We start from the raw sequence: 144,179 nt of genomic DNA, 5'->3' as shown, positions 1-144,179 counted from the left end.
AGTATCGCCGATACCGATTCCGATACTTTTCACGTTTAAAAAAAAAAAAAGTATATATTTTTAAAGGGACTTAAGGCAACTTTACAAAATGTACCTCAGTGCTGCCGCTATAGGTGCTGCGGGTAACTGCAGCCACCAGCCAAGGCGGCACGGGAGCGTGCACAAACATTTTACAGAATGTCCGTCTTCACAGCGCTGCACCAGGGATGCTCCTGCTGTTTACTACGTCGAGGTTTACTGCAAGACCACAGTGCATATTATGTGATTTTTGTAAGCATCGTTTTCACTCCCAAATGCAGCTGAAGTTCCCTCCATGAATCAAACGCATATCCAATATTTATTTGGGTGCCTGCTGCTTCGGTCTTTTCTTTTTTTTTTTTTTTGGACTCGTGAGATAACGCTGACAAAGTCCTTTTTTTCTTCGTGGTGTTTTTTGTGGACTTTGAGTGGATGCAGTTATCCGATTGTATGGCGGGGGGGGGGGGGGGGGGGGGGCTCGGCTCGTGCTTAGATTCACAGACCGGAAGCAAATGTATCATATACCGGGAGAGCGGACAAATGAAACTACAAATAGAACTACAAATTAACTTTCTTCTGTTGATTCCTGGTTTGTCAGCGAGTGAGCAGCAGCGTATTTGCGCACGAGCGATTCATTTGAAGTGTGGAGGAGTGGTGTGGGTCTCCTCTCTGCTCTGACTGCAGCAGGGGGCGCTGCTGAGACTGGCTGCCTGTGAGTGCTTTGGGACGGGGGAGGGGCTCACGCAGCACCCGCTGCTGGTTGAGGACAGCAGAGACGTCCCGTCACGTCTCCAGAGCACCAGAAAAAGTCGCGAGATTTGTTACTACTCGCTTTTGACAAAAAAAGTCGCCAAGAGGCTTTGCAAAGTCGCCAGATTTAGCGAGAAAGTCACCAAGTTGGCAACACTGCCCGCCCCTGATCCCAGCAGTGTTTCAGTCCGTGTCCACGGCGGCCATGTTCTTCCTGTTCGGCAACGCGCATACAGCGTCAATTTACGTCACATCCCCACGGTTGCGCGGGAAATTCGGACCACGATCAGCAACAAATTATTTGGCACACAGCCTGTATAAGGCAACAGACAGATACGCAGATTGGCCTGTTATTTTAGGTTTTTAATGCTTCACGACCCATTAGCATTGAATACACTGGAAATGCATGTGTAGTTTTTCACAAATCTTGCCTTAAGTCCCTTTAAACTATTTTCATATATTCAGTCAATTAAATCCTGATTGTGTTAATGGAGCTACAAAATATATATAACATATCAAAGGTGGTGGTGAATCCTCAAAAAGCATCCTCAAAAGCATTTGGTGTTATACTTTGTTACATGATGTATTTTATTTTTATCACTCTATATATATATTTTTTTTTTCTTTATGATTCTGTTTTGATAATTCTCTTTATATAAATTTTGAGAATCAATTTATTATGATTTTTTGAAATTCCTTTTGTATTACTACTTTTTGTTTCTAACTTTTCATTCTTTACTCACGTTGTATTGTTACTTGATTTGCACGCTATTATTGGTTGTATTGGTGTAGTGCTGCAACTCATTAGATAATCAAGAAATTTAATTACTTGGAATTGGTCCTTATGATATATATTTATGTCTATCAGTAAGAAATGTATATTTCATAAGACTGGCAGAGTATAAAGTGATCGATGTTGTGGCATTACTCCTCATTTATATTTGTCAGCTTATTTGTCATTGGAAATAAGTCAGGGAGAGGAACTCTGTACAAGCCCTTTGGGCTTCGTTCCCTCCTTGCACTGCCTCAATTGTGTTCTGCTGAACAAATAAACTAAAACTAAACTAGCTCAATGCTAACCACGAATGGAAAGCCAAAACACATACCAGGTTAAAGACTTACTGTAGATGGCATCCAGTTTAGTTTTGTCCAGAGGTAGACAAGCATCTCCTCTGCCTCGTTTCCCGCCACGACGACTGCTCACCAGCAGTATCTCCATTGGGAGGACTGCAGTCAGCAGACGCCTCACAAATACTGCAGCCGAATTTGCATTAACTGCGTAGGCCCAGGCCAGTTTCTCTGTCATGACTCCAGTCCCAGGACGGATCTCCACCTGTTTAAACAAGGAGACATAGTGAGTATTTAGGGTTTGAATAAAATTTGACTTGATTTAAGACATTAAGACAAAAATTACATCGTCCATACTCATACATGTACATCTAAGAAGCAGTAGATGATGAAATAGATTTATTTATTTTTTACAAATCAATTACCTTGGACAACTGGGAGTCCCTTCTTGATGGAATAACAGACTCTGATGTGGAGCTGGACGGTGACAGCAGTGAATCTGCAGATGATGAACCGGGCCTGGACAGCGAAGAACTTTGGGGGGGCAGTGGTGGTGTGCTCAGCTCCAGACTGGATCTCTTTGCAGTTTCTCTACTGCATTTAAGCAAAAGCGTTGTACACTGGGGTCCTCTGTGGACTCACTCAGCCTTCATGTTTGAAGATTTCAACGGTTACCTTCTAAAACAAGTAAAAAGTAGTCAAGCTGTTCCACAACAAATATGCAAACAAGTGGCATTATCCCGTGCTTTCCCCTGTTTAGCAAAGCAGTTCTTGACAAATGCACCAGCAGAAGTTAAAGATTTCTGCAATGAAATGAGACAAGGACCCCAGCATTCCAAGGGGTATAGAAGGTTCACTGAGGTGACTGCCCTTGGTCCACCCAATGTGGGATTCATATCTCTTGGTGACCAAGCTTCTAATGTAATCTGCTGATCTTGTGCAAAATTGAAAATATTTCTACAGGAAGAATGGAATGAATATTACTGGATATAATTGCTCATGAAATGTTGTAAAAATGCAAGACTTAGCAAAAAAAAAAAAAAAAAAAGAAAGTCCATTGTCATGATGAGCTGGAAACCTGCTTTTATTCAATCGTGTGTTTTCCTGTAATTTCATTGTTGAATCATGTTGTCTATTTAAATGTTTCGCATTTGTTGCACCACAAGTATAATTTGTAAATATTTCCGATAATATTTGCAACAGTTCAGTTTCCATGATGATTAGGTTGATATTACATTTTCCTACTAAGAATATTGTACGTAACATTACTGTCATATATTGTTCTGATAAATACCCAAATCGTACAATTTCCATTTTGTTCAAATTTATCAAGGATCTTATATCTGGTTTCACTATTGTATGCTTTACATACAAGTTTCAGACAAAGGAGATAAATATATATATTTTTTTTAATAAGATTTATCTGTATCTTTTCCATATGGGCTTCCTCTGGTTGGTTTACGATCACAGCGACTATCGTCTGATCTGGCTCCGACTTTCGGGGACCACGCCATCTTTAGCTCAAGAAAAATACTGTTCCTTCTTTCTTGACATGAACTTCATGCTCCGCACGTTTGTTGGAACAGCTGGACTCAGGAGGAGAAAACCAAGAGAAGTTAAGATAAGATAAAACTTTATTGATCCCACGGTGGGGAAATGTCACTGTTACAGCAGCCCAGAAGAAGAAGTATCACAGTATCAAAGTATAATACCAGACGATTCCCGCGGAAATTGTGACTTTGTGCCTGCAAGCTGCTGCCGTGTGTGCGAGTGTGATCAGCATGTTGATGAGAGCTCTTCTCCTCCTGGAGGCTTCAGCTGTTTGGACTTTACATTTCTAAACTCTTCCAGTCTGAACCTTCTTCAGCTCTCAATGACTTCAACATCAGACTTTGTCCTCTAATCTCACTTCTTTCTCTCTTTATTCAGGTTGGAGAAATGCAGTTTGTCAGAGATCAGCTGTTCTTCTCTGGCCTCAGCTCTGAAGTCCAACCCCTCCCTCCTGAAACATCTGAAACATCTGGACCTGGGTGAGAACCAGCTGCAGGATTCAGGAGTTGAGCAGCTGTGTGGTTTTCTGGAGAGTCCACTCTGCAGTCTGGAGACTCTGTGGTCAGTTGACTGTCTGTTACTGTTGTAGAAGGAGAAATGTTTGTCAGCAGCTGTGATCTGAGACTCTGATCCTGCAGTGAGAGAGTGGACTGAGCTCAGCAGCAGGTTACTGATGTGTGTGTGGACATGAGGAGTGTGTGACTGTTGTGTTGACGCCGATCAGTCAAAATTTATTATCAAACACTTGTCACACTTTTAGCAGCACAAAGTGCTGACACACACACACACACACACACACACAGTAAGGAGATATGGCATGGCACTGAAGATCCTGGAAAACACCACGGTTTGGGGTCGTCCACACTGGGAGGGGTCACAGGTCATGACTGCCGGGGGCGTCTGCACTCGAGGTGGGGAGCCCCCAACCAGCCGGGCCAAAGGGCCCCATGGACCCCCCAATATACTGGACCCCCTGAGGAAACACTGGGGTGATAAAAGTATAAAAAACAATAAAGGATTTAGGAAAGGCCTAAATTAGGATAAATAAAATAAAGTGAGCATTTAAAAGAGTGAAAATACATCAATAAAATAGATATGATCTAAAACTGAAATACTAAAATTACCTAAAATTGACATGAAAAATACAGCAAATAAGCAGCAATAACATAACATAGGAAGAATTTAAAGAATTAAAAGGTCAGTTAAAAGCCTGTATAAAAGGTGAGTCTTTAACCTTCTGTTAAAACTCCCAGCAGTCTCTGCAGTCCTGAACTTCTCCAGCAGGCTGTTCCACAGATGGAGGCCATCGTGGCTAAAAGCTGCCTCACTGTGAGTTTTTGTTCTTCTTCTGATGTGGATCAGAGGAGCTGCTGGAGGAGCTCAGGATCCACGAGGGTCGATGTGGTCAAAGCTGATCAGATCAATAAGATGGAGCAAGGCCGTTAAGACATTTAAAAAGTAGTTAAAGAAGCTTAAAGTCCACCCTGAAGCAGACAGGGAGCCAATGCTACGACTTTAAAGCTGGTGTCATGTGGACCCGCCCTCTGGTCCTCATCAGCAGGTGTGGCTGAGTTTTGCATGAGGATGATGTGAGTGATGAAGATCCACAACAACAGAACAGCTCATTGATCAGGACACAGTAATGTGGAGCTGCTCATTTCTCCATCAACACATCTGGTTGGTTCCTCCTCATTGATTCTGCTGCTTTCTCTCTTTATTCAGGTTGATGGGCTGCAGTTTGTCAGAGATCAGCTGTTCTTCTCTGGCCTCAGTTCTGAAGTCCAACCCCTCCCTCCTGAAACATCTGAAACATCTGGACCTGGGTGAGAACCAGCTGCAGGATTCAGGAGTTGAGCGGCTGTGTGGTTTTCTGGAGAGTCCACTCTGCAGTCTGGAGGATCTGAGGTCAGACTCCATGTTTAGTTTGTGTTGTGTGAAAGTTGTGTTGACACTGAGGTTCAGACATCAGGCTGATGTGAGAGTGATCCACTCTGAGGATCTCCAGGAAAAACTGAATCTTCTTCTCAGAGCTTCAGTCCTGTGACTGTGGCAGAGCCGTGTGCAGCTCCACATTTCAAAGCTTGGTAGAAGAAGAAAGTTGCTGCAGTGGACCATTGACTGAACCTCTGACACGCTCCATGTTGACCTTCAGCTTTCAAAGCAGGCTGATCTCTCCTGGATCAAACTGTCACTGATCTCCCAGCTGGAGCTCCAAACAGTCACAAACTGCAAACTCTTGACTTGTTGGCTTTGTGTCCAGTCACCTCGGCTGTTGACACGTCCTCCACTGGACTCTGCTTCTGTTTGGTGTTCACATCAGTTCAGCTCTCCAAAAGAACAAAGATCAAATCAGTCAGAATCTTTTAGTTTCATCTATTTTTATTGGTAAGCTCACTAAAATATGAGAATACAATAGAATGGTCTTTACAAATTTCACAGCACATAGATTTACAGGTGCTCGTAGGACAGAGGGCTTTGCAAAAAGTGATGAGAGGTGTAAATAACAAATAAGAATAAGTAACAGTGCAAATCGTTGTCAGAACAAAAGAAAATTTAAAAAAGAAAAGATCTAACTTTACTGACAACATAAATCTTAAAATATAACAGGAACTATAAAATATACTAACACAACATTTATGTTTTTCTTGCAGCAGAATGAGTGGTGTAATAGTGTCAGTGATTTCTTATGGGGGTTATAAAGTCACGCTGACTGCAGGATATTAAAATGTCCAGGATTGTTGCACATATTCTACACAGTGGAGTTTTCCAGTCTGACAGCGGTGGGGATGAAGGACCTGCTCTTTCCTGCTCTGAGGGTGTCTCAGTCGGCCACTGGAGGAGCCGCTGAGCTCCTCTACCGTCCGGTGCAGTGCATTATGGCACTGACATGAAATCACATCTGTACACCTGTCCTTTTTCAAGTTTTATATATCGAGCAAATTGAAATTGAATAAACTCAAAATAAAACACAAACAAAAAATGTGCAATAAAAAGTGTCAAACATGACCATAAGAACAAAACCTGTAAGATAACATACAATAATAAACAATTGCAGGAGTGTGGGGGAATGAAGCCTAAATATGAGCATAAAGTCAATAAATAGTTGCCGTTTCTTGTTATATTTGTTCAGCTCGTCCTGCCTGGAGAATCTCATTTTTTCTGAGAGTCTGGCAGGAGAAAAACATGTGAGTGAGGTTACAGGGTGAACCAGAACATCTGTCACAGACGTCGACTTTGTTAAGAGACATCTGAGCAAAGCCAGTTTTGGAATAAAGACCTCTAAACACAACCTTCACCTGGATCAATGTCAGAGGAGCACAGATGGAAGTCTGATGAAAAACACTCCGAGCAGATTCCCACCATCGTTCCTCAAAGACCAAACCCATCTCACACTGCCAGCCTCCTTTGTTCTGGTAGTTCAATAACCATCATATGACTGAATGATTCTATACATGTTTAAATGAAAGATCTTTGCCGGGGATTGAATTGTGGAGGTTCCTCCTCATCTGCTCAGGTGGGAGTTTTGGAAAATGAGGAAATCAGGCTTTTACCCAGTTCCTCACCTGGAGAAACCTAAAGAGATGGGAGGTTGAACTCAGTGGCCAAAGCAGCAAAAGAAGAGAAAATCCCATCTTTATAAAGATCCCTAAAACATTTCAGTCCTTTATTGAGCCATGAGGTGAAGGTGGGATCAGTAAACTCAGGTTGAAACACAGGATTTCCCAGCAGTGGAGCTGATATGGTGGAAGATCTAAATTTAAACTGCTTTCTAAAGTGAAACCAAATCTTTCATGTGGAAATGAGCAGCAGGTTTCCAGTAAAGCCAGAGGGGTTGACCAAGACTGATCCAGTTCATGAGGCCTGGAGGACGAGGGACAGGACTGAACACTGACTGATGCTTGTCTCAATGTCAGAGGAAGAAAGTCATTTGACAGAGATTCAACATGAACAGAATTAGGGCTGAACGATATATCATTATCATATCGATATCGGGATATGAACATTCAGGACATTAGTTTGTCAAAATCGACGATATCAAGATTTCCCCTGCTTGTCCTGCATGTCAGCTCGCCTATGCACAGGTCAGGCCAGCCAACCACAAACCTCCTTTACTGGTTGACAGATGATGGCAGCCAATGAGAAACATCAGAGGGAGGGTCAGGAGGGAGACGGAGATGCACATTCACATGTGCTACAGGCGGCGGAGAAAGCAAAACAACAACATGAGAGCTGAAGAGAGCGCGGTTGCAGAATCTGCACAAACGAATTTGGTGGTAGTGGCAGTGAGGTCTCATAAAAACAACAGCTTTTTTTTTTTTTTTTTTACATCCTTTTGTATTATCAGGGCGCGAAATTCCCTATAAAATGGCGGTGGGGACCAATTGAGATCGAATCTCCGCCGGTTTAGGCGCCATATCAGTAGGTCCTTACCGCCTGTTGGCTTTTTTTTAATCATGAAATTGCGTCGCTTCTCTTTTAATGAATCAATCATAACCAACACGCCTCGTAACTCTGGGATTCCATTTTTACATTCTTCTTCTCTGTGCTTCACTCTGCACTATGCATCTAACAATCACAATGCGCCCTCTGCTGGATTGAAGGAGGTACTGCTTGGTTCAGGCGCTGCTGTGAACTACAAACTACTAATACTTCAGAACACAATGACAGCAATGGGTGTAAACAGTAGTAACTGTAAATATGCAAATCTGCCAAAACAGTTAATGATTTACTGCGATACTACAGTTCTCCACTCCTGAATGAGGCAGTCACAGCTGCAGGCATGGGCGCAAATACAGAACATCAATGAACATCAGTGAGAGAGGTCCTCTAGGGTCTGATACATACGTAGACAAAACCTGGTCAGATTAAGAACTGAATAGAATCAGAATCTACACTAACATTCACAGCCATCAGCAGGATCTCAGCTAAAATACTTTGTTCCAATTGGGAGCAACTACATTGTATGAAATGTGATTTGTGCTGGTATGGATTCTCGGGTTAATGTGCCGCCACCACCAAAGGAACTTGTCAAAGCTGGGATGCTTCAATCAGCAATTAGCAACATGCATACCTGCAGCAAAATTAATAAAAATTATTTTATAAATTTGCAACTTAGGGTGGGCCATACAGCATAAGAAGATCTACCATCCCAGACACAGAGCAGCAAATAGATATAAACAGAACTAAACAAGTACAACAAAATACAACAGTTTAATTTAAAAATTATTGTTGGATCCTGTTTTTGATCAGCATTTTACGAAATTGAAAATTTAGGACCTGTTAAAACTTGTGAGGAACTGTTAAAATTTTCTGAGGACCTGCTGAAAAAACTTGGAGGGCCTGTTAAAATTTTGACGAATTTCATGCCCTGTATTATGATGTTTTTATTTTTCTGAAAAATGCTTAACTTTCACTGAATTCATTGTAATATATCGTATCGATATCGAGATATCTGGCATGGATATCGAGATATGAAATTTTGCCCATATCGTTCAGCCCTAAACAGAATACAGTCTGGGAACCAGTTGGTGGCGAAATGCCTGAAAAAATTCCTCTGGGAACCCATCTGGTCCCAGATCCTGATGATTCAGTGTGTTTTGTGGAGTCAGTTTAAGTTGAATTGAAGGTTCAGTGAAAAATCTCAGCAACCAGGGACGCCTCAGTCCAGCTTGATCGTTGTTTCTCATGTGAGTCTCCTGCAAAAAGACAATTTCAGGCTTGAACTGCTTTAAATGAGAAAACACCGGGGAGCGTTTAATCGCACTGCCCAAACTGTTAATAATCCAACTGACAAATCTGACATCTGGAGCTCTGATACCAGTCAGATTTAATTTACATACGAACGGGAACTGCAACCAAATTTTCGGATGAAAAAAAAGAAGAGAGAAAAAACACTGATGAAGAGTTGATCAGCAGCAAGAATACCCAGATCCCCCCTTGGCGACCACAACCCCGTCCCCAAACAACAGGATACCAGAGCAGACTCTACTAGGAGCCAAGAACCAACTAACTTTCATGCTCCAAACGCAGCAGGAGCTCCTGCAACACAGACTGAATGTAGACAGAAACTACAGGATGTACATTCAGCAGATCAGTCCAACCTGAACATGTTATTAACTTGTTAGAGGATTAAAATATTCGTCCCACTGCCATTCATATATCAAACATTACATCAACACCACAGTGAAACTGTTTCAGTGTTTAAAGTCATTTTGTAGGCAGCTGGGTTGACATGCTGGATGTCAACCCACAGCATGAACAACACTTCAACACACCTGAAACTGATGTTTGTGTCAGTGGTGTATCCAGGACATTTTTACTGGAGTGGCCAGGATGGGATGCAAAGCTAGTCTGGGGTGGCCATGGCATCATGAAATTATACGCTCGCTCTCTCTCTGTCTCCCTCTCTCTCTCTCACACACACACACACACACATTATATATATGCATATATGTTTATATATATATATATATATATATATATATATATATATATATATATATATATATATATATATATATATATATATGTATATATATGTATATGTATATATATATATACATATATATACAAAATATGTGTGTGTGTAGGGAGAGAAAGAGAGATCAGGGCAGTCAGTCATTGTACAGAGTAATCAGTCAGCTGTCACTTGTATTGTTACCTGGGTTTCATTACCAATGGAGGGGCCACCTTGTGGTTAAATAAAAACAGCAATGCAGGTCACAGAACAAATACTGAAAGATAGACCTTCTTAAAAACTTCCAGTAAAAGGTAAACTAAGCTTTACATGTTTAGTGTGTTATCATTTATATTAACTATTGATTTTTAAAATATGTTCTTTACCATTTCTGGTTAAATAAAAACATACTGGCAAAAATACAAAAAAAAAAAAAAAAATCATAGTACAGTATCTTGTGGTTTGTGTACATGCACAAAATGTAGTTTTCAATCCAAACAGTATTCATGTTCATAGCCCTGATGAAGGCACACGTTGAAACTCGGCTTTGATTCAGCATACAACAACTTTATTTCAGTTAAATTGTTAAGACTGCACCAAACAAACAGACAGACTATATACAGTTAAAGCTGGTGTCCAGACTTTCCGTTCGTTTCCAATGTATGAATCATTTCTTAACAGAGCTTAAATGTGTCAGGCTGGTTCGATACTATCATATAATATTAGCAAAAAGCAATATAAAAATGTATTTATGAGCCCCGCCCTCGTCTCATAGACCCCCATCTTATCCAAAAAAGCGCCGGTCAGCTTCAGCCAATAGATGTCGAGCTTCTGCTTTGTCATGCTGTCAATCACCGTGTGGAGCAGCCAGAGAGCACGGCCGCTCGCCCAGCAGAGGAGAGTTAGCTACGCAGCAGCCGCCCCGCTCACCTCGGATATATCCACTGTCTGCTGAACATCCACCGTAAACAGCTCAACATGGAGGATGCTGTAGGACTCGGAGGCTCTCATTTTCACTCCACGGGTAACGCGCGTGCACAGTTAAAGGGGCGTGGCTTGGTCGCTCAAGAAAGCGGAGGGAGGGGGGAACCTTGAGACATTGAATTAAAAAAAAAAACTCATTCTTTCAAAACTCCGGACACGAGCTTTAAGAAATGCAAATTTAGAACACATCATAAATTTTGTGTTTATCCATCTTACATCAGATGAATTCTCCTGTTTTGATGGTTGGTAGAAAAAAACTTTCAGAATCTTCTCCATGTCAAGTGACTTTGCTCTTCCCACCCAGGACACCCAGGCTGTCAATCTGTCATCAGTCATTGTGCACAAACGGGTCTTGATGAGTTTCAGAGCAGAGAAGCTCGCTCACATGCTGCACTGCTTACTGGGAAGGCTCTGGCTCTCCTGCACAGACGGAAAAGCTCCTGAAAAACATATTGAGCCACATATTTAATTGATTTTGTATTGAGATTTGCTTTGTTTGGGTCTGGGGTTTTCTATGTATTCACATATAAATATCTCATGTTACACAGTTGGAAATAAGGGGCCAACTTATCCTCCGTGGAACATATTTATTTTGCAAAAAGCCTGCAAAACAGGAAAAGATTTATTAGGAGTGCACTCGGTTCTTGATCTCACAGACTGCAGCATCAGACTGACTTCTTCTCCACCAGCTCCAGAAAAATCAGAATGCAATGTACTTAATACTATAAAACAAAAACAACAGCAATCATGACACTCTTCTTCTAACAATAACTCTCGAGTCACATCTGATCACATATTTTACAGTCCTGAACTATCAAAATCACAATATACCCCTTTTATCAATAACAAAAACTCTTACTCAGCTCAAATTACACTTTTACAGTACTTTTAACCCTTATTCCTATTTAACATTTTATTCTCTTACCTCTATCATTCCTATGAACTCTATTTCTATACTAAATCTATTTCAAATCAATTCTCCTAACTGTAACCCTGTTTTTACTGTAGATGAAATAAACACAGATCATGCTAACACTCTCTTATCACTGATGAAATACAAATGCTTCTTCAGTTCAAATACATATGTGACAATTAAGAGCTTTCATCTCAGTTTAACCATTGAATCAGCATCAATATTGAATCACAGAGATACTTTCAACACAGCTTTCCCACTGCAACAACTCATTCTACAAACACTTCACATGAAATGACACACTTATTCCACTCCATACCCGTTCTGATCATAAAATCATGCCCAAGCCACAGTTATGTGCATCTTTCATAAACTCACGTGTCAGCTAAACCTGAAATAAACATGAAACAGTTCTATGGCTCAATACAACACTTTGCAAGGACTTCACGTCCGCCATCTTGCATGAAAACGTGGTGAGCTGCCTTTGCCAACTAAAATGTGTTAAATCCGACTTCCACCTCAACATCTAGTATGGACAGTATGGGTATGGAAGTATGTAGTAGGCAGTATGCGGTTTCGAACACAGCCACAGACTGCAGCATCAGACTGACTTCTTCTACTCCAGCTATAGGGGTGGGCGATACTCCAAATTTTGGGATTGATCCGACAACAAGTAATTACTGGGCCAGTATCGCAGATACCGATACCGATTCCGATACTTTTCACTATGTTTTTTTAAATTTTTTTTTTTGTATTTTTAAGTTTATTTTACATACATCACAGGTAGCAGTAACGCTGTTTAACGCTGTAAAGTGGCTCCCAACAGTTCCTGCTCCTCTTCCTCATCTTAACATTGCCTTAATAAGCCAGTCTGTCTGTCTGATCAGCAGGAGGCGAGCTGCACTCTGAGCCTGAGTGAATGACCTCACCTGGACAATAAAACACAGGACCAAGATTTTAACCAAATAAAAGAGCAATTTTTATTAACCAACAGAAGAATACTACAACAATGTTATATCCTGGAAGTTCTCTGTCATACTCTATCTTATGTTATATTGAAATGGCTTCCAATAAAGATAATTAAGGTCTCTTGTTTTGCCCTAGGTATAGTGAGTAGTTATACTACAGTAAATAAATACATTTTTAAAAAAACATCTGAAAATGCACAACAAATAACACGATAAACAAAACTTTCTAAACACATATGCTGCGTCAAGACACAGCATCTGGTTCAGTCACATGCTGAAACCACATTAAAGCCAGGGTCGGCGATCTTGGAAAACTAGCATGTAGCACGAACGTAGCATCTCCCCAAGGCTCCGCCCAGCTCCCACCTCATTGGAGGAGCTCCCGTTGGGAGCGAACGCACTGGACGCTGAAGTGCCGCGCACGGAGTTTGTGATCGCCTCCAATGTTATTAACCTTTCTGACTGCCGCACACAACGTGCATAGGAGCGCAGCGCGCCGCTCCGCTTCCTTCTATTTTTCTCGCGAGCCGCGAGCGCCGAGAGCGCCTTGGCAACGTGCGCGCACTCTGAACCAGGGCCAGTGCACGCCATTGAAATGTACGCGCAGGGGGCTGGTAGAACGGCGAAGGGATTTGATTGGTTCCTGAAGAGCGGTCCACACCTTATGATTGGTTGGAGTTTTTACTGTCCTTTGGCTGCTGCAGTTGTCAGATTCTTCCCGCACCTTTTTCCGTCCACATAATGTATTGACTTCTCCCAGGGGGCGAGGAGCATTTCACTCAGTATGACAAAAAGTGCTTTTGGACAACATCGTCTACCCGAGCTTTAAACAACTCCAGTCATCAGTTAAAATATACTGTAAACTATAGCTTGCTGTCATTCACCACCACCTTTGATATGTTATATATATTTTGTAGCTCCATTTACACAATCAGGATTTAATTGACTAAATATATGAAAATAGTTTAATCACTGCTGAAATGACATCTTTGACCGCCAATTGAAAAGCAACGTCAAATTATGCTGAAAATACCAAAATCTTAACTTGACTTCTCTAAAACACTCCTGGATGTTCTGGAGGCTTCTGTTGAAAAGCCTCAGGCAGAGACCTCTGTGTGTGTCGGGGTCTGGTTAATCGGGGCCCTCAAATGGTTTATGAATTATCTTCAGAACAGGCCGCAATATGTCTTATATAATGGTTATTCTTCAAAGAGCTCAAAACTTTTCTTAGGCGTCCCCCAGGGTTCAATTTTGGGACAGCTGCTTTTTTTGATTTATGTAAACGATTTAGCCTCCTCATGTGAAAGATTCTTTCCCATATTATTTGCAGATGACACAAATCTTGTTGCTACCCATAATAACTTTAATATATTGATTGATCAGGTTAATAAGGACTTACTCTCGGTTTCAAAATGGTTTCAACTCAATAGGCTTACAGTAAATGTTAAAAAATGCAATTTCATTGTGTTTTGTAACACAAACAAGGTTTACTCCAAGGAATTAGCCAAAGTTTTCATAGATGGTCTTGTGATAACACAAGTACAAACCGTAAAATTCCTTGGGGTAATGATAGATGAAAGGCTACATTGGGCAAATCATATTGATCATGTTTGTAAGCGGTCTATGAAAATGCTTGGGATATTTCGGAAGATTTATCATTTGATACTTCCTACAACACATTTAACACTTTATTATAGTTTTATATTCCCGTATCTGAACTATTGCAATATCATCTGGGCATCTACTTATCCTTCATATCTAAATAAGCTAATAGTCATACAGAAAAGATTTTTGAGAATCATCTCAAACTCCAGCAGATATGCGCCATCTGCACCACTTTTCAGAAAATACAGCGTCTTGCCCGTTGACAAAGTAAACATTTATCAAGTCTGCTTATTTTCACACAAATTCATTTACAATAAAAGTGAGCTCTGTTGAGACTTGAGCAAAAACTTTGAAGAAAAGAGTAATTAAAAATGCTCGAAACATAGAAGTCTCTGCACAAGATCTTTAATTCAATAGAAAGTTGATCAGACAGGGAGATAACCTAAATGCTAGCAATAAAAGAAAAACAGGAGTCCTGGACCATGTCCGTGAGCTCTGACAGCATCAGAGTCTCCAGCAGAAAATGGCATCGAGCTCTCCTTTGCTTGGGAAGTTATACTGTTAGATTTGCATAATTAATAGTTACATTTTGATAACACTCTGACTGTCACAGGGTTGTTTTTCTTGCAAACCAACAGACAGCTATTGTTTCATAAAGGTCACACGTACTTTCGAGGAGATAATCAGGTTTTTTCTCATGTGGGGAGAGAACAGGGAGTAGATCTACTCCCTGCTCCTAACCTTGAAACCGGCCTGGGACCGTCAGAATGGACACAGAATGAGCTTTCAGTCACAGTCTGCTACACTGGAGGCCTTAAAATCATGAGACAATTACAGGATACATACAAGAAGAATAATAATATAGTCAACAGTTGAATTAATACATGTTCATTAAATATGTATAAATTGTATATAAGTGAATCATACATAATGAGTTTGATTTGATTAATAAAATGGATATATGAGTGATCACAACATAGTGGTTAGAATGTAAATGCATTATTCGACAATTCCCTCTCTTGATCGCAGTCAACCTGCGATCACAAAATAGTCGGAAAAATGATTCTCCCTCTCTTGATCGCAGCCAACCTGCGATCACACAATAGTCGGAAAAATGATTCTCCCTCTCTTGATCGCAGCCAACCTGCGATCACACAATAGTCGGAAAAATGATTCTCCCTCTCTTGATCGCAGCCAACCTGCGATCACACAATAGTAGGAAAAATGATACTCCCTCTCTTGAACCCAGTTAAGCTGGGTTCACTACACTCATACGTTTTTACAGCAGAGTGTGTCCTTCCTCACTCTCACAGTACAGCGGAAGCAGTACATCATTAACAGGCAATGTGGCATAAGGTGGAGCATCATCAGTGGCCAACATCTGATAGGACGGGGGTGAGTTCTTCTCAATCATGGACGCGATCATTCGAGCAATAAGTGATCTGAGCAAAGTAACACAGAAACAACAACAGGTAATGAGAAGAGCAAGAAAAACACCGATCAATGTGACAAGTGCCACGAAGAACCCCTTGAATTCCCCAAACCATCGACCAAACAGGTCTCCCAACCGCGAGCTCTCTGGTGGCTCCTGAGCGGTCACAGGACTCAGGGCGTTGAAAATTCTAGTTTTACCCCAGTGGTCGTCCGACTCCCAGTCCGTGATGTTGTGATGACAGGTATCAACAGAAACAGACAAACCAAACCCTTCAATTTCTGTTACAGCTTTCGATAGTTTGACATCGGGTAGATGCTTACGACCGTTTCTGGTTCACCTAGCGCCGTCGCACGTGGGGGCCCAGTCCGATTCTGTGTCAGCCACCACTTCGTCCCAGGAGTGGTTGGGGACGGTCAGATAGTACTCTGCATCGTCTCTCATCAGGCAACGAAAGGTAAAGCACAGATCAATAAAGAATGTGACATGCTGATTATCAGGTTGCATAATGCACGGTCCAGGTTGTCCAGGTGCACAGCTGACATTCAGTGCGATGGAGTTCAGGTCCATGGGGGAACTTCTTCGTCTCCTGACCGAGTGAGCTCGATGTGGGGTTTGGGGTGTCAGTTCAAAGTCATGCAGTGTGGGTTCATCAGGAGATAGGAATGGGATTGGGCGTGTAGTGTGTGGCCTCGGGGGGTCGTCGTGGGTTGTCAGGACTGCATGTGTGGTGCGTGGCACATACAATGCCCATATCAGTAGGGGTGGGATAGCTGCTAGCAGAAGAAGGCCGCAACAGAGGACACCCGGCGGGTTCCGCCTGTAGCGCCGTCTCCTGCCGTCGGGGAAGATCGGTCTTGCACCGTGTCTCCCCTGGACGAGTGATCCTAGGTCGGTCCAAAAGGCCTCATCATCTCCGGCTCTGGGGTTGGCTCCCTGGTCTGGCGGTCCTCCGTGGCTGCTGGGTGGCTCAGCTCCTCCAGGTCCGGTGCTGGGGCACACTGGGATAAGTAGAACCATGTCGAACCCGTCCCCTCCAGCTGGATCGCATGAGACGTCCTCTCCGTCACCCTGAATAGACCCATCCATCTGGGCTCCGCCTACTTCCGCTTCAGGACCTTCAATGCTGGTGGGGACCGTTGAGTCGTCTCCCATGGCTCAGGTTGGATTGGTGGGCCTGGGTTGTCTTTCCTCTGGATCTGGAATCCTGCAGCTAGAGCATGGAGAGACTCGAGATAAGTTTTTGGGAGTACACTCACCTGGTCGTGTAACGGAGACAGGTCTGTTCCTGGTCCCGGAAGATGTTGTCCATGTTCCAGCTCGAACAGGGTGGAACCTGTGGTGGACGAGACTGAACAACGAATTGATAACAGAACCATAGACAGTGCGTCAACCAAGTTCAATTTGGCAGAAGCCAACACTTTGGAAAGTTTTTTTTTTTTTTTTCTTTTTTGATTGTCTGGTTCATGCGTTCCACCAGTCCTTGGGACTGGGGATGATAGACTGAGCCAAATGAATGTCGGAGCCCCAACATGCGTTCTGCTTCTTGCAGATGTTTGTTTTTGAAATGTGAACCATTGTCTGACCGAATTCTTTTTGGAAAACCATGTGTTGGAATTTAGTGATTAGCCAATGATTTGATCACAGACAAAGCGTCCTCTTTTCTAGTGAGATATGCTTCTGGCCATCTGGTGTATGCATCCACCATGACCAAAAGATATCTTTGTCCTCCTACTGTGTTGATCATGTCTGTACATACCTGCGTCGTCTTTCACTGCCTTCCCTAGAGTACATCAGCCGGCTTTCTCTTCAGGTGAGGCTTTTGCTTGGTCTTTCAGGATTAGGTCGATTGTGATTTCTTCTGGTTTTTTCTTCTACAGTGACCATTTGATGTGAAGTTTTGTACCCTGAAACCTCCTTAGCTGGAGCATCCGCTGCATGGTTGCCTAAGTCCACATAGGAAGTCCCTCCTGTGTGTGCTTTGCATTTAATGACCGCTACCTGTTTTGGGAGCAGTAGGGCAGCATGCAGTTTGGTAATGTCATCTTGATGTTTAATGGGGGTTCCGTGTGATGTTATGAACCCATTTCTTAGCAAACATGGGAGTTCCACATGCGCTACGCCTGCAGCGTATGCTGAGTCAGTGTAGATGTTGACTCTTCAACCATCCGCCCTCTCTAGAATCCTAGTGAGAGCAATGAGTTCAGCCCGCTGGGCTGACTGTGTACCTCCAATGAGGTCTGCTTCCTGAACATAATAAGTCCGTTGGCCAACGTCTGCCACGACTGCGTAAGCAGATCTGAGGAGTAGTCTGGGTTCTGTATGGGTGTCCATTACAATGTGATCGATTTTGAGTATGACTTTTGTCAGACCTGCAGCATACCTGGCACAGGGTGGCTGTTTAGCTTCCAATGGATCAAGAGAAAAGCTTACATATGTCAAAATTTGTCTATCTCCTCCCTCTCTTTTCTGAAAAAGAACGGCAGCAATGGAGCCGGATTTTTCAGAAACATCCATAAAGAATGGTCTAGAATTGTCAGGTCATGCCAATGAGGCAGCTTAGGCTAGAGCCTGTTTTACGGCAGAAAAAGTGGAGTCGGCCAGAGGAATAAAATTTAGTTTCGCATTCAAATTATGCAACCCTTGTCCAGTCTTTAATCACATGATTAATAAGTTGGAGGTCATGTACCATATTCATGTGTCGACTTACAGACTGGTAGAAGTGGTGTGTTCCACACATTGTCAGATGCGGGTTCCAGGACTCCTGAGTACAAGAGACCTGTGATTGTGTCAGCAATTCCTAAGCATTCATGTTGTGGGCGAGGATACTGCGGAATGCATATGAATGTGAATAGTCAACAGTTATAGCTACAGGTGTAAGTTTATACAGTCCAACATCTGTCGGACTTTGTGACCACAGAGAGTTAGGAATGGATTGCAGAAGCGCCGCAGCCCCATCAGAGTCAGACTTTTCACAACCGTAAGAGCGGGTAAACCACTCTTCTTCTGCCACCGCAGAATCAGTGGCAGACTGCTGAATTTTGTACAGTTCGGTTGATGCAGAGTAGAGCAGGCCAGAGGTTCCCGTTGAAGCCCAATCAGTGGCCTCTACTGCTCGTTTCACCATAGGGTCTGAATCTCTGGCTTGGTGGTTGGGACTGAGTGCAAACGAGATGTGTGGGTAAGCTGTGGGTGACGTCATGTACCAACTGAGTGTATCAGGTGTGAGTGTGACAGCTGAACCAACATCCTGAGTGCCAACCACAACAAAGTCAGACTGGACAACATGGCAGGTCCCTGCCAAGTCCTTTTGAAAGGCGTCTTGATAAACTTCATCGCCTTCCCTGTCATAGAATAGAGTACAATGCGGAGGATCAATCGGGGGGTGGTAGGGGTGCAGCGTAGAAATCCAGGGCCACCAGTCGTGAAACACCTTAAGCACCGAGAGTTCACCAGGAGTTTCAGCTTCAGGCAGAAGCAGCCAGTAGATGTTGGCTCCTTGGTGAAGAACGGCTGGGTTGGGCTCATCCGGGATGTGACAGAGGTCAGTTCCATGTCCCAGAGGGGCAGACACTTGTAGCATCTGTCCTGAAGGAAACATTATTTCCAGTCCATCTGGCGAGCAGAGGATCGAGGCTTTGGCTTTGATGAATAAGTCTCTTCCCAGGAGGTTCACTGGGCATGAGGATTGTAGAACAAATTGATGATCACAGCAGGTGGTCCCAGTTGTGTCAGAAGCGGATTAGTCAGAGGTACGATCATGGGTTCCCCAGAGAAGCCGGTGAGTGTGACGCTGTCACCTGACAGTAGTGCTCCATCAGGGAGATCAGTGAGGGTGGAATAGCGAGCGCCAGTGTCCACCTTCATAGGAATAGTGTGGCCGTTCACCTCAATGTTCATCATGGGCTCTGACTGGGTCCCATGATCGGCTCCTCCTGGGCACCCCTAGGCAGAGTAGTACTGGTTTCTGGATGACCATGTAAAGGTGGGGCATTCCAGTGCACCTTGATTCGGTGGGAGCTGGTTGTGTGGTTCTGGTGCCTGTTGAGGAGGCTGCTGCTGGTGTTGTGGCGGGCCTGTTGGTGGCACAGCCGTCCTCCCGAGTGGGCATCTGGCAGCCCAATGATCCAGCGCACCTCAGTTGAAGCATTCTCCTGAACAATATTGAGGAGGGTACTGGTGTCGGCTGGGTGGCGGACCCTGATACCTACCACGCTGTCCCCTGCCCCGACCTCTTCCTTGGCGGGCAAAATATTGCTGGGGGAAAGGCTGACTCGGTGGTGGAGGGCCCCAAGATGGGTGTCCAGGCTGCTTGTGGTATTGGGGTTTGGTACATGAGGTTGTGGTTGCAGTTATTGCGGTTGTGATTGTGGTTGAGGTGGTGTTGGAGTGTCTGTGACTGCCATCTGTGTGTTCTTTTTTGATGCTTTGTGTGACTCTGATGAGTTGCGTTTCACCTGTTGTAACTGCAGATGAAGTAACTCTCTCTGCATTTTAGCAGTGTTGTCTGAGTCTTTCTTCTTATCGTCTGCATATTTGTGGCAGTAAAAAATGAAATTGTCTCGCCACTCAGTAGAGCCAGCGTTGAGAATAGATGGTGTAGCTGTCATGGTGTCTCTAATCTGTTGTTGGACTCCCTGAAGCACCTGATGCCTGAAAAGTTGCATGTTCCCTGCAGAGGAGTGTATGGGAAGTCCTGTAATTGTGGTCCACTTAGTGGTGGCTTCATCAAGATAGGTGGCTGGGCTAGTGTTAATGTCCCAGTCGAAGCTGAGGGACGACATGATTCCCAGAGGGACAGGGAATGTCTGTCGAATGGCATTATTAACAGCTTCACCAACACTGCAGTAATCGAATGCGTCTGGGTTCTGGATTGTACCAGCTAATTTCTCACTGTCTGCCAGGGTAAAGGTGGAGGTGGCAGTACTGATTAAAGCTCTTACATCACCCAATGCCAGGACAGTGCCAGCAGTCAATGACAAAAGCTTCTTGCTGAGTTGTTCCAGTATGTAGATCCTATTCTGTGGAGGTTTGAAGATCCACAGGGGTGGGGGTGAATGCTGAATGGTATCAGGCAACGCTGGTTCATTTCCAGATCTTCAGGGTGATGTTTTAGTGATCGGTTGTGTCCAGCAGATGGAGCCTGTGAGTCTTTAGGAGTGGTAAAGAACTCTTGCCCCCCCCTCCGTAGGGTTGTCTTGTTCGGAGATGGGCGTTGACATGCCAATGGGTGGAGCTCACGGCTCCTCCCCCTTGGGTTGGGCGGTTAGTTCCACAAATTAACTTTCAGTAGTTTCTTAACGGTCAAGAATGCAGGTTCCATTGACGGCAATGAGGGATCGTGAGAGCTGTAGGGAGAGGGTGTGATTCCGGGCTCAGACAACGATGAATTTGTATTTTCAGCTGACATTGCTGCGCGACCGTGCTCAGCGGCACGGGAGCCCGAAATTTCACGCCCGCATGCAGTAACGCGGGAGCCCGATAGTAAATTCACCAGATTATGCGATAATGTACACATCTTGCGCCTATGGGCTTTTCCTGCATCTTAGCTCTGCTTTCCCTTCAACAGAACGGAAGAACCTCTCAACTCCTCCAGCCTTTTCAGCCAACATTCCACAACACACCCATAAATCTTTTCTCTCAAGATAAGCGAAGCCCCGCTTCTGCAAGCTCCCTTTTCTCTAAACGCTGTACTTCTCTCTCTCTCTCCTTCTCATTACTCATTACCCAAACAAAATATACTTAAAGTAAAAAAAAACAACCTTTTTTGACATTTCAATCAATGCTTAAAATAAAAATAAAAATGAAAATAAAATAAAATAATAATAGTAACAATAATAATAATAATAATAATAATAATAATAATAATAATAATAATAATTCCAAGTTATTTTAACAGATTATTCAATGTAATTTTCTAAATAACATTTAAAAATTTCACCACAAATTCAACAGCTTCAATTTGCACCATTTAACCCCCTTTATCTACTGGGCTGAATCACAGCAGGAAACTGCAGTGTCTCCACAGGTCAGCTCAACAGTGCATGTGAACTCAAATGAGTTTTTTTTTTTTTTTTTTAGATTAATCAAATGTCGGATGTGGTTACTCATAAAACGTTTTCTTTCTTCATATTACTAAATTATAGTTAAGAGTTTAGAATTTGGCATTTTAACGAATTCCAAGCTGATTTACTGAGTCTGACTCTGTGCTCGGCTGAGACTGTCAGACTCACTCACCCCTCCCAACAGCCTTGCTGTCGGCAGCGACTGCAGGCAGGGCTCTTTTTTTTTTTTTTTTTCAAACTCATATTTACTTTTTCATCTCTTCAATTTATGGGTTGACACAGGTTATGCTTTTTTCCAAATATTTAGCATCTCCCTCTAATTTTCCTTTCTTTTTACAACAACAGTTACCCATTTTTTCTTATTTTGTCATGTTTTTAAACACCTTTTTCAACAGATTGCAATTGCACTTGGATGTAACCATCAGCATTCGGCACGTCTTTCAAGTCAAACTCTTCCAATCCGCTGTCAAATTCACCATCCTTTTTTACGCCTCATTCCTCCTACACAAAATATAAATTATAACACAGTGTTTCCGAATCGTGGTCTATATTTACTATAACCCCGCACACAGCCTGGCCACTACTCCGATAAGCCAATTATGATCTTAAAACACCTTCTAAAACCCCGCACACAGCCATGAAGATCATAGACTATAATACCACTGCACTGGAGGATTTATACTATAAATTTCCCAAATTTGAACGCCAGCACACAGACAAGGAAATCCTCCAGGCTACGCGATCGCTTTATTTCCCACACACAGTCTAGCGTCGCGTCTTCCATGTAGTTATTCTCCTAAAACATCACCCGCACACAGCCAGGAACTACATGGGCCAAATGTCGGTTTTCTCCAAGACACCAGTCAATACAGAAACAGGAGTGACCAAAATTTGGATATTTTCAATATGGCAAATTTGTCTTTTCAGAAACAGGCCTGCCTTACCTTTTAAATGGTGCCGCGGCTCAGGTCACTCAGGTCCTGGTTGACCGAATCGGACACGCCGGTCCTGTCTGATCCACCTCCTTGAATCCTGTGTCGTGACGCCAATTGTTGAGACTTGAGCAAAAACTTGAAGAAAAGAGTAATTAAAAATGCTCGAAACGTTGAAGTCTCTTGTACAGGATCTTTAATTCAATAGAAAGTTGATCAGACAGGGAGATAACCTAAATGCTAGCAATAAAAGAAAAACAGGAGTCCTGGACCATGTCCGTGAGCTCTGACAGCATCAGAGTCTCCAGCAGAAAATGGCATCGAGCTCTCCTTTGCTTGGGAAGTTATACTGTTAGATTTGCATAATTAATAGTTACATTTTGATAACACTCTGACTGTCACAGGGTTGTTTTTCTCGCAAACCAACAGACAGCTATTGTTTCATAAAGGTCACACGTACTTTCGAGGAGATAATCAGGTTTTTTCTCATGTGGGGAGAGAACAGGGAGTAGATCTACTCCCTGCTCCTAACCTTGAAACCGGCCTGGGACCGTCAGAATGGACACAGAATGAGCTTTCAGTCACAGTCTGCTATACTGGAGGCCTTAAAATCATGAGACAATTACAGGATACATACAAGAAGAATAATAATATAGTCAACAGTTGAATTAATACATGTTCATTAAATATGTATAAATTGTATATAAGTGAATCATACATAATGAGTTTGATTTGATTAATAAAATGGATATATGAGTGATCACAACATAGTGGTTAGAATGTAAATGCATTATTCGACAGCTCCCAGACTCATTTCATAATTTTTTCACTCACACATCTAACATACACTCATATTCAACTAGACAAAGTATTAACAACAATCTCCATTTACCTCACACAAGAACATCTCTTCAACAACACGATATTTCCTACAGAGGCCCCAGGCTCTGGAATGCTCTCAGTCCAACACTTAGCTCTGTAACCTCATATTCACTCTTTAAGAAACAGTTAAAATTATCTCTAGTATTCCCATAAAATCTTACTTAAGCATCCTCAAAAGCATTTGGTGTTATACTTTGTTAAATTATTTTATTTCTATCACTCCATATATACATATCTATCTATATCTATATCTATATCTATATATATATATATATGTATATATGTGTATAAAAATTTATATATATATATATATATATATATATATATATATATATATATATATATTTACACACATTTTTTTCTTTGTGATTTTGTTTTGATAATGCTCTTTATATAAATTTTCATAATCAATTTATTATGATTTTTTTAAATTCCTTTTGTATTACTACTTTTTGTTTCTAACTTTTCGTTCTTTACTCACGTTGTATTGTTACTTGATTTGCACGCTGTTATTGGTTGTATTGGTGTAGTGCTGCAACTCATTAGATAATCAAGAAATTTAATTACTTGGAATTGGTCCTTATGATATATATTTATGTCTATCAGTAAGAAATGTATATTTCATAAGACTGGAAGAGCATAAAGTGATCGATGTGGCATTACTCCTCATTTATATTTGTCAGCTTATTTGTCATTGGAAATAAGTCAGGGAGAGGAACTCTGTACAAGCCCTTTGGGCTTCGTTCCCTCCTTGCACTGCCTTAATTGTGTTCTGCTGAACAAATAAACTAAAACTAAACTAGCTCAGTGCTAACCATGAATGGAAAGCCAAAACACATACCAGCTTAAAGACTTACTGCAGATGGCATCCAGTTTAGTTTTGTCCAGAGGTAGACAAGCATCTCCTCTGCCTGGTTTCCCGCCACGACGACTGCTCACCAGCAGTATCTCCATTGGGAGGACTGCAGTCAGCAGACGCCTCACAAATACTGCAGCCGAATTTGCATTAACTGCGTAGGCCCAGGCCAGTTTCTCTGTCATGACTCCAGTCCCAGGACGGATCTCCACCTGTTTAAACAAGGAGACATAGTGAGTATTTAGGGTTTGAATAAAATTTGACTTGATTTAAGACATTAAGACAAAAATGACATCGTCCATACTCATACATGTACATCTAAGAAGCAGTAGATGATGAAGTAGATTTATTTATTTTTTACAAATCAATTACCTTGGACAACTGGGAGTCCCTTCTTGATGGAATAACAGACTCTGATGTGGAGCTGGACGGTGACAGCAGTGAATCTGCAGATGATGAACCGGGCCTGGACAGCAAAGAACTTTGGGGGGGCAGTGGTGGTGTGCTCAGCTCCAGACTGGATCTCTTTGCAGTTTCTCTACTGCATTTAAGCAAAAGCGTTGTACACTGGGGTCCTCTGTGGACTCACTCAGCCTTCATGTTTGAAGATTTCAACGGTTACCTTCTAAAACAAGTAAAAAGTAGTCAAGCTGTTCCACAACAAATATGCAAACAAGTGGCATTATCCCGTGCTTTCCCCTGTTTAGCAAAGCAGTTCTTGACAAATGCACCAGCAGAAGTTAAAGATTTCTGCAATGAAATGAGATAAGGACCCCAGCATGCCAAGGGGTATAGAAGGTTCACTGAGGTGACTGCCCTTGGTCCACCCAATGTGGGATTCATATCTCTTGGTGACCAAGCTTCTAATGTAATCTGCTGATCTTGTGCAAAATTGAAAATATTTCTACAGGAAGAATGGAATGAATATTACTGGATATAATTGCTCATGAAATGTTGTAAAAATGCAAGACTTAGCAAAAAAAAAAAAAAAAAGAAAGAAAGTCCATTGTCATGATGAGCTGGAAACCTGCTTTTATTCAATCATGTGTTTTCCTGTAATTTCATTGTTGAATCATGTTGTCTATTTAAATGTCTCACATTTGTTGCACCACAAGTACAATTTGTAAATATTTCCGATAATATTTGCAACAGTTCAGTTTCCATGATGATTAGGTTGATATTACATTTTCCTACTAAGAATATTGTACGTAACATTACTGTCATATATTGTTCTGATAAATACCCAAATCATACAATTTTCATTTTGTTCAAATTTACCAAGGATCTTATATCTGGTTTCACTATTGTATGCTTTACATACAAGTTTCAGACAAAGGAGATGTATATATATTTTTTAATAAGATTTATCTTTATCTTTTCCATATGGGCTTCCTCTGGTTGGTTTACGATCACAGCGACTATCGTCTGATCTGGCTCCGACTTTCGGGGACCACGCCATCTTTAGCTCATGAAAAAGATTTCTTTTCACTCTCCTGAACACCAAAAGTTCTCCAGGTGAAATCGGCACTGTGACACATTCTGAGCGTCATGAGATGAGTGACATGAGTCGTGGCTCGGTCGTCACGTGACGCACTTTGCACCGATACTGTTCCTTCTTTCTGGACATGAACTTCATGCTCTGCACGTTTGTTGGAACAGCTGGACTCAGGAGGAGAAAACCAAGAGAAGTTAAGATAAGATAAAACTTTATTGATCCCACGGTGGGGAAATGTCACTGTTACAGCAGCCCAGAAGAAGAAGTATCACAGTATCAAAGTATAATACCAGACGATTCCCGCGGAAATTGTGACTTTGTGCCTGCAAGCTGCTGCCGAGTGTGTGTGTGTGTGTGTGTGTGTGTGTGTGTGTGTGTGTGTGCGTGTGTGCGTGTGTGCGTGCGTGTGTGTGTGTGTGTGTGTGTGTGTGTGTGTGTGATCAGCATGTTGATGAGAGCTCTTCTCCTCCTGGAGGCTTCAGCTGTTTGGACTTTACATTTCTAAACTCTTCCAGTCTGAACCTTCTTCAGCTCTCAATGACTTCAACATCAGACTTTGTCCTCTAATCTCACTTCTTTCTCTCTTTATTCAGGTTGTGGAGATGCAGTTTGTCAGAGATCAGCTGTTCTTCTCTGGCCTCAGCTCTGAAGTCCAACCCCTCCCTCCTGAAACATCTGAAACAGCTGAACCTGAGTAGGAACCGTCTGCAGGATTCAGGAGTTGAGCAGCTGTGTGGTTTTCTGGAGAGTCCACTCTGCAGTCTGGAGACTCTGAGGTCAGTTGACTGTCTGTTACTGTTGTAGAAGGAGAAATGTTTGTCAGCAGCTGTGATCTGAGACTCTGATCCTGCAGTGAGAGAGTGGACTGAGCTCAGCAGCAGGTTCCTGATGTGTGTGTGGACATGAGGAGGTGTGTGACTGTTGTGTTGACGTCGATCAGTCAAACTTTATTTATCAAACATCTTTCACACTTTAAGCAGCACAAAGTGCTGAAAACAAGTTAGAATCTTGACAGGGACAAAAATGAACAAAAACAAAAACCCCAAGCATCAGCAACAGAGAACCCATCCCTTCAACACTACACACACACACACACACACACACACACACACACACACACACACACACAGTGAGGAGATATGGCATGGCACTGAAGATCCTGGAAAACAGCACGGTTTGGGTCGTCCACACTGGGAGGGGTCACAGGTCATGACTGTCGGGGGCGTCTGCACTCGAGGTGGGGAGCCCCCCAACCAGCCGGGCCAAAGGGCCCCATGGACCCCCCAATATACTGGACCCCCTGAGGAAACACTGGGGTGATAAAAGTATAAAAAACAATAAAGGATTTAGGAAAGGCCTAAATTAGGATAAATAAAATAAAGTGAGCATTTAAAAGAGTGAAAATACATCAATAAAATAGATGTAAAACTGAAATACTAAAATTACCTAAAATTGACATGAAAAATACAGCAAATAAGCAGCAATAACATAACATAGGAAGAATTTAAAGAATTAAAAGGTCAGTTAAAAGCCTGTATAAAAAGTGAGTCTTTAACCTTCTGTTAAAACTCCCAGCAGTCTCTGCAGTCCTGAGCTTCTCCAGCAGGCTGTTCCACAGATGGAGGCCATCGTGGCTAAAAGCTGCCTCACTGTGAGTTTTTGTTCTTCTTCTGATGTGGATCAGAGGAGCTGCTGGAGGAGCTCAGGATCCACGAGGGTCGATGTGGTCAAAGCTGATCAGATCAATAAGATGGAGCAAGGCCGTTAAGACATTTAAAAAGTAGTTAAAGAAGCTTAAAGTCCACCCTGAAGCAGACAGGGAGCCAATGCTACGACTTTAAAGCTGGTGTCATGTGGACCCGCCCTCTGGTCCTCATCAGCAGGTGTGGCTGAGTTTTGCATGAGGATGATGTGAGTGATGAAGATCCACAACAACAGAACAGCTCATTGATCAGGACACAGTAATGTGGAGCTGCTCATTTCTCCATCAACACATCTGGTTGGTTCCTCCTCATTGATTCTGCTGCTTTCTCTCTTTATTCAGGTTGAAGGGCTGCAGTTTGTCAGAGATCAGCTGTTCTTCTCTGGCCTCAGCTCTGAAGTCCAACCCCTCCCACCTGAAGGAGCTCCACCTGAGTGAGAACCAGCTGCAGGATCCAGATGTGCAGCAGCTGGTTGATCTCCAGCAGAGTCCAGACTGCAGCCTGCAGACTCTGAGGTCAGTAGATGGTTGGAGTGAGTCCATGCTGCTTTCAGCAGGTTTGTACTAAACACAGTCAGTGTGAGAACAAAGATCCAGGGTTTGACTCTCAGTGAGGCTGTGAGAGGAGAACGCTGAGCAGCTTCAGGATTGGACAGCAGAGGACACACAGTCAGCCAATCAGAGGAGCCACAGGCTTGTTGTGTTGGTGTGACAGTGGTGGTCCTTCATGAGCTCTGAGCTGCTGACTGCTGCTCTGAACAGGACTGAAGTCCTCGCTGCTTCACAGAGACTCTGATCATCTCCTCTCATCTCTCTGCAGGTGGAAGAACTGAGAGCAGAGAGGAAGCTGTGTGTCCTGAAGATCTACTGAGGAGAGCAGAGCTTCATCCAGACTGAGTGACAGAGGAACCACCAGAAGATCTGCTGAGTGTCAGTGGAGCAGTGTGAAGAGCTGTGAGAGTCCAGCATCGAACCAGGGTTACTCTGGATGTGACACAGAACCATCAGTGTGTGGACTGAACCTTCAGAGGACAATGAGACTCTGTAACCTTCAGAGAGTGAACTGGTCTGTGTGGAGTTTCTCAGCTTCTGTAAAGTGGACCAGGAGCTGCTCAACACTCCATCAAGCTGTTCACCACCTTCACCTCCATCAGCTGAGGATTTGTCCACAGCACAGAGAGTGAGCTGCATGAACAGAGACGCTTCCTGTTCCAGTCGGCTCTGATTGTGTCTGTTGAGACTTTGGGTGGCTAAAAGGAAAATAAATAAATAAATAAATAAATAATACTAATTAATGGGTTTGGATAATTTTGTTACATTAAATTGTTTGAATTAAGATAGAAGTAATCTGAAGTAAGTAATGGGAAATAAGAAGAAAATAAGTTCTTTGGATATGGTTGAATATATTTTCTATTTAAGTGTGGCAATATGGCGGACTTCGGGTTGGTCTTATTTTGAAAGGGTCATCTCCGCCAGCACCAGGAGCACACAGCCCGTCGGTACGTTGCTGCTACTGTTTTGATTTAAAAGCACTGTTGATGCTTATTTATGTGCCTTAACGTGTGCCTCACCGGGCCAGTGTTGATCGTCGCTTGAGCGTCGCAGCCTGCAGTGGGGTAAAAAACCTGGGAGTTGTGGCGTTTAGCGGCGTTAGCATCCGGCTAGCGGCGCTAGCGGCGGCTCAAACTTGTTATTTGCTTTTGCTCGGCGTCTTACTCTTGCTCGGCGGCTTACAGCACTGGTAGCGGCGAGAAGCATTGGTGTCGATCTGTTTAAAATGCTGCGCTTTGGTGATCTAAGTTCCTATTTACTTTAAGAGCATGTTGTTTACATGGGAAGCGACTCGTGAGTGCCAGGCTCAAACTGCGCATGCCCAGTAGTGCAAGGCATTCTGGGCAATGTAGTTTCTGATTGATTTAATCCGACTTTATTTAGTTTGATATTGCAAGCTTTTGCTTGATTAATGGTTACATTCAGGTGATTGCATTATAATGCTTTATTTTATTGTATTTCAGGTTTATGACCTGTGGTCATTGGATTAAATAAACAGAATACAAATGACAAACACGAGTTGTAAATTGTGTGCTTCCTGGTAAGCCTTTTCGGAGGGCTCAAACCATGAAAATCCGGACAGTGTCTTGAAAGTGAAATGAATCCTCTGCTCCCCCAATCCTGTCAGGACTCTGTCAACATGGACGGCATCAAATCCTTCCAGCTGAAAGTCCACATCTTTAGCCTCTCAAAGCAACAGATACTGGCTCGTTGAGCATCAAACATGAACTTCATTCATGTCAACTTTTTGCCTTTACATCAATATATATGTATAATTTTTTTGTCTTTTGATGAACTTAAAGATCCATGTTGCTCTTTTGTTCTGCAACTTGCAATCCTAAAGAGTCTTCAGCAATCCTCAGTCAGCCTCTTAATCCTGGAACAACAGGAATGTTCAAACCTGCCCCGACTGAGAGAATACACACTTGAAGACAACAAAAGACAGATCGCACAAGATCTTCCTCTTCTGATCTTACAGTGTGTGGTGTGTTCCAGAGTGCTGATGTTAGCAGCTGGGAAATAACGCTCAGTTCCTGCTACAACATCTGGGAATAAATGGGTGATTCTGCAGAATGTTTTGAACAAACCTCTTCGAGGGGCTGAAGAATATTGCTGTTTTTCACAATGATTCTTTCTTTGTGTTTTTTGCTCGGGGCTACCAGAACATTAAACTTCTAACATGCAGACAAGGCATGACAGCTGATCTTCTATCGTTTATTTCACAGCTTTACAACTCAACACTCCAGCACCACCTGCATGGCTCTGTGCCTGTATGTCCTCCATTGCATCCTGGGTAAAGGAGTTCTTTAAAACTATATTCGCAGCAACACAGTTCTCAGAATTTAAAACTATATTTGTGTGATGAATGGAGAGCAGAGAATAAAGAGGATCCATGTCTGATAGACATGAGAAAAAGCAGGGTGTTAAAGCAAACGGAGGAAGTTGCTTCGTTTGTTCACAGTAACTGAAGTCTCACGGTTTTCTGAAGTGACTGTTTTTCACCCTGTGGTGCTGAATTGTGATTATTGAACTGTCATGACAGCCCTCCAATATCTTCATCTGACGTTAAAGTCGGACTGGACTTCACAATAACTCAGCACCACCCAGTGCATTATGGGACATTTCATTACAGATTGCATTCCAATGCTGTTTGTTCAAAAACTCAAAATCTTACAATGTTTTTTTTCACCAGTCAGTCAAAATGTCTAATTTCACTTGATTTAAGATCAATCCACTTAAAAATATATGTTTCAGCGAAATATAGAATCTTGTTTCAAGACGATGCTTCTTAAAGGTGCTGTCGGCAGGATTTTGCTAATCAGTGCTAATTTTTCTGTGTTTTCTTTGGATTAAATGTTAGAGTATCCATTGATAATCCTTTAGGAGTGTAGTATAATTGCACTACTGCGAGGGCGCAGCGTTTCCATCTGTCTCTGTTCTGAGCTGAAAAGGAATCTCCACAGCTCCAGGTATCTTTGACCAATCAGAAGAGCCCATGAGGCTCTAACCGTGATTGGTCGAGGGGCGTTTGTCGCACGTTCTTGTGGGAGGGGCTTAACTTGCGTAAGGGCGTGATGTCAGAGAAAACAGGACAGGATTGGCTGTGCTGGGTTTCAAATCGCCATCTTAGATGGGTCAAATCGCCATCTTGCTTAGGTAAACCTAAGCAAGATGGCGGAGATGCCGAATCCTGCCGACAGCACCTTTAAATCAAGACGGTTTTCATTTGTTCTGTTGGCAGAAAATTTTTCAGTACAACAAATGGATTTATTTTAAATCAAGTGGAACGAGAAGGTTTGACTTAAAACAAGTCTAAAAAACCATGTTAAGAATTTGAGTTGTTGTTGTGCTGAAGTCAAAGAGATGTGAAGCTCTGAGATGCATGAATGAGCCTCTCACACCCCAGTGAGCTGGAGATGCTGGAGACATTTTGAGGAATTGTCCTTTTGACACCAAATCAGGAAGGTGGGAGACTTCTTGAAGCAACTTCCCTTTTTGACTTCAGATCAAGACTCTGAGAAGCAGCAACTCTGCTGATGTTCACATTTCAGTTGATTTGACGACTTGAACTGCAGCTGATCAGCTGGAATACACACATTGAATGAGAAACTTTTTAACAGTCAACATTTTGACTTTAGATGTTTGTTGAAATGCATAATGGGTTTTTTTCTCTCTTATGTGAAGAATTAAGGCTGCATCACCAACTTTTTGTTCTTGAGACTGGTGTCAGAATGTTTCTGTGATTCAGAAGAGAAATAGATTCAGTGTTGTTTTGAATACATATTGAATACAGATGGTCCATTTTCAGTAAATATGATTGTTTATTGCTCTTCTTCTGGAGGGGAAAACAAATTCTTTCAGCAAGCAAACAGTGTTTTGTGACGATGCTCTGCTCGTGTATTTGGCGCTTCATTGTTGGTGTCAGACACTTGAAGGGAGGGTAGAGCCTGGACTGAATATTCATATAGATTACTCAAATATGTGTGAATGAAGAGAAATATTAAATGAAGTTTTTCTGAGCTAATCACACACTAACAATGTTAAAAGCTCATAAAAGTCATCAACATGAGGGAAGTGGAATTTTGTGAGACATACCAAACAAAATAAACTAAAAACAGTAATGCAATTGTGACTTTCCTTTTTTATTTTTTTTTTTTTCACTTCGTTCAATCGTCTCCACAGTAATCCACTCCTTGTAGTTTCCACTCGCTGTTATGCTGCAGATCCTTCCTCTGCTGTGTTGTTGTGGTTTCTTTCGGACTTGGCGGCTGCAGGTTCAACATGTCGGCGTCTCTCAGAGTGATTCAACCCGCGGTCGGAGCCCTCCGTCCGGCCGGCTGCAGCTCGCTGCTGCGGGGGAGAGAGCCGAGGAGGAGTCCGGGGGTCGGGCGCTGGATGTCGGACACGCTCACAGGTACGGACCGCTGCCTCCGGAGCTCCCCGCCGCGTGTCCGCTCCGTCACCGGGGATCAACAGGCTGATTCCACCGGGGACTCCTGCAGGGGGAACCGGCTGCTCACGGAACCAGCTGCTGACAGCCTGGTCTGGATGCTCTGGTCCTGGTCTTCACTACAACATGAAAAGACTCATGTTCATTATTCTTCTGTTGCATTTTTTTTTCTCAGGAGAAAACCTCAGACCACTAGAGGGCGTCAGAGTCCCGGACTTGACAAGGTGAGATCAGTGATTGAAACTCTCCTGATATGTCAGGATGTGTGTGTTCTGGCCGGTCCCTTCAACACCATGAAACTGGGACGCGGAGCTGTCTGTGGTGCTGAAACGTCTCTCTCTCTCGTCCACACCCGAGATCCACGTTTCATGAAAAAATAACTGAAAGCAACAACCAAAAAAAAAAAAAAAAACAAAAAAAAAAAAACGAAACAGGTCTATTCTCAATGCCTTACTTCACCTATGCGCCCTGAATTCATGTCATTCACACTGTTATCTGGTTGGCATCCACTATTAAGAACACACATTTCAAATCCATAAAACAATAACACATTTGACCATGATCACCATATGGCTCACACTATCAACACCGTCATCAGGAGAGAGTTCAGAATTACTTTAGTTGAAGATTAAATCCATTCCCCTCTCCTTTTTGACAACGTTCTTGATCTCAGTGTTGTAAAACTCCTCTATTTTGACCTTCAGTTTGATGAGCCTCTCTTCTCAATGGACATCAGAGCAAGAGGTGAAAGTCTCCCCTGCTCTGCCCTCCTGTGGCTGTAGACCTCTCCACTGATGCTGTGCTGGCCTGATCGTGTGTTCAAGGTCATTTTCAACCAAGAGCAAGCATCTGACAACGCAGTGATCTCACACATTTCTGACTCTCTTCACATTTTGCAGATTGAGCTCAGACTGTTCACATATAACCCTGTACCAGTCAGCCCAACACAGTCTGCAAATAAAATATGCTTTTTTTTTTTTTTTAGAAATCATTTTAAAATTAATTTCAGACACTGGCTGATTGACTTTGCATAATTTTACAGAACATTTCATCAAGACCCGAACCAGCAGTCAATTCCACCATCTGACAGGAGGCAGCCCGGTGTGGAAGAGGAGTCAGTGTCTGCCTGAACAAGGTGAGCCAGGAACACACACACACACACACACACACACACACACACACACACACGCTCAGTCTTGTATTTCTATCCTTGTGGGGACCGTCCATTGACTCCCATTCATGTCTAGCCCCTAACCCTGACCCTTACCCTAACCCTAACCCACACCACAACAAAGCCTAACCCTAAAGAAATGTTTTTGCACTTTTACTTTTTTCAGTAACAACAACATGGTCAAGAAAACACTGTTTCTCCTACTTAGGACCGGAAAAAGGTCCCCACAAGGCACGTCGTTCCACGTTTTGCTATCCTTGTGGGGACATTTGGCCCCGACAAGGATAGAAATACAAGAACACACACACACACACACACACACACACACACACACACACACACACACACACACTATGTGAGATTCTGGACCAATAATGAAATACGACTGAGATTATTATTCATTTTTAGAAGGTGCGTGGCAAAATTTGTATTATGGTTCAACGAGTAAACAGATTAACTGCAGAAACAGTGATTTATTTTTACAACAACTTTTCATAAAGAAATGCACAATTGGAACATTTAGTCAGAAATAAACTGACTTTTTCACCTAAACTAAACACAAACAATAAATTGTTCATGTGCTTTTTATTTCTCAGATTTAAATTAGTGTCTTCAGTTTAATTTACTGTCATTTGAAAAAGCTAATATTAATGTTTATAAGACCTGATTGTTAGAATTAGCAATTACTGTAATTCAATGGTAAAAAAAAGTGATATTTTCAAATACACATGTTGTAACTGACTCGTGAAAAAGGATCTGTGAGATATCATTTGTTATTTTTTTGCATGTCTGTTGCCATTTAGTCGTTCCCTCTATGCTTTTATTTTGAAGGCGCATTTTATATTTGCGCTTTTATTTTGACACTTCCGGTGCACCGGAAGTGTAGCGTTATAGAAACGTCTGCTTGAATCAAAAGGGAAGGTCTCAAAACTCCGGAGAATCAAAGAAGGAAAAGGAAAACGGACAAACAACATTGATGTAATCAGACCAGAAGATGGACAAACTTTAATAGCGCCTGGCCAGATGGGGAACAAGGTATTTTGTCCTGTTTAAAGATGATTTTACAAAATGTGTATTTGATTGAGCAGTTCAAGATGTTGGATTATATATATTCATCACTGTTTGTGTGTGTGTGTTTGCATGTTTACTCTGTCTAGCTCTTACGGTGTTTGCAGAAGGAAGGTTTGACGGCATGGAAATAAATACTTCTGTTAAACATCAGTGCACTTCACCATTGTCTGGCTGGTTTCGCTACACATGTTGCAAATATAAAGACAGACTAGAAATACTTTCTTCTTACAATGTTGCATCACACAAAATAAATTGAAAAAAATGTCAAATATCAAACAGGACAGAAAAGCAAACACTATTTTCAAACAGGAATAAATGATGGAAAAAAGACCTTTAAATGTGTAACTGTAAAGTGTGTTGAGGCACAGTGGAGCAGTGGTTAGCTCTGTTTCCTCAGGTGTGGTTCTGTATGCAGGAGATCTGTTGATTTCCCTGTTGCTCCTCCATGTGAACAAACCATCAATGGAACAAAAATACAAATTCACTCAACCATCTTACCATCTTACAGTTTCACCAAAGTCATAAATGAACACAAATCCAGGAAAATCAAAGTGTTTGCAATGTTTAAAGGGGACGTTGATCAGTGGACCTCTTTTTTAAACCTGTAAACACTATTAAATAGTCTGTTACCAATGTGAAACGACACCAAAGTGTCGAGTAATGCAGTTCATGTCTTTGCCCGCAAGCCCTGAAAACAGTTCTGCCTGGCTGTGAAGGCTCTGTTTCACTGAGGGTTTTTCAAGCCGGACCGGTATGACGTAGATGTGATCCAGACTTCCTAATATGGTCATGCTGAGATTCGGCCCAGGCTTCTCTGTGCCTGGTGTAAATGAGGTAAATTGGAATAGGCACAGTTCATGAAGTGGATCCAGCATCCAAGAGGAGTGTCGGTAAGAACACACGGAGGGAGGTTTATTGCTCTTCAGATGTGTTTATTAGTTGATGAATCCTGATCCACAAGCAGTTCTGCAATAAACAATAATAAAGAAAAATCAACTTCGGACTCTATATTCCACTCACATTAATATAAATTATAAATAGTCATACTCATGGATAAACGTAAATTAACTTAGTCTACTATCCAATAGGCACCAGAACAAGGAATCATCTCATCGAAGGCAAATAACTAAGTGGAGCTGAAGAATAAACACCGCCCGCCCGGACACACAGGTGAAGGAGACGAGCGCTCTAACATATATGCAGGGTGAAAACAATACCGATAAATCACGCGGAATAGAAACCTAAGGAGCTCACCGCTGCCTGCATGACACGAGCCAGTGTGGAAACAAAGGCTCCCGCCCACCGGGGCGGAAACAACACCACTGAACAACGAGGAAACATATTAGGAGTTTATCACCGCCCGCCTGGACTGCACAGGGGAAGGAGAACGAGCGCTCCCGACGGCACAGAACCCAACACTCCACCGGTCACTCGCTCAGGAAATAACATGTATCAGAGTATTAAACAAGTGGCCCGGCACCTTCACAGCGACAGGAATGGGAACAAACAACATCTTCCTGCGGTGCGGAGGCCGCCACGGCTTGCACAGACGCACAGATCACGGGAACAAACTCACACGGCGGATGAATGGCACTCACGTTCTGTCATTTACTGGGATCCGGGCATCAACCACAACGTACGCGTCTGTGAGGTAAGGCAAGTACCAGACTCAATGGCCGGTCTGGTCCAACCCGCAGGTCGGCTAGTCCACAAACTCACACCGCCGGCGAACGACCGCTGACGCCTCACATTACTTCCGCCTGCTGAGAACCAACCCGGACACTCCCCAACCCCGCCTTTTATACACCTGGTGTGTGTGTTGGTGTTAGATCCAGAGAACATGGCTCCCAGAAAATGTTTATTTGGACATCCTGGAAAGGCAGTTTTATTTGGCTTTCCTGAAGACGAAATCGCCAGGCAGCAGTGGAAATTATTTCTTTTTCCGGGTCAGAAGAAGACAAATACTCCAGTCTCTGTCTGCCAACGGCATTTTGCACGGCGCTGTTTTGCAGAAGCGGTAAGTTAGAACTTTTCAGTGTCCTCTGTTTATTTTGTGTTAGCTATGAAAGTTATTTTAGATGGTAAGGTTGGGTGCTCGAAGAAATCATCAGCTGATAGGGGAATAGCGCAAAAAAGTTACAATTACCACCAACGTCCGAAATTAACAGCCGCAAACGGCCGATGAATTTTCTGTTTGGTGAGTAAATAGCAGGGTTATCTGCCACACGGGGCAAGAGGGTGAATGTTTTCTACCATAATAATAATAATAGTGAGCGTTTTGGGACGCAAAGTGTGGGATCACTACAAGTTGATCACAGTGCAGCATGTCTGTGGTGCATCGGAGTTATCCTAGCATAACAGCAGATCTTATCCTACACCAAGACGTAGCATGTTTACTATCAGAGCAGCGTCACTGCAGCAAGTCAGTGAAAATACAATCGTCCCATCAGGGTTTCTGCCAGACCTTTTCAGTCCGGGCGCCCGGCCCGCGCTAAATTCTGCAGCACCCGGACAACGGACAGGAAAAAAATAAAAAATAGCTAATTAGCAGTTGTGCACCACAAAGCAGCAGCGGCGGCGGCTTGGACACTCTGTGAGCAGCGCACTGCTCCCCCTTCCCTGCAGAAAGCAAATAAATATTTTTACAATCAGCTGTTTGCACGTCTGAGTCACAGAGGAGAGCCAGCAGTCGTCACCAACTGTCTTTGAATGTGCCACACCGCCAAGGAGGTCCTTGAACGCAACGCTAAATGAAATGGAAGTGATTACACAGAAGAGGCTCAATATGTTCAAAAGTTCAGGCTGGATTTCTGAGGAATGTGCCATTTCACAAACAGCTGATATGGCAACGCTTGTCGGTTATCTCGACTTCCGTACGGGCAAAATGAGTTTGACCAATCACAGCGAGTGGAATGCGCACATGGATGAGACCGGGATGGAGTCAACTGAACAGAACGTTTTCGGAGGAAGGAGGAAAAGCAAGGAAGCGGCGCAGTAAAAGACACAGATCTAAGAAGCTTTCAGTGCCGGTTATCCTGTATAGGCCCTCTAGGGGGGCTAGAATTTAAATACGAATGAGCAAAACCGGCCGATCAACGTCCCCTTTAACAATATTGATGTTCCCTCTAATCTCTGCCACACTTGGTACGCTCCACTCAATGGGCTATATGCACAGCTCCATTACTTCCTGAAGTTCAGACAGCACCTTTATTTCCTGTGTTCCATGATAGGATGAACTGATTAATCCAGGTGTGTCTGGACCTCATTAAATGGCCAGACACACCTGGATTAATCAGTTCATCCTATCATGAAACACAGGAAATAAAGGTGCTGTCTGAACTTCAGGAAGTAATGGAGCTGTGCATATAGCCCATTCTCCATGAAAGGATGAAGGACCCTCTTCCTGTTTGGTGGTCAGACCTGGAACCTGCTGCTGAGGTGAGTGAAGAAAAGACGAAACTGAAAAAACTTCAAATGAAATGTGAATAAACACTTTTAGCATGTGGTGAGAAGTTCTCATATTATGATTTGATCTGCAGGGAGAGGAAGTTGAAGAAACACTCATTTTCTCTTGACTTTAGCGTAGAGATCCTTGGAGACGTCAGCGACCTGACTTGAGTGAGTTTCTGTGTGTACAGGGTCTCCTCCTGCTGTCTGGTGTCCTGAGCTGACACGGTCCAAGCTTCATCTCTCCGCTGTGAGAAGCTGACGTGCTCATATTGAAGGCCCTCGTCGCCGCTGACGTCCCTCTCTGCTTCTTCTGCCGCCATGTGGCTGGAAAACTCTGCTGTTTGAGTCTGTTGAAAAACTGATTGAATGAAAACTGGAGTGAACAAGATTGTCCAGCTCAGTGTTGAATAACAGGTTGTGTTCATCGTCAACCAGTCTGATGAGGAATGATGAAGCAGAATGAATTGGAAAAGAATGAAGTGGATTATACTCAAAGTACTTGATGTACATAAACAGTGGGGAATGCTTCTTTTAAAGTAGGGCGAAAACTAGAAATACATCATGTAAACAGGGCCTTAGAGCCAGACGCCACATCACAATATCAGATGATCTGTTGGAGTCTGTGACTCGACAGTCAGAGCAGCTTTAGCAGCAAAACAAGGATATTAGCCAACTGGTCATAATGTTTTGGCTGACTGATCTGAGTCTGTTGTGGACGTCGACATTTCTTAAACCACCTGAAAGACATGAAGACAGAGAAAATATCAGTGACGTGAGAGGAAGTCCAGACTGGGGTCAAACCAGCTTTAATAAATAACAGCTGCTGCTGTCAGACGTTTTCTCTGAAGGTACTGAAGACAGAAAACCAGGCAGATGAACACAAAGCTGATGCTCACTGAAATGATGATCACAGAAGGATCAAGGCTTGCTGTTTGGAGCAAAAAGAAAATCACACGAAGATGTACCGTATTACAGACCTGGGAGTCTTTCAGTGTTGAAACAGATTCTGCTTTACCAACAGGGAAAGACTGAGGGGGGTGTGGAGGAGATTTTCCTTCTCGTCATAGTTCTGAGAAAGACCGACCTAAACCCCTTCCTGAACCAGAAACTGTTCCATATTCAAATTAACAGAAGGTTTGTCTTCTGGGTTCGACTGGTACGTCATTTGGAGCAGCTTGTAGCAAAACCACTGCTGGTAAATGAGGCGAACAGGCCCAGAACCAGGGAACACAGACACCTGGTCCTCCACGAAACCTGAGGGGGCCACAGAGTATCAACTCAGAGAAGACCAAACCCCCAATCCAGGAGGAGCCAGAGGAAGGAACCAGAGGTGACTCCTTGCTCGGGGTGACTTTCAAACTATGAAGTCCAGGAGAGCCTGAACTGGGAGTCGTGGCAGTCTGGAGGTAAACGGTGTTGTTAAAGTCCTTCTGAAGAACTATTTACTGCAGCCGTGATGCACATGTGCAGTGGCAGCGGTTCTTCTGTCGACACAGAGTTCAAGCATTACTGAAAAGTCCCAAAGTTACAGGGGGAGTACAAATTATTTCATATTTCACCTGCAAACTTCTGCCCCTCCTGAGGAATGGTGAAACCATGAACTACCATCATGAAATTTATTTTGTGATCTTTTCTGTTCAAGACTGATGATATCAGAGAGTTTCAAAGGACTCGCTCACTTCTTCCCTAAGTTGCAGTGGTGTTGATGTGTTATCACAGCAATAACACAGCATTGCAGTTGTGATGATAATCTAAGAGTGCATTCTTTTGGAAAAAATTGATCAGAAAAGTAATGGTTTAGCAGCTAGAGGTGCTCAAGCAGCAATGTAATGACTGTGTGCTAGTTTTGGATTTTGATTCAAAGTTTTCAGTTTAACTGTTGAAGTCCATCCATCCATCCATTTTCTACCGCTTATCCGGGGCCGGGATCCCAAGGCGTTCCCAGGCCAGCCGAGAGACATGGTCTCTCCAGCGTGTCCTGGGTCTTCCCCTCCATTGTCGAAGCAGCTGCTCGGAGCTGTGGCCGTAAGGTCTCCGGTGCCTCTCGTGGCGGCAACCCCCGAACCCGGTGGTGGACACCGGAAGTAAGGGCTGCCGTCAAGCTGAAGAAGGAGTCCTATCGAGCCTTGCTGGGTCATGGGACTCCCGAAGCAACTGATGAGTACTGGCAGGCCAAGCGAACTGCAGCCCGAGTGGTTGTGGAGGCAAAAACTCGGGTCTGGGAGGAGTTCGGAGAGGCCATGGAGGAGGACTATCAGTCGGCCTCGAAGAAATTCTGGCAAACCGTCCGGCGCCTCAGGAGGGGAAAGCAGGTCTCCGCCAACACTGTTAACAGTGGAGGTGGGAGCTGCTGACCTCAACTGGGGATATTGTTGGACGGTGGAAGGAATACTTCGAGGACCTCCTCAATCCCGTTGCCACGTCTTCCATGGAGGAAGCAGAGGCTGAGGTCTCAGAGGTGGACTCGTCCATCACCCAAGCCGAAGTCACCGAGGTGGTTGGTAAGCTCCTCGGTGGCAAGGCACCGGGGGTGGACGAGATTCGCCCTGAGTATCTTAAGTCTCTGGATGTGCAGGGACTGTCTTGGTTGACACGTCTCTGCAACATCGCGTGGCGGTCGGGGACAGTGCCTCTGGATTGGCAGACCGGGGTGGTGGTCCCCCTGTTTAAAAAGGGGGACCGGAGGGTGTGCTCCAACTACAGGGGGATCACACTCCTCAGCCTCCCTGGGAAAGTCTATTCCAGGGTACTGGAGAGGAGGATTTGACCGATAGCCGAACCTCGGATTCAGGAGGAACAATGCGGTTTTCGTCCTGGTCGTGGAACAGTGGACCAGCGGACCAGCCCTATACCCTCCATAGGGTGCTCGAGGGTTCGTGGGAGTTCGCCCAACCAGTCCACATGTGTTTTGTGGACTTGGAGAAGGCGTTCGACCGCGTCCCTCGTGGTGTCTTGTGGGGGGTGCTTCGGGAATACGGAGTCCGGGGCCCCTTGTTAAGGGCCGTCCGGTCTTTGTATGACCGGAGTAGGAGTCTGGTCCGCATTGCCGGCAGTAAGTCGGACCTGTTCCCAGTGTATGTTGGACTCCGGCAGGGCTGCCCTTTGTCACCGGTTCTGTTCATCATTTTTATGGACAGAATTTCTAGGTGCAGCCAGGGGCCGGAGGGGCTCCGGTTCGGGAACCACAGGATTTCATCTCTGCTTTTTGCAGATGACGTTGTCCTGTTGGCTTCATCGAACCCGGACCTACAGCATGCACTGGGGCGGTTCGCAGCCGAGTGTGAAGCGACAGGGATGAGGATCAGCACCTCCAAATCTGAGGCCATGGTCCTCGACCGGAAGAAGGTGGCTTGCCCCCTCCAGGTAGGTGGAGCGACCCTAGCCCAGGTGGAGGAGTTTAAGTATCTTGGGGTCTTGTTCACGAGTGCGGGACGGATGGAGCGTGAGATTGACAGGCGGATCGGTGCAGCGGCTGCAGTGATGCGGTCGTTGTATCGGTCCGTTGTGGTGAAGAAGGAGCTGAGCCAAAAGGCGAAGCTCTCGATTTACCGGTCAATCTACGTTCCTACCCTCACCTATGGTCATGAACTTTGGGTCATGACCGAAAGGACAAGATCCCGGATACAAGCGACTGAAATGAGCTTCCTCCGTAGGGTGGCTGGGTGCTCCCTTAGAGATAGGGTGAGGAGCTCAGTCACCAGGGAGGAGCTCGGAGTAGAGCCGCTACTCCTCCACATCGAGCGGGGCCAGCTGAGGTGGCTCGGGCATCTGGTTAGGATGCCTCCAGGACGCCTCCCTGGGAAGGTGTTCCGGGCATGTCCCACTGGGAGGAGACCCCGGGGAAGACCCAGGAACTGTAGAAGTAATAACCTTTTTATCTTGTGCTTGTTTGTCCCAGCAGAACTCCCACAGCACCACGACTGTGGGGTGGAGCAGCTCTTCAAACAGGAAACAAACTCTTGACTCAAGCAGGAAGAACCAGGACCTCCAGAGATCAAAGAGGAAGAGGAAGAACCAGGACTTTTACTGTTTGAAGAGGAGCAGGAGGAACCAGAACCTCCACAGATTGAGGAGCAGGAGGAACTCGGTACCAGCCAGAAGGCAGAGCAGCTTATTGTGAAGTTTGAAAGTGATTGTGAGGAAACATCCGATGAAACTGTCGGTAAAAAAACGTAAATCATGTCAGAAGGTTGAAACGGTCACTGATAAGAAGTTCATTTGTGAAACGTGGGAAAGATTTCAGCCGATGCTGTTTTATGTTGCGCCACATGAGAATTCATACGGATGACAAGCCACATACTTGTGAAGTGTCGGAAAAGTTTAATTGAACGATTTCAATTGTTGGTCCACATGAGAATTCACACAGGTGAGAAGCCGTATTCTTGTGAAACATGTGAGAAAAGCTTCAGTCATCATCGTGTTTTGTTCTGCCACAGGAGAAGTCACACAGGTGAGACGCCTTTTTTGTTGTGAAAAGTGGAAAAACTTTCAGTTTACGGAGTTGTCTTTTAAGCCACATGAGAATTTACACAGCCGAGAAGCCGTTTTCTTGTGAGAGTTGTGGGAGAAGTTTCCGTCAGCATGTTAGTTTGTTCCGCCACATAAGAATTCACACAGTTCATAACAGATTGATGACACAGGAATGTGAGAGTGTTTCAGGCTGATGATGACTGGCGGTGTGATGTGGGGGAGGAGGTGGGCTGGAGGGAGGGTGGATATTGATGGTGGAGGAGGTGGGCTCGGGTGAGGGAGGGAGGAGGGAGGGTTTCGAGGGGTTGTGATACCCAGGAATTCCAGGTACTCGGCTGGAACACTGGAGGGGAGGATGCTGGCCCGGGATAGGTATCTGCCCGTGGGTCTCGTCTCTCCTGGGTATGGTCTTGGCCCTCTGCCTGAGCGGGTGGGGTCACTCTTGGGCCCTGGGCCCTCGGCTCTTCCTGCTCTGGGCGTCTGGTGCTCGGTGGTGTTGGAGCCTGCCGGTCTTGGTCCCCTTGGGCCCTGGGCCGCCGGGGGTCTGGCCGGGTCCCTTCCGGTTCCTTCCTCTGCCCCCTTCTGGACTGGTGGTGGCTGGGATCTGGGATCTGGGCTCTGAGATGACCGCCGCTTGTCTGGGCCCTGATGGCCTCTCTGGCCCTCTCTCAGCCACTCACTTTTTGTCCTCCAACTATGGCCATCTGGCCTTGTTCCCCCGGAGGGTCAGAGGTCACATGCAGATGTTTCTTAAAGTGTGGAAACGCAGCTGACAGCACAGACCTGTGAAAACCAGATGGCAGCTCACGACAGCTTCACCTCGTTCACACTCAGAGTCACTTAAAACTTTTCTGTATTGTTGTGTGAGAGTTTCAAACTCAGAGGCAGAATTTCCTAAACTGATATTTCCCAGCTCCTTGAACGCACCGTGGAGGAAGACGCTCTGACAACTGCTTTAGATTAACTAAGTACAAATACTTTGTTGGTGAATTGCAGCATTGATGGCTGGCGGTCCCTCGGAGGGCCCAGACCTCAGGTTTGGAACCATTACTGCATTTATAAAATGCATACTCATGCATACATATTCAATGTTGTAACGCTGGTGTGGCAACTTGGTGTTGTGGAAGGAGCAGAGACTTTACTTTCAACATACCAAGGTTTTTATTGACACAGCAAAATAAGCTCTCTTTACTACAAATATGGGGGTTCGCAGGCCGAGTCTGACTCCCCTGGCAACGCCATAAAGTCACGGTCCGACACATGAAATAAAGAAAACAACACAAAAGTGGCAACAGCACACACCAACACAAACACTGAACATAGCTGTAATAAAGGAAGCACTAATAAACACAAATAAACATAAAACACGGCCCAAAAACGCCCCAAACAATCCCCACCCATAATGCCTTGTGGCGCCCAGCACACAGTCAATTGGGGCAGCGACCCCCAGCAGCCCCCACGACCACTACAATATAAAAAGCTGACTTTTTGATTCCAGCAGAAGATTTCATCCCTAGAAAGAACAAAGGTTGGTACCGTATCGGCAGAGCTTGAATCTCCTTTTTGTAAGGTTGAAAGTTTTTAGATGTTCTGTCGATCTATATCTATTTTGACATGTAATCAACTCCTTCACTCACCACTGAAACCATTATCAGTGTCAATGTCAAATTTATTTGTATAGCACATTTACAACTTAAAAAAAGCCCAAAGTGATTCACAGTAAACATACAGGAAAAAAACAACATACAATAACAGGTAACAAAAAAAAAGAACACCCCATTGTGCATTTATTTGTGTTGATTAATTAAAATGTGTAAATAGTTTTTTTCACTCATTTTGTGAATATTTGAGGTTCAATGAAAGACATTTTCCACCTTTATCACTATAGGGAGGTTACAATAAACTTTTCTCTCCATCCAGTCTCCCCTTTATGGAGCCCCTAAAGGGACACCTTTTTTTTAACTTTCTTTTTTTTTAAAGCAATTTTTCCGTGTGCGCTTTAAAGTTTTCAGGGAGCACCTAGAACTCCCTAATAAAATATATTTTTTTAAAAAAATCCATGTCCCTTCGGGGCCTCCGTATCGCCTTCGCGTTGTCTCGGATGTTTACATTTTGCTGTTGCCTGGAGATGTTTTTTCAGTAAACTTCACTCAACAACGCTGTTTTTGATCCTGCAGCGCACATATGACAAGAAGAACCCCTCAGGATGGAGTCCAACAGAGAGCCGCGGAGACCCAAAGCCCCGCACAGCAGTGAGTTCGTCCGCAAACACGCTAACATGAACCCGCACACGTCGACCTGGCCGCCATATTGGACCGGGCAAGTGACCGACTTCGGTTTGCATGTTCATTTGAGCGATTTGCGCGTTTTGATAATGCAAATTAGCAATGGGATGATTGCAGTCCAGCAGGTTTATACTTGCAAAATCTATAGGTTTCACGCATTCTGTTAATTTCATTTAAATAATCACACCCACTAACGTGCTTGCATTATTTAATGATCCATTTTTTCCTCCCCCTCACCTAACAGTTTTTAACTTAGCCAAAAGAAATAAACCACTAAATCCACTTACGAAAACAACACATTGCTGTTTCCATGTCTGTTTGAAGCATGTACTAAGGGACAGGACGTGTGGAGACTTGATGAAAGTTTTAATTAAAATCCATCTGGGGCCACATGTTTACGTGCAAAAATGAAGGGAACACAGTTCATAACGCCTCAATTACAAAATCCTTTATATTACTTTTAGTAAATTTCATTTCTAAAATTTGCAATGGTGGAAGTTTTATTCCATTTTCACACATCAGAGCTATTGGAGTCATATTTCTGTGGATTCAGCACTTTTAGCTATTTTAACACTGGTTGTTTTAGCAGTCTAAGCATTTGCTGATAATTTCTTTATTTAAGAAAAAGCCCCCCAAGACTATGAAGGAGCTACAATGATTTAAAATTGTGGAATTGACAAACTGTCTTCATCTTAATTTATAGCAGTTTTCATGTATTTTTCTCTGTATAATGCAGTAATTATTACCACTTTTTTAAAGTATTAGTATGAGTGTTAAAAAAGTGACGTAAAGGTTTGAGTTGGTTTCAGAGTTCAGGTGTCCTCCAGTTTGCCCTGTCCAATATGGCCGACACTCTTCCCCATTTTCCCTCAGGAATCCCGACTTCTCGGAGCCGCTCCACTTGTTTTGTCTTTTGTCTCTGCAGCCGTCCAGAGGTTGAGTCAGGACTTCCTGCCTCCAGCCGTCCATGGGTTTCTCTTCGGCCAATCAGACGCGTCTCAGTGGACTCACCTGGCCGTCCGTGCGCTTTTCTCAGTGATATGTGGCGCAGGTAACTTCAGCGGTTCTTCAGTCAAACCGGGAACTTAAAACAGGGAGAAATGAATCTGTTGCATTTAAAGAAATTTAAAAGATTAAAAATGCCAAGCCTGGAGGGCGGGGCTGTTCAGTTACCATGGCGATGAAGCTCAGGTACATGAAAACCTAGAATGATAATATATTAACCACTGAATCAATTTCAAGTTTTGGTTGTATTAATGTAACAATGAATGATCTATTTGTTTATGGATCAACTGAACATTTTTAATGTCTATATTTTGTTTATTTTCATGAATTTATTAAATGAGATTCATTATTTCAGTTTGAGGTTTAATGACGGAACATGTCGTCCTTCAGTTCTCTTCCTGGGCATCGCCCACAACCTGCCGCTGACCTTTGACCTGAAGCTGGCGGTAGGGTTTGCATTCACAGGTTAGTACACAAACACTCAGACAACTCTGTATTTGGCAACCGAAACCTTTATGTGTGTGTGTGTGTGTGTGTGTGTGTTTTCCAGGTATATGTGTTGTTGTGGGGACGCTCTCCTCAACCTTCAGGTCCTCGGCCCTCCTGGTGTTTCCCAGCATGCTCGGCTCCCGTGGGCGGAGCTACCTGTTGGTGCTGATGCTGTCGGTGCTGTACTCAGGTGAGCACGTCGTCAATGTGTGTGTGTGTGTGTGTGTGTGTGTGTTTCCTGCACCGGCGTGTGACATCTCGACACGACACCGCAGGCCCGGTGCTGAACATCCAGCGAAACGCCGAGGCGGCCGCCGCGTCCATGAGCTGCAACCTGGACCTGCAGGTGCGCCACAGCCGCCTGCTGTGGAGAGAAGCCGTCCGACCGTACATCCAGGTCCTGCAGGAGCTCACGGTGACGACACACCTCCCTCCTCCTCCGCCGTCAGCGTTCAGCCGCTGCAGGAACTCGTCCGTCGCCAGGCGTCCCCTGTTGAGCTCCCGGCTTCGTCTCTGTTCCAGGAGAACCAGGCCGGGTTTCAGTCCGAGACTCGCAGCGTCGACGAGGGGTTTCAGAGACTGAGAGACGAGCTGGTCCTTCAGTACGGTTACGACCGATTCACGTCGGGCGGCGGCGGGAACAGCACCCAGGAGGAGTTCGCCTCAAAGACCATCATGCAGTGCGACAGTGAGTCAGACCTGAAGAGTTTCAGTGCTATAAAACGTGGTGCAAACATGGTGCGTTATTTTACAGATGTGAGGATTTTAAACACAAGACAATAAAGCATCTAGAAGGTGCAGCTGGCTGCGCTTTGGCTAACTGTGTTCCCAACATGCTGTATGTAAAATGGAATTGTCCAGTAGGTGGCAGAGCTGAGTCAGTGTTGTTTCATGGTAACTGCTGATAGCTGGTTAGCATGCTAGCTTCAGTACGTACAGGTCAACATTATGTTGTGCCTCTGAGCAAGGCAGGGCTGTACGTACTTGAAGGGTTCTGTCATTTGTGTCTGTTACGCGCAGTAAATAAGGTGAAGTCGCTGCTTGTCTGTGGCGTCCAGGTGTGGTGGGACACGGCGTGCAGCGCTGCGTCGACTGGTTCAAAGCCAGGCTGACGGACTGCCTGGAGGCCATCCCTGTTCCTGTCATCAACCACATCCTGTGCATCCCCATGAGGTTCCACTTCCTGTGTGACGTCATGAGAGGTGAAGCTTCCTTCAACGCTTCAGGCTCAACGCAGAAGTGCATTTCTGTAATCAAACGTCGGTCCACTGGGCGGCAGCAGCGAGTTACTGTTCCTCTGGAGTCAGATGAGAGCGGTGGAGTGAATCTGCTCCATCTGGTGGTACAGAGTGGTATTACAGGACTGATGGCAGTGTTGCTAGCTGGTTAGCTCGTTAGCTTCAGTGGATTTCTATGCAACATTGTGACAATTTGGTTGTTTTTGAAGATGGAGCAGACTGTATTACTGTCACATGCTGCCAGTCAGTCCTCCTCCTCCTCCTCCTCCTCCTCCTCTCAGTGATGACTCCGTGGTGCAGGGAGAACGTTCCGGTGGAGGGAAACTTCGGGCAGCTGTTCGACCAGCTCAACATTTCCATTGACCAGCTGTCCAGAGAGTTCAGCACTGAGCTGCTGGTGGAGGTCAGAGCTCCTCCTCCTCCTCCTCTTCCTCCTCCTCCTCCTCCACCCTGACAGGTGACTCAGCCCTGTCTCACCCTGTCTCTGTGGGACCTCCTGCAGGAGGAGGAGCAGCAGGAGGTGCTGGAGGGAGCCCTGCTGGAGCAGCACTTCACTCAGGCCGTCACAGAATCCTTCAGGACTTTGACCACAATCAGCGAGAAAGTTCTGGAAGTCCTGCAGATTCTGCTCTCCTTTACTTTCATCACCATCTTCATCCAGTAAGATTCACTCATTCATGATCATCTTCACCCATTCATCACAGCTTCACGCAGTAGGATTCACCCCTTCATCCTGTCTTTGTCGTCAGAGCGTTTGGTTATCTGAGAAGTTACCAGAGGAACATCACCTTTGATAATTTCTACATTACAACGTACTTCAAACAGATCGACGCTCGCAGGAGGAGAGCGGTATCTTCATCATCTTCATCATCACCATCACCATCGCCTTTATTATCTTCATCATCCTCACCCTCCTCTTCCTCACATCCCTCCCCTTGGTGTGTTCAGGGTAAACGCTGGTTGTTGCCCCTGAGGAAGTCGGAGAGGAAGAGCTTCATCGACCCCTGCAGGCCGAAGATTAACCCCGAGGAGCTCCAGCAAGTGGTGCGTTCCAGTCAGAGCTAATGCTAACAGACCCTAATGCTAACAGACCCTAATGCTAACAGAGCCCAATGCTAACAGAACCTAATGCTAACAGAGCCCAATGCTAACAGAGCCTAATGCTAACAGAGCCCAATGCTAACAGAACCTAATGCTAACAGAGCCCAATGCTAACAGAGCCTAATGCTAACAGAGCCTAATGCTAACAGAACCTAATGCTAACAGACCCTAATGCTAACTCACCCTAATGCTAACAGAACCTAATGCTAACAGACCCTAATGCTAACGGACCCTAATGCTAACAGAACCTAATGCTAACAGACCCTAATGCTAACAGACCCTAATGCTAACAAAACCTAATGCTAACAGACCCTAATGCTAACAGACCCTAATGCTAACTGACCCTAATGCTAACAGAACCTAATGCTAACAGACCCTAATGCTAACAGACCCTAATGCTAACAGACCCTAATGCTAACTGACCCTAATGCTAACAGCATAGCCTCTGGTGTTCCTGTCAGTTTTCCTACCAGCTGGAGGATATTTTGCAATCTCTCTCTTTCTTTCTCTCTCTCTCTCTCTCTCTCACTCTCCCTCTCTCTCTCTCTGTGTCAGACGTCCGGCGTGTTTCACGCGATCGCTGTCGCGCTGCTGGCGTTGGCCCTTTTTGCCCTCGACTACGCTCTGTTCCACGTTCTGGACATCGTCAGCAGACACACCTACACCCAGTTCAACGTGACCAGTGGGCACACACACACACACACACACACACACACACACACACACACACACACACACACACACACACACACACACACACACACACACACACACACACACACACACACAGGGCTTCTGGGTGATGTCTTCTGCCTGGTTCCTCAGGCAGCCACCACCTGGACATCCGAGTGGACGGAGACTCCATGATGGCCCGCCTGCTGAGGACCAGCATCTCCGCCTTCAACAGCTCGTCCAGCTTCAACCTGCACAGCGACAACCTGGGTGGGTCAGAGGTCAAAGGTCGCACAGGGGCCCTCATTGCTGGTCGTGTGTTGATTTGCTGGGTGTAATACCACAGTGGAGCAGCAGAGGGCGACATCAGCCAATACTTCATCATTTCAGTGGACACTGAAACACTTCGATGTTCTGACATTCTGCCAAATGGGTTTTTTTTTAAGTTTTGAATGTTTCAAATTCATTCTTAAAAAAAGGTTTATTTGAAAACATGAAAACTTTCATACGTTCATCTAAAAACCCTCATCAGATGCAAGAAATAACCTTTTTGTGAAGATTCCTCATCTCTCTTGTCAGCTTTATTTATTTGTTTTTTTTTGAAATTCAGAGAATGTTCAGAGGATTTAAAAACTGGAAATTCCTCAAGATCTTTCAGACTTTGAAGGAAAGTCTGTGAATTCTTTTGAATTCTGTGAAGTTTTCCAGGGTTTCAAAACATGCAAACTTTCAATGTCCTTGAAAATCTTGAAAGATGTTTGTGTTTTGGGGATTGAGAAAGTTTTGACAGTGATTTTAAAACCCTCACTTTTTAAGAGTCTTGAAACTGTTTAAACAGGTTGATTTCTCAGAGGTTTGGACAATTTCAAGTCTTTCAATAGAGGCTTAGTTTTAGGCCATAAATGTTTTTCAGCTGTAAATGAATGCAGATAATTTCAGTTTGTATTTATATTTATTACATCTGCAAAACATTTATGGCCTCCGAATAGTTAGCCCATACTTAAAATGACTAAAAGAATATTTATCAATGTATTTATATTTTCTAAAGTCCTCAAAAGGAACATTAAAGATTTGTGATCTTCTTTTTTACTGGTTCTTGAAAGGTTTGTTGTCACTGAGATGTTTTATGATGCTGCATCCTTCAGTGTTCTTGAAGCTTTTCGAGCTCCTGAGGTTTAAAAAGAGTCGAGTCTTCTTAAAGTATTTTTAACCCCCACCCCCACCCCCCCTCCCCCAGAGTGTGTGTCCCCGCCCACCCTCCTCCCCGTCACCGTCTATGTGAGCTGTGTGGGCTGCGTCCTGCTGATGGCGCTCTTCAGCCTCCTTCAGGTTTATACTAACCGCCTCCGAAGGGTCATCGCGGCCTTCTACTACCCCAAGGTACACACACACACACACACACACACACACACACACACACACACACACACACACACACACACGGTGCTGCCGTGATCCTGCAGCACACACAGAGTGTGTTTCAGTGTGTGTTGTGTGTCTTTCAGAGGGAGAAGAGGCGGATCCTGTTCATCTACAACCTTCAGCTGCACAGACGGATTTCTTCCCCCGACAAGACCCGAACCAGAGGTCGAAGAGGGAAACCTGTGACGGTGAGCAGATTTCCCATCAATCTGATGAATCTGATGAATCCATCTTAAAAGCAAAGTGACGCACAAAGTCACAGAATCAGAGATGAAGACCCGCCCACATAAATCAACACGTCCCACATTCACATGGTTCATTTATGGGTTTTTCTCTTGAAGAATCACTTCTCTATCGACCACCTCTCCGCTGTGCCACCCAGATTGCTAGCTATGCTAATTCCTGCTGTTATTTCCCAGACTGTGAGCCAGTGGCAGCATGCTGCTGTTAAACTGAAGTGGCTCCAGGAGTGAGCCTTGAGGAACTCCACCTGTGATTTCAGTTTCTCCTGTAGTCACTCCATGGAGATTTACTCATAAAAACATGTTCTTTTATTAAATATTCTAACTGTTGCTGAAAGGTTTGAAGGTTAACTGTGAATGTCAGCCGCACAGTGTTCATTGGGCGCAGGGAAAATCAAACGGAGCCGTTTCCTTCTCTTGTGAAGAACTTTCCTGGTGAACGTCTTCCCTCCTGGATCCGTCCAGCTTCACCTTCTCTCCCCGTCCGTCTGCAGGTGTTCCAGCGTCTCGCCAGGTGGTGGCGCCGCCTGTGCCGCTGGCTGGGATCAGAGGACACAGATTGAGGAAAGAAGCTTCAGCTCAGTGAGCTGAGTCCCATCGTGAAGTCTCACCCCGACTCATCTGTAGTTTTTTCATCTGTCGTTTGAAATGCGTCATCATGGTAATGCTCCGTTCTCAAATGTTGATTTCTGCTTTGAATAGGGCCGAACGCAGAACCCTGAGGAACTCCATGATTAATTTGAGTCTAAATATGATTGAAACCAGTTTAATGCTGTCCCTTTAATCCCAATAATATATCTTGGTTTCTGTCGTAGGATGTTATGATGGTATCTGAGATCTAACAGGACCAGAACAGAGACCAGTCCTCTATCTGAGGCTGTGAGAAGATCATTAGTAACATTTACCAGAGCGGCCTCTGTGCTGTGATGAGCTCTGAAACCTGAATGAAAAGACTCAAATTGGTCATTATTATATAAATGGATAAATGGTCACAAAGCTGACTTCAGCAAGCTTCCTGTAGGATTTTAGAAATCAAGGGACGGTTGGATATTGGTCTGTAACTTCTTAGAACACCTGGATCAAGGGTGGGATTTTGAAGAAATGGTTTAATAACAGCAACCTTAGGCTCTGTCCACACGGAGCCGAAACGGTCATATTTTACAAAACGAATTGCGTAAAGACGGAGTCAGCAAAAACAAAAAAGCATTCACATTAGTGAACTGAAGACGCATGTAAACGCTGTCATACATATGCCAAGCCCACTGGCGGCGCTGCAGTGCAACACAAAAGATGGCGACCTCCAGAGCAAAAGTTGAGGAAAGTCTGATGTGGACGGACGATCGTCGGTGGTGGAGCAGCAGACGGAGATTCTGCATCAATCGCCATAAAAGCGAAGTGAGCGTCTGAAGCACGTACACGATACTGGAGAGCGCCATTGTTGTTGTGGTTCTGTCGGACCTCCGCGCATGCGTCCTGTTGTAGAAGCGAGGCGGTGACGCAATCGTCTCAATAAATATGTGCGGCAAAGGCCTAACAGTGGAGACGTCTCAGGTGCGTCTTCAGATTTTTCCACTCTGGGACCCGGCTTCAAACTTTGTCGTTTTCAGAGCCCTGAGACGCCGGCTCCGTGTGGACGATGGGTGACTTAGAACAAACATTTGTGCGGATTTGTCTGAGCTTGGCTCCGTGTGGACAGGGCCTTAAAGGCTTGTGGTACAGAACCTGTTACTAGAGATGGGTTGATCTGGTCTAATATTGATGTTCTGATCGGAAGGGAAGTGAGGCTGCTGCTCCATCTATAACTAAATCAACCTGAGTGAGACTGATGCTAGAACAGCTACTCCCCACTGGGTCCACAGATGGTAATGAGGTAATATTGATGGGATCACTTCCTTGAATTAATAGAATTCTGTTTTCAGTAAGTTCTGTTTTCGGTGACTCTGACCCCCCAAACCTTTTCGCAGCCTCTTTGTTTTGGACTTTCTCTCCGGTCGCCTTGCAGCCTCCCTGCTCTCGCTCCCTGAGATGAACAGTGACGATGCTGGACAGATGTGTCTCAGTGATGCTGCCCTCTCTTCCCTCTGTTCCCTGAGAAAAGCCCCAGTCCAACACACACACTGTAATTTTCAGCTATAACCGGGACCACAGAGCAAAAAAATCCCCTTTTGAACCAGCACTTTAAATCTGTGGCGTGAAGCTGTTTCCAAAACCACTCCATCCTCGAAATACCCCGACAGACAGGTTTTAGACAAATTGTTTTTCCCACTCTGGGTCCTTCTTTTGTCTTCCCTGTGCAGCGATCGCTCAGAGGTGTGCAAAGCTTAGATTAACACCTAACTTGTCATTATGTGCTGAAATCGACCCAGGGCTGTTTGCACTTCAGTGGGAGACTGCGGTTTGATATTTTCAGGCTTTGTTTTGTTCGTGTCGTGCATCCGAAAAAGAAATCACGAGTGGAATTTTGAGTTTGGAGCCCATCTTACCAGGGAGGTGGATGTGTTTGCAGCAGCAGCTTGCAGAAGAGTTCAGTGGAAAAACAAACAAACATCTGTACCAGAGATGGAGCAGAAGTAAGAAACTAAACAGAGATGGAAAAGAATGTGGAGGAAGAAATCTGTGCTCTCCAGCCTTGAACCTGCATTTCTAATTTAATTTAATTTCTTTTAATCCTTCTGCCTCGCCGCACCTGATTCCAGTAAATCAGCCACTGAGCGGATGCAGGAGGTGAAAGGCAGTGGTTTGTCTGAAAGAAAGTTTAATGGAGATTAGAAAAACCTTTAGTCCTCAGACTGTGAGATGCAGTGGTATAGATGTATGTGTGTAGAGCGGAGGACGGCGAGAAACCTCAGCCTACCGACAAATGAGGCAGTTTGCTGTGTTCGAGCTTGTAGCATCAATTCTAACGGAATTCTTTATTTTAACTGATTAAATTCTTTTAAACTGTTTAATCGCAGACCTGACTGTAGTTAATCACGATTAACTGCTTCATTTGTTAACTTATCAGCATTTAAAATTCACCAATTTAATAATATATGATATTATTCCAAAAACATGGTGGGTAAATTGGTCATCCTGCTCATTAGCCCGTGGCTAACTCTGGCCTATTTACACTACTGTAGACAGAAGTGTTGATTAATATGCGTGGTCCCTGATAAATTAATTATTGTTAAATAATTATTTTTATATTATATAATATTCAATATTCCACATTCCTTTTCTTTAACATCAACAGCTTGTTTAAACCATTGAAAGTATATAAAAGATGGATAAAACTTGCATGTCGTCCCCCACAGCGTTCTGAAATCCCGTTTTGTTGATTTGAGCAGGACGTCTCCAGATTCAACATTTGAAACCAGATGTAAATGTGATTGGTCCAGCCTGTCACATGGCCGCGTCACGTGGACAGAGGAGGAGCTGTGATTGGCTGATTTATGCAAAACTTTAACTCCTAAAATAAAAACAATATGAAAATCAGAGTCTGGTCAAGAAGAAACTAGTGATAAACACCACAAAATGTTCTGAAACCCGGCGATTTATGTCTTTATTTGCACTCGGTCAGTATTTTTGAATGGGTTCTAATGAGACCCGGGCTCTCTTTGAAACCAGCATCATCGCCCCCTGCTGGAATTCCCCCGGTATTACAGCTTTTCTGCACTGCAGCATCATCTTCTCTTTTTACCAGCGGAGGTTGGCGCTTGGTGTGTAGCAGCTAGCAGCTTAGCGTTAGCCACAGGAAACGGAAATGGGGGACCATTTTTCAAAATAATACTATATTAATGAAAATGTAAAAAGATCATAATGTGCCTGCTCTGGCAGGTGCTCTTTAAAAAAGCACTCTTCAGTGTGTGTGTGTGTGTGCGTGTGTGTGTGTGTGTGTGTGTGTGTGTGTGTGTGTGTGTGTGTGTGTGTGTGTGTGTGTGTGTGTGTGTGTGTGTGTGTGTGTGTGTGTGTGTGTGTGTTCTGTCTCCTCAGGGTCAGCTCTGCAGTGTTTTTCCTGGCGGTTCTGATCTCCTCATATGGACTCTGAAACCTTCCGTGTTCTCCTGCCATCTCCATCCTCTCTATTTATACAGCGGTGGTTTAAATATATCCACAGAGCGAGGAGCAAACGGGCAATTGTGGCTTTACGAGTGTCTTTTTATAGGCGTTTTTCAAGCGACTGCGGTAGAAAGTGTGATTTGCTGCGTGGAATAGGAACAGCAGATGTGCTGCTGGAGGAGGAAAGCTCTTTATTTTCTTTGTTGGCTGAAGGGCACGACTGCTGCGGCATTAAAAACATAGTTCCTGTTTGAACGCGGCTGTTGATGAATCGCTGCTGCATTTGGTGTCAATAAAATTGCAGTAATTTCAGTTTTTTTCATGTTGCTTTGGGGAACTGGACCCACTTGTAAACACTGTATTATCTGCATCGTTAGATCGTTTTGCTTCAGATATTACCAAACAATCACTTCTGGCACCCAGAGACACATGGAGCTTATTATTAATCCACTTCAGTTACATAACTTGTTTTTTCCCAACTTTCAGATCTCCTGTAACACATTGATGCAACGTTTTTCCATGATTTCTGTTCACTCCGGTCCTGCTTTTTCTCTTTATTCCTGAGGGCAGGTACAGTAACTGACTGTAAAAAAAATGAAACAGATTAGCTGAATTTTAATTGAATTCTCACATAAAATAAACTTTGAAGAGAATCTCTTCAGTAAACCATCAAAGGCTGATGGCAGATATCAGCAGATTGCTTTGTTCTTTACTTTCCCTCCATTTTCCTTGGTGCCCTCTGCTGTTTACATTTATTTTTCCACATATTTAATTTGACAGACGCTCATATTGATGTTTTTTTAATGGTCTCGTATCATACGATCGATAAAGGATCACAGCCATTAGCCTTGGCTTGAATCTGTGGTATCAGTGAACTGTTCAACTCAGCTGTTCTGCTGTTGCTTCATTGCTATACTGTATTGAATAACTTAAAATCTAATATATTAAAAATAAATGTATATAAAAAGACAATGGTTCTGGGCTGCCAGGAGAATGTCTACCAGATTGGTCAGCAACTTGCTCTTCTCCTGCTCAGGTGTTTTTGTCCACCTTGTAATTGTAATTCCACGTTGGTCCAGTAGGGGGCTCCCATCACGCTGCATGTCATTGTGTGTGCCAGCAGTGTGAGGGTGTCGCAGGTCTGAGCTGGGCCGCTGCTCTGAGCTCCTCTCGGCCGTGTTGTGTAACGGTTTGGTCTCGGAGGAAACTCTGAACCCAGCGCCGGCCTCCCCGCGAATCAGGCCCATGTGGACGTGGATGTGTGCGGCTCGCACTGCTGTTTTGATGTGCTACACACACGCGTACGGAGGTATTTATTAAGCATGTGTAACACACACACAGTAACAGATGTCGGCCTGCCCGGGTCCGGTCTGTGTGTAGAATAAACCGAATTCTGGGTAGTTTTCTGCAGCTGGTGTTCCTCCAACATCCAGAAAGATTACCTTTAATTCTCTGCATCGTGTCGTTTTTATGTTCCTCCTGCATCTTTTCCACCTCAGCGATCTTAGATATTTATTTCACTTTGAACACTTTGACCATCAATAAAGTCAACGGTGATTCCACACACGGTGTAGTGAGCATGCCAGGCCAGGAGTTGGTGCTGTTGTTTGTTTTTGTGATGAAACCACTGACACATGCGCACAGAGAACAACATAAACATGAACATCTACTGAGCATGTGCAGAATGTTCTCTACCATTGTTTAAGAAAAGCTGCATTTTCTTGTAGATAGAAGCACAAAACGCAACCATAGCTTCCTGTCTTCATCTCCGGAAACACACAATCCCATCATTTAGTCGCACCCTTCATACTGTACCACATGATCACTGTGTTTGTATTCTTTCATCCCGTCACAGCGTAAGAAGTGGATTTAAACATGTCTAATTCAGATCATTTTCGATTCCCGTCAGGTCGTTTCACTGTGACTCGTTATCCTCAGTTTGAACACGACCGTCGGAGAGTCGACACAAACGAAACGTCACGGCGTTCGGACCGCTGCGGCGCAGACGGCTACTGTCAGCCCGGCTGAACGTCCACCATCTGACTCCTGATTACAGAGCTGGAGTTTGAACGCGCATGAAAGGAAACTTCAAAAAAAAGAGCAGCGATTCTTGGAGGGGAGAGCAGATCAAACACCCTCTGATTGCTTCACTCAGGCTCCGAAGCAAAGCAGTAAAAACACCGAAAACAAGATTTTTGTTTGTGTTTTTTTTTTCCTTCCCAGCTGACATTTAGCCGAGGAAAAACAGAACCAGAGGCCCGCCGTGTTCCTGTTCTCTGTTAATAGAAATGTGGTTTGAGTTTGAACGTGGCTTTCATGAGGCCGGGGTCTTTCAGTCTTCCTGGTTTCTCGAGGCCTGGTGACGTTGAGCGTTTGCCCGTGCCCTGACCTCCGGTGCGCTCGCCTCGCGGGGCGGCCTCACCTGCCGTGAGACGTCGCAGCTCGAGCCTGACGGCTGATGGAAAACACCTGCTGTCGCTTCAAAGTGGAAAAACCCGAGCCGGGAACAGAGAACAGGTCTTCCAGTCAAAACACCAACAAGTATTCCTTGTTACTGCCCACAATCTGTTCTCAGCAGATTAACATTCACTGATACGGTCCTGGACCTCGGTTTGGTTTTGGCACGGTCTGGACTTAAGCTTCACTCGGCCTCAGCCCCATTAGGTCTTAGTCTTGTCTTGACTCAGTTGACTCTGGTCTTGGTTTTTGTTCCTTACGGTCTTGGTCTTGGGATGCTCTGGTCTTTGTCTCTGTTTCTTTAGGTCTTGTGTTCATCTTGGTCTTGCGCTGCACTGATCTTGGTTTCTGTTTCTTAATGGTCTCGGAATGATCTGATTTTGGTATTTGTTTCTAAAGGTCTTGGTCTTGTTCTCTTTTTCTCATGGTTTTGTTCTTGGGATGATCTGGTCTTGGTCCCTGTCTCTTCAGGTCTTGGTCTTGCCTCCTTTTCGATGCTCTTGGCTTCATTTGGTCTCTGGTTTGTTGGTCTTGAGTGACACTCACCTGCAGTTCGGTTTGTTTTTGTTTTCTTTCTCTGTGAGAGCATCTGGTCACCACACACACACACACACACACACACACACACACACCCTCATGCTTCACCTCAGCCTCCGCTCATGAGCTGCACCGCGTACCATGAAGCTCTCCCCACTGAGGGTGGAAATAAACTCTCCTCACTTCGCTCGGGCTGATTTATGGAGCGAGAGCTGCGCTGCTCCGCGGTTCCAGCGGGCCGGTGTGGAATATAACGCCCGTCCCTGGCGTTTGTGTGTCTCCGTGCGGGGACATTTGGTCTCCATAAGCGTGGAGACACCAGCAGGCGCGGCGCTCTCAGCTGAGCGGCCCACAGGTGGCTCGTGTTATTGTCTCCGGCCACGTCAAACACGGCGCCTGGAAACCAAGCAAACAGCTCAATGGCCGAAAAAAACGGGGGTGGGGGGGGGATTTACTGCCTAATAATAGCAAACCTTATGTTCCTGTTCCCCATCCATCATGGCTGCCACCAAAACACTGGGTGAGGCTCTGTCAGGCCCCACACGGCTCCCACCCCGCCAGCGTCACAGTGCGGGACGGACGGTGTGTGTTGAAGTGTTGACGCCGTCCCGGGGTGCAGCGGTGAAGAGCTCCAGCCTCAACCCCCCAGATCGAGGCTGAACGCTGCTTCCACCGCATGCTGATCAAGAAAGCTTGAGCTGATTACACTGTAACTGGCCTAAAATGTGCCGAAAAGGAAGAATAAAACCGCTAAAATCAGGTGAAAAGACGGGCTGTAGTGAAATGTTCATCATATAGATTGAATGTGCAGCAATAAACTGGTTTCATTTGGTGGAAAGTCACTCCCTGGTCTGAACACACAGCTGAAAACGCTCAGCTCTGAACAACAGGTCGAATAAAATCACCATGCGGCGATAGTAACGCTTATGAGTCCAAAAATAGAACCTCAGTTTATTCATGCAATATTTTTATTTCCGTCCGTGTTGCAAATCAGACATTCGTGAACACTTGTCAGGAAGTGTTTTCCAAATGTGCTTTTTAATTGCCTGTTTGGTATTTCGAGCTGGCTCGGCGTTGAAAGTCTGGACTCGTTCTTTCAGTTGGTCGTCGGCGTTTGACTTCTTTTCATTATTTCTCCTTTATACTTGTCACATTTCAGCGTTTCTGTTTGACATGTCATGACTGACACTGTTTCCTTCTTTATTTACAACATTTAGTCTAGTTTTAGACTCTGTTAACATGTTTTTGAGTTAAAATAGGAATTTGGGTATCTATTTAAATGTCAGCAGTGCTCGGATGTGCTGTAACACAACTTTTGTAAAACGTTTTGATCCCTTCTGCGTGTAAAGGAGGCAGAACGCAGGTGTTCTGAGAAGCTGCCGCTCTTCGTGTGCTCCCCGGTCGTCGGCCATCGTTCCGCCCCCGAGCGAGAAGAATCGATTCATAACAACAGCCGTGTGAGATGTTCACTCTTCGATTCATCAGCTTCTCCAGTAAAGTGAACATTTACTGCGCCTGAAACCATGAAGGAGGACAGTTTGAGGAGCTTCACGGCTGGATGGATGGATGGCGTTCCTTCCTGCTTCCGTCTGCTCAGGAGCTGCATGAAGACGAAGAACCGTCGTGTTACTCTGCAGACGATCATGTGAGACGTCCACAGCTTCAGTCCAGATGAGCTGCAGGTCGTCCTCGAACCAGCCGGAGCTCAGTAACACCTCAGCTGGTCCACTGGCCGGTCCCCTCCCCTCCCCTCCACGCTGGAATAATCACATTTCCATCTCCTTCAGCTGTTCTGTTTATCAAAAGAAATCATATTAAACAGGAAGATTGGTTCTGGTCATGTGGCGCATCAGATCAGCTTCAAAGGCCGACAGCGACTGGATCTCATCAGGGTTCAATAAAGAGGCCGAGATCTGCTTTGGAAAGGTTTTTTTTTTCCTCAGATCCACACAGGAGCAGGCAGACACCGCTGCTATTAAACATCTGTTGGTGCGGACGGCGGCAGACTCAGAGGAAAACAACAACACCACGGTGGTTCTCATGATCTGCGACTGCGTCCACCTCCACAATGGAGCCTTGTGCCGGAGCCGGAGCCGGCCGGCCGGCCGGTGATGGATGGAGCCTCCGGCCTCCAGGTTCCTGCCGGAGCCGCGACGCAAACAGGCTTTTCTCTCCTCAACAGACGCTTCATTCTCCCTCGCTGCTGGAGCCGTGCTCTCATTACTCCGTCCAGTGACTCGTCAATAGGTGATCAACATGGAACACGAACTGAAGAACACACCTCAGCTTCACTCCCTCTGGTAGAGACGGGGCTTTTTTCACAAAGAGTCTTAAACCATCATGGAGTACTGTACTGATAGAAGGCCTGGAATGCCATCCTGTGATGGAACTCCAACATTTCAACTAGCAACAGATATATAGAAAAGCAGCATTTCATCCTCCGTGACATCGATGTATTACAACATTAACAGCTGTCAGAAAACCAGCCTCTGTGTTTGAAGGAAGTGTCTCCGGTTTTCTGGCAGTTTCATTACCAGAACAACCAACAGCGCCCTCTAGTGGCCCGGCATGCTCACTTAACAATACTGATTTGAAAACATTTCTGTGACAAACCTCAAAACGATGCGTTTTCGCCTGAAACACTGTCTGTTAACAGAGCAGAGGACTGACTGCAGCCTCTCACCAAACCCCCGGCGGGGATATCAAACCATCAAAACATTACAGGACAACCAAACGATGGCAGATAAACCAAAACCTGATCAGTAGAGAACTGAAATGGGATTTTTTTCTCTCCTGATCACATGTAAAACAGCTGATGATGCCTGGAGTGCATCTGTTTACTCTTTCACTCATATGGATTGACTCTCTCTCACTCTCTCTCTCCCTCCCTCTCCCTCCCTCTCTCTCTCTGGACGTCACCATGTCGCCACACGGGGACAAACTGCTGACTGCAGCCTCTGACATCCTCCTCTCTCCTGACCTCTGACCCTGGACAGACATCTCCCTGCTGTTGGGCACAAAAAGCCGGCTGGTCCTGTTGACACGGGCATTAAGGGGACAATGAGGGGACCGACTGGGAGGCCCCCGCGTGGAGCGCCACTTCCTGCTGGACGTCTGTCTCCACTGAACGCTCCCGGCGGCCACGTCCGTCTTTCTGCGTGATTGTCTTTAAAACGCTGGAACTGCCTCCGCTGTCTGGATGTCCACTGACACGACGACGACGCTCGGCGCCACTGACAACGCAACTTTTAGAAATGACTCTGATCCCGTCTCCAAACTCGTGACCCAGCATGCACTGAAACAATGTCATCAGCTGTGTGAAGGTGAAACTGCTCTAACATGAAAACAGGAATGTGATTGATTTTCACTTGAAACACCTAAGTTAGCAGGATTTTAAGCACCCTGCCAGTTTATCAGCTTAGTTTTTCTTCAAAACAGTTTAATTTTGCTAAAAACAGTAAGTTCCAATTAAAAATACCTCTGAGTTAAAATCCGATTTTCAATATTTCAGAGGAAAATCATGCTGAGAAATACGACTCTGCTTTTCCAATATGTTTTTTTTTTCCTTTCTGTCTAATGTCCAATCATCTCACTTCCTCTGGTAACACACACACACACACACACACACACACACACACACACACACACACACACACACACACACTTCATTACCATCTAAATTACAGTCAACTGAGGGGTTGAATGAGGCTAACTTATTATTAAAGGAGGAAACCTGCTGGAGAGGAAACACTCATTTAAGGTGTGTGTGTGTGTGTGTGTGTGTGTGTGTGTGTGTGTGTGTGTGTGTGTGTGTGTGTGAGAGAGAGAGAGAGAGAAGCAGGCCTTTAAGACACACACACACACACACTAACGGATGTATATTTCTCCTGATTGAGATCAGTGTGTCTGTTTATATATTTTGTGTGTATTTTTCTGTGTGTATACTTATTTAGGGTTATATGTCTACTTCTATGTGTCATGGTGTCTTTTCACGTTTGTACATACTCTACATATTTTTTGTCTTTTTCTATGGAGAATATGTCAATATTTAATCATCTAAAAAAGCATTTATTTTTCTATTTATTTTTAACAAAAAACTAGTGTGATCTGATTCAGCCAATAGGTGAAGCCAGGCATTAACCTTTGACCTCTCCACTTCCTGTTCAGGAGATCAGTGTTTCTGTGGTGACGAACAGCTTTAACATGAGTCCTTCTGTTTCATGACATCTCAATGTTCAGTGCATGTTTATTGGCTCTTATCTTACGTTTGGTGGTTCAGATCCAGATTCTGACTCCGTTTGTTCATCTCCATGAGATGTTTATTGATTTATCATCAGATCTGTGGAACTCTCTCTAATGTTTCAACACACATAATTACTTTCAATCCCAGAAAGTAAACAAATAAGTCAATAAATCAGTGAGACAAATGTAGAAGAGGCAACAGAATCTGCCTTTAGCTCGAACAAAAGGAGGAGGAAGTATGATCGATAGGTTGTGACCTTTCAATGCTTGATAAAATGCGCAGCTTGATGGACGGAGCTTTGAACAATAACGGATCAATTATTTGCGCAATCAATAGATCTTGTCTGTCACCCTAAACGCCTGACACTATTTTTTCTGTTAAGATACAATGAATTGATTGAGATTTTTTCTTTTTTTCTTTTCTTTTGTTTTTTTTTTTAGCAGTTTCAATTGAATCAGATCAATTGAATCGTGTATTTTCTCTGGATGTGTCCAGCTGAGAGGGATCCGGCTGTACGCATGCGCAGTGAGCTCCGTACGCAGCTCCGGTGAGTGTGTGTGTGTGTGTGTGTGTGAGAGTGTGTGTGTATGTGTGTGTGTGTGTGGAGGCAGGCGCAGGGAGGAAGAGTTTCCAGGGATCCATGGAGCAGCATGTCACAGCCGCGCCGTCTCCCAGCTCTTCTCGTCCACGATGCACTTTAGGGCTTCAGTAAGATGCGTGTGTGTTTCCAGATCCTCTCCTTCCTCCTCGCCGCCAACTTGTGCAGCCAGCCGCTGCGCGCTCAGGGTGAGTGTGTATGTGTGTGTGTGCGTGCGTGTGTGTGTGTGAGATGTTTTCTCCTCCATAACTTCTAGTCCGAGTTCAGCTCTCGGTGCCAGAAAGCAGAAGGGAACTTCAGCAGGAGTTTCAAACTCTGCTCGCTTGTTGATTCACTGACAGCTCGGCTCCGAACTTCCGTCAGAAAACTTCACATTTTCACTCTTCTCGTCCTTTTTTTACAAACTTCACCACTCCGGTTGTTATTTATTGAACTGTAGCGAAGTCGTTACGTTGTCTGTGAAATGCGGGCATGTCAGTTCTGCAGGAAATCAGTGTTTTGGGGTCGTATCTTTTGGACAAAAACCAAAAATCTTCTGTGGCTTGAGCCTCCGCGCTGCCGCCCACCGCGGCGCGTCCCGGACGGATTATTCTGGGAATAACGGTACAAAGGCTTGTGGGAAAACTCAACTTTTTATCCGTGTTAGTCGCTCAATTCTTCCCTTAATACCCCCCGGATTCAAAATGTGACTTTAAGAAGAGTTTTAAATGCGTATTTTGGCTGAAAACTGGAGTTTTTCTTTTTTTCTTTTCAGAATGACGCGCTGTGCCGAGTATGAAGAAACTCTGAGGTTTTAACAAAACGCACGAAATGAAAACTTAAAACTAAAAGAAATCCTTTTACATGGGTTTCTTTAAACTAACAACTGCTGAATAAATTGAAATAATCTTTAAAGTTAGTAGTTTTGGCTGTGTGGTTAAAGGAAGTAAACGGAGCGGATATAGAGGATCGGGGGAAAAAAAGGCTGAGAGGACCGTTACTGCCATTTCCCACCAGACTCCATAATAATCCCGCGCATTTTAAGCTTTTTCATTCGTTCACTGATACGCACAACTTCTGGAATAACTTTTCTAGTACCTTAAAGATCAGCACAACTTGTTCTGTAATTCGTCATGTATAAATGTCCCAAAAACAAATGGAAAATTCATTTATTTCACATTTCCTTCTGAAAATCTCGTTTATCAGCTGTTGTGTTTATTTGGAATCAAGACTAAAGTATGTTCATTATTCACAGGCCATTTTTGAAAACTATATTCCTTTAATTGTTTTCACAATTTCGGCTTTGTCAGGAATATTTTTTATATATTTTATCCTTTTCAGCTCCTTCAATGCATTTGGCACCCCTTCCTCTTCTCAGTAGCCAAAACTGCAATTTAATCATCAACCATCATTATTTATTATTAGGTTGTACATGATTTTAACATTTTTATTCCCAGTTGGGCATTCAGAAATGTTATTTATTCTATTAATAAGAGGACAGGACTTTGTTAGCGATTCTGTGAGGATGTAACAGTAGTTTTTTTTAATCTTTCTTGTTATGAAAAGGATAAAAAAACAATCTAAGGCTATAAATAGGAATTATTTATATAATCAAATCAGTTTTGTTGTTAATATTTGATACATCCAGGGTTCCATTAAATCCCGCCATACATTCAGCTATTGCATTAGTGTGTATTTCCATTAGACAATAAATAATGAGGTTGGCACACACACACACACACACACACATACACACGGGCAAAATGAAAACTGAATGAATCCTGTAATTTTTAAAGTTGTGAAGTGATTTATGAATAAAACTGAAACAATATTGATGTGGATGATTTATTAGCAATTCTTTTGGTGCACATTTTTGGCTGAGTGGAGGATAAAAGGGTGAATAACTGAAGTACAGAAGTTTGGGAGAATGAATTTCAAAAATATGGCAAAAATTTGAAAAAAAAATCTTCTAAGAGCTGATGCTACAAGCAGCTATAGTTGCAATAATTTAATTAAAACGGGTGAAAAAATGTAGGAAAACTGCTAAGGAGGGGATAAAGATTGATTATATTTTCGCACAAGCTAATTTGTAGCTCAGAACTCGTTTACACGATGACCTTTCAAATGAAACTGCGTTGTTTTTCCAGTTTTAATTTTCAGAAAAGTTCCATTTTATTTTAAAGAATATGTCCATTTACATGGAAACGGCAGAAACGCCGAGCTTGGTTGTAGTTTCCATGTTGGCCCACTAGTGGGTGCTGTTGTTGGGATGACAGTGTGGAGCTTGAACAGCTGGATTATTATCACAGCCACCGTCAAATCTGAAACTATCAAGTCCAGGAGAACCTGGACTAGGACCAGGACCAGGACCAGGACGAGGACCAGGCAGAGTCGGAGCGTTTTCAAAAAGTTGCGTTTTCAGCGCCTCTGATCACCATCGTCACGGAAACAGTCGCCCAAACCACAGCGCTTGTCTCTGGTGTTGTCTTGAAATCGTTGAGTAAACGGGCCTTAAACGTCGTGTTTGGTGAGTGGAGTCTGGCCTGCGGCTGAATGAGGAGTGTGTTATCTTTTCGGGGCGCTAATGAATGCGGCGGGACTCCCTCCAGCAGCGGGTCAAACACAGAGGTGTGTGTTTTGCCGCCGCGGTATTGAATTTGCGCCCGCTGGTTAATTGGCTGAGTCAACACGGCGGCGCTGCCACTTGGTGCTCCGCCGCTGCTCTTCTCAGCCGTTTGGCGACGTGTCCGGCTGCTGGCGCCGCGGCCCTCCTCTCTGGAGGGGCTCCGGGGCCCAGAGGGGCTCCGGGGCCGCGGTATAAATCGCTCTAACATGCTGCCGGGTCGCTCTTTGATGTTTGCTGCACATGGGTGCAGGATGTGGATTTGCTCACTCTGTGTAGCTTTTTCTTCTTTTTTTTTTTTTTTTTTTCTCCACTTCTTCCCGACACATCTGTCTGGAACATGAAAGACGTGCGCGGCCCTCAGATGCTCATTTGGCGTGCACATTGTCTCCCGGAGCCCGCTGGAGGTGCGACGAGCAGCGCCATGCGGTGGAGGAGCCGGGAGGAATTCCATACATTTTTGTCCTCCTGTGCCAAGCTTCACGAAGCGTCTCTCCTCTGCAGCTTTCATGTTGTGAAGGCCGGCCGTGAGAGAATGCATCTGGAACCAATTAGAGTCCACAGAGCAGGAGGAGGAGGAGGAGCAGGAGGAGGAGGAGGAAGGAGGCCTTTCTGTTTTTTCTCTGCGTGTCCACTGCGAGCAGACACGGCCCGAGTCCCGCAAACCTAATTATAGTTTAGTTGAGCTGAAGATTAAAGTGCAGCTCGCAGAGCTGGGTTTCTGGGCCTTCCCTCGGTGCAGCCGCTGTTGAACCATCGCTGAAATAAAGTGGTTGTTTTTTTTTTGTTTTTTTCAGGGAGCTCGTGTTTGTTCAGCTTGAAATCAAAAAAAAGAAAAATCAGCAGCTGAGTTTCTTCCTGAAACGTTACAGTACATCTGGTTTTTTTCATCAGTCCAAAGGAAATCATGTAAAATATGAAGGTATGGGAAGAAGGTATACGACTTGAAGCTGATATCTATACTGGTGAGGGAAGTGTGAGGTCGAGGTTATAACGCCATGATGAGGGGCCGAAGAAGGATCGGTCCAAACTGCACGGAACTCGTCGGTAGTGTTTATTTTCTGGTGAAAATCAGCGATTTGGCTCTGATCGCTTTCATATTGTGCATAAATTCAGCTTTGATCATACTAATGGAACTGTAATACTCTCATCTGCCACTAGTCGGAGCCACAGAGCCTCAGGCAGTAGTTCGGACTTTAATCTTGAGTCGGCGGCACTTTGAAAGGACCACTGATCGTATAGATTATTTCATTTTAAGCAGGGAGGCAGTCGATCAGATTTCTTTCCTCTGAAAAGCGTCGACTCATCATTTCGATGCTTCTCCCCGATGCTGGACGTTACCTGAAACTGTCCGTTTTGTTCCCATCGAAGCTCGCAGGGAGGGAAAATACACCCTTATATGATCCGCTCGCCGGCTCGCCGTCTGACGGAAGAGACGGCGCTGGTTAGTGTGAGAAATGACGGCAAACCTAAAGCACTTCTTCAATTCAAACTCAGAGTTCAACACAGAACAACAACAAACGGACGGATCCCTTCGCGGTCGTGTGTTGAGGCGTCGTCTGCGTCGTTGCCTTGAGGCCATCGCCACGCTGGGAACGAATCAGGAGCCATTCCAGAGTAATTTCATTTACTGCTAATTTCCTCCGAGCCTCCTTATCATAATATGTACATTTGTTGTCCTCCTCCTCCTCCCTGGGAGATCGATAGCTGAGAGCGCACGGCGTTCCCACCGGCCGGTGGAGGGAAACGGGATTCCTCGCTGCATGTTTGATGAGCTGCAGCTGTTTGTTTATTGCTCCGACTGACAGAATCCTCCAACCACAGTGACGGTCGTGAGTCAGGAGGAGGAGGAGGAGGAGGAAGAGGAAGAGGAAATTAAAGGGCAGTTATTTCCCCTCCAAATTAACCAGAAGTTCAGTTTGTAGTTAGAAAGAGCAGAGGACTGATGGAGCTTCGGCTCCCAGGAGGAGAGTTGGTGTGTGTTCAACATAGAGAGGATGTTCTAGTTTGTTGGTTTTGTGCAGTAAGAAGGGTTTTGGTCTCAGGGTGACTGTGTGTCGAGGCAGCGTTTACACAACGTTTTGACAGGAAAACAGAAAACTTGACTTAAGTGTTGAGCGCCGCTCCAGTTCTGTCCAGGATACACGCCGTATTACTCTCCTATCCACCGTCCTGGAATTTCTGATCTGGAATTAGTGATGTTCGAGTCTGACGGGATCGTTCAACACCCGGCTCGTTACTCCGAAGCTAACGGCCGACTGACACCCGGCTCTCCTCCTGACAGCGGACGCTGTCCGTCTTCCTGTCAGAGACTCAGTCTCAACTTCTGGGTCGGAGGTGAAGACACAGGTGACCACATTAGATCCGACTCCGTCTCCATGGAAACGGGAAAACAGAACTCTCCTGAAAGTCTGCTGCACATGCGCACCACGTTCATAGTAAATCTTTCTTTGCATTTGTTTGTTTGTTTGTGCCAGTGAAAGCAGCGTGTTTTGTTCAGTGCTTTGATAACAAAGTGCAAATTTAATACACTGTTATCTGCAGAGGAGACACTTTTTATTTCTGAGAAAACTGATAACAGAGTGAACCAAAACCGTGAGGAAAGAGTTTAAAGCAGCTTTACTGTCCACCGCGTAATGTTCTCTGTCTGCATATATTACATAAAACAGTACCCACTAGTAGACCAACATAGAAACTACATCATTTTCAGAATGTCTGCCATTTCCATGTGAACAGACATTTTCAAAAAGTTTCCATCTAAGTGGAAATGAAAACCCCAAAAGAATGTGCTTTTAACTGGTCGGTTTTAATAACTGACTGGAACCAGCAATGCATTCACTTCTTGTGTTTTCAAATAAGTTTGACATAGTATTATGGAGATTGATGTCTGGACAGAACCAGTGAAAATGCTGTGGTTTGCTTGTCAGGCCACTAGTTGGTGCTGTTTATTTGTAAAATAACTATACATGCGTGGTTGTAAAAATTCAGGCTCTTTTAAACTCTTTCTTCATCGCACCAGTCTGCTCAGTATCTGGATGTGAGAAATGTATCATCGTATGCAGATGACAGTGTATTAAATCTTTACACTCTTTGTTCTTGAGCTTATCACACATGCGGCCATAGTGCACGTCTACAGCACCACAGTATTTCAGTACAGTTTTTCATGTTTGAACAGAAATTAACCTTGTTGATTTTTAAAAACTGTTGAGGATGTTTTCAAACAGCCAAGCTTTTCTCTTGCGAACAAATAGAATATTTTTCACTTGGAGACTAGATTTTAATTCTGTCTTGTTTTTAATATATCTGAATGACAGTAAAGTGAATATTAATTTCTCAGAATTGACGGCGGTGTCAACCGGGTTGGGTTGTGGTGCCAGTTGACCAGCTTCTATTCCAGGATGTGGGACAAAGCAAAGGCCCGGCTGTGTTTGCTGACTATTGTTGGATCATCGCGGTTTGGTGAAGGGTTTCTGCCGCCCGACATTCAGCATTCATGCAATTTATAGCCTCAACTTCTGCTTTGGTGCTTGGAGTTTTCGGATCGCGATCAACCGTCTGTTCATGTATCTGTCTTTTACACCCACTCGAGCTGTTCGCAGAAAGATAGAGCAGACAACGACTTGGTTGGTAGGTTCTCACCAAAGGCGGAGAGGAAGAATTAGATACTGGATGATGGCCTCCAGGACCAGGGTCAGACGTTCATCATATTTACAGCCGTGTTAAATATGCAAACCAACAAGTGTCTCAGGACGTCAGGTTCATTCACTGGTTCATTCAGATGCTGTTTAAATGGCATTTCGAGTGAAAGCGTATTGTTTTAGCCTTTTCATTCAGAAAAGTTTTGTATTTACATGGCAGTTCTGAAACCAAAAAAACACTCTGCAGAGAACAATGTGCTACAAACATTAACAATGGAAGAACATGGACATTTGCATGGACGGATCACGAAGTTAGATTGTGACTGTGGCGACTGTCAACTACCAGGACCAGGAGAATCTGGACCAGGAGAATCTGGACCAGGAGAATCTGGACCAGGAGAATCTGGACCAGGAGCCATGACACCGACAAGCAGTAGTAGCGTTTCTGAGTTGAAGCGTTTTCAAAAAGCACCATCATCATGTAAACAGACAATCAAAGCACAACGAAAGTTTCACGTCTCCTCTTGAATCCAGTGTGATTGCACCGTAGAAAGGGAAAGTGTTGACCTTGTGTCGTCACTCAGACGATCTGAGCTCTTTGCTTCACGCACCTTGCTCACCGCAGTGTGTTTCCTGTCGGCGGCTCCTTCGCCGTCTCCACTCGTTTCGTTGTGTGTGGCCGTGTGTGTGTGTGTGTGTGTGTGTGTGTGTGTGTGTGTGTGTGTGTGTGTCTCATTACAGCATTTCCTTTTACACACTCGGATACAGTGTCAGAGCTCCATCCTCCTTTGATTCTGCATGTCCAATATGAAATGAGGGGCGAGGCTTCAGCCGCCATCTGGAGGTGTGTGTGTGTGTGTTTGTGTGTTCCACACCTGGTTAACATGTGGCTGGAATGGTCACCCCTGCTTCTTGCATAACCACGAAGAACTTCTTTCTTGCTACGTTGACAAACCAAACCCGTCATTTAAAAATACAGATTCCAGCGGAGAGACTGATGTCGAATAAATAACGGTACACTGGAGCTGAACTATCCTCCGATTAATGCGACCCAGTTCTGTTCAAATGCCACTTATGGAGACGTAGTTTTGAAGAACTGGGACCTTTGAGAGGTTTTCACGTCTGAAGTAAACACAAGCTGAACTGCGGCTCGATGCCGGACTCCCAAAAGCAGATTCCCGGGTTTTCCCAGTGTATTCATTACAAGCCCAGCAGGCCAGAGTTGACCGTCCGCCAGGACTAAAGATCCGATCCGGGGTATTTCTGAATGTATTTTCATGCATTGTTTAAAGTGCCGTTACAGCTGGAGCTGCGTTGAAACCACTAGAAAGCCGAGCAGATGTTTCTCCCTCAGCGCCGACCGAGATGAGAGACATTCCAGCTCCATTCAGCGAATGCTGCGGACGCTCGCTGGACGCTTTCTGGACGCTTTCTTCCATTGTTGAAGACTCGGTGTTTACTCTTGCTAGAAGTACGTTTCCATTTGGTTTTAACAACTGGAGAGGAGAGTTTCCCAGTCTGTGATCTGAGGACAGAAGTGTTCAAAGCTTTGTCTGATCTGAGGATGTCAGAATTAGAGCTGCGCATTTCAAAGGAAACCAGAATGAGACGCTTCCTAGGAACCGAAGCAAGTGTGGAAAACCGTCACGTGTTCATTGATCGTTTTCCTCGCTGGGATGTTTTGGCCGATCAGACAGAGGAAATGAGGACCTGCAGTGGTTCTGAGAGACGATCTGAGCGGCTCGTGTTTACAGTGTGTTCATTCAGTCGGTGCTTTGAATCCAGCTGAGATGTTGTTGAACATTGTTATGCTGAATAACTGGTCAACTTCTGAAATATCCAGTGTCTTGCCCAGGCCTGTGTTACATATTTTTGAAACTATCAAACATGCCAAATTCATGAACGTTCTAAAAATATCCCAAATCCTAAAATTGTCACACATTCTAAAACTATCAAACATTCTAAAAGTGTCGAATGTTCTAAAACTATGAAACATTCTGAAGAGTCCAAACAGTTTAAAACTATTAAACATTTTAAAACTGCACACATTTTAAAGATGTCAAAAAAAAAAACAAATCCTATCAGGATCATTTTTCTCTTGTCAGTTATTATCATTTTAAAACAAATCACTGTTTTTGTAGTTTTTAGATGTTCTCCGTCACTCTTAAGTGAGATTAGAAGACATCAGAAAGTTATTTTTTACGCAAATATTTATTTTCTTTCTAAGCCGAACATGACATAGAATACTATAGAACTATTCCCCTTTTAAAGATAAAAAATGGTGTTTTTTCTTCTGGTAACTCTATTTTTTCTTTCTTTTTTCAAATTTGATTGAAATATTTAAAAAATAAGCTCCCCGTGCTTATAATGCAAAATGAAGACAGGAGGATGGGACTGAGTGCAAGAAGCTTCTCTCCAGGTTATGATCAATCACCAGATATTGACGAGCAGCAGATGTTCCTGTTAATCTCCGACCTGGCGGCCGCCGGTCCTGAGCATGACGTAACCAGGCGCTTAATTAGTGGCGCCATTTCCTCCTGCGTGTAACAGGAGAACAGAGGTGAAGTCATGGTGTGTGTGTGTGTGGATGTGTGTGTGTGAGGAGGATGAGGTAGATGGATGGATGGCGGTGATGGTCAGTTTGGCTTCAGTTCAGCCTTTCTGAGGGTCTTTGGTTTTTTTTTTTTTTGTGTGCAGTAAGAAGACGGTGTAATGGTTTTCAGTGTTTCAGTGTTGAGATGTCGGTGTATCCCCAGTGGGCGGGGCTTGTGGAGGACGTCCAGTCAGCAGAGACGGCGTGTGACGAGGCCTCCGGGTCCTGGAGCAGCTCCTCTTTCAGCCGGTCCATCATGGCAGACCCCCCCACACACACGGCGGCGTGAGGCTGCTGGCGGGCCAACATGAACGAGTGAGAGCGCCATTCGTCAGCGCCGCTCTCCGCTCAAAGCCTCCTTAATGAGACAAACGCTTGAGCAGCGTTTCCAAACAGCACACCCTGTCAGAAATGACATTTCTTTCAGAATTTAGATCAATAAAGACGAACCGTGACAGTAAATCTAGTTTATCTGCTTCATGGTGCAGTGAGAAGCTTTCCTTTGTGCTTCCTCCGTGACGTGCTCGCCCCTCTTCTCTCCATATGGCAAATATCAATTAATCAATGCACAGGAAATGACCTTCGACCTGCATCCATTAACCCCCCTCCAGAGTGTGCCGCGGCCCTGAGGAATGCAGGAAGGAGAGCGCCGGCTCACCAGAGGCGTCTGCAGACCCCCCCTCTGTGGATGTGGCGGCGCATTTAGTGTGTTCCTGCTGGACACACACACATCACACACACACTCTGCAAAGCCTGTTTGTGGAGCACTTAGCGGTGTTGTCGGCCATTAAAAGTCACTCTCGGTGTAATTTCTGCCGTTCGTCACTCTCTGTCGAGTCGAGTCTGCCCAAAGCTTTATTAACGAGACTTTCTAAAAATGACCGCCAGCCGGACTTTATTGATCGGTTTGTTTGCGCAAAAATGGCAAAAACACTGAAAATGATGGTGACGTGGTGGCCCACCAGTGGGCGCTGTTGGTTGTTTCTGTTAGGGAACTGTAACATACCAATGCGTATTGTTTTCTGTTCTTTCATCACAAAAACAGACGATGTTCTGAATGCAGAAGCGAGCAGAAGCTTTGAGCCGGTCGTGATCCTGTTGACTTTCCCGTCGACGGCGCATGAATTGAATGATTGCGAACAGAAGTTCCCTCAGTGGCGGTCCTGAATGCTCCCTCTGTCCGGGCGGCACAGATGGACGACTGAAGACGCCGCCGGTCGGCAGGTTCTTTCAAATCCGGCGGTGAAGTGACTGTGAGCCACCAGCTTCCTGGGAGGAAGAAAGGTTTTAGCGGCCTGAGACGCCACAGCGTGCCGCGGAAAACAGTGAACTTCCCGATCTGTAGTCAATGAGCGAAAACCACAGCCGAGCGCCTGCTACAACCCATTAGTCTGACTGTAGCGAATCCGTGAGTGGAACCAGATATCAGAGGAGGATTTCCTCGCTTTTTAAAGAGCCGGTTTCTTAAGAAGTGACTCATTTCTGTGTGATTAATGATGAAGAACCACAGAGTTTGGACGTGATTGTTGTGGTCCACTGAATGAGAAGCGCCTCTCCGTCTGCCATTAATCTCCATCTGACACTTTCGCTCTGTGAAGAAACCCAACGGGCTCCGTGTCGTGCCCGCTCTCCGTTCACGCACAGGAAGCCGGCCGGCAGGAAAACCCGAGTAAAGTTACACTGGAGCAGAAGAGGGGGTCGAGTTTGAATTCCTGCCCTTATCGTCCAGCGGCTGCTCGCAGCCCGGAGCACGGACGCCGCTCCCAGAGCGTTGGCTTTGGCGAGAACGTGGCTGAAGCCGGTCGAAGGGACGAAGAGACGCTGATGCTTCTGCAGGAAACGGAATATTAGTCTTGTTCCATTTATGATGGACTCCCATCTAGATTTTGATAAATATTCTGTATTCAGTATTCTTTGATCAGTATTCTTTTTTCTTTTTTATACAAATATGCAAATATATACAAATATTAAAAAAAAACCCACAGTTGATCTTCCATCATATATTTCATGTTAAAATTGTTTCACCTTCTTGGCAGTATGTGTTTCACCCATAGAAAGTCTGCTTATCTCCATTTCTTGTAACATTTGGAGGACATGCGTCTCGGTGTGTTGGATTTATTTATTATGGCTGTTGCTAGTTGTCTTTTTAATTGTACTTTTTAACTTTATTTCTATTTCTGGTTTTATGAATGTGAGCAACAGACTACTATTGCACAATCTCCTTCAGGATTAATAAAGTATTCATCTATCTTATCTATCTATCTGTGTTGCATAAGTAGCTTGTTTTCGATAAGCGTGGCGCTCGGAATGTCCGACCGGCGATGCGACTCCCGTATGGACGGCAGGTTTCCCTTCAATCTGTGAACCAGCTCCTTATTAACTCTGTTTATGTGGACAATAACTTTCCAATTAGAATCCGTTCACAGGCCTGAATGTCTCCACGTAAACACCTCGGTCCAGATAAACAGGCTCAAAGTGATCTGGTCGCAGATCGGGTCTTAACCAGTTCACTAAAGCAAACCAGAGACGGTACTTCATCTTTTTTGTCTTTTTCTTCAAACAGTGAAGTCCTGCTTATCTCGGTGAACCAAGTCTGGTTTTTTCACATGTTGTCCCAGAAAAGCTACGCCTGCTGACGGAAATGTTTCAACGGTCTCCAAGCAAACAGAGAAACCTTGAAAGAGCTGCAGTTTGAGCGCCAGGCCCGGAGTTGGTGTCGTGTTTTTTATTACAATGCAATGAAAGTTTAGCATTTTCACGTGAAATCGTTGTGCAAAGTCTTCTTAAATGTTCTCTGTATAAGAGGAGTTGCAGACTGTTGGGGACAGCCGGAGCCATGGAGATCATTTCCAGGACGATTATCTGGTTTGAGATCTGCTTTAGATCAGACGGCTGCGAACCAGTTTTCAACACTGCGCCATGAAGGACCTGAGGTCCCGCTTCCCCCTGCTGATGGGACTGAGCAGCGAGCCGGCTGGGATCCGACCCGTTCGCTACGTCTGAAGACCACGTTGTCCAACATCTTGCTTGAACCTTTCCAAAGTCCTCCAGTGGTTTCAGTTCCCACGAAGAAGTGATATTTTTCTCTGCTCCACTCGAACCTCAGCAGTGTTTTCCATCACGGAGCAGACGCGTCTCCGCCGCTCCTCGTTCTGCCTTCGGTTTACCCTCCGCTCGTCACAACACTTCCAAGTCACCGGGCGCCGCTTGACACTCGTGGGTTTCCGCCGCTCAGACGATGCTTCTCGGTTTTCCCGTTTGGTTCTGGACACGAGCCAGATGCCGCCGTGCATGCTGGGGGGTGGATCAGACGTCTGCGGCCAGAAGCTCCACTGTCCGTTTGAGAGAAAAGAGGAGCTGCTGATGTGAGTTGCAGGTGGAGGACAGACGGAGCTCACCCCCCGTGTTGCTGTGTGTTTTCCCTCAGTGCTCCTCTTCACAGCGTTCGCACACAGCCCTGCAGACCCCCCGGCGGAGATGGGGCCATGTGTCGGTCCTGCAGGGATCCAGACCTCCTGCTGGCTCAGCTCTCATCTGAGCTCAGATTTCAGAGCTTCGTGTCTCTTGTTGTTTACTCCTCCAGGTGGAGGAGGTTCATGCTCAATGTTTACATGCCCGGCGCAGCATTCTGGGTGTCACTGAAGACTTTTTGACAATGCTGCCCCGGTGCAGCTCTTTGAAAATGCTCCAACTCTGTCTCCATCGTAACGCTGGAAAGCACAACTTTCTGAAACGCTGCTGATACACACAGCTCGGCCGTAGTGAACAGTTCTTCTGCACATGCTCAGTAGATGGACAGAAGAACAGTGTTTTCTTCCAGACTGTCTGATTCCCAGTTTTCCTGATCGTGGTCCTGGTCCTGGTCCTGGTCCTGGTCCTGGTCCTGGTTCCTGTCCATATTCTTTTGGAGCCTGACAGTTTTAGGGCCATTTTGCACCAGTTGCGTTACGGATCCAGAACGGATGTGTCGCAGAAAATTATGTCGGGCAGCAGGAGCTTCAAACGTAGATATAAGGCCACAGACATGGCTGCTAGCATTAATTCTCTCCCAATACTTATATCAGAGGAATTGTGAGTGAGACAATGTACCTTTACTGAGGTGAAACTATTTTTATCAGATCAGGGGATTAAAAAAGACCAAGGCCCCAGATCCTAATTCTGTTTTCTTTTTTGAATATTTATTTTCAAATGAATTTAATGGTAAACAGAACAACACAAACTTGTTCCTGAATTGTTGATGGCCTCCTGGATGTCCGTCTTTCACAGCTCTGCTGGATGAGACCTGTGAAGCTGACTTGTATGGAAATCTGCTGGATTTCAGTGAGAAGTGTCCAGATCAGTCCAGAGTGCAGTGAAACCCAGCACAGACAAACAGCTCCACGTGTAGTTTTAAAATAGAATCCTCGCTTCTTCAGAAATAATATGCCGAGACATCAGAGCGCCAGTCACGCAGTTACAGACCAAAGTTGTTTTTCTTTTTTCAGTTTTTTTCTTTTTTCTGTTTTCAGACGGTTTCTCTGCCGCCGTCACTGAACAGGCAGGTTTCTGCAGCAGGATCATGATCAGGACTCATCGCTGGTCAGTTTAAATGAGTCCGTCTTTCCTTTTGTGTCGCTGAATGTCAGCTTTTGGCTCAGTTTCCTGTTGAAAGACCTAAACGTTTCACCTGGAACTCATTTTTTCTTCCTGGAATGTGTTTGCAGTTTCAGTGAAGCAGCCCAGCAGCATGATGGTGCCTCCACCTGGTGGACTCTCCCTTCTGGGCTCCATTCAGTGGCTTATTGACAGACCAGAGAGTTTTACTTAGATTTCATGCCTTCATGGGAAACGGTCAAACTGTGGAGCTTCTCTGACACTCGTCTTGTTTCCCTCGTTCCTCCATCCTTCCTCTCTGTTTTGCCTGATAACTTTTTTCTCTTAAATTATTTTAAACAGAACATTTAAACCACATACATCCTTACATTTTCTTTGTCTAAAGATATAATGTGTAACTTTTCAAATTTATCTTTTAAAATTTGCCAAAAAAATTCAAGAAATATTAAATAATAATGTGTATTCATCTGGATAAATTAACATAACTAGGTAAAAATGTGACACTAATCCACACTATTTGGAGTTTTTAAGATAATGTCAGTAAATAATACAAATAAAATATAAATCTGTGAGGATATGTGAGCAAAACGTCTGATGGCCGCGTCTTCGTCCTCAGTGATGGAGAGCGGCTTCGCGGCTCGCAGCAGCTCTTTGTCGCCCTGCGAGCTGGAAACGGGACCGATGCTGAATGAAGGCCTTTCTGCCGCTCCGTCCTTCATTCCACGGCGGAACAATGCGCCGGCAGGGCGAGCTCTCGTCCGAGCCGGAATGGGGCCGCAGCTCATTAGCGGCCGGCCGGGGGCCCTCGTACTGTACATGAATGGAAAAACCCCCCTCCCTCCCAATTACTGTGTCACCTGCCATTGTTTGGAGAAGCTGAGGGAGGGAGGCTTCACTCGCTCGGTTCATTCAGGTTAAAATGTACAAGTTGCGAGAGGATAAATACACAGTAGCTTTCAAAATATCCAAAAGAAATCTGTGTGTAACAGAGACGTTTTAATGAGGAACGTTCCTGGGAAGTGATTCTTCCAAATGGACATTTTAATCAAGAAAAATGGACTGATTTAACAAGAGAAAGGGGAAATCCTTCCAAAGGAATCAAAGATTACCACAATTTATAATGAGGTGTGTTAAATTTTAAGCCATTTGAAGCCTTTAATCACATAAATCTGTGACGACTATCAGATCTTAAATGAAGCTGGAGGCTCTTTGCATTTAGCTTTGTAGCGTCAACGTGAATTCAGAGACTTCCTGAAGACGTGAAGGTTTGTAGAAGTGAAGTGAAGCAGATCTTTGAGCTCATTGTGGAAAAAAAAAATCATGTTAGCTTCTCAGACCTCCAAGCTAGCTTGAGTGTGGCTAGCTATCAGGTGTAGCATGCCTGGAGCAGGTTAAAGTGTTGCTTCATGGAGTGATTATCTGTCAGTTCCTCATGTCTGGCTGCTCTGTAGCGCCACCCGGTGGAGGGTGGTGCAGTGGATGGGCTCCTCTGGTCCTGGTCTTGACTCCATCGTGGTCTTTTAGCCTCGTCCTGAGTTTTTATATCCAAACCGATCAGAAAAACAGTCCAGTGAACCCGGCGACCTCCTCCCGGAACACCAGTGGCTCCACACACATGAAAGACGTCCACCCCCGAAGAGCCTCGCTCTGGGTTCAAAGCCAGCGCCAGTCGTGCTCCTAATTGTCGATACACACTCTCCACATCACACACACACACACACGCAGCGCGGGCCTGCTCCTCTTTACTGCATCAAAGACGGCTGGATGTGACGCCGTGATGGAATCCAGAGCCGCTGCGCCGGGCGGAGGCCCCCGCACACACACCAGCACCGCGATAAGGCCCGCCGGCCCCCGCCCCGCCTCAGGCCTGCCAGCAACGGTCAGTCCGGGGGCCGCCGGGCGGCCCGCGGGGGCTCCGGGAGCTGCAGGAGAGCCCGGCGCCGAATAAGGAACGAGGCAAACTCACAAGATGATTCAAAGAAACGGCTGACAAAAGAAAAACAGAATATTTTATTACATCCATATTTGACAAAAGGGAGCACTGACCAGAGTGATTGATTTTTGAAATATAACACTCGGAATTTGGATGGAAAAATCTACTGTCTATGTCTACTGTCCATATTTTCAGCTATTTTACCTCATTTTTGCTCTTTTTTCACTGTTTTGTCACATTTCTTTGATTTGTTGTATATGCTAGCTTGTGAAGCGCTAGCAGTAGCTAGCTAGCGTTAGCACCGATGCTAGCAGCAGCGTCTCTCCCTCCAGCTTGTTGGGGTGTTTCCATCACAGCTGGTCTCTGCTGCTGTGAACCAGCTTTTCCTGACGCAGCCTCCGCCCAGCAGCGTTTCCAGTTTGTTAGAAAAGCTGAGTTTTTTTTTTTTTTAATCAACGTAACATGTATCTGTGATGTATAACTGCACTAGAAGGAACATTTAGTCAGTTAATGTTATTTGAAGCTTTCAGGCAACATCATCACCCCAAAAAACATGATGTATATTTATGAAAAAAGAACGAGTAGAAGGAAGGTTCTTGATTTTCCTCAACAGTTATGATTTATTATCCGTGTAGACGTTGACACCCCTAGTATTTTATATATTTCACTCTTCTTTCTCATTTTTAGCAGTTTCTGTTCATGGTTAGGTTGTTATTCTAGCAGCTTTGAAGCTTTTGGCGTCTCTGTGTCACACATTTCTAACCCCATCTCAAAGCTCCACATCGAGAGTTTGCTTGATTTAAATTTGATCCCAGCTATTTTACCAAGAAGTGACTTTGGAAACTCAGTATTTCTTTCCCTAAATGTCACATTTGTCACGTCCAACTTCTGAGATGCGTCACTTTGAAATTATTTCCAAAAAGCTTCTTCATCTCTGCTTATCTGTGATCGATTGGTGATTGGTGGTGTCGGTGGGAATCGAGCCAGCTGAAGCTCGAGCGCTGTGGCGTCTGGTCTGAACTGAGCCAGTCGGAGATGAGAGCCGAGCCGAGCCGCTGCTTCCCATCAGCCCAGAGCTCAGCCCTGAAAACACCTGTAACTCTTCAGTGAAGGGGTCTTTTTCCAGCGTGAGCATGTGGCGTTTGTTTCCCGCAGTGTGTGTTACACACACACACACACACACAGAGCTGTGTGACAGCACATACAGACACACACACACACACAGGGGTGTCGGGTCCATGCCCTTACATGGTGACCGGATGCCTGAGTTTAGAAATGAAAGGACAAACCCGTCCAGGCCAAGCTGAAGAAATGCCGGAGCAGTTTGTATCTTCCAAAAAGTTGCATTTTCTCTATTTCCATGGAGACAGTGCCGAAGTGTTTTCAAAAAGTAGTATTTTTTTTACCCTTTTCTGTTTTTCTGTTTCCTTGGATATGGTGCCAGACCATTTTCATAAAGTTGCACTTTCTTCGTTTCCACAGAGACGGGGTCAGAGTGTTTTCATGAAGCTGCGTTTTCTCCCGTTTCCATGGAGATTGTGTTGAATCGTTTTCAAAAAGTTGTGTTAGCCTTCATATATTCTGTATAGATGGTGTGGGGAGTGTTTTCAAAATGTTGGGTTTTCTTCCATTTCCACGGAGATGGTGTCAGGGTGTTTCATGAAGTTGAATTTTCTCCAGTTTCCATGGAAACGGGGCTGGAGCAGTTTCAAAAACTTGTTCTCAGTAGCTTGAGCCCTGTTGCCATGGAAACCCAAAATGCTGCAAAAGTTTTGGGATTTCATGTGAAATAGGAAAACCGTAATGAGGCTGACAGATCTGAGTGAGTTGTATGTCATGCTGCCATCAAAAGGCTGTGAGGTTAAAATCCAGCTCTGCAGCAAACGGCCCCCCCCCCGCCGCCGCCGCCGCCACCACTCTGCGCCAGCAGCTTGCCATGGCCGTGTCGGGCTTGCGGTAACGTCCACACTGCGGGGTGAGAGCAGCTTGTTGACAGCAAACACAGCCAAGAGGCTTCCTGGAAGCAGGGCTGGGCTGCGGTCTGGAGCGGCGCTGCCAGCAAACGCCTCCCCCGTTCAACTGTCAAGGTTCCACAGGGAAAGGTTTCACACTGCCTGTTGTGAACATAATGCAGAAAATGAAACGCATAAAGTAGATTTATTTGGATTGGATTCTGAACGTCTCCCTCAACATTCAGTATCGATAAACTCCACGTATGCAGATGATGGTGTGGTGAATGGACGCGTTCTATCCGAGGTGCGGATACACCGCATCAGCGTTTCAGAAAAGCTCAGTTTTCCTCTTTATTGCACAAAGACGGTTTCCAAACTGTTCCATCTCGGCAGCTGGTTCTCAACAGTTGCGTTTCCAGCGTCTGTGAGAACCGTTGTCATGGAGACGGACTCCAAAATGCAAAGAAAATTTCTGTTTCCACATCAAACTGATCAAATCACTGACTGTTCTCCTCTGTCTGCAGATCCCTCCTGCTGCCACCATGCTGCCGAGTTCTCACCATGCAAAGAGGCTTGTGACCAGGTACACACACACACACACCCTGACACACACTCCTCTCGGCCCATTATGTTCGGCCGATGAATGGAGGGTTTTGAAGGATGGGGTGGGGGCGGCTGGTCGTAGAAAGTTTTTTTTTTTTTTTTTTTTATCTGTAGCTCTTTGAAGCTCTGAATACAAGTTGTGTGTCGCCCGTTTGAATCGGGAGCAGGTGACACACACTCACACTCGCTCTGAAGCCCTCGTGTTCTCCTGAAAATGGCACAAAGGAAACGTGAAAGAGGCTTTTCTCAGGAAAAACACACAGAGCTCAAATCCCGGCTCGGCTTTAAGGAGGAGGAGGAGGGACGGAACGTTGGGTTCTCCTGCCGGTGAACATCATCATTCCCCCGGACGGAGCAGAGAAAGGCTTCTGCTGTCAGAGTGGCGTGAAAAGCAGGATCAGCGCCGTGTTCTCCGCCCGGCGGCCTCAGCAGACCCCAGCTGGGCGTGGCGGAGGTCTGAGTGTGTGTGTGGCTGTGTTTCCATGTCGGGGTGCAGAGTGTGTGTGTATGTGTGTGTGTGTTTCCATGCCGTGTGTGTGTGTAGTGGCGGCTCTCAGCCACACGTTGTAATCCTTCCTCGGAGTCACTTCGGTCCAGATGGAGGCTGATCTGGACCCGGTCACACCCAGAAAACGAGCCGTTCCTCATCACTTCTGGTTATTTATAGAACCACAGCAGCTCAAACCTTCGGTCTCTGCTTCCTGCAGACAGTGAAACTCCACACACACTCTTGTTGAGACGTTTTTGATTCACTAAAACAGATTAAATACTTTGATTCCTTCTTCAGTTCTGATAATCCTTCAGATCTGAAAGTCTGGATTTCTGTGGGATTAAACTGAAACCCGTCAGACTGACGGATCTTCAGGCATCCAGAGGGATCAGCTGTTTGAACACCTGCCGGTGCTCAGGCCCTGGTTTCACGCCGCCTTTGTCCTGAGCCGTTTCTCCGGGATGTGTCTGATGAGCGGCGCCGCAGAGAGAGCTCATTACTGTCACCTTCCATAAAGACTCTCCCAGCCGGGCCGCTCCGATCGCCTGGAGATCAGCAAATCACCGCCGGTCCGTCCGGACTTCAGTCTTCCTGTCAGTCCAGCAGCCGTTTCAGAGAAAGAGCTGCTGTTTGAGGTTGTTGTCTACATTCTTCTCTCTCCAATGGAGTTTTTTCAGGTTGCTAATTCCCCAAAGCCTACTTTTGAAACACCTGCTGCTCTGAAGGGAACAGCAACATCTCTAATGATTATTAGCGAGGCTAATTGCCACAGAAAGTAAAAAACAAAAATCCTATTCTGTTAGAAGCAGCAGGATTATGACTAATTTGTTAGAAACAGTTGATTTAATAAAGTATGGACCGAAGCAAACATCTTGTAGTGATAAATCCTGATTTCATGAACCTGATTGGGACAGTAGTTATTAAAAGTCTCTGAGCATTGATTAGGATTCGTAGCTGGTCAGTAAATCCGTTTATTTTCAGTAAACTTCAAACTTTTCTGAAGCAAAAATGTAAGAACGATGTGTTTTCACTTGAGAAGTTGCGTCTTTCACCGTTTCTATGGGGGCCGAGTCGGAGCGTTTTCAAAAAGTTGTGTTTTCAGTGTAAACACCCCCAAAATGCAATGACCGTTTTTCCATTTCCCCAGGAAAACATCGTCATGAGTGTCCTGAGTCCCGTTCGTAGAGGGGTCAGTGAACGCACCGCCTCAGCAGGACCTGTTGTCGGTTCATACATGACTTTAAGAACTTAGAGAAGCTTTCATCCTAAACATTCTAGAATAACTCTCAGCGATTGAGTTGGGAAAAGGTTCTTCCTGGAAACCCCAGACAGTACAGCCCGTCTGAACCCAGCAGAATCAGAATCAAAGCGGAGAGAATCCACTTCCTGTGGCCTGACCCGGGCTCACCTCTCCTGCTCTCTGCCCTCTTCACCTCCCTCGTGTCTCGCAGTTTGGCCAGACGTTGACACCGGAGCGTGAAGCTGGCGTGACGCTCGGCCGACCCGCCGCCTCCTGGCGTCTGCTCGCCGTTCGTCTCAGACAGACGGGAGTTTTCCTCCCAGCAGAGCCGACACGGCGGCCGTCGGCTTGCACGCTCGCTGTTTGGAGTCACTTGGACGTCGAGTGAAAATAAACCGATGTGCAGAAATGGATTTATTTTCCCAGCAGTCTTGAAGCAGCGAAGCCGTAAATCTGCCAGAGTGTTTTCATGGCTTCACACTTCAGCCAGAGACTGCTGGCAGAACCTGCACTAGAATTTTCACACCACGTCTGGCTGTGTGTGTGTGTGCTTGTGTGAGTGTGTGCGTGTGTGTGTGTGTTCTCACAGTCCCACTCCGTCCTCGGTGTGGGGAAAACAAGACGACGCCTGGCGAGAGCGGCGGCGCTGCAGCGTAGCACGGGATGAAACGTGTTACTACGAAATGCCAGACTGGAGGAGCAGCGACTGAAGCCTGAAATAAACCTCCCGCTCGGTGACAGGAGAATGAACATGCACACGTTCTTGAAAATTCTCCAGCGGTAGTAAACAGTTGTTCTGCACGTGTTCAGCAGAAGGAGTCTGGGTAGGTTTAGAGTTGACAGTCACCATGTTAACAGTCAAACCTCCCTGTGTGTCTGTGTTCTCACTGGTCTTAGTGTTTATCTCTGTTGTTCACTGCAGAGTGTGTGTGTGGCTTCATTATAAAAAAAACAAAAGAACAGCACCTACTAGGGGCCGAACATGAAAACGACGACTTTTTCTGCTCGACTAAAATGACTGAAAGTGTGTTTCATCGGATGAACTGCAGTCATTATCTTCGGAATATCCAGATTATGAAGTCAGTTCTAGAGCCAGGATGGGACCGAACAGTGGAGGAAAAGCTCCATAAAGTCAAGATTCCTCACAACTGTTCTGGTTTTCAACCGTCTCCAACATATTTCCTGGATTATGACTCCAGCTGCCGTCTCGAATCCAGAATGATCCATGTGTTTGTTCATCAGGAGGTGATCAGAAGAACCTCCTGAATCCTGAATCTGTCTGACCGGCTTTGTGTCTTGTCTCCTGGCTCTGCAGCTCGCCACCATAAAGAGTGAGTCCCGCCTGAAGCACCTGCTGCAGAGGCTGCCTGGCTACTGCCCCGAGTCCATGGTGAGTCCGCCGCCGGGGCCGGAGTCTCCCGAAGGACCGAACCCGGTGCCGGGCTCTGGTGTCGGACGTGTTGGACTCTCTCTCTCATTAGGCGGTTTAGGCCGAACCCTCACCCCACACAGGAAGTGGCTTAGTGGCTGTGATTAGAACACACACACACACGCTCAGAGGGATAATTACAGAGCAGAGATCCTGATTTGGTTCTTGTCGGGTCTCTTTCTAAAGAGTCTTATCAGAACCAGAGCAGTGGTTGATCTCATCCGGCGTTCCGTGTTCCGACATGTGTTCTGCTGCATCGATCCAGAATCGCTGAACGCTTCAGTCTTCCAGCGCCTGACGGCATTAAGACGGTTCATACGGTGTGTGTGAAGCAGAGAAACAAACACACTCTGGCATCCAGAGCTGCAGGCTTTATCACCACCGTAGCCGATTGAACGCTTTAAAAAGTCAAGATCGCTTTAAAATGAAGACCATAAAGTTGTTTTTTTCCTTCAGTTTTGATACATATGGAAATACTGTGTGTATTCAATTACAGTTTCGCCATTTTTTTATAGGATTTATCCATATTAGCGGACTTAGCTCTTTTATTTGTTTTATTTTTTTCTGTGATAAACCTTTTTTCACCATTTTTACTGTTTTGCCATTTTCCCTTTTCAAATGATTTAGGTGTTTTTTGACTTTTTTTCTATTTTTCACTCCTTTTTAACCTTTTGAATAATAATCTGGTGTGCAAACCAAATCAAACAAGATGTAAAGAAGATAATAATGTGTTTTTTTAAAGCTTCAATGAACCTCTAGATGGAAATGTGTTTTTATCAAACGTGAAGTTCTTCTCAACTAAAGCAGCTTCATTCTGGACTCATAGTCAAACATCTGAGTTTCGCACTGCTGAATAATACGGCTTTTAGACTTGTTTTGTTGAGATTTTCTCAGTTTTAAGGGCGAAGACGGAATTCCAAACAAGCAAGCGGTCCTTTTTTCATGAAAAAAAAACTTGAATTACTTTAAAATTTTAGCATTTTAGTTGAAAACAAGTAAATAATATTTGTTTTCTTCATTTTTCAGAATGAGCTGTGGATGTGCATCAACTCTACACTTCCAGGTGAGACAGCTTTTCTCATGCAGGGTCCCTCAATGAGCTCCAACACTGGGAATATCCTGAATACACTCCTGAAACTCCTCAGTGGAAAACATGAACATCCAGACTGAAGTGATTAAAACAGAATCCTGAAGCCTCCCTGCCAGATCCTGATTCTGTTCAGGAGGAGCGACTGAGATTCTACTGACTTTTGTTGGATTTCCTGTTCCGGTGGAGCCTCCTGCCACCTTTAATCAATGAGTCCCTTCATTTCTCTTTGAATCACAGCCAAACGATCACATGAAGGCAATTAATCCTGATTAATCCTCAGGAATTATTGCATCATGCAGCGGCCCTTTATTCTGTTCTATTGTGTTCTAAGGTTTCTGAAAATGCAACATAAATAAACATTTTAGTTTCATTTTTATTTTAGGATTTGCGTTCTACATTAACTTTTAAGAAATGGCTTTAATTTAATTTCCAGGATAAAAACAGAGAAAGAAGAAAAAACAGCTAGAAGAGTCAGAATAGCTAGAAATGAATAAAAACAAATAAAAAAAGCTAAAATTATTGCAAAAATAGTGAAACTGAATTGATCAAAATTAATTGTATAAAATTTTTTTATTGGAAAAAAGGAGAAAATGAAGGGAAAGAGGAAAAAACAGGAAAGAAAAAAGGTAGTAAAAAAACATTAAATGAAGAAAAAATTCAAAAGGAGAGAAAATAAAATAGAAGCGGATGAAAAAAGAACAGAAATGAAAAGTAAGGAAACTCACAGCTGCTTTAAGCAGCTTAAAAAGCCGAAGATGTAAAAAATTGCTGAAGTGACTAAAAATCCATGAAAAAAGGCTAAAAATTTTCTAAAAATGGTCGCAGGAGTTAAAAATCTAGGAAAACAAATCTTTGTTTGTTCAAAATGTTTAGACAGCTTTTATTTTAAACCGTTTCCGTCGTGGCATTTCCTGATTTCGCCATCGGACTGACGGGTTGGGGGCGTTGGGTTTGTTTGCAGGCGTGTCCAGGAAGTCGGACGGCTGGGTGGGGCTCGGCTGCTGCGAGCTCGCCATCTCGTCCGAGTGCCGCCGGGAGTGCAAGCAGGTGAGACGGCGAGGAGGCGGGGCTTAAAGCGGACGGCCCCGCCCCCTTCTCTCCCTCCGCCGGGAACGCTTCTCATCCGCCTCTCCTTTCTCCGCCCGCAGGCCTCCTCCAAAAATGACATAACGAAGGTCTGCAAGAAGGTGACGGAGGTGAGTGGAGGCGCTTCGGGACGTCCTGACTCCATTTCTCAACTTTATGGGAAACATTTAGAATTTTTAAAAAAAATCTTCTCTCTGTGTTTCAGAACTCGTTGTACAGCTGCATCACCAAAAATGAAAGTAAGCACACACACACACACACACACACACACACACACACACACACACACACACACACACACACACACACACTCCTACACTCCTCTCTGCCTCCACACACACAAACAAACAAATAAAGCTCCGCCCTCCTTTAATTCTCCTTTGGAAGCGGAATTTTATGCTAATTAGGCGCGACTTCGTTCTGGTCGTTCTGCACATGCTCCGTCGTGATGATGCAATTTTCCAAGATGGCAGCCCGCAGTCCACATTTTGACTCGTATAGAGACGACTTAAAGCTGCTGTAGGCAGGATTTTGCTAGTCAATGCTAATTTTTCTGTGTTTTCTTTGGATTAAATGTCAGAGTATCCATTGATAATCCTTTAGGAGTGTAGCATAACTGCACTACCGCGAGGGCGCAGCGTTTCCATCTGTCTCTGGTCTGAGCTGAAACGGAATCTCGACAGCTCCAGGTATCTTTGACCAATCAGAAGAGCCCCTGAGGCTCTAACTGTGATTGGTCGAGGGGCGTTCGTCGCACGTTCTTGTGGGAGGGGCTTAACTTGCGTAAAGGCGTGATGTCAGAGAAAACAGGACAGGATTTGCTGTGCTGGGTTTGAAATCGCCATCTTAGATGGGTCAAATCGCCATCTTGCTTAGGTAACCCTAAGCAAGATGGCGGAGATGCTGAATCCTGCCTACAGCACCTTTAACAGCTGTTTTAAGAATTGGATAAACTGAAACGAGGGGATCGACGGGCAATTAGCAAGGCGGGAATTTTCAAAGCTGTACTGTCAGAGTCAATCGAGAAAGAAAGACGAGAAAAATGTTGTTTGCTTCCGGGAGACGTCAGCACGTCACATCCACCCCCTGTCCAATCAGAACGCTTCGCAGACCCCGGTGCTAGAGAGGATTTAATCCCTTCTTTGTCCCATGTAAACATGGCGCTCATGAATATAATTATGAATTACTTAATTCAGAATAAACCAATTCTGAATTAAAAACATCAGATAACAACAATGAGTTGACACAGGATCACTGTGTGTTTGTGTTTGTGTGTTTGTGTTTGTGTGTGTGTGTGTGTGTGTGTGTGTCTGTGTGTGTGTGTGCTCCTGCAGTGGGCTCCACCTGCTGCAGCTATGCGGGCCGCCACACCACCTGCAGGGAGTACTGCCAGGCCATCTTCCGGACCGACTCCACCCCCACCGTGTCGCAGATCAACGCCGTCAAGGACTACTGCCAGAGCCACAGCGCCCAGCTGCTGGGCTGCGTCAGCAACTTCACCAAGTCCTACCCCGTCCGCAGCCCCATCGACAGTGAGCGCAAAGCCACACACACACACACACACACACACGCGCTGATCCGCCTCCCTGACCCGCCTCTCGCCATCCAGGCCTGTACTGCTGCGACCGGGCGGAGGCGCCGCACTGCCAGGTGGCGTGCCGCCGCATCCTGCGCACCATGAGCACGGAGCACGAGATCATGGAGGGCCTGATCAAGGAGTGCGGCTCGCAGCCCCTCCCCCAGGAGCCCATGTGGCAGTGCTTCCTGGGCAGCGCCCACCCGCCCTCCCCGCCCGAGGAGGAGCCGCCGCGCCCCGCCAAGATGGACTGCGCCAAGCTGCACTGCTGCGCCAAGGCCAACACGTCGCTGTGCAGGTGAGGGGTGGGCGGAGCCCCGGGGCGGCCGGCGGCAGAGGAGGAGGGGGCGGGGCTTGACTCTGTGCTCCGCCCCCTGACAGGGACATGTGCCAGGAGATCAGCACCAACTGGGGCAGCCAGACGTGGCAGGACTTCGACCAGCTGTGCGAGTACAACCCGGTGGAGACGGAGCTCATCAACTGCCTGGCCGACGTGAGGGAGCCCTGCCAGCTGGGCTGCAAGGGCCTCAGCTACTGCACCAACTTCAACAACAGGTGGGGGCGCCGTCGCCCGGGACACACTCAGCACCGCCTGTTTACGACGCGACTGCAGCCTGATCCTGAACAGGGAGGCACCGATACCGATACGGTGTCAGGGTCGATTCTCCTGAAAGCTCCTGATACAAAAACATCAGCAGCAGGAAGCGGTTTGGAGGTTATTTACAAAAGCAAGACTGACGGTAAATTATGTCAAAATATGAAGAAAGAACAGAAACTGAACCTGCAGGGAGAAGATCCGGTTACACCTGAAAGTATTGGGAAAACTGTTGCTTCTCCCTAAGAGTTTGTACCGTCATGCCATGTTCTCCTCATGAGACCGACTCCATCCTGAAGGAGACAGACTGAGCGCGACCCCGGCGTGACCCCGGGTTTATCAGCAACGCAGCATGTTTTCCGTCAGGTCGCCACACGAGGCCAAGCGGAACGGCTTCAAACGCCGACGAGTCGCCCACGAAAACAAACACAGATCCGCTTCAGACACACACACAGCGGTCTGCGGGTCGCCTGCCGGGAGAGCGCCGCCGTTTGACCACCGTTCAGCACTGCCATTCATAAATAACGCCGAACACGTGTGCACCGCCGTGGTTTCAGGTTTGGCTGGTGTCGGCGAGGGGACATCAGCCCCGACGTCTGAAACGTCCATATTGTCCTGGTCCTGGTCCTGGTCCTGGTCCTGGTCCTGGGGAGCGATGTCTCACTGTGGACATGGTGGGACTTTTGAAGTCCAGCTGCTGGTCTTTCCTCTGATCGGCTCCAGTTGAGCCTGGAGTGGCTTTCTGCTCCCCTGAGGGGTTCAAACACTGAGCCCTGTCGCTGTGAGCAGCGGGAAACACAAACACTTCAGGGATTTTAGAACTGTGTGTTCATGTGAAGGTTCTGAGCTTTTAATTAAAATCCAGCCTTTAAGCCTTTCAGGCCTCAGTCATGTTATCATAGATGGTTGTTTTTATCAGCCGTTTATCTTGAGACTTTTTTTAAGAAGTGACTGTAAGAGCAATAAAATGTTTCGAGAAAGAAAATTTAGGCCAAATTAAAGAAGAAATGTGCAGCAGAGAGAGTTCAGAGTGTGAGAAAAGCAGAGAAATGATGGAAAAAAACAAGAATCATGGACTAAAAGCTGAGGAACAAATTCACAGAAGGTTCTGGATCAGCAGCTGCTGGACCTGGATTATCAATGGGGTCACTTACATTTGAACAAAGATAATAAATGTGACTTAAATATCTTTATTTTGCTCTTTTTTTTTTTTTTTTTTACAGATTTGACTTGTACTCTGAGAAATATGGTAAAATGCTACATGATTTTTCCTTGCAATGACCGTATTTCCCAGACAATAGTCATGCTGTTTTTCATCTGGTCATGCGATTTGTATTAAAAAGCAACTTAATATATGGTTAAATGCCACCTGTGACCACTAGATGTCGCTGTGTGACAGCAGAATGCTGCTACAGTCACGCTTCCAGGGCTGATCATCAGCTGAAATCTGCAATCAATAAAACATCAACACCATTGCCATTTGGTGTGCAACTTCTCAATGTTTTTATTTTTTTTCCTTTTCATGACACATTTTTTTGTCAAACCTCTTTATGGCAGAGTTTTTCAACCACAGATTGTTCATATAAAGACTGAATTATGCTTTCCGCACAGACACAACACCTTAAAACACACTCAATAAAACACATATTTAAAAAAAATCCTGTGATCTTAATGCTAACTGCTATAGGAAAACCCACTGACATGCTAACAGTTCGCACAGAAGTCACGGAACTTACTGGAACAAATTAAACTGAGCAATATTTAACTTGCAAAATACCAAAGCACAAATCCTAATTCTGAGTAATAACAGGAATTTTATTTTCATCTCAGAAAAACACAGCAGTGATTAAAAAAACTCTGAAACACTCAAAATTCAACCAAAGTAGCTGTGGAAGCCCGAGAGGCTCAAAATTCAGATAGAGAATTCCATCCAGGGCTGAACTGCAAGGCGCCACCTAGTGGTGCATGGCTGCTAGAACAGTGGCAGCTCAGCTGATACACCAAATAAAACACTTGTGAGTGAAGACTGTGCTTACAAAAACTAACGCTGAAGAGTAGAGAAGAGAATACAGAACTGCATTAAATCTGAAATTAAAACTGGTTTTTAATTTTCATTTTGTTGGCTGTATGAACTCACAAAGAAAAAGGTAACTTTTACAAGAAAACTGCAAAGGTAATGAGACACAAACTGAGTGAGTAGAAATATGAAAGCTGATAAATGTCTTTTTTCATTGTGTTTATTTAATTGATGTTCAAGACACTTTGATTAGAATGACTTTATATTGTTAACACAGACTATAGGATTTCTTTTTTTTTTTTCCCATCATTTCCAGTTGGTGGTGTGAAAAGTCGTTCTTGTACCCTGCCTCAGAAAAGCTTGAAAAACACTGTGTTATGGTACGTCTGAAACCGGGTGCCTAAACTTTAATCTGTGGCTCAGCAGAGGCTTCACAGGGTTCTCACACTGTAACAGTCAGTTTGTAGTCAGTGAGCGAAGCTTGTAGCTGTGCATCTTCCAGGATTCCTCCAGATTAGACTCTTCTCTGGAGCGTTACAGGACCACACAGCTTCTCAGACACTCACGTAATGAAGCAGTAATCCAACAGCTGAAGGGTTTTTCCCCGCTCAAGACAAGCGAGCCGCTGCTTGGTTCTGTTTTTCCTGCTTCCCTGGTGGAAGGTCGACAGTCGGCCCGCTGTCAGAGCCTCATCCTGACCTGCATTCCAGTGATACCCGGGTCTCGGGGTTCCCTGCAAACGTTTCACATCTCAGTGCGAATGGCTTATCGTTGTTGGGTTTTGAAAGCAGCTTAAAGTCAACTTATCCGGCCTTATTACAGAGCGGCGGCGCAGCTTCGCCAGACGCACAGGCAGCTGCTGCATTCATTATGACGGATTAGCAAACAAACAAGCCCGAGCCGCGTCGATTATCCCGCCTTATCGGAGACAAACCGACACAAATCACAGCCTCGGGAGGCGGCAGGGCTGTGACGGACCAGCGCTGCCTTCGTTCTTCTGGGCCTGAACAACAGTGTGTTCCTCTTCTGGACGGAGATGGAGAACATCAGCTGATCGAAACGTTCAGCGTTGGTTTGGGAGGAAAACCGCTGCCACACACACACACACACACACACACACACACACACGGACAGACTAACTTCAAGATAAACAAAGCAGCCGCTCATTAGACACCAAAGGAATGATGGAACCACACCCAGAGCTTCGGCCTGGAACCGTCAAGTGTTTTCAACCACCAATTAGCTGAGTCACTGGAGACCAAACCCAGACATGAAAGAGACGTCCCGATGCAGCGGCGAGGAAAAACGGCTCGCTCTGCTCCGAGGAGCGCCTCCGTCAGGCCGGCAGCGCAGACCGCCTCCCTGCCTGTGAAAGCATTCACCCACTTCCTCTTTGATGACGGTTTCTGCATGGAGCTGCTGTTGCCGGATTCCCGACTCGCCCATAAAGCCGAAGTTTTATGGGGAAACTGCAAGTGAAGCTCTTTGTTCGAGGAAGCTTTGACTTTGCTCAAAGGCATGTTGGAAACCCCAAGGTCAACGGATGAGACCAAAACAGACGTTTTTTTTTACCCAACAGACTTCTCTCTGCACTCTGAATGGAAGCCGTTTGGTCTTACATTGAAGTATTAGCAGCAGATCCTTCAGGTTCTGGAAATCCGTGAAATAGACCGTCGTTCTTCACAGTGTTGGGCTGTACGAGAAGCGATCTCTCTTTTTAAAAAACAGAACTTGTGTTTGCACACTGAAGTCTCTTCACTAGCGGATGCTGGCAGAGTTCTCTCGTGCTGGCGGACTGTGCATGTATATGGTGTGAGTAAAATCATGGATCAATGCCGTATAGTTGCACAGAGTTGGCAGAAGGATGTCGTCCATTACCCAGAGACGGTGTTCTGTTTCCCTACAATTCAATCTGATCCAATTTACATCTCCCATCGTCGCTGACTGTGGGTGGATTGATGTGATTAAAAAAGGTGTTATGGATTAAATTCCATGCGGATTGCCCCCAGGACCACATATGCCTGGTTTAAACTGTGTTAAAAGCAGATGAATCATCGTTTCTATCTGTGGTTTTGAGGAGGAAGGTACCTGGACTGAACAATAGAGGTTAATTCACATCATCAAAGAACCTTTACTGTTGCCACATATCTACCGATGGACAATGAGGAGGAATAAATGAGACAGCAGAGAAGGAAGTTTGTAAAGTGGAGATAAATCAAGAGAAGTTGAGTAATTTAACGATTGCTTGCATGTGAAACTGCTGTAATGCTTCTAATGGTTCCTCGTTTATAGGTTTGTGGAGTTACTTATTGCATCTTGCAGGTGAATCATGGCTTCATGATGGGTTTTTATAGCAGCAACAGTCCGGCGAGATATTTTGAGATCAGCCTGAGAACACACCAGGTCCAGATTGTTCAACTCATCACTCATCTGCGACTCTCCTACGTGGCATTTTTCCTTTTCCTACGACTGTTTTGTGATTTCGGAGAGACCAGGAAGAGACGCTGCACATTTCGGATTCCTGCCGCATGTGGCGGATCATTCTCAGTCTGTCAATTCCCGCATCCCCCACTCCGCCATAGTCCACAACTAAATATGAAACACCATTCAAAATATGAAACATCGGCTCACACAGTCTCGGACTGTGGCGTATTGAATTCCCGTCGCATTTCTTCTGGCCACAATTTGGCCTGGACTTTTAGCGGGCAAGGTCAAGTGAGAACCAAGACTTTTAGGGGCTTCAACTGATTTAAAACCAGCGCCAGAGTACCCCAAGACCAGCGCAGCACTTAAGGACACCAGGTTCAGACGAGACCAAGACCTTGACATTGAACGGCCTCGACTCTTCACCATTTTAACGTCTTGGGACCAGTTTTGGCTCCGGTCTGTTCCCGTCACGCTCTGGTCCTACGCCTGGCTGTTTTGGTTCTTCTAACACATAGTCAGACCAACGTAGACAGAACGCACAGAGGAAGCGGCGAGCTGCTTCTGAGAACACCGGACACTCAGCCTTCCTCCTGTCGATCCGCAGGCCGACCGAGCTTTTCCGCAGCTGCAACGTCCAGTCGGACCAGGGCGCCATGAACGACATCAAGCTGTGGTCCAACGGCACCATCAAGAACATCCCGGTGCTGGACATCCGGAAGTGTCTGCCGGACATGTGGAAGGCCGTGGCCTGCGCCCTGCAGATCAAGCCCTGCCACAGCAAGTCCAGAGGCAGCGTCATATGCAAGTAGGTCCAGCCGCCGCCGTTCAGGGCAGGTACTCTACGTCCATTCTCTCAACTTCAACCGTCTTTTATGAGGAACAATCGATTTAACACGACATAAAAAAGGCTCATTGAGAGACAGAGTGAACTTCCTTCTGCTGTTGAGGTCTGTGCCGTCGTCTTGCTAACCCTCGACGGGATCGCACGTAGGGATTTTCAAAGAGTGGGCGGACGAGCCGACCGCTTCTCAAGTAGAAACCACAGCTCGCCTCTTTAAGCCCTGACATGCTAATATTAACAAGCTGCTGAGCGATGCTTCGGCTGCTCCTCGCCGCTTGCTAGACAAACAGGAAAAAGTGGAAAATGAAGTTGAATTCAAAGCAGACGTCCTGCTAAATGGAGAGAAAAGCCAACCCGGCGGAAGAGGAGAAGAGCTGCTGGAATGAATGAAGCAGCCTAAAAAAAACTGCAGCGGCAAATTAAACAAACAAAAACCAAACGGGTAACAAATCTGAAATGATTAGCAGTTAGCTTAACGTGAGTTTTGGTTTTCAAACCATCTCTTTTGGTTTGAAACCTGCGTCGAAGCATTGGTGTGTGAATCTGCTCAGTGTTTAAGATCTCCGAACAGGTTAAACCGAAAGCAGCTGGACTGAGAAAATGGTCCAAGATGACCTGAACCAGCATGAAACAGAAGGTTTATCAGACAGGAGGCGTTTCAGGCCAGATGTTAAAGCGATACTTCAACATTTTGGCAAATTGGCCCATCTAGGGCAATTCGGTAGTCATTTAGAACAGCCTACTTACTTTTTTTGTGAGGGCGAACTGTTGTTTATTCAGCGGTGCGTCTGAGGAGAGCTTCACGGCGGACATGATGGAAGTGGACGGTACAGTTGCTTCCCTCGTCAAACTCATCAAATACACAATCTAACAACCCCAAAACAACTTTGGCGGACACGTTATAATCCGCACATTCACTACGCTGTGAAATATTAAAGCAAAATTACGAGATTGAGTTGTTTATGCGAAGATTGCTAAGATGGAACTACTTACTAAACATGGCGTCTGGGCGTAGTGATTTCAAAAGAAAAAGTAGTTCCCAGTATTTGCTTCAAAGTCGTAACGCTACAATATTATTTGTTGGTGTTTCACAGCGTAGTGAATGTGCAGATTATAACGTGTCCACCAAAGTGTTTGTGGGGTTGTTGGTTTGTGTATTTGATGAGTTTGACGAGGGAAGCAACTGTACCGTCCACTTCCATTATGTCCGCCGTGAAGCTCTCCTCAGACGCACCGCTGAATAAACAACAGCTCGCCCTCACAAAAAAAGTAAGTACGCTGTTCTAAATGACTACCGAATTGCCCTGGATGGGCCAATTTGCCAAAATGTTGAAGTATCGCTTTAAGAGACGAGCCGCACGAGGAATCAAAGAAGCTCAGAGCTTCAAATAAAGTCTCTCTTCTTATAACGTCATCTTGAGTGAGCCCCATCAGTAAAATAATGCCATAAATAACCTTTAAATTTTGAATTTTTTTTGTTGCAGCGAAGAGTGCATTTTTCCAGATATAAACACTATCAACATAAAGCTAATTTTTATGATGCAAAATACAGAGAAATATTAAAGAAAAAAAAACTCACTCTGACAGCACGGCTTTGAAATAGAAAATAAGCATAATGCATTTTTTCCAGTTTCCATTATATAGATATATATATATTGGAATTATATTCAGTCCATCTTCAGACACCTGTGCAGTTTTCAGGACTGTGTCCGCTCGTCTCCGTCCTCAGGTCGGACTGCGTCGACATCCTGACCCAGTGCGGAGACAGGAAGCGCTTCCTGGAAGGACAAACTCCGGAGAGGATCTGTGAGCTGCTGTCGCCCATCGACGACCCCGAGCGCTGCATCCCCCTCCACAAGTACCTGAGTGAGTCCACACACACACACACACACACACACACACACACACACACACACACACACACACACACACACACACACACTCTCTCTCTCTCTCTCTCTCTCTCTCTCTGAACTGAAGGGAATCACCAGCAGAACACCGGTTTGTCCTCACTGTGCTGCTGCTGTACCTGGGTTTGGCCACTAGAGGGCAGAAAAACACCAAACACTCCTGATGACTCCAGCAGAAAGACTCTCACTGCCAGAGGCTTGTTGTTGGAAATCAGCTCTGCAGCAGCCAGTTCCACATTTCTAATATGTGTAAATGTCAAAACTATGAATCCTCACTGAACCACTTTGTCTATTTTTGATGTGCAAACTGCTCAAACACTGCAAAGAATCTTTTTTTTCTTCATGATATGCAGCCCTATTCATGTCTAAACACATTTTAAAAGGATTTTTGTTTTTATTGATTCTTCATAATGTCAGAAAATAACATAGATTGGTTGATTTATTTATTTATTTTTTATCATGTTGGTGGAATGTTCAGTGGTCAACCCAATGATGCCCTCGGCTGTCATAAGTACATTTTCTGGACCTGCTTAGTGTTGTGGCTGGCTCGATCTGATCCCACACTAATAATAATAATGGCCGAAAAATGTAGTGTAATAATGTGGAAACCTGACTGAATATTGATATTATTTAATAAAATCAAATTTTATTCTTTCTGCACATTTTCATAAGAAGATTAACGCATTGGTAATTAACAAATTGTAGTATTTGCTGATGAATGAAAAAATTCTGAATACATGAGCCACCCTCACCCAACACCAACAGGAGTTAAAAGTATTTTTTAAGAATCTCAGTTTCAAAATAAAAGCTGAGTGAAGCACCGATACATGAATCCGGATTGAGTTTGTGGATTTGAGCCTCTCCTCCGTCCCTCCAGGCCCCAGTTCCCTCGGTAACAGCATCGTGGAGGAAGTCATCCACCCCTGCAACCCCAACCCGTGTCCCAGCAACCACCTGTGCCAGGTGAACAGGAAGGGCTGCCTGGACGAGGTCAGCTGCCAGCCGTACCTCTGCGTGCCAGGTGGGAGGAGTCATCCGTCGTCTGCTCCATCAGCGGCTCCGCTAGGCCCGGTTCTCAGTGTGTGTGTGTGTGTGTGTGTGTGTGTGTGTGTGTGTGTGTGTGTTCAGGCTGCAAGCTGGGCGAGGCCTCGGAGTTCCTGGTGCAGCAGGACGCCCGGATCCAGGTCCCGACCCGCTCCGGCTCGCTGGGCTGCTACGAGGTGTGCAGCTGCGGGCCCAGCGGCCGCCTGGAGAACTGCGCCGAGATGCCCTGCCTGGACACCGACAGGGCCTGCCTGGTGGGGGGGCAGCGGAAGAGTAAGACCCCCGTCATGTCGCTTATTTTCAGTTTTTTTTTCCATTTTCTTGGTGGTTTGACCGCATTGGAGCCTCTTGCAGGCCGGTTTCGGCCCCGCAGACCGTATGTTGGACAGATCAGTATCAGTGTGTTCTTCGTGCCAGTCGTCGGAATGAGGAGGATTTCTGGTTTTAGTACAGTAGAAATGCCCTGAAACTCTGGAACCAGAATGCAGGACTGTGAATGGACGGGAGGGCCGACGCTGATCCATCACTCCGCTCCTGCAGGAAAGTTAATAACCACTAATAAAAAGCAGCGAGTCAGAGACCAGGATGCGGCTGATGAATGTTTCCCTGCAGCGAGTCGGTCTGAGGAGTGAAGCAGCGGTCCGGCTCAGGGGGAAGCCGCCATTAATCACTTCTAATTAGACTCAGCAGAACCGATTAAATCTTCAACTCCAGAACGCCGATCGGCTCCTGTGGACCAACGAGGACCCTGATCTGCTCACGGGGGGGACAGTAACGACTTTCTCAATCAGAAATGTTTTCCCACCGAGGCAGAAGTTTGAAGGAAGAGTGTCGGGAAACATGACGCCGATCAGTCACTGACCCTGCTGGTTCATCAGTACCGCGCTTCTGGCCGACGGCTGATATTCACTGATATGAAAACAAGTTTCTAGCAAAACAAGAATCAGAATTCACAAATCAAAATACCTTGATTGGTTTTATAACTTAAAACAATTTCAATTCAAATCTGTCAAGTAGGCTGAATCAGAAATATCAAAACACATCCTGACTACATTCCCACTAATCAGACTTATTGATGACAGAATCTGGTGTCAGTAAAGATTTTAGGTCTCAGACTGAAGGACCAGGACGATCGGCTTCTTTCCTGGTTCCATTTCTTATGAATTTTTGGCGCCAATTTGATTTAAATTGCAATTCTTTGACAGTCGTCATGTTTTTTAGTCTGCTTTAGCGCCAGGCCATGTGACAGTCTACAAACTGTCAGGATCTGAATCACATCTGAGTCCACTTTTTTTTAAACTTTAGACTTTCTTTTCAAAAGCTGTGAGTTTTTGTAAAAGAAGCAAAAATAATGGCATAAAAATGTAGTTTTGTTAAAACTCGGCTGTTTCACGTTCATGTCTTCTTAAAATACAGAACAGTAGTATTAATGTATTACTGTTTATCTCATCAAACAACAGAATACCAATACTATTGTGACTCAATTTTTTTCCTACCTCTAATAATTTGCAAAGTTAAAGTAAATATTTAAACAGTGAAACAATGTTAGGGGGAAGCAAGCAGAAAAAAATCACTGGTATACTGAGTTTTTTTTATTTTTTTCAAGTTCAAACTTTTTTTAAAGTTCAAACTTTAAAAAAGTCATGTCGACTCACATCTGTGAAATTAATAAATCAAAAATATCAGAACTTGTTTTTGCACAGTTTAAATCAACCCTAACACACACACACACACACACACACACACACACACACACACAACGGTGACTGGACAGAAATAAATATCAGCTGTTTACGATATCAGACCAGTTTTACTGATCAGACCGATACTGATATGTTAAAAAAACACACTCAAAAAAAAAAAAAAACAATATATCGCCACTGATATATCGCGCATCCCGACTATTGGCTGGTTTCAGATTCACAAATCGTCTTTAATATTCTGAAAAGTGACGAGTCGTGAAACACACTGGGCGGGAGATGTGAGAAGCAGAAACATGATCTCAGGATTTAATGACGATCTTTCGATGATTGGTTTTGTAATGAAAGAACACACTCACACACTGAGCATGTGCAGAAGGACTGTTCACCACTGCCGTGGTGCCCATGAACATGAGCGCTTCAGAAAAGTCGCGTTGTCCTCCGGTCCCACAGGTTTTCAGGTGTGAACTCCTTCGGGGAAACTTTTCTTCGCAGCGTTTTCTTTCAGTCTCCGGAGCCTCGTTCTGTCGATCTGACGCTTTCTGGCGTGGACTCCTGCCTGACTGAACACGCCGCTCCTCTCCGTTAAGCTCTCGGTAATGAGCTGTAAAGACGAGCTGGGAAGATTTCTGCTCCACGCCGATGAGCCTGAACAAAAGCAGATAAGTGAGGATTAGGAGATATTGACCTATTAGTGCGGCTCGGCTTCAGTCATGATGCCATTAGAGGTTATAAAGACAGAGATGTTCTGTGGAGGTATTCTCCGGCTGAAGGACGCCGTAGCTTCAGTCACATCTGATCCTTCATATTTACCTTGTAGAAGTCAGGAAAGTTGAGCAGAAAAGGAGCCCTTTTTAAAAAAAAATAAACTTACTGAGGATGTTTTCTTCAGAAGTCTCTTCTGTTTAAGGCTCCATTGTCTGCGTACGAGGAGAACGTGACGGTGGGCGTCCTCCACTTCCAGACGCTACGGTGCGTCACGCTGCTGTTCCGTGTGTTTCAGGCCACGGGACGACGTTCAGGGTGGACTGCCACATCTGCTCCTGCTTCGCCGGGGACGCCGTCTGCTCCACCCGGGAGTGTCTGAGCCTCAGCAGCTCCGATGAGGACCGGCGACACTTCACCGGTAAGGCTGGACCCGGTAGATCCCGGTAGACCGGTAAACCTCGATCGCCGAGACCTTTCCAATGCCCCCCTCCCCTCCAGGGCTTCCCTGCAACTGTCAGGACCGCTTCGTCCCGGTGTGTGCGTCCAACGGGAGGACCTACCCCAGCGCCTGCGTGGCCCGATGCATGGGCTTCAAAGACCACCAGTTCGTGTTCGGCCAGTGCCGCCTCACCAACCCGTGTGCCGGGAAGCCCTGTCCCAGGAGCCAGAGGTGGGTTCACGACCCCCCGAACCACACGAACCCCCCGAATCACTGCCAGCTGCTGGTCTGGAATGCGATAAAACTATGTTCAGACTGTTTTCTGCTTGTGTTTAAGGAATAGTAAGCGAGAGAAGAATCAGATAAAACATAAATAAAGAAGAAACAAGTCCCCATCAGATAGCGAGCTAATCCACAAACTGCAGACTTTACTGAAGCGGGAGCCGCAGATCACAGACTTCCAGCTCCGCAAAGAGGAGAAGCAGAGTTTAATGAAACCGCCGGCTGGATTGTTTCTCTGGACTGGAGCCACGCTTCACAACCCGCCCCGAGAAAAACATGACAAACAGACACAAAACTGCACAATGTTTGCTTTTCTGTCAAGAGAGTGATGGTCTTACTCAGTCACTGCTCTCTCTCTCTCTCTCTCTCACACACACACACACACACAGATCCAAACACTTTTCCCTTTGTTATGTGGGAACGAGCCAACTCAGATTTTCTCAACGCCTGATTGGTGCGCGATGTCGGAAGCTGGCCGGTTGCTACGGTAACAGAGCAGGTTTTCACCTGTTTATGTGTGTTTGGAGGGAAAGAAGTTTGCTCCTGTTGCTTTTGCTCTTTTGTATTGAGACGGAGCCGTTCGCCCGTCATTCCACCGTGTGGTGCTGTGTTGTTGTGCGCGCGCACACACACACACACACGCACACACACACGCACACACACACACACACGCACACACACACGCACACACACACACACATAAACCCACAAATCCACACCCAAATTCTATGTAGAAATCAAAGCATGGTCTTCCAAAGAGTGATATAAATGTGTGTGTGTTTCCAGGTGCGTCCCGAAGTACCGTGTGTGTCTGAGCGACTCGTCCGACTGCCCGCAGCACGAGTGCGTCGGCCGCCCGGCGGCCTGCGACCGGAACAGCGTGGAGCCGGCGTGCGACACCGACGGCCTGGTTCACCCCAGCCTGTGCCACCTGCAGCAGGCCGGCAAGACCCTGGCCTACATGGGCCACTGCCAGGTGGGCGGGGCCAGGGCAGGGGGTGGGGCCAGGTGAATGGGCGGGGCCCAGGATGGACAACATCACACACCACAGGACTTTATATAAAAAAAATGTAGAAGAATGTTCGTTAATTTTGCTCAAAAGCTGCAAATCTTCACTTCCAGAGAACTGTAACCAGTGATTTGACGTGGGATCTGGTCACACTTTATTGATTCCTCCTGCAGATCCGTTTCCTCCACTGATGCTGCTTAATGCACCGCCATGAAAGATACATGAAAACATGAAGCATTTAATCCCCGCTTCCTGTATTTTTCAGGCCTTTCGGCCGCCTGCTGTGCAGCTTCCTGCCGCTTTGAGGCCCTCCAGAGATTTCATTAAAACAAAAGCAGCCAAACGTTCTGAGTCTCTGGGTTTAGCCTTTATTACTGCTGCTGATGGAATAAAATACTTCCCCCACATTTGGGGAGAAACAGGAAACAATATCTGAAAGAGGAATATCTACGGCAGGTTCAGCAGGGTGTATTTCAGAAAACAACCCCGCTGCGGCGTGTTGACTCTCCGTCGTTCCGCAGGACGCCTGCAGGAAGCCGCAGCAGGTTTGCGGCCACAACGGCGAGACGTACGGCACGGTGTGCGACGCCTTCTCGGACCGCGTGGCGGTGGACTACGAGGGCTACTGCCACGCCGTGGGCGCCGTGTCGGAGGGCGCGCCCTACTCCGCCTGCAGCCTCGTGCCCTGCCCGCCGCTGTCGGCGCCGGGCTGCCAGCCCGTCACGCCGCCGGGTGAGTGGAGGCCGGCCAGACACTCCGGGAGGGGGGAGGGGGGAGGGGTTACCTGCAGGGTCGTGACCTCTGCTGTGCTTGCAGGCGCCTGCTGTCCGATCTGCGCCAGCATGCTGCAGATCCTGTGGAACAAGGAGCAGATGAACACCTTCTCCAAGGTACGACGCATCAGGAGCAAACAGGAAGCCTTCGCTGTGTTTGAGTCCATTTACACGACAACACGCTGAAAACAGCGTTTTGAAAATGTCCCGTCTCCAGGCACTGCAGCCTAATTCCATCTTGAGTTAAAATAACAACCTTTAAATTTACATTTTCAAGCTTTTTTTCTGTTGTGGTACAAAGAAAATGTGATGAAAATGTCTTTATTTTAACAGGAAATGACTCCAGTCTCAGCATAAAGCCAGATTTAATGAAACCTTCAGGTATAAAATCCATTCAAACTCCGTTAAATTCAAAATGCTCCAGGATGAGTTATATCCTCCTGCAGTTCCATATGCTGCCATTTGGGGGAGGTAGAGATCCAGCCCCCGGGTCTCCATCTGCCCCTCGCTGATGCACAGCCTCTCCTTCTGTGGTCGTTTCTACATGTTCTCATCAGAAAACACCACGACCTTTAATGAAAATGTCCTGTTGTTGGGTTTTTTTTTCCAAGGAAGACAAAAAAAAAAAAACACCTTTATTTTATTTTTTTTTAATTGTTGAAGGCCTGTTTAAATGAAAATATCAACAGGTTTCTTCAGTTTTTGGTATAAAACTCTTTGTGAAACATGCGTGTGCGGAGGAAACGCTCAGTCAGTTAAACTCTCTGATTGGACGGACCTCCATGTTCTCGGGTCTGTTTTGCCGTCGGTGTGTCAGACTATCAGTGAGCTCAGGTCTCGTTGTTCCACCTCGTAGATGCAGACCTGCAGAGCCGGAATACTAATCTAAAGAAATCCAGCGTACGTGAGAAACATGAAAAAGCTGTTTCCCCAAAGGCATTTATTACTCGGAGCCTCTGGGAAGAAGCTTCCTGCTGCCTCTTCTGTTTGGATTCACTTTACTGCAAGAAAAAAGGTGAAGTTAGGAGGCTTGTTGAGGATCGTTTCCACAAAAACAATTTAAAAAAATACTTGTGAGGAGCAAGTAAGATATAATTAGAATCGATATCTGTTTTAAAGCAGAGGATCCCGGCGGCTGTGTGTGTGTGTCAGTCTGAAGTCCCTTTAATGAGGTTTCGCCGTGGAAATGGGGCTGCGCTCTTACTTTGGAGGAGCCAGCGGCCGTCTGACGCTGCGGGTTAATTAAAAAATCCGACAAAAACAGACAGAAAAGCAGGAAACGCTGCTTTTATGAGCAGATCGCAATATATGAGAGGGAGGCCGTGCAGCTTGTACCAATGTGATACTGAAAAGATCAATAGAAAAGAAGAGCGTGGATCAATCATCGTCTTTACACCATGAAGCAGTTTGTGGGGAAAAAGCTCAGATATCAACCAATTAAAAAATGCATTAAGATTAAATATTTTTGAATTAAATTGGATAAAACAGACGGTTTATTAAATTAGTACTTGTAAAATGTCTCTCATAAAGGGTCCATAGAGCTCGATATTAAGTCAAAGCGAAGTCAATTATTTTTCCTGGACTGATAGATAAGAGGCGGGGTTTATTAGGTTTGCACTTCGAACTCGATCATTCATCCCGAATTCATAATTAGTTCCACCTCAGTGTTCTTGAAGTTTCCACATTGTGCAGATTGTCTGGGGAAGAGAAGACCCGTCTTGAGAACATCACATGACATGAAATTGTGATAGCAGATGATCAAAAATGAACATATCGGTCAACACACACACACACACACACACCTGTCAGAGCGTAACATCGTCTGCACAGAGCAGAATCTCTGCCCTCTGGCTTGAAACCAGGACGACTTCCTGACCTACAGACCTCACTGATACTCAGAAGCCACTGATTATCGACACAACCATTCAGAGATGAAGACACACAATGTACAAAACACAATGTACAAAACACAATGTACAAAACACTGTTTCCAGATTTACAAAAGCAAGTCTTCAAAAAAAACAAAAAAAAAAACCAACTGATTTGTGTGAATATGAATGAAGATCAGCAGTAGCTCCTTGTCTCCACCTTTGCCCCGCCCATCCTCTCACGCTCCTCCCAGGAGCCCCTCGTGATGCCCCGCCCACCTTAACGAGTGGCATTAGCGCCCGACGCCCGCTAATGCCCGAGCGCCGACGCGCTCGCCCCTAATAAGTCCCGCGGCGTTTCATTCAGATCAGCTTAATGAGACAACAAAGCCCCCGCTGGCTGCTCGTCAGCTTGGCGTGAATCCCAGTGCACGCACGCACGCACGCACGCACGCACACACACACACACACACACACACACACACACACACACACACACACACACACACACATCACGGCGAGAGTCGGCCTGCTCACACCCCTCCGCTGCCACAGCAGCAGCGCTGATCTGATCTGATCTGCTGCTGCTGGGACACATGAGAGGGACGCTGTGAGTCTGGAGCACCTCTGCTCCGCCACAGCTGCTGGGTAGCCCCGCCTCCTCGCCACACGCGGCACACCCACTAAAGTCACAAACTACCAGGACTCCTTGGGAGCCAGGAGGGACTCGCCAGTCTGCTACCTGGATGGCCTTTCGAATATTAGATAGAAGTGACATGAAGGAGCCAGTTAGAGTCCCACTTCGATCTTTTCTAGGAATATCTTCCCAAAAACGTCTGGAACAGCTGGAAAAGTGAAATGATGCCACTTACATATCTCAAATTTTCCCAGCTAATTCAGCAGCTTAAAGCCTCATTCAGACAAGAGCGTTTCCAGTGAAAGCTCATCATTTTTGCCTTTCCGTCGCAGTAGAACTATTAACTGCGACCACAGGAGCAGCAGTTTCTGATCTGCATTGTTGGATTTAATTGTCCAGAAAGTCTCAGGCCGGTAACATCACAGCTCTGAATTTCCCGATGATGCAGCTTGGAACATCATGAAACAGTGGCTTTTTTCTTTTTCTTTTCTGAGAAAGTGACAGATCTTAGTCTGAAGTTGAACAGAAGCGTTAATCTGCTCCCTCCCTGCGCCGCAGCTGAATAGGAACCAGCCGGTGACGGTCCAGGACGTCCTGCAGATCCTGCGGCTCCACGTCTCCGTGCCGCAGTGCGACGTCTTCGGCTACCTGAGCATCGACCACGAGCTGGTGGTCCTCATCGCCCCCGTGGACCAGCAGCCCACGCCGCTGCAGGTGACACACACACACACACACACGAAAAGATTTCTGGTGCGTCGCCGGCTCTGGTTCAGACAGAAACCAACCTGTCACCACCCTCAGTGTGACGAACTGTACTTTCAGTTTACTGCTCAGAATTTATTACAAACACAAAACCAATCAACACATTTTCCAAGCAACCAAACATATAAATATAAACATAAATGTTCTTTATTCTTCCCATATGATCTTGTGTCCCTTGGACGTTCTGAAATATTGTCTTGTAAACCATAAATTTTACAGACTAGTTTGTCTTTGTCTTTTTAGCTTCTTGAATTCAACTTTATAAACTATATTCACAAAAAAAATTACCTTTTAACATCAATAACTTACATATGAATTTGAAATTATAACAAAAACATCTTAAATTGAGCTTCTCCATGAACTTGTAGCCACGTTAGCAACATTAGCTCTGTTAGCCACCTAGCTTCATGTCACGCTGTGACTATAATCACAATTTACACAAATAACAAGAATAACAGAAGTATTCTAACCTCATTGGCTGTATTACGTAAAAAAGAGGTGAATTTTGTGTTTTTGTGCTCTTATTACACAATTTAGAACTTAAAAACACCTGTGTAGATTTCTCTGTGCACCTCCTAATGCAGTCCCACCCGGAACTACAGCAGAAATTTAGTTCCGCCACAAATAGTTCTGTAACTTTGGAGGTAGGAACCAAAATTTAATGGTGTGTAAAAATGACTGATGCACTGCAGACGGTATGCAGCAACACGACCTGCGCAGCTTTGTGGTTAAAGCCTCTTCTGGCTGCTTCCGTGTGTTTTTGCTCTTGTCGGATGGACGCCTCGGGTCTCGCTCTGCTGCCGCTGTCCAGCGACAAGCTCCGCTAACACGGCGTCCAGCTGGCCAGCTTCACGTCTCGTGACAGGAGGCGGAGAAATTAAAGTTTTTCCACTCATTTATCAAAAACAATTAAAAATGAGTCTTTAAAGAATCATTTTAAGTCTGCTAATAATCCAAATATTCTTGATATGGCAAAAGAAAATGAGTGTTATGAGAAGTTTTACTGTTATTTTTGTTCTAATTACTTCAAATTTAATATTGGATTTAAGCCTTTGAGAGTGAGTGCAAAGTTTGACTACAATTTATATGCGTGTGTGTGTGTGTGTGAGTGTGTTTATTAAGCTTCAGCAGCTGTGAAACACACCTGGATGTCCAAGTGTGTGTCGATGGTTGATTAAGACCCGAAGCACAGCCAGTTTAAAGCTCTCATTTTCCACAGACGTGAGCTAAACTCACTTGTTAATCATCGTAATTGAAGGTAAAGATCTTTACCTTTTAATCCGACCGGATTTTAGAGGCCGTTTCCACCGAACCGTTTAACCGGGAGCGTAAAAGAGAAGGAGATCCTGAAGGAAGGGAAGATTAACGCCTGGTTTTCATGGAGTTCGAGAGCTTTATAGTCTGTGATAAACTGACACCGAGCCGTCCTGCTCCTCACACGTCGTTTTGAAGCTGAGAAGAATTGTGATTTATTTAGTCAAGGCTCTATTTGAGGAGCAGAAGCGCTGAGTTCATGAGATAAGAGCTGATTGACCTCTGCTGTCAGAGCCTTTGTTTCCTGCAGCAGTGAAATGTTTGAGGGGGAAGGAAGCTGAGATGTTTACACCCCGACGTACGAGCGAACCGGCGGAGCCGTACCAACAGCCGTTATTTACCGCGGTCGCTGTGGAATGTTTCATTTTTCAGACAACTGGAGTATTTTCCCCGCCGTGTAAACACACGAGAGCGAGCGGCGCCTCGACACCCGCCGTGTTTAACGCCGCTAATTACCCTCCGCCGCCGCCGATCCTCCAGGGCATCAGCATTCATAGTAAAGTGAGGGGGAGGACTCATCTGTCTCATCTCACCTGCCCCTGCTTCATCACCGGCGTTTTACTGTGGCGACGGTTTACCGTCTACTGTACCGGGAAGACGCTGAGCTCGGCTCACCTCTTCAAACCGCCGCTGACGTGGCTCAACACGTCTCTGACGGTGTCTCCATGTTAAATCAGTCACTTTCAGAACTGAGGTCAGTTTCAATAAGTTTCACTAGAATCTCTCCATCAGACTCGTTTACAGCGCCACGCTTCATTTTTGCATTTTCATTTCAGACACGTTTATGTGGGAACATTTGAAAACAGGCTGTAACCAGGATCAGGACCAGATGGATCTGGACTGGGAGTCCCGACACTGACTAGAACTATTTACTTCACTATCTATCCGCAGTAGCAGCGTTTCAGAAGAGCTGCGTTTCCTTCCGTCTACATGAAGACACAGGGCTTTTTTGAAAAGTTGTTTTTTTCCCTGTTTCCACAGAATCGGAGCGTTTTCTAAAAATTCCACCTCGGGAGCTGTTTCTAAACAGCAGCATTTTCAGTAATGGCACTACTAGGGCTGTTCGAATATGAAAAAAAAAATCCAAATAAAAAAATTTGGGCAATATTTTAATCACGATTATTTGGGCGATCATGTCTTTAAATTTGGAAAAGCATTTATTGAACATGTTAAAAAAACAAAAACACTCCCCTGTACAACTCCAGTCCTGCCAAAACCATCTACAGTCAGTAAAAACTTTATTTAGCACTGTGGAGGACTTTCCTATCATAAAACATTAGTACATGCCGCGTTTTCAACTCTGAAGTCCAAACAACTGGACTTCACGTTACCCCGGAACCAGCATAGCAGCATGACCATGACCAGCACAGACCTCTGACACACAGACCCCACGCCGACTGTGGATGTCTGTGGTTTCTCTCGATGGAGCCTTTGTGCCGCCACCTTGTGGAAGTTGTCGATGAAGCAGCGGTGAATGAAAGTCTTCTCACACGCGGGAGCGCGGCGTAGAGCAGGGATTAGAGCGGGGAGTTGAGTTCTGCGTCTCAGGATGGAAACACCAAATAATCATTTTTTTCCTCGATTGTAAGAATTTTTAGATCGTTTGGAGCCAGAATCATAATCACCATTAAAATGCTTTTAATTGAGCAGCTGTTGCCCAAAACGCAATAAAAGTTTTTTTTATTTACACCTGAAAACTCATCTAAACTGAACCGAGAAGCCTCTAAAGAAATGCAGCTCCTCCTGTCTGTGGCCAAACTGTAAGATGGCAAACGTGACCAGGCTGACACAGAAGCAGTGGAAACCTCGAAGCTTGTTCCAGATAATCCTGGTTGACAGGTTTTGTTTTTAATACTCTACCAGAGCTGATCTTTCTGCTGTCGTAGCGAGTTTGAAGCTGTTGCTGGAATCATATTCTCAGTGGGCTCTTATTGTATTTACACACGATTGTTGTTTTCTTTCCTTGTCTTTCAAACCGGTTGTCGGCGGCGCCGTCTCTGCAGGGACTTTGTGAGTAATGATAATGGCGTTATTGACCGTGAGAGTGTGTGTAGCTGAGCTGCTGCCGCTGCAGGTGGAGGGAGGACGGAGCCGCCCAGGAGACGGCTCATTAGATCCCGAGCTCGCTGCAGATTCAGACCGACTTCAGCTGCTGTTGGGAAACGGAACTGAGCTGTAATGCAGAGCCCTTTGTTTCCCGGTTGGTCAATTTCCCCACAATCACCAGTAACCTGAGGAATTAGATCCCAGATCCAGAGAGACTCAGAGTGGAGCTGCTGGTCGGTCGCTGTGAGATGGGCGGAGCGTCTGATCAGGATTAATGTCGGCTGCTAATGATTCACTTTCTGGAGATCAATGAATAAACTTTCTCCATTTTCAGTGTCCAATATTATGTAGGTACCTTTAAAATCTGTTATGTGTTTGTAGCCTCGAAACACCAGATTATTCTGAAAGTTCTTTAAAATTACTCAGATGTGGTGTTCTCGTATTCGAGACAGTTCCAAGGTCTTCCTCTTGACTCAGTATTGGCCCCTTAAAGCAGGGGTGTCCAACCTTTTTGGACCCAAGATCTACTTTTCAAATTGGCAATCCCTCAGGATCCACCTGGTCCAGCTGGGGGGACAGACATCCTGATGGGACACGTGAACACTGAATCCTCACAGTCAGTGAGTCATGTCATAATGAAATGTCCAGGTTACTCAGAACAGAGGAAAACAGTGCTTATAAATTTTGAAAAGTTGGGACTAAAAACATTTTCACTTGCAGCAACACTGGGTGAGGGAGACTGCTCGGGCAGGAACTCACTTTCTTTTGAGAACAGGTCTGTACAGCAGGGTACGGGGGGGGGGGGGGGGGGGGGGCAGATGAGCAACACCGTAACTAATCGTCATTTAATTTATTTTATTTTGATAATTGACCGGATTCTCTTGCCTTTTCTGTTTCCGACTCCCTGTCTGGTCCGATCTGTTTGTTCCAGCTTGACAAATGGCGCTCTCGGCGCTCTCGGTTCGCGTGAAACATAGAAGGAAGCGGAGCGGGCGCGCTGCAGAGCGCGAGCCGCGGCGCCCCCCTGCACGTTGTGTGGGCAGTCAGATAGGTTAACGTGGGAGGTGATCAGAAACTCCGCACGCGGCGCTTCCACGTTCAGTGCCTTTCCCCCGTACGGCACTCGCTGCAGCACTCCACTGTGTCTACTCCCCCCCCCCCCCCCCCCCCCCAACAGTCACCACACACACAAACACTACTTTGCAGTGGCGCGTCTCGTGTAAGGACAGCATGTGGAGCGCCCTTTATGCAGGAAAACTGAAGTTTGCGTGTAAGAAAGTAACAATTATTTTAATTTAACTCGCCCTTCTAGGGGGGACGGGGGGTGCCGTTGGGGGGCCGGGGCGCCCCCCCCTAATATAATGGTAGGGGAAACACTGGTCTTTGTCTTGCCCTGACCCTGAAATACTCTGGTTCCGGGTCTTGACTCGGTCTCGGGTTTTGTGGTCTTGGCTTCAACTCTACTCATAATTCATAAAGAAACTCTGGGTTTCAAAAGGTTTTTCACTGAAATTTAAAAGTTTTCACGTTATATGTTCAGTTTATATTAAAGTTACAATATTCAATCTGTGGCTGTTTTGAATATTCGGTCTCATTCGGTGAGTCGCTGGAGCCTCGAGTTGGTTTTCAGTTCTGATTTTACAGTTTTGCTCGTTTTTCTTTTGCTTCCTGTCGATGAACCTGCCGCCGGTTCACATCTTCCTGATGCATCAGAGACTCCGGAGAGCTCAGCTCTTTATTTTATGCTGTTTCAAACTAACGATGTTACAAACGAAACAGCAGAAAAACTAAACTCAAGAAATTCAAGATGGCGTGGCCTGAGGTGTCGTGCAGACACGGAAGGTTGTAACAGCTTCATCTTAAAGGCTGCAGATTTTGCAAAGGTTAATTGAAATTTAAATATTGGTGTCAGTAGAAACTGTCAAATCCAAACCCAAACAGGCAACGCTCCAAACAGGCAACGCTCCAACACTTCAACAGAAAACTTCTACCGGCATACAGTAGAGCTTTATGAGTACAGTCTGTCCTTTTGCTTCTCAGAATTCAATGTTTTCTGCTCAGTTATGTAAAAACAGCATGACAGAAGTTAGAATATCTATTAAGTTGTAGTTTATCGTGACCTTCCAGCTTGAAGTGATTATGGAGTGAAAGAAAGAGAAGTTTGTTCCGGAAGATTCGGTTAAACTGCAGAAGAATGTTGTTTGTTTGTAAATAACAAACCGTTTTCAAGGCACCTTCAGACTTTCCCTCCTTGTTTTTGTGGCTTTTACGGAAACCAAGAAAAAGTTGCGCCGAGGCGTTTCTCCGCGGCGTTGAACCCCGAGTTTCGGCGTGACCTCTTGCAGTTTTATCGGAGTCCGAAGCGATGAGTGAGAGGAAGCGGTTCCGCCGGCGGAGAATCTCTGGATATAACCTGCAGGCATTATTCATGTCAGCGAGGCCGCCGCAATCATCGGAGCGATTTTTCACTCCGCCGGAGGCCGTGTTGAAGAGGCGGACCGCTCTCTTCCCACAGGAGGCGTCTTTTCCTGTCTTTAATTCCCACTAATTTCCTCCTGATCTGCTCGTCCAGGATCCTCTTCTCCTCCTGCCGCCTTCATCCAGATGTTTTAGTCTGTTTCTTTTTTCCTCATGTTGAACAACGCCGGTCTGTTCTGACGCAAATCAGACTCCTAATGCAGGAACACGCCGTGTTAATTAGATCGTATCTTATTCATTTGCTGGAATGAGTTATCGTCAACAAAAATTCAGCTTTTTCTCACTAAACAACAGTCAATTAACAATTGAACAGATGTCTGCGAAGGAAGGCAATTAATGTTAATGTTAACCTTTTGGCACCACTTTATTCCGCCTTTGAGAGTTAGAACGTCATGATATTTGCAAAAAAAAAACCACAATTCTTGAAATAACTCATTCTCACAGGACCTTCGTGACCCTAAAACTGCATCTTGGAGACTTTATTCAGACATTTACAAGTTCTGAAGCTCAATGTAATTTTGATAAGTTTTCAAAAAGACTTTGCAACATTACTTTTGTTGTTTTATTTAAACTGACGTTAACCTGTCACGAAACATCAGTATTTGGAAATAAAGCATAACTGTATACAGTAAATTAAAAAAAAAAACGTTTTTCATCCATTACTTTGATAGAAAAGCCATAAAAATGCTCTTTTGATGATTAAAGTGGCAGCGCTTTAAAAAAAAAAAAAACTAAACCTAAATAGATAAAAGTTTGAGTTTCTGACATTATAGAACACTTTCGACTTCCTTTCCTTATAAAAGTTTGAAAAGTAAAGAATTTAATTACCAGTTGCTGCGTTCGGAGTGAGTGAATTATTCATGGAGTCACACTTTCATGCTCTTCATTTTAATGAACTGATATTAATTAGCAGAATTTCTTTTTTTATTTTTTCTTTAAATTCTGAATTGAACAGACTGAATCGACGGCGACTGTTGTTGATTATTTATGTCAATGACTGCTGTAAAGACCCATGGTGAATGTGCTTTAGAATCTGATCCACACACTCAAAAGCAGAAGGAGGTTCAAAGAAAAGCCTGAAAAATATCAATAAATAAATGATGACTTCTCTTTCCCGACTCGGTTTTTCTCTGAAACGCGGCGTAACCTTGCCTCCGGAACTCATTTTAATATTGAAATCTAAACTTCCACGGCCGTCTCCATTGTTTATTTCCCGCTGTGTGGTGCGTCCTTGTGCGAGCGTTTCGGGCGATTCGCCGATCGGTTCAGTCCGGGTCGCGGTTTTCTAATGGAGACGAGCGAGATTAGAGGAGCTTTTAGATCTTTTCACTGCTTTTTTTTTTTTTTCTTCTTCCTCATTCACAGGGAGGTTTTATTGAGCGCCGGCCTATTCAACCACTTGTTTTTATATTATTACTTCTTTTTTAAAAATGTTCCAACCTAAAGAATGAAAGCCAAGTGGTGCGTTTTGGGCTGTGCGCTCGTCTTTAACCTTCCGCTGGTGGAGCATTGAGACGAGAACATGAGCAGCCGGGCTCAATGAGTTCAGACTGCTCCAGAAATCTGGATAAACTGGATAATTCTGGGCACTACCCTGTCCTCATGCCCCTTAGCAGCTATTTTTGGGGTATCACCGGTGGACAGGTTAATTTTTTATTTATTTATTTTTTTAATTTATTCACTTCTTACTTTTAAATTTCCTTTTACTTTATGAATGTTTTATTATTGCTTTCATTTATGACAATTACTGCTTTTACTGCTATAATTTTTGCTGCTAGCATTATCGCTTAACTATGTCTCTGCTATTAATTTTTTTTATTCTTATTATCAACCCCCTTAGTTTCTTTCTGTTTATCCTGTACGGTGAGCACAGCACACCTGCGTGGGTGGGGATTATTGGGAGAATGTAAAACTTATTTACTGGTTTTCTTACATTTTCAAAGCAATTATACGAGTGAAGGCTCGTATGTTTGACCTTTGTGTTTCCTGCTTCTTCCTTGGGAGCCACTTTTGATCGTCCTCTCCTGATACTTTGTGTTCCGTCTTTCATTCGGGTTTTATTCTGTTCGATATTCTTTTGTTAAGATGTTGGGTAATTGTCTTGAAAAGAAAAAAGAAATGTCAGACTTCTCATTTGGACATATTTTTGTACACTATCCATGATGCCTTCTGAAGTCTGCACAATAAATACATTTGTTAATTAAAAAATATATATATATAAAAAGAAATCTGGTTAAACTCCAGACTGGAGACGCCGAACCTTTCCGTCCTGCTGTTAGCATGTTTAGCGTGTAGCATGTAGCGCGGTGAACCGACGGGGGTCGAATAGCAGATGAGAGCAGATCAGATCCTCTTAACCGCATGTCGAAGAATCTTCTGGTTTGTTTTGGATATTTATATATTGCAGCTCTTTCACGAGCTGACATAAAGCTCCCGAGACGTCTCATAAAACTTGAATCGCCCTTTTGCCAGCACCCAGATGCAATTTATCTGCTATTTCCTGTGTCTTCTTACCAAAGTTAAATATTTTCAACGGTGACTTTGTCTGTACATAGTCAGCAGAGTGTGTTATAGACTTTATTTCTTTCATCTAACTTGTAAATAACGCTTGAAAGAACATTTTGCTGGATTTTTATGGAATAGATTCTGTCTGACTCAGTATACTATGTATTTTTTCTTTTCACTTCAGGGTGAATTTACTATTTAAACATTCCAGTGAAGCTCCTGCAGCTGGTGTATTGAGAAAGCCTAATCCGAAGTCTGATCCATGATTCTGCATCTCAGAATTCAGGGTATACAGGTGTTTTTTCAGCCGCTCCAGAAACAGGAAACCAGATCTCGGACCTCAGAGCTGCCGTCGTCGTACCGACTCCATCCCTCCTCCCGATGAAAGCACCGCCGCGGTGTAAATGAAACGGCGGATGAGAGTCTCGCCTGGAGCCCGGAGTCACGAGCCGATCGTGTCGGGTTCCTCTAACGGGGTCGAGGTTTAAGTGTGTCGCCCTGAAAGTGGGTTAAAGGAGCCGGGGTACGGCGCTCAGACGTCTCCGGGCCGCCGCTGAACCGCCGCCGCCGGCAGAGATCTAATCTTAGACATGAATCAGTTCATGGCCGACAGCGCCCAGCACGACTCCCACAAAGAGTGGAAGCAAATACTTTGAAGAAGGGAGGAAGACGTCGCCGGAAAAGAGCAGAGTCGTCAGTTTCCCGTCCCAGGACGGCGTTGAAGTCATCATAAAGGCAGACCGACCGGAGGAAGTGTGATCGGAGCGTGTTCGGTCAAACCAGAGACTGAGGCCAGCTGGTCCAGCAGGAGTTCCAGTTCCCACGTCTGCCTGTCCAGCCGTCAAACTGCTGTTGGACAGTCGGGGGCGCCAGGTGTCCCTCAACCCCCCCAGAGCCCCCAGATGTTCAGCCAGAACAGGATAATGTCTTGTAGATGTCGACTGGTGTTTGTGCCGTTCGTGGTCCGTCTGTGAAGAATCCTCCAGAAACACATGAAACCAAGAACGTCTGTTCCCCTGAAAGGTTTTTTTTTTTTTTTTTTTATTAGCTGTGATCCTTTCAGAGAGAAACTCGGCTCAGTGGAGCCTTCAAAGGACTGTAGGATGACGGCACAAATCTCTCACTTATTCAGTTTTCATCTTTTTTTTTTTAGCTCAAGGTCTTTTTGAACACAAGGAGCGCCGTGACCTTTAAGCAGCAGCAGCAGTTTTGAAGTGGAAAGTGGAACGGAGGTAGAAATGCATTTCATATAGGTCTGAATGATTAACTGTGAGGCCGCCTTTTCTTCCTTGTCTCTGTGCCGTTTCAAACGCCGAGGCAGCTTTTCTAACCAGCTCAGGTCGATGTGACACCAAAGTAAAGTTCTCGGTGTCTGTTTGGACTCGCATTGATTCCCGGTGACTTTCTGCTCGTACTTCTGACAAAAGGCAAATGGCTGAATTCAAAGCTGTGAGGAAACGGAAAAAAAAAAAAAAAAACTGGATCGATTCAGAAAATGGTGCAACACAGAAAATATCTTCAAATAAATAAAGTCTGCATGTAAGAGCTGTAGAGGGGCAGACAGCTGTCCTGGTGGAGGGAGGACTTCAAGGTCTCTGCCCTGAAAGTCTGGGTCTTTTCTTGGTCTTGGGATTCTCAGTCTTGGTCTTGATTTGGTCTCGGCAACTTAAAGTCTTAGTCTGGGGATACTCTGGTTTTGGACATGACCTAGTCTTGGCCACCTTAATACAAAGTCTTGGTCTTGGGGCGCTCGGGTCTGGGACCTGACTTGGTTTCAGGCCCTTAAAGTCTTGGTCTTTTCTTGGTCTTATAATGCTCTGGTCTCAGTCTCAGTTCCTTAAAGTCCTGGTTTTGGAATACTCTGGTCTTGGACTTGACTTGGCTCAGCTCGTGAAAGTCTTGGTCGTTTCTTGGTCTTGGGATTCTCGGTCTTGGTCTTGGGATGCTCTGGTCTTGGACTTCACTCTGTCTCAGTCTCTTAAAGTCTCAGTCTTTTCTTGGTCTAGAGATTCTCTGGTCTTGGTCGTGACCTGGCCTCGGCCCCTTAATATAAAGTCTTGATCTTTAGATGCACTGGTCTTGGTCTTGACTTGGTCTCAGACCCTGAAAATTCTGGTCTAGTAATATAAAGTCTTGGTGTTGGGATGCTCCCATCTTGGACTTGACTCGGTCTCAGTCCATTAAAGACTCGGTTTTGTCTTGGTCTTGGGATTCTCAGTCTTGGTCTCGGCTTGGTGTCTTCTTCGGTGGTCTTGGCTTCAACAGCAGTCGATGCCATGTGACAAAACCCCTCTAGCCATAAAAACAGCAGCGTCTCTGCTAGAAGCTGAACCGGTTCACACCCGTCAGATTCAGTCCTGATTGATTTGTTTTAATTTTTCTTCTTTTGTGCTCACATCACCGACTTCAGCCCGTTTTTGTGTCGCCCAAACCCCTGGCACTGCTTGGCTTCCTCCTCTCGGACCTGTGAGCCGAGACCGGTTCTCCACGCTGCCCTTTGCCTCCTGTGAGTCACCGGCGCTCACATCGGGCTCGGAGCAGCAGCTGCCGAGAGAACGGACCGAACGGTCTCTTCATGTTCTCGGTTATTATCAAACACGATGCGTTGGTTTTGAAATGGCGGCGGGTTTCTGTGTTTTCTTCATCCAGCTATTCGGAGGCTCGGATCGAGTATTCCTCCCGGTTTATCTGCATTTCAGATTCATCGAAATGCTCTGAAGCGGTGAACTCACCTGCGGCGCTTTGGGCTGTTTTTTCTCGAGGCTGATTCAATGATTTAAACCCTCGACTCTGCTGGCAGATCCTCACCTTTCCTGTAAATTAAACGTGAAGCTTTTCTGAAATGAAAACGCTAAAACGGCGCGTGAAGAGGGGAAAACATGAATTTTTAAAATGCCTGTTTTTACGGTTTAAATCTATTGCTCAAAACTTTTTCTAATTTATTCTCTCATTTTTCCACACTCGCTGCCATTCAGAAGAAAATAAAACCCATCAGCTTCTCTAATAACCCAGCCATGTTCTTCTGGCTCAGTTTGAGCCACATGTCCAGGTGTTGTCGTTCCTGTCACAACTTGAGTCTCTTCAGTTCTCATCGGTTCGTCACCGTCATTAACCCGGCAGAGCCGCGGCGACGCCGTCGGTTCGGCCGTGGGAGAAACGCCGCCGCTCAGCGGGGCGGGAGGTTAAAGTGTGGGAGAGGCCGTGGCGAATCCGGCAAGCTGAGAAATGTCATCAGATTCAGACGCAGCAGTTTAACGGAGGCGGGAAGAGAAAAGAAAAACAAAAGGTAAAGGTGGAAAAGTGGCGGCGGCAGCTCACGGCTTTAAGCTGTTGCTAGGCAACAGACTCTTCCACATGGGCTTGTGGTGGAGTTGGTATTCATCCTCGGGTGGATGGGGGACCGCGCCCAAACGCAAGTTCCAGCAGACCTGAAGATGTCTGAGCGCCGTGCTGGAAATCACCGTCTGACTCGATTCATCCTGGAAAACTCCGGAACGCTCTGGAGCTAAAGCCTGAAACGCAGAAATCAGGTGAACCGACGGTCACACTCGAGGACAAACTGATTGATCAGAGATGAAAACAGTCGGTGGGTGGTAAAATCAGTCGGTCACAGAAGAAAGCAGTCGGTCGGTGTTTAAAACAGTCAGTCTTTGGTGAAAACGGTCAGTGGTGAAAACAGTCGATCAGAGATTACAACATTTGGTCAGTGATAAAAACAGTCGGTCAACGATGAAAACGGTTGGTGGTGAAAACAGTCGGTCAGTGATGAAAACGGTCGGGCCGTTGCCAAGGAAACGCGGCTCCGCCTCCGGGTCTCACCGCTGCGTTTGTCTCTTCCAGATCGAGGCCTGCAGCAAAGAGGCGGAGAAGATCGACTCGCTCATCAACTACGCCAGCCCCACCCTGGTGTCCCACGTGCCGCTGTCCGCCTTCCTGGCCTCCGAGATCAAGACCTCCTCCATCCGCTCCTCGGGGGCGGAGCAGGCCTCGCCGCCGCCCCGGGTCCTCATCCCGGTCCTGGTCCTGCTGGTCCTCATGGTGTCCGGCCTCTTCCGGCTTTAGGTGCCTGACATCCACCCCGACTGACTGACTCAGCTCCAAAGTGCCCCCCCTTCCCCAGGAGCCCCCTGGTGGCGACAATCGGATCCTATTGACTGACCTGCGTCTCCAACAATCACAGCGGTGGGAAAGCTCTGATCACACAAAGCCTCAGTATGAACAGTATTATCCAGTGATCCTCCTCACCAGGCCCCCCTTCAGTCAAGAGCGTGTGTGTGTGTGAGACAGAGTGTGTGAGTGTGACCTTTAAAAGAAGCGCTTGGCTTCGTACCAACAGTGTTTATCCATTAGTCCCAGCAGCTCTCTGGGAGGCGTTAAGAGGGAACGTAAACTTCATGAGTCACCCTGAGTGTGTGTGTGTGTGTGTGTGTGTGTGTGTGTGTGCGTGTGTGTGCGTGTGTGTGTGTGTGTGTGTGTGTGTGTGTGTGTGTGTGTGTGTGTGTGTGCGTGTGTGTGCGTGTGTGTGCGTGTGTGCGTGTGTGTGTCTGTGTGTGTCTGTGTGTGTGATGACTGACGAGGACTCGATATCCTTGTCTGGCTCTGCATCTGTGTGGCAATTCACTTGAAATTCCCCCTCCTGTGCACACACGCACACACACACACACACACACACACACTGAGAATCGGTTTGAGAAGTCTTCTGATGGAGTCCGACGAGCGTCTCTGTGACACTTCTAGGGTCGACAGGAAATCAGCCGCTCTGTCTGTGTTTTCCTCCAAACTCAGTTTCAGTCCTTCAGGTCCTCCACACGCTGCCTGATGACCTTTAACCTTTAGTCCAGATTGAATCTGGTTTTTTTCCCTCTCTGTTTTCGCTGCTCCGTCTTGCACCGATGTGCTTCGCAGCTGATTGATCTCCAGAGATTTACACTTTTCATTTTGGCAAATGAAATTCCATCAGTTATCTTCAAGGCCCCGAAGACGTGAGAACTGTGTGGACTCAGTGTTTGAACCTGGAACTGAAGCAGTGTTAAAGTCATGATCAAGAATTCAGGGTTTTTGTTGTTTTTTTTTTTTCAGATTTCCAGTCCAGTCATTTTGAATTTGCAGGACATGAAAACGCAGAAATCAAATTTGCCACAGTTTTAACCACAATGCTTGACAGTCGACGCCACGGTAACGGAATACTGATAAGATAACGCCGCGTCACCGACGGCGACGTCCAATCAGCAGCGAATTGACCTGAACCACTGATAATTAACGCCTTCAGGTCAGGTTTATTAAACAGTATTAAGGTTAAAGAGGATGCCCGCCCCCACACACACACACACACACACACACACACACACACCCTCCCTCCCTCCGCCTGAGGCCAGTAGCTCCCAGCAGCAGTGAAAGGGACGAGCAGAAGCCATGAAGACGTCGAAGACAATCAGCCTCCACGCGATGCCTTGCTCATAGTGTCTTATATGAAGTAATAATGAAAATGCAATAAGTTTCTATTTGTTCAGAAGTGTCTTTATATTTGATATGTATCGATCGTGTGCCATGTTTTGATTTCTATTGATTACGTTTTAGCTGTTATTCTTTATTGCATGATGACAATTATGAAGTGTGTTTATTCCAGAATGTACTGCAGTGTGCGTGCGTGTGTGTGTGCGTGCGTGTGTGTGTGTGTGTGTGTGTGTGTGTGTGTGTGTGCGTGTGTGTGTGTTTCTGCCTGTACAGCACACCGTGTCCTCGTGTCCAGCAGTATTACTGTGCTCGGCAGCTCTGTAGCAGGGAACCTTCTCCAGCCTCCATCTACTCTCATTTCTACCCGTTTTATTAATTAATATTAATTTTATTATTATGATATTGAATATGCTTTTTTCTGCATTACTTGTGTTTGTCTTCAGTGTTTGATTTATTTTTTTTCCTCCTCCACATGAATGAGTTCTTAGAGAAAAGTGACAAATTTGCCTTTTTTTTTTTATGTTTGAATGTTCAGATGAATCAAAAGGAAAAAGATCTGTTTGACTTTTTCCTTTGAGGTTAAAGCTAAGAGTACAGTATTATGTTTAATTACCTGCTATATTTTTGTTTGAGTTTTGATCAGAAGGTCCCTGAATTCTGATTGAATCAGGTTCATTTGAAAAGGTTTCAAGGTATTTTCACAGAGCTGAGGTCGCTTAGCAGTTAGCTTAGCTTTCAATTTCTGTTTTTTTTTTCCTTTAAATGGGAAAAGCTGTAATTATCACAGTTCTGTGTAATTTTTTTACAAAACGTGTGGCTTGACAATCATTTCTCTCCTAAAGATGGCGGTTTGAGGGTGATCTTCCTCTCTGATTGGAGTTCACTGCTTTTGTTGAGTATAGTTTAACTGTGTCAAATATAAGGCCTGCGGCCCACGAACGGCCAAGTGTGAGCTTCTGTTAATTTCTTTTCCCAATTTGATTTATGATTGAGTTTATTGTAGGTGTGATTGTGACAATTTGGACATGTTAGAAACCCTCTGAAACGGCACAGGAGGTCGGTTTTAATGTGAAAAATATAAAATCTTGTTTTCATCGATGCTTTCAAGTGAAAATGCAATCTTTATCAACAAATTTTTTGAGGAAAAAAATACTCCGTCTCCATGGAAACAGAAGGACGCATGACTTTTTGGAAATGCTACAATCTGTGGTTTCATTACCAAAAGAAAGAAAAAGAACCAACAGCACCCACTAGTGGCCCAAACATGCTAATGATATCGAGTTTTTTGTTTGTTTGTTTGTTTGTTAGCATTTTAGCTCCCCTGGCTTAAACGTACGCCGTTTTCAAATCGTTGTATAAACAGACAGGAAACTTTTCTGAAACGTGTTTTCACTTGAAACTGAGGGAAAACCTGCAGGTTGAGTGATTTGAATTTTAACTTCAGTTTATTAGAGCGTGACAGTAACCAGAATCAGTTCTCTTTCATTTATAAAGATTAAATTCTTTTATTTTTTGTGATTTCAGGGAAAATGAAGAATGCTTGTGCAAAGCTAAGCTAACAGGAATTCTGACTTCGGCTCTGCGTTAAATTTTTAATCTGAAGAAATGTTTTTATCGTGTGAATCCGCAACCAAACAGTGTTTGTAAAAAAAAAAAAAAGACAAAAGACGTCAGGATGCATCTTTCATGAAATATAAAAAAGTCAATCCACAACCAGGAGTGTGTTTGGTTTTCTGAGTGTTTCATGACTTTTTCTTTTTTAGGTTTCAAGACATTAAGGTAGGAAAAAAAAACACTGCATTAGATGGGTTGAACAAGAACAAGGAACAAGATGTTTAGTTGTGGAAAAAAAGAAAATTAGATAATAAAAAGACACATTTGTGTCAGTTGGTTTAAAATGGCATATTTTTTCTTCAGTTATTCGCTTTTGACTTTTCAAAGATTTGAACATCCTTAATAAATCTCGTGGCATCTTTTCAGCCTGATTAGTTTTCTTTGTTTTCTTCAAGTTCAGACTCTCTCTGCTTTTCTCCAGTTCTTCTAAACTTTCTCACTCTGATTTCTCTTTTTTTCTGTTTCTACTCTAAACTCTTTTCTTTCTGGAGACATTGTTCCTGCTGTTGCAGGAGCTCTAAAGGTTTTTTTCTCTGGTGTGGTAGCAACGTTCTATTGTCACACAGTGACACCTGCTGGTCACAGGCAGTACCTTATGAGATATATATTATATATATACATACATATAAGAAGATGCTCCTTGGTATAAAGTCATACGACAAGCCAAACGACTAATGGAAAAGCAGAAACTACACCCAGTGACCTTCCTCTGTAATCCTCTGACCCGAGACGCTGCTCTGAGCTGAAGTTTAAGTGGATCGATCATGAATGATCAGGTTCAGGTTAACCCAGAGAAGTAATTTCCCGGTTAGGATCGATGGAGCCTTGAATGGCCTGGAAGAGCCGAGCAGAGAGAGACTGATTTAAATATGAAGAAGCAGGAGGGGAAGTAAAAATTCCCCGATCAATGGCACTAATGGAACCGATCGGCTCATCAGAGGTAAGAACCACACAGTGATCACACTTGTACTAAAACACTGCAGTGTATTACACAGAAAATAAGTTATTGGAATAAAAACCAAGCTATTGAGAGCGTGAGGGGGTATTTAATTCTTTGATGTAGGTCTCTGTTAGCCTGTTATGGGACAAATGGTGTTCTTTCTTCATAAAGAGCATGTATTGAAGGACAGGAGGATTTAATGATGTTTAGAGAGTCTTGAAAGAGGCTGAGGCCTATCTTGAGACTCTGACTGGAATTTTAAAACTCTAAATGTTAAGTCCCGAAAGCTTCCAGGTCCAGACCAGCAGAGCAGTACCACCAGTCACCATCGGGGGGCAGTGTGGCCAAGGAACAGACAGCGACACTGAGAAGAAGCAAACTGGTCCCTGGATCTGAGGCGCATGTTGGACAACGCTCAGCAGCCACTGAACGCACCGGCTCATCGTCAACTTCTCTCTCTGGTAAAACCACAAACCCAGCAGCTGATTTATTCTTCTTCTCTAAATGTTCACTATTAGTTTCTTACAAACTCATTTATAGTAAATGTTTGTTTTCTTATAAATATAAACATAAATTTCACAGCATAAACCACAGGCTCCCTGGCGTTTCGCCTCCCCTGCTGTGTCTGATTGCTGCTCGTTGTCCTGATGTGTTGCAGCTGCTGCTTCTGCTTCATCCTGAGCTTCTTCTCTGCGCTCTGCTGTTTCAGGGATTCCAGGGCTGTTTTGGGGGAATTTTTTTTTGATCTTGTTCAGAATAGATTGAGCCTCATTTGACTGAATCTTGCTGCCTTGCTCATTGGGAGTCTGGAAATGGTTTGGACACAAATCTGTGCTACAGAATGAAGATGCACCATTTTCTCCGACCTATAGCTTCAGTTCACACTGCTGCAGCGTTTCCATCCTCTACTCCTCAATACTTTCCCTGTAATCCGTTACAACAGACGTGACTTATAGTTCAGAAAATATTCAGTCTTCTTGTAATTATGAAAAAGATGAAATTCTGAAAAATGCCTCAGTGTAGTCCTCCTGTAGAGGTCGTTTAGCTGATTTGATTCAGATTTGGTGGAAAGTATCAAAACAGCTGTTTTCTTCATAAAGGTTCCAGTTTTAGCTCCTTTTCACTGACGGACGTCTGTCCTGCTCATGTTGGGTTTTATCCTGGATCCCGAAGCTTCAGCTGGATGAAGGAATCCGATCAGTCCGATCGTCTCGTCTTCCTCCCGCTGCGACTGAAGCTGCAGGAGCATTGTGTGTCTAATTCCGTGCTTTTGAGGCTGGGAGCGTCTCGCAGTGGGAATCGCAGCCAGATCGCTGCAACACGCTCCGTTCCGCCGATTATCATTCAAAACGCGCCGTTTGACAAAAGCTCCGCCGAGTCTCTAATTAGCGGGAACACAGAGAGCGTCTTTCACTGAACAGGAGAAGACGGAGCGTCCCGCCGCTCTCCGGCCGGCTCTCGTTAAATCCGAGACGTTCTCAGGTGTTTGATGTGACTCGTTTGGTGCTCCGGCCGGCCGCGGGTTCAGGTCTCCGTGTTTTCAAGACAAATGCAGCTCATGAAGCACGAGGCAGACGAGGCCGGCGCCGCTCCTGAAGCCGCTGCAGCTGCTGCCTGCAGGTGGCGCTGTGGCAGGATGTCTCCACACATGGGGTTGTTATCGTGAACTTTCATCACCTCGTGTTCTCGATAACAGGAAGTCACAGAACCAGACGAAACCAAAAGCTGAGCAGAAGCAGGGTGACCTGGTGCGGCTGTCTCACCACTTCCTGTTTAAAACACCTGCAGCCGTTTCAGAAGCTAACGTCTAGTTTCGCTTAGCCGCTGACGTCAAGGCCTAAAGGAGACCGACCCGCTGAGCGGGCAGACCCGGGTTTTATTGTTTTACCAGCTGAGTAAGAATGAAAAGGTTCTGCAGCCGAATGCGGTTCTTCAGGTCATCTGTGAGAAAATTCTGCGTTGTGGAAATCAGGAAGGATGAAACACAGAAGCGTGTTCAGACTTTATTTATCCCTCCACCGTGCTTCACCCTGATTTAACCTCTTCCGTCACTGACTCCGCCCCCTCGCTCCATTCCGATGTGAGACGTTCTTTATCAGGTGCACAACACATTGGAAATCAGCACTCCGCTCTGTGTCCAAACCTCCAGCGTAGCTACAGAATGCAGAACAGCAGGAAATGTCAACAACTGGTAAAAATACTAGAACTACTGACAATGAAAAAAAATAAAAGTCAAAAAGCAAAATAGATCAAATCATTGAAAACAGTCTAAAGAAACCCCAAATTATGAACACCGCTAAATCTGTTTCAGTATTAAGAAATGCAAAATGTTTAAAAGTGGGTAAACAAGGAGGGGAATTGCAAAAACTGGCTACAAAAGCAAAAGAAAGTATAAAAAGAAGTCTGAATTGTAGCTTTGAAATGTGCTGAAATAAATGTGGTAAAAAAGCAAAACCATTTAACAGCGGTTGTGTAGCTGAAATATCTCATCTGGATATCTGGATCAAATGCCACTTGGCTTCATGCAGACGCTGCAGACCCAGTCACAGGTTCCATTACCCAGAATCCACTACGGCTTCATGAGGAAGCAGACAGCAGCGTGGCCGGTCAGCAGATCTGCGGACTCCGTCGTGGTGATCTGGGCTTGGTTGAACCGTCGCGTCGTTCAGAGGGGTGAGTGAAGGAGGATCAGCTAAAGAAAAGCAATTCCGTATGTGACCTCCGGGAGGCGCCGGACGTCGCAGCTTTCAACGTTCTCCATCTCACAGAGATCCAGGGAGGAAATGATCCTCTGAAATGTGTGAAAAGCTCCAGTCTGGAGAACCGTCAACAAGCATGAAGGCCTCTGTTCCAACCCTCCAAACAACCGGAGCGCAGAAAACGCTTTCCGCTTTTTTTTCATTTAAAATTCAAATGCGAGAAAAACTGCGTCGCAGCTCCGCTCGGCCTCTCCAGCGAGCGTGTGACTTTCTAATAACTGGCACACGGCCAGATATTTCCCTCTGCCAGAAATAAACCGCTCCGGTTCGGCGGATATTTACTCACTCCTGGAAATCACTCCCACTCGCTCTGGGATTCAGACGAGGTGAAGGCGTTTCTCCGGCTCTCAGGACGGACTCGGAGCCGAGTGGGCCGGAGAGTCTCCGTCTGCACTGGAAGACGCGCTTTCTGAACCAAACGCCGCGCCATCGCGGGAAATTCAACCTCGTTCTGCTTTGTTACCGGGACATCAGCAGGTTCCACCATGAGGCGGCTCTTGAAGCGAAGATGTTCCATGAAGGCTAAATGAAGCCACAGTTTGGTGGATTTGACTCGGTCTCAGCTCTATATACAGTGTTTCTTATGTTCCACCTTGATAAAGACTGTGATGAAGAGTTTGGCTCTTGAGCCGATCCAGGGTCTTGTGTTTAGTAGGTAGAGTCCAGCATCCAGCCCACTGCAGCAGGAGGAGCCAACAGCTGCAGCTGGAGGAACATCCTGGTCCCTGCTGTCTCAGACGACATTCAGAACAGAAGCATGTGTTTTCCAGAGGGCTGGACGGGCCTCGTGGCGGTCTGGCACTCTGTCCTCTCTCTGAGGGCGTTGGACAAAAATCAATTCATATCTGAATCAGGATTTTTAATTATGAACTTTCTGAATCGATCCCGAATTTCTGAGAATTGCTATTTAAGCCACGCCTACTCTCAGCGCTCGGCCAAGTTGATTTTAAATGGTTTCCTGATCGTCCTGAACACTTCCTCCATCATCTGATCCAAACGTCGATCCAGTAAAACTCCAGCGACTCACTGCTCGATTGCTTCAGCCTGAACGTCTCTGATGATCGTCGCTTGGCCCCCAAACTGTCCTCCAGAGTGTCCCCCCAGTGAAAACCCTACTGGACCTCTATAGACGTCAACGGAAGTCAGTGAGTTAAATGATTTTTTTTTTCTTCTGAAAAATCTATTTTTGAGTCTACTGATAAGTGTTTGTTTGCTGACAGAAGCAGTTAAACATTTATTTGCAGGTATTGATTAACGGGAGCTCACATTTTCCTTCTGCTGGAAGAAATCTGAGACATTCTCATTTTTCATTTGTTGAAGTTCCCAGCTGAGTCTCTCAAATGCTAAACTTTTTGTAACCACAGAAACCTGAAAATGTTCCCTCTTTGTCAAAAAACTGCCTCTTTGTGTTCATAATTTTAAAATTTCTCGATCGACCTTGTAAATCTGCAAATTCCAGTTTTCTTTGAAGTAATAGAACAGTTTTTCATTTCCTTTCAGAGGAATGTAGTTCATCCTGGAGTTGAAACCGTGTGTTATGAAAAGAGTATTGATTATGAATCCAGTATTCAGTTGAATCAAGAATTGATCCTGATTCAAATGGTCTTTCAAAGCTTCCTCAGTGACTGAGACTCAGTCCTGGGTCCCTGCCGGGAGGGCAGCAGCGCTAGCCGCTGCTCCACCGTCTCCTCGTGTGGCTCCGGTCATGCGGTTCCCACGCCGGTCGTCGAACGCTGAGTCAGCTCGGCGCGAGCGACGCGAGGCGCCACGGCGCAAACAAAGCACAGTCCATGTTTACAGATGAGACCCTCAGTGTTTGGCGAGGACGGCGTCCGGCTCCCCGGCGGGAAAGCTCCCGGCGCCGCGGCTCAAAGTCCAAACTCTCAACTTTCTGCTCCGGTCCGCCGTCGGAATGGGAATCCGGGCCGGAGTCTGCCCTCTGCATGTTTGTTGGGCTGAAAGAACTGATCAGCGCACACACACACACACACACACACACACACACACACACACACACACACACACACAGAGCCACGGGCCCGCTGCCCACAATGAAGTGCATCAGTCATCAACATTGTTATCGTCTGCAGACTAAATACTGAGTTTGCCTCATTGGGCGGAGGAGAGGCCGTCCCTCCACTCAGAGCAGCTCTGAGAAGCTGCAGGAGATTTTATTATTTCTCCTCCGAGTTCCACCTATCCGGTGCAGGAACGTCTGCTGTAATCCAAAAACACGCTCTGGAGCCAAAGTTAACATTCCGGCTTTCTTCCTGGGAGTACCTGTGCTCCTCCTCTTTGAGTGTGTTTGTGTCCCTCCAGCAGTGTTTCGCTCCTGGAGTCTTCCTCTTGACTCGTTTAGCCGGATACCGACTGTCAGCAGCTCCACTTCGTCACTGGGCCGTTTTGTTTTTGTTTTCTTGGTCAATTAGTTCAGAGCTGTGTTAAAACTTTGCGTTGCGTCTTCCTTTCCCCATCTGGAGCCCGGATCCTAACGGGCTGGTTCAGGGTTCAGGGTCGTCCCAGACCGTTTTCTAACGACGCCGCTGTAGGTTTAGACTGCTGGGAGAGTTTGTTCAGCGAGTCTTTCTCCTGGTTTTACTGTCCTGTTTGTCCCTGAAGGAACTCCAGATTCACCATGAAAAGGTCATTTCCATCAAAAACAACATTATCAGACTCACATCCTGAGACTTTGTTTTGTTTCCGTTGAACCAGTTCCTTCCCTTTGGACGGCGTGACACAATTTAACCTTTAATTATTTTACTTCATATTGTGGTCGTGCGTAATTTTACCAAACAGCAGTGAGAACAGATAAGACGGGTCGTAATAAGAGCAGCAGCCTTCCTGCAGCTCAAACGTTTTCCAATCAGCATGCAGCAGCTGAAGAAAACAAGAATTTCTCTCTGGTATTAAAAAAAAGCATTTCTATTCTATTCTATTCTATTCTGTTCTATTCTATTCTATTCTAACAGAGACCTGCTTGCACATCGTTTCTTGCATGTGGAGCTGAATCTCTAGACGCTGATCCAGCTGTGAAAGGCTGTAAGAGCATAATCACAGTGATTTTATTCAAAGATATGCAGGTTTTTATTTTCATGCGTCCATTAATATGCATTTCATTTCCATTAGCCTGTTTCCATAATGAATTAATTTGTTTCAGGGACATTCTTCATTGTGTTTTGGGCAGATTGGAGGTTTTATCATTCGTTGGGCCCCGGATGGTTTTATTAAGTCTGCTGTGGCATTAAAAACAGGGACTGTCGACTTTGTCCATGTCTGAATGTCGTCCTGCTGGACTTCCTCTACTTCCTCTGCTGCTCAGTCCTTCTTGTTTTCTCCTCTATTGACTGTAAATGAAGTAAACCTCTTTTTGAGAACTCAGACGTTACACTTCGATCCGGACTCATTCCCACTGCGTTTCCATGACAACAGTGTGTTTTCAAAAAGTTCCGCCTCGGTAGCCGTTTTCACAAGCGTCTCTTTTCACCCGAGACGCGTTCTCACTTGATATTGTTGCTGAATTGCCGGCTGTGTTTCATGAATCAAATGGCTCGACTCCAGTGTTCTCGACGCTGCGTTTCTATATGAGAGTGATTTGAATAAACATTTGTGTTCCGGAAGCCTCTTTGATGGAGCCTCTTGGCCGGGCCGTGACCTTTCACCTCCATATTGGCGCCGAGGCGCGGTGAATCGCGGCTCTGATCGGCAGCAGCCCACACCGGCTCCGCTCCTCATTACCGCCATTGTGGAGATGAATTACGGCTCAGACAATGCCGGTCTTACATGCTGAGGCGAAATTCACTGAAGACGACCTCAGATCGCATTAAAGAAGCGAGGCGGAGAGAAGCAGCGGCGGTTTTTATAGAACGGTTCTGCAGGACGACAGACTCTCCGCCGTCCTTGTCCTGTCTGGGTTTGCCGATTATCTGCCGGCTATTCTTCTCAACATCCACAGAAACGCTGGAAGAGCTGCGCAGAGTCTCCTCTGAAGGAATCCTCCTCCTCCAGACGGCGGGCCGGTGGTTCACACCAACCCAGCTCCATGTTGGACAAGACCTGGAATAAATCCGACTTATTTCCTGAAAATCAGCTCAAAATGCTTTCGTTTGACCGACCGAGTGTCTCGCTGATTTCATTGATCATTTTTGCAGCGATGCTTCTTGGTCTCAGGTTAAAAGCTTCATGTTTCCATGGAAACATCTCTGAGACACAATATGACATTAAGACTGACATGAAACGGTCAATAGAAAATATTTATCGCATTTAAACACCACTGGATGCAAAGTGGCGTCAACAGTCCAACATTCAGCACAATCGATGCGCTCAAAAAGATGGAAAATGGATAAAAGTGCAAACTGGATTTAATTCATAATTTGATTAAAGGATGGATAAATGAATGAAGAAACTGATGACTGAAGGGACAATACGAATTCAAGCCCCAAAAAAAACAACCAAACAAACACATGAACCAAAGAACAAATCAGTTCATACAACAAATAAATTATCCGCATTAGGAAATTAATTGAAGAAACAAACAAATGAACTCACACAACAACAAGTGAATCCAACAAATTAACAAACAACCAGTGAACAAGCAAATAAAAAAAACTAATGAACTTAATTAACAACAGATGAATGAGAAACACAGTCTATGAAAACATGATGCTGATAAAGTGAATTATCAACTAATTATATAGTTTTTTTTTTAATTTTCAAAGGAAAAAAAACAATCACATTTATTCAGAAGGTTTTTTTCAGTCTCACTTCTAAACCAGCTTGCTAACGTGTGAAAATAGAGAATTTCTGATGTGTGTGAAGTTATTTCTTGATAAGTGTCGACATTGATGCGAACATGCAGGAGTGAACGCGGTGATAAAAGGTGTTGGGTGAACTCTCCCCGTGACGTCCTCAGTTCAATAAATCAATCCGACTCGGACGGATTCATCCTCGGCTCCGGACAGCAGCTCAGCGCCGGATGAGATAAGAAGTGAACCGACACAATGGCGGCGGAGGCGAGGCTGGCTCTAATCAGCAGCCGGGGGGGCGCCGTGCCGGGGAGAGCCGAGTGCCGGCCTTGGCTCGGGCCTCGGCCTTCACCGCCATCCAGCGCCGGCCGCCGCGGCGCACAGGCAGGAAGTCCTGCGTCACACGTCCGTTTGTTTGTGTCGGCGGATGGAAGGAACAGCAATGGAGGGTCGGCGCTCCTCAGAGGTCAGATCCTCGGTTTGACGGGACGTTCGGAGTCCTCCGGCGGTCTGAAGTCACTGTCCTGAAGGACATGAAGACCGGTTCAAGATAGCAAGTCGTCATCGTGTGTCCTTGAGCTGTTTCCTGTCTCAGTGGAAAATGATTCCGTACGGCGTTCAGTCACTGAAGTAAGACTGATAGAATCATGAATGTTTCTTCTGGTGGTTCTGGTTCCAGTTGACGAAGCTTTCTTCTTCTTCTGAAACGTTCCTGGGATAAACCTAAGAAAGGTTCTGATAAAGGTCTCACAGTTTTGCCACTTGACCAACAACTCGACCACAGGAACACTTTTGGTACCAGGATCCATCATTAGAACCCTTCCCAAGTACTAGGAACCATTATATGAACCCTTCCAGGTACTAGGACGTTTCCTAAGAACCCTTGAAAACAGCTCCTCATCGGAGCAACAAGAACCCCAGATGAACTCAGAGAAACTCTCGGGGATAACCTTGAGAACGAATCAGGATGAAGCAGTGAGTTCTTCAATCAAAGTTTTGAATCCAGAAAAAAACAGATTCTGCTCAAACTGACCTTGAAGATCTCTAAAAAAAAAACAGCGCCCTCGGATTAAGGAACATCTTTTTGAACTTTGGTTTTGACAAAATTAGAAGTCAAACTCTGTGCCTTCTTCTTCTTCTCTATAATAAATTCACCGTTAGAATTAAAGTGGAACTTTTGGACATTCAGCTTTTCCAGTAAGAAAGTTGTTCCTGGCAGCTGGTTTGACTCGAGGCCTTTCTGGGTGAGGCTTGTTGAAAGTTGTTTGATTCGGGTCTTTCCCGTCGGGGACCCGGGACGGTTTGGAAGACGGATGGATCGACGTGTCTGAGTTATCTGAAAGGACATTAAAAAACATCATCCTTGAGGCTTTTCATTAAAATCCTTTAAACATGATGAAACTGAAATCAGAGGAGGGCAGTTGTTAAAAGCGGAGGTAGCTTTTGACTCGGAGACGTCTGGGCAAAGGTACCGAAAAGTTCAATGCAGTTTTATTTCTATAGCGCCGAATGCAGCACAATCATTTCAAGGCACTTTTGCAGAGAAAACCCAGCAGTTCCACTCATCAGACGCGGCGTTCTGGACTGTTTGCTTGGTTGATCATTAGTTTTAAGATCACTCCTGCTGAAAGTGCGCCTGCTGCCATCTCCACTTTCAAGAAACTGAAGTGTGTGGAGCCGTGCTCTCTGATCACGTTCAGTCAAAAGCTGCTCAATGAATCTTGACACTTTTATTTTTTTTTTTGCAAATGGAGAACAACCCCAAGGAATTCTGTGACGGGGATCAAGAGGCTTGTTTTTTTGAAGGCAAATAAATGGCTACAGGAAGGAATGAAAAGAAAAACCGAAGAGCCACGAAAAGCAGCAGCTGAAGATAAAAGTGCAGTCAAGGCCTACCTGTGACTTCCTGGTCACAGCGGAGAAGTCAAGTCAGCTGCAGGCGAGGAGCTGAAAAGCCGTTTCAAGGCAGCAGGAAGAGGAGTGAAGTGTAAGTGAGCGAGGCAGGAATTGGCCGAGCACAATGGAGACGGGGTATTAAACTGCAAAATATCTCAGAAATCCACTAAAGTCTCATGTCTGTGCAGTCGTGTTGCATTCAAAGTCTTGATGCTTCCTGATTTAGAAATGTTAAAAACTGCTATTTTGCTTAAGTTTTCTGAAAAGAAAGCTGAAAGTACAACTGAAAGGCTGTATTTTCTCTGGAATCGTGGTGTGAACAGGCCCGACGGAGAGGCGGAGGGAGTTTGTCTTCTAATCACACCAATGACATTTTTCCACTGCGCTGCTTCAAAGCTGCCCTTCGTTTAATGACGTGACTTTGCCGAGTGTCGCTCAGATAAGAAAGCGTGACTCGTTTGATGATCTCCTCCCAGGTCTGGTGACATTTACGCCTGATGAGCCGTCAGCCTTCCTCTTCCAGCTTCAGCTCCGGTCGGATCACAGCTGAAGACTCGGCTCAAACTTCTCCTCTCTGTCCCCGTGGATTCATTCGGATCCGGCTATTCTTCTTGTTCCATTCTTGCCTTTGGACTCTCCTCTGCCCACCTGTACCCCCTCCATCAGTGCAGGTGAGCCCGCCCTTCTGGGACCGCTAATGGGACCATCTGTTCCAGAAGGAGCCCGACGCCATCTGCTGCCAACACATCCTTCAGCGGACCGAGGCGGAGGAAACCTTCTGCCAGGAGCCGGAGACCCGTCCCCTTCTGGAACCTCCGGACTCGTCGAGTCAGTTCCCCCCACCTACAGTCTGCAGAGCACTTGGACAGTCACACATTTTAATTAACCAGGCAAGTTTTTCTCAACACATTCTGCTGGAAGTGAGAAAAAGACTCTTAAAGAAAGTGTAAAGTTGGGCTGGAGGAGCTTTACATCAGCAGTGAAAGACCTGCACCGGGATCTATGGGTTCAGCGGTAATTAGACTCTTGGCACTGGAAGGCTTCCTGGGCAGCTGTGAGCTGTTTGAACACGAGCCGATACACAAAAGAGTTCACATGTGGTGCTGAGCCGATTGAGCACTGACATTTAGAATGAAGTGGTGCAAAAAAAAAAAAAAAAAAAAAAAAAAAAAACTCTTTTACAGAGGCGTCAAATGTAGCCGGGTTGTCAAAATTCAACAGCTTTCTAAAGAAGCACTCCAGCAAAAGAAAAAACCTGAAAAATGTCAATCCGGTGCACTAAGAGCCGGAGTCTTGTGGCTGAGAGAGTCGAGAGCTCTTCAGGTGAGCCGGGAACTCCAGCCTTCTCTGATGGATATCCGACGCAGGACTGAAGACAAGGAGGCGTTTGTGGAACGACGTTCAAATTAACCTCTGTCAATCTGTCAAGATCACAGAAAAAGTCACGGAACAGCTGATGACTCATGAGCCATTAGCGACTGCTTCCTCCCGCCGCTGCGTTTTCAGTCTGGAGGTTCGACCTGCTCCAGTTAAAGATGAGGCTTCTGTTCGTGTTTGCATCTTTGGTGAACATCCAGCCGCCGGATCCACACCGGACCAGTTGGCACTCTGGAATCTCCTTCAGTCCTGGACCAGGGTAGACCTCCATGGTTGGTTTATAGTTTGTTTTGACTGAAAATTAATGGACATATCTTTAATCAGTGTATGATCGCCTCTCTGTCTCTTCACCCATGCCGTGAAGGATGCCGGCTGGTCAAACAAAAGTCCGGCAGGAGCATCTCAGGGGCTTCCAGCAGAGGTTGAGCCTCTTCAATGAGATCATCCCATTTGGATCATCTTCCTACAAGATGTCAGTCAACTTCCTACAAGTTCATTTATTGAAAAATCACTTTGGACAGCTTCAGATTGGTTTTATATCATTTCTCAAAGCATTTCATACAACCAATTTCCAGCCCGGTGTGAAAGGGCCTTGAGGAGCACTTACAGGGGGTTAAATGTCCTCCAATCTCAAGGTTGAGGGTCCAATCCCAAGACTGTCCTCTAGTCCAATGTCGTCGAATTCTGAACAATTGAGCACCTTTAAAGACAGTCACCAAATAAAACAACAGAAAGAGTTTGAGGCTTGCTTATAATTAGATGAAATAAGGCATGCCAGGAAAAGAAAGGTGCCATCGCTGGCTAAACACCCCTCTGGTCTCATCTCAAATCCCCCGGTGGATGTACGAGAGATAAAGTGAGCTCATACTGTTTGTCTTATTAGAAAAGCAGATAAAATCCTCCTTAGAAAGCGCAGATTTGCCATTTACAGGCGCCGTTATATTCCAGTGACGCTGTGCTTCCAGTCACCAGGTAACCGAGCAATACGGGCTGGTAGTCTTTACTTGATGAGAAACAAAAGACGAGTCACTTTGAGGAGCAGTGTCCTCGCCTTGAGACTTAATCACAGCCCAAAAACTCAGCTTCCAAAAGAAGCAGCCGCTTTAAAGGGAAAGGAAAGCGACGGCGATTCAACCCGAGGAAGATGAACGACGGCTGACTTTTCATTCGACGCACGTCACAAAAGTTGCACCGTCCCCGTTTCCACAGAGATAGAGACCCGGAATCGAGCCTCTGGTGTGCGAACTTCCACTCCCGCCCCATCTGCTCTGTGAAATTCCAGGTGAAATCCCTGAAATCGAAGAGATCCCATCGGACGAAAACGTGTTCGTCGTGCGGAACGACCGATTCTCTCTGAGCGCCGCGACTCACGAAACATCACGAATCACAGTCAGTCTTCTGGGATCCACTGTGCAGAGAATCAGCGTTATATTATAAAAGAAATGGATCTCTCACTTCAATCAGGGCTGGCTCCGGAGGACGGAGCAGCGGGATGCACAGTGGTGCAGTGGTTAGCAGTGTCACCTCACACAGAGAGGATCCCTCCACAGAGTCCAGGAGGGCTTTAAAGCTTCAGGTGACCTGGTGACTCCAGGGTTTGTCTCGGTTTGTTCTGAGCAGGTTGTAACCCGACACCTCCCACTGCTCCACCCATGACCCTGTGTCACCCCACAATCATAGCCACGGTTCGAATCCCCAAAGACAATCAGACAGGTTTTTCAACTGAGCAGTTTGTTTCAGTACAAAATATAACTGGAACAGCAGAAAGTCTCGTCTGAGTCTGGTTCTACAGGAAGCCTCGTCCTGGTTCTGTTTCATTTCTTCTTTCTTTTCTACCTGCGTCGCGCTCGGCTTCACTCAGCTGTGAGTTTAATTAAGGAGCCAGAAGTTTCTCATTAACCTGTAAATTCTGGAAATCTGCCTCCTGCGAGTCGTGTTGAGGCAGAACGGAGCCTGTAAGTGATCGTCGATCTGGGTTTATCACACAAACAGGCGGTAAAAACGTTTCTGCGGGATAATAATGGGATTAATGAGATCTGACGGGAGCGGAGTGAAAACTCCTCAGATTAGCTGAGGAGCCGTGCTGTTCGTCAGAGGAAGCTCCAGAGGCAGAGCTGTTTTCCTGAGTTCCACCATAGATACAGACTTCATGAACCTGATCTGCAGCTTTCCCGTCATTTAGACGACTCGCCGCCTTGGTTTCCTCCTTCTGCCGTCTGAAACTTCACTCTGGATCGTCTTTGACTCGGCAGACCCGGTCTGCAGTGGACAGTCTGGTTTGGTTCCTCACGGGCGTTTTTGTCGTGCTGTTTGAGATTTCTGACGTCCTCTACGTTGAACTGATGCCTTGCAGCTCTTTCAAATGTTCGAGCAACTGGTTGATTACATGATTTGTCAACGAAAAACCGGCTTTTTGCTTTAGGGAGTCATCATGACCGCCACTGTTTCCCTTCTTCGGGAGAAAAGTGAAAAGTGGGGTGAACCCAAACTGAATCCTAAATCCTAAAGATAGTTGAGAGTTGACGTATCTGTGTACCTGTGTGTGGTTTCATTACCAGACCACTAACAGCGCCCTCTAGTGACCCAATGACACACTGATTGGAGTTTTATTTTGAAGTCCAGCATGAACCTGCTCGCGAATCGGGAACATGATTTGATCCGACCCGTGAGCGTTTCTTCAAAGCACCTTTTCACGCTTCCAGAACCTGCAGATAGACACATTGTCTGCTGCTCGGTTGATTTAGCAACTCTGTCAAACCCAGATCAACCGTCTACTTCTTGCTTTTAGATGTCATTAGAAACCAATATCCTCTGATCTGTCGTCTCTATTCAGCCTCCATGTTGGATTTTCTCTCATTTCAACAGGAGAATAAAGCAAAGGAAAGGCCGTCATGAAAGCCGTCCACCTCTGACCTGCTTTTTCATTAAAGATCCTTCACTTGGCTCGGCGGAGCGTTCTGTCCTCACCGCGCTGAAAGCAGGTCCGACCGGAGCGTTCCGCCACTCCATCGCTGTTAAAGAGGGTGAAGCTGGACGGTTTTACTCTCCGCAGGTTAATTGACGGTGATTCAGAGCCGTTTCCCTCACAGTCCCGCTCCCCCGTCGCAGCGGAGCGGCGGAGGATCGCCTGGTTTCCAAACCGGTTGCCGTGGTGACCGGCGGTGCCGGAGCTCCGCCGGTGACGGTTTGCTTCACTCCTCAGACTTTAGCAGTAAAACTGACGACAGGGTCCCCCCCCCACCGAGTTCAGAGGAACCTTCAGAACGAGACGACAGGCCGGTTTGAATTTTAACTTTTAACCTTTTTCTGACAACTTGAACAGTTTTCGTGATTTTTCATCATTTCTGCTGTTTTAGCTCATTTTAAAGTGAAAAAAGAAAACTTCTGTGGCGTTGTTGGATGTCTTGGTTTACATGACAACGGTGCTCAAAGCCACTGAAAGCTCAACTTTTTGAAACACTCTGATTCTGGTTTCTGATTTCAGAAACGCTCCTACTGCTCATGTTCAGTAGACGACAATGAGAACAGTGTTTTGTGTTCCAGTCCAGATTCTCCTGGTCCTGGTTTTGTTCCTGATCCAGTCTCCTGGTCCTCATCCTGGTGCTGATCCCGGTCCACATTCTGTTAAAACCCAGACCTGGTCCCTGTCAGTCCATCCCGAACCAGAGTCTCTGTGGGTCTGGACCGTGGATCCGGCTCCACTCGCTCTTCTGGGTTTTGGTGATAACTTGTGGCTCTCAGCTGCCAAACGCTTTGTCTTCTTCTCCACCTCCGTTAATGACGTGCCGACGTGGGTGGAGGGAGCATCGCTCCGTCTGGGTGGGGGCCTTCCCTCCCTCCCTCCCTCCCTCCAGCCTCTCTGTCGGGTTTATCGGCAGTGATCCCTTTGACTTTAATCTAATTGCTTTCAGACTGTGAAGGAACACCCTGTACGGCACGTTACACTCTGAACCGATCCACCGCCGCCGCCACCGCCGCCGCCGCCGCCGCCTCGCGCCTTCATGCAGCCCATGGATCCGTCAGCGCAGGATAAATAGTAAACAGCACAGAGAGGAAGCGGCTGCTGTCAATCCCGAACGAGGCTTTATTAAAAACGATGTTGAATTAAAAGGAATGTGTCTGCTGTCTTGGCAACGAGCCGATCCGTCCTGCCGTTAGAATTCTAACCTCTGCTGTCGTTTCAGCAGCGGCACGAGTCAGAAATCAGCGACTCCCCGCCTGAAAACCGCCTGCTCTCCTCATTCCGCTCAGCTCAGGTCAAATCCATTTGACTTCTTCAGCAGAAAATACGACGAAGTTCAGCTTCAGCACAGATTTACAGAGAAAAACTAAATTACAAAAGAGGCTGAAAAGAAAAAAAACTCTGAACAGGAGAAACCTGCAGAACCAGAACCCGAGGAGGAGACTTAGAACCCCTAACTCAGGAAGCAACAAGGTCAGTTTAGCAGTTCAGGAGCTGATTAATAACAATTCTTCTATTTAAAGTGTTTCAGGGAAACATTTCAGTTGTATTTATTATATGAACCAATGATTGTCGATAACAGACACTGTTAAAGGATCATAACTAATCAGGTTAAACTAACCTTTTAGCGGCGAAAAACAAATTCATAAAACATAAATCTACTTCCAGGGAGCCTCTCCAGAGCTGAGGAATCAGACCGATGGCCCACAGTGAGAGCTTCCCACTGCTCCACTGCACAGGTCTCAGTACCCGATGCCTCCCAGTCAGCAGCTGCTTCATCGCCGCCCGCGGCTTCATTTGTTTTCCGGCGAGACGATTAAATCTGTTTGACAAAAAAACAATTTAGCAGGAAGCAACAGAAGCGACGGAGATCCGAACAGCAGAGCGACTCAATCAATCCCCAGAAAAACATTTTTAAACGGAACAAAACCAGAAGCGCGATAAAACTCAAACAAATGTCTAATCGCTGCCGCGCAGGACAAACATGATCATCATTCTCAACATGTTTAATTCTCTTTAAAATAATCTTCAGCCATAAAAATAATAAAAAACTGAGAAATCTCTGAAGTTAAATGGTAGAAATGCTTCTTTCAGTGACAGAAGTCAAACTCAACGACCTCATATTTCATTATTACACTGAAAAAACAGATTTATTCAGAGAAATATCTGGACTTTCCTTGTTCTTTCAGCAGATGCTCCTCCATTTCTCTTCATCTTTAAAGGAGAAAGTTCCTCCAGTGAAACCGGCCGCTGTCTCTGTGAGCAGAGCCGAGCCGCCGGCGAGGAAACAAAGTGCCGCGTCCGTTCAATTCAGTCTGATTTCTATAGCAACAAACACAGATCGGCCATTTCAAGGCACTTTTACTGAGAAAAAAACCCAACATTTCCACAGACGAGGGGAGAGGGATAAAGTTTCAGCAGGTAGAAACCGACAGAACCAGGCTCAGGACAGGAGGAACAGATGGAAAACAGCAACCGCCGGTTTCTTGTTCGATTCTCCGCCGGCAGAATAACGTCTCGTGACGCTGACGGGATCGTTTTACGGAGCTTCAGTTCTGTTCGTTACGTCTCCTGATCTCTAACGCGGGACTATGTGTCCTTTTCACCTCACCTCACATTTCCACCACTTTCAGATGGAAACCTCCATCAAAACGTAAACGTACAGAGGTTTCCTCCAGCGTGGGTTGAAGCTGTTGTCTTCGTGTCCCTGATGATAAACCTGGAGCAGAAGGTTCATGAAACTGGTTTCAACACTCAGTCATAAAGTCGAACTGCTCCGTCTCCTGAGATGAGAAGGTTTTTCATTCTTTAATTGAGCCATTAAACGGTGGCATTTGAAAGGCAGAGGCTGTTTGTCGTCTCTGATGTCTGTTTGTGGAGCGGTGAGAAGGCTTCCTGTGGCCCTCTAACCCGGTTCTGGAGTTCTGTTGGTTCCACAGCTCTGAGGTTTTAAAGACGCCTTCCTGCATCAACCCAGAACATCCATCCATTTACATTTCCAGAACATCGAGTCCTTTCCACGCAGAGACATGCTAACGAACACACACACTGATGATCCACTGGAATCAGGGATGTTTGATCTATTTCATGTTCTTTTAATGACCCTTGAAGAAATGCTCCAGACCAAGAACTCAGACCACAGCATGGAATCAGGAACCCTAATCAGCAGGTAGGATACATCGCTTAATTGCATTTAATCACAACACACCAAATCTGTGCTGCTTCTTATTTCTCGTCACCTCCGACCTCGACGCCGTTAAACGAGCCGATCTTCAGTTAGAATGTGATCGCGCTGCTGTGCAGACACATCTGGATGAGGAAATATCTGCTTTATTACAGGGAAATGAAACCAAATCACAGTTTAATTGGATCTCAACATTCATGATTCATGTTTTTATTCTTGTTTTTGTAAAATGAGGCTGTATAAGTATCGCACAGTTGCTCTCAGCAGGTAAATTTCTCAAGGTACGATTGACACGAGGCCGCTGAAATTCTATTTAATTATATTTCCATACCAACAAAAACACACAGTGATTTCATAACATGAGACATGAGCAGGTAGAAGACATGGAGGGAAGAAACAACTCCCTCAAACAGGAAGAAACCTGCAGAACCAGACTCCGAGGAGGACACTTCCTGTTATATAGGAAATAGAAAAAGAGAAAAGGATCAGACAGACAAACTGTAATCAGGGATTCAAACCCAGGTTCCGATGGAGGGGTGGAGATCGTTGGAAAAGATTCAAAGCCAGAAATCAAACTAGAAATTTATAGAATTTTCATTGCGTGGGGACAAGTTCTCTCCTGGTTCCAGAAATGAAATGAAAAGCTGAATCGTCCTCGTTGCTCTCGCTGGCCTTTGGACTGGAAACTAGCAGCGTGTATCGCTGCGCTTCTTTCTCTCACTTTACACTCTAGTTGAAGTTTTTCTTTCCTTTCTGTGATACCGGTGCAGAGTTGTTTTTTTTTTTTTTTGTCTTGTGCGTGTTGCTTTTATTGTCCTGAAATGTTCACCTTTCTTCCTCTCCATCGGCTCTCGGACTCTTTTCACTCCTCCGTCAGAATTCGATGAAAAGATGTTCTTCAAACCTCCTGATTATGATGACGGCGGCGGAGCTTTTGTACCTGGAGCCTTGAGAAGTCTTTCTCCTCCTCCTCGTCGTGACCTGCTTCTTCTGTCACACCTTTTGATTTTTCCTTCAGCGAGGCCTGAACCCAGCTGACACCCATTTTCAAGGTGCATGAAAAACAAGGTGCCGGACTGCTTTGTAATGACTGATTCCTTCACTCTTGCTCTGTTTTTTCATCTCTTTCCCATCATGTGTTCAGTATTATTTGCTCTCCTTTTCATTAAATCTGATTATACATTTTTCATTTCAGTTTGATTTATTGTTAAAAGCACCTTTCAGAGAATACTTAGTGAAAATATAGATGATGAATGATATTTCTACATGCTGCATGCCTTTGTGCTACCTTTCCATGTGGAGTCTCCATGTTCTTCTTTTCCCTGCTGATGTTTCCTTCAGAGACATAGAAGTGGACGTTGGTGTGATTTCTGATTCTATACTGGCAGTAGGGGTCTGTTTGGGTGGAGACCTTTTCCTGACAGTAACCTGCAGCTCAGTTTCCTTCCTGAACCAAGAAACCTGCAGTAAAGTGAAGCTGGAGGAGGACTCGAACCATCAACCTGGTTATCTTCACATCTGAGTGTCTGATGAGGATCAGATCGTCACAGATCGTCACTCATATGTTTATACAGGGCCGACACCGATTATCACTAGTCAACAAGGCCAATAACTGATATTTACAGACAATATTCTTTTGCAATAAAAGTGAAAATATATTTGTCCAAATTTTACACTATACAGCTCTGAATAGAAAGCCTCTCGGGCTTCCGTAGCGACTTCCTGTTTGTGTTTTGTAGGCAAACAGGAGAGTTTTCAGAGTTTTTCATCGCTGTTCATCTTTTTCCGAGTGAGTAAAAATATATTCCTGTTAGTATTTAAATAATTAGCATTTCTGTTTCATATTTAGTCAGTGAAATGCTGCTGAGTTTAATTTGTTCCCTTAAGCTCTGCGGCTATTGTACTAACTGTTAGCATGTCAATAGGGTTTCCCATACAAGTTAGCATGAAGCTAGCGGGACTTTGTTTTTCCAAAATGCATGCTGTGATTTACAGTGTTTTAAGGCATCTCGTCCATGTGGAAAGAAGGATTCAGCCTTTACATGATTTATCTGCCGGTCAGGAGAAAAATCTCTTTTCTCCAGAGTTTATTTCACTACAATGCGTCTTTGCATACATCTATGTGCGTGCAGCTCTCACAGCTGATTGGCTGTTAGCTCTGCTGGCTGTTAGTGCAACTAATCAGACGGCGCTGTGGGCGGGACAATGGTGTAGGCTGAGAGTCCATACAGAGAGAGACGCTGCTGCATCTGAGTCAAAATAATCCAGATTCATATTGATCGCTTATCTGTCATCGGATTAAAAAATGTCAATAGGCATCAAAATGCTGAATATCAGGGCCGATGATCGATTGATCCCTAACTCCCAACAACTATGTGGCTTTAAAGTGAAAGAGCAGATTGGGACTTTGATGACAGAGAATTATTTCATTAAAAATATTTTGAGTAACCAGCCTATTTACTGAAAAGAGAACCGAACTAGACACTAGGAAAACATGCAAAGCAAAAAGAAAAAAAAAATGAATTACTGCAAACATACAACAGAGGAGGTGCTTCTACTCCATTAAACAGAGAGACAGCAGCTCTACAACATCTCAACACTCATTTTAAAATCTGTATTAATTAGTGTCCAAAGTAGAGGAGGAAAATCAAAAATCTACCTTAATCTCTAACAGAGTTTCCCAAAAAATCCTACTTTACGGTCAGAGCCCAGACCCGACTCCCTCCAGGAGTCTGAAATGACCCGGAGAGACGCTACCTGCAGACCTGGCGGAGAATCCCGATGAGCTGAAGCAGCTCTGAGAGGAATTAAGCTGCAACTGTGCTGGGAGTTTGATTAACGTTACTGCTGCCGGCGGAGCTCCAGTCACTCCATAAAGTTCAAGTTTGGTTTTAATTTCTCCACCAGTTTAGAGGAAACGCTCTATAAAACCATGATTGGTGTGGCGGTTCAGCAGGACGTGTAGATCACTGTATTTGGCCGATTATTGAACTTTTCAAACTTTATTTTTGAACAGGGTCAAGATCATTTCTGAGTTTCAGTTTGATAAACTTTTTTTTTATTTCCCCACATATAAATGATTTACATTCTGCCTGGGTTTATATTTTGCACCACGTTCGACCTTCTCCAGAACAGAGTCAGAACACACGCTTCCCTGGAGTCGTGCTCGGGGTGTTTGTGCACATCCAGCCAAAAAAAAAAAAAAAAGAAGAAGACTCGGTATCTCAGCATTAGATGTATGGAGGAAACTTCTCCCGCTGACGTCTTGCTTTTTGCGAACAGCAGGCCGGCGCTGAAAGCGGCCGCGTGCAAGAGCGAGGTCATATTTAACAGGAAGCACACACGCCGGGCGCGAGCGCCACGGACATGTGAAAGTAGAGCGTGCGTCTGTGCTAATTACCAAACGCTGGCGTCCTTCCAGCCCGTGACTCCCTGAAGAGCCGAGCTCATTTTACTGTTTCGCTGCTTTATAATCGGCGAGTTGGACGGCGGACAACATGTTGATTTGACTTCAGTCATTATTTACCCAGATCAGTTATTTTAACTGAGATTCGGCACCTTTGGACAGAAACACTCTGACTGAACTGAGGTCAATTTAGAGACTCCAGTTTACCAGACGTGTTTTTCTTTGGATTTCCAGAGGCAAAACAAAAAACAGTGTGAACACAGAAAATGATGCAGACGAGATGAGAAGGAAAGAAAACTAAAACTATGATTGATTCAGCAAGCCGTCATACTGTGGAACCGGAACCGTCAGACGGCGTCAATTTCCCCTTCAGAATAAAAGCTCCGGTCTCTCAAGAAGATCTCAACTGCTTCAAGTGTTGATCTGGAATCTTCCAAGAGACGAACTGAGGAGTGAAGCTGTGGTTCAGTACATCTGAAAGACTTTCCAGGGCAGAATTTCTGTCTGATTCTGTGGAATGTGGGTTTATAGAGTGAAAAAGAGTCATTAACTGTGAATCCCAGGTGACTGTCAGAACCGTTGATGCTATTATCCTAAAAAAGATGATCCTTAGAGGTAACAATGCTCTCTGGTGTCTGCTTTAATGTAGATTCTTCTCTTAAAGAGTTCAGATTTCCACTCTAACTACTGGTTTTAATCACAAAAGACAAGGAATCTTTCATTATAAATCAAAAAAGCCTCACTTTTCCTTTGTGTTATGTTACGCTAGAACACTTCTGTTCATCTTAAACCAACAACAATCCACCTCCGCTGCACGAAGTCCAACGTCTTCCAGGTGGAGATAAGAGCCGAAACCTTCAGTCTGGAAAACAGCTGAGAGGTTTGACCAGCTGAGCCACAGCCGTCAACTCCGATCTGTAGATAATTCAAATTTTTTTATGTATACTAACTGTATCGGGCCCTGCTTATGTGACGTTTTCAGACGAAAATGGAAACCTTCCCGTGGCCGTTTACATGAAAACGTTGCTTGAAGCCACTGAAAATACAAGTTTTTGAAAAATACACAATAAATGCAGTTAGTTTTAGAGTTGACAGTCACTGTAATCCGTGATAACAAGCCACGCTGGTCGACTGTCCCCCTCTAGTGGCCCAACCTGGAAACTGGCATTTTTTTTAAGATGCTGTCCATTCTCAAAATTTGCCTTGAAAACGCAAAACTTTTCTGAAAATATAGGAAAATATGCGTTTTCACTTGAAATGTCGTTTAAACAGGGACCTCAGGTTCACAAGTTCAAGAAAAAAGTTGAGAAAAACCTTTTTTCTTGAACTTGTGAATCTGTCGGTAGAAACGATTTATTTAAAAAAATCAGAGATCAATAAGAAGTTCCACAGCCGGTCCCCTCGGCTCTCTGTGGGCTCCAGAGGTAAAAACAATGGGAACCATGGGAGGGCCGCTGGTTCGATACCCAGCTGGGTGGTCTGTATGATTCTGAGGAAGTTACCTGGAACCCCCCCCCTTGCGTCCCCCCACCCCCCTCACTGCTGGGTCACCATGGCAGAGGATTCCCCCTCCGATCAGCCGAGGACATTCTTTCATAGTCTGAAAATAAACCGAAGGAGAACGCCAAGATCCCAGAGCACCGTGCAGAGAGCACGCCTCCGTGTCCACACCCAACGTCTCCTTCTGTCCTCTGGGATCAACTCTGACAACATCAACACTGTGACTGCAGACGTTTGCTTCAGCTGCAGGTTTGTTCTGTTTCATTCAGAGAAGAACACGACTGAACTCCAGAACTGCAGAACAGCTGTTGACGACTCGGTCTGGTCCTTGTTTTTGTGAATTTGTTGAAGAACACTCGCGCTCTTATTTTTGTTTTTGAACTCATGAGCTAATTCTGACCTTTCGCCGCGCTCCTCCGCGGTTTGGGTTACAGTAAGCCAAGGTCAGAGGAAGTCAACAAGAAGTGAATGTAAGTCAGAGGCTTCAGCCGTTCTCAGTGTTTTTTTTTCACACAAACACAAACACCGGCAGGATTTCAAGACCTGCTCTCTACTGGTCACAGGACACTGTGTGGATTTCTGCAGAATTGTATAATTTAATCCTTCAGTTTAAGAGAAAACCTGCTCGGTATTCTTGTTTTGTCATTATTAGATACAACCGGGACATTTTTAGCGAGCATATCTGATGTCAACAGCAGTTACTCCTCAGAAATAGCCGAGCCAGATCCCATCAGCCCCGTCGTCCTCTGCTGCCCTTTGGAGAAGAAGGAGCCTGATTGGACCTGACAGACGCGTCCAAAGTGTCCTGACTGGACAGAATTCCTCTCATTCTGCCTAAAGATGAGCAAAACTGCCATAATGAAGCTATTTAATGGATGAACTGTGGTCGACCTGCATCGAGCACAGCGCCAGTTAGTGGCCAAGCGTGCAAACTGCAATGTTTTCCATCGTTCTCAACATGTTTCTGTCTGAACGGGAAACTTTCCTGAAGCTGAG

At 45.3% G+C, this 144,179-nt stretch overlaps 2 protein-coding genes across 2 annotated transcripts; both read left to right on the top strand.

The window, feature by feature from the left end:
• The first annotated feature begins 45,048 nt into the window (after window positions 1-45,048).
• Window positions 45,049-51,859, top strand: dcst1 (DC-STAMP domain containing 1). The gene is made up of 15 exons (XM_030100022.1): window positions 45,049-45,178; window positions 46,523-46,597; window positions 46,683-46,811; window positions 46,897-47,036; window positions 47,144-47,309; window positions 47,680-47,823; window positions 48,141-48,262; window positions 48,362-48,519; window positions 48,609-48,708; window positions 48,808-48,903; window positions 49,516-49,642; window positions 49,786-49,902; window positions 50,870-51,012; window positions 51,138-51,242; window positions 51,791-51,859. Exons 1-15 carry the CDS (start codon window positions 45,049-45,051, stop codon window positions 51,857-51,859), a joined length of 1,821 nt encoding a protein of 606 aa, XP_029955882.1.
• Window positions 51,860-63,180: 11,321 nt separating this feature from the next.
• reck (reversion-inducing-cysteine-rich protein with kazal motifs) lies at window positions 63,181-119,992 on the top strand. The gene is made up of 21 exons (XM_030099911.1): window positions 63,181-63,357; window positions 81,005-81,063; window positions 84,129-84,203; window positions 85,269-85,305; window positions 86,294-86,379; window positions 86,481-86,528; window positions 86,624-86,657; window positions 87,753-87,950; window positions 88,028-88,292; window positions 88,376-88,549; window positions 93,638-93,838; window positions 95,604-95,740; window positions 96,662-96,805; window positions 96,913-97,101; window positions 99,532-99,654; window positions 99,735-99,906; window positions 100,744-100,933; window positions 101,488-101,698; window positions 101,783-101,856; window positions 104,803-104,958; window positions 117,190-119,992. Exons 1-21 carry the CDS (start codon window positions 63,285-63,287, stop codon window positions 117,409-117,411), a joined length of 2,868 nt encoding a protein of 955 aa, XP_029955771.1. The 5' UTR covers window positions 63,181-63,284; the 3' UTR covers window positions 117,412-119,992.
• The last annotated feature ends 24,187 nt before the right edge of the window (window positions 119,993-144,179 follow it).

The sequence above is a fragment of the Salarias fasciatus genome, chromosome 9 (genome assembly GCF_902148845.1).
Source record: "Salarias fasciatus chromosome 9, fSalaFa1.1, whole genome shotgun sequence".
In the NCBI taxonomy this organism is placed as follows: domain Eukaryota; kingdom Metazoa; phylum Chordata; class Actinopteri; order Blenniiformes; family Blenniidae; genus Salarias; species Salarias fasciatus.
Note: the sequence above shows the minus strand (reverse complement) of the source record. Positions and strands in the feature narration are given on the sequence as shown.

Coding starts and splice junctions, on each gene's coding strand:
- dcst1 (XM_030100022.1), top strand. CDS start 45,049: ATGGAGTCCAACAGAGAGCCGCGGAGACCCAAAGCCCCGCACAGCAGT. Junction 47,037..47,143: donor AGGTCCTGCAGGAGCTCACG/GTGACGACACAC, acceptor TCTCTGTTCCAG/GAGAACCAGGCCGGGTTTCA. Junction 48,709..48,807: donor ACGCTCGCAGGAGGAGAGCG/GTATCTTCATCA, acceptor TGGTGTGTTCAG/GGTAAACGCTGGTTGTTGCC.
- reck (XM_030099911.1), top strand. CDS start 63,285: ATGCGTGTGTGTTTCCAGATCCTCTCCTTCCTCCTCGCCGCCAACTTG. Junction 81,064..84,128: donor GCAAAGAGGCTTGTGACCAG/GTACACACACAC, acceptor CTGGCTCTGCAG/CTCGCCACCATAAAGAGTGA. Junction 86,529..86,623: donor TCTGCAAGAAGGTGACGGAG/GTGAGTGGAGGC, acceptor TCTGTGTTTCAG/AACTCGTTGTACAGCTGCAT.